The 112,091-nt window shown below is 42.4% G+C and overlaps 2 protein-coding genes and 1 pseudogene across 2 annotated transcripts; all 3 read right to left on the minus strand.

Annotated features, from left to right (window-relative positions):
- Positions 1–17,179: 17,179 nt before the first annotated feature.
- On the minus strand, positions 17,180–17,693 carry LOC111155977 (annotated as a pseudogene).
- Positions 17,694–26,409: 8,716 nt separating this feature from the next.
- On the minus strand, positions 26,410–71,395 carry LOC111156117 (acyl-CoA synthetase medium chain family member 1). The gene is made up of 13 exons (XM_022516746.1): positions 71,204–71,395; positions 51,057–51,267; positions 48,601–48,808; positions 46,825–46,965; positions 43,648–43,807; positions 42,712–42,791; positions 40,104–40,227; positions 38,170–38,250; positions 37,602–37,703; positions 30,905–31,032; positions 29,726–29,825; positions 28,042–28,161; positions 26,410–26,593 (listed from the first exon to the last, which is right to left on the minus strand). Exons 1-13 carry the CDS (start codon positions 71,393–71,395, stop codon positions 26,507–26,509), a joined length of 1,734 nt encoding a protein of 577 aa, XP_022372454.1. The 3' UTR covers positions 26,410–26,506.
- Positions 71,396–83,398: 12,003 nt separating this feature from the next.
- LOC111156105 (acyl-CoA synthetase medium chain family member 2B) lies at positions 83,399–109,846 on the minus strand. The gene is made up of 14 exons (XM_022516722.1): positions 109,813–109,846; positions 107,758–107,942; positions 102,084–102,294; positions 98,987–99,194; positions 97,579–97,722; positions 95,636–95,792; positions 93,354–93,433; positions 93,015–93,138; positions 90,624–90,704; positions 89,395–89,496; positions 88,362–88,489; positions 88,141–88,240; positions 86,983–87,102; positions 83,399–83,503 (listed from the first exon to the last, which is right to left on the minus strand). The coding sequence occupies exons 2-14, from the start codon at positions 107,932–107,934 to the stop codon at positions 83,399–83,401; spliced, it is 1,737 nt and encodes a 578-aa protein (XP_022372430.1). The 5' UTR covers positions 107,935–107,942; positions 109,813–109,846.
- Positions 109,847–112,091: the final 2,245 nt, after the last annotated feature.

A 112,091-nucleotide genomic window follows, 5' to 3' on the forward strand; every position in this document is an offset into this window, starting at 1 on the left:
TGGTAAATTTCATTAACTGTTGTTCACTACTTTTTTTCCCACACTTCCCTTTTGTATGTCTATAACTGACCTTTAGCTGTACTGGTTTGATTTTTCAACAGCTGGTGCCAGCTTTTTCACTAAAACCACCTGAACAATGTGGTGGTTTTTGTACTGCAGGGAATGAGCCAGCTACACTTTTACAGGTTCTACTTGGAATTTGGATTTCTCCGAAAGGCATTCAGACATGTAAGTTAAGAAAACTTTGTATTAGGGCCTGAGTTGAGTCCTCTCATCCAGAGACTAGTGCATGTCTCAAACTATGCTCTTGGGCAACCTTATTGAACAAGCAGTAGAGGTTGTAGAAAGCAAGAAAGATTAAGATTCAGAGATCTCCTGTTGAGATTAGGTTTGCCTCTGATTTTCTTTGATAATTTAGGCAAAATATTTATTACCAGATTACAATCTATATATAGTTCCCAGGCTGATTCTTCTTATTTTATTCAGGCTATGATGTTTTTAAACATTATATACTCTATGTAAGTCTGTGTTTTTTGGCCTCCTGACAACATCACAAAATTGGACATCCTTAGAACAGTATCTGGAGCTGAATAGCAGCTGTCATCTTTAGAAGAGGCATGTGCTCCCTGTTTTCCTTCCCATAGCCACCTCCAGTCTTTATTGGACTGTTTCATCCATTTACCTCTGAGGGATTTGAGTTGGTGAGTCCTAATCTCTTTGGGCCTCCATTTTCTTTTCTGCTTTCATTTATCAAAGGCTACATACATGCTAGGACCTACATCAATCATTCTGCATGCATCATCTTTAATTATTTAAGTACTTCTGTGAGAGATACAAATATCTTCTATATGTAAGGAAACTGAATAACTTGTCCAGGTTATAGCTAGAAGTGGTGGAGCTGGAATTTCAGCACAGGTGAGCCTAAAGCTGGAGATCTCAACCTTTCAGCTTTGCTGTGTCATCTCTCCTAACTACCTGGCAAGCTGTCCACTAAAGTAATAGATACAGAAGTGCTTTGAAAAATATAAGGGACTTTCCTTTTCTGAGTTACACATTTGTGTAATGCTTGTTTTTGTTTCTGGCGTGTAATCAGAACCAAAGAAAATATCTGTGAGTGGGATAAAGGTGGCTTTACTTACTTAGCCACTTTTTTAAATCATTATTATTACCTAGTCACTTTTACACATTAAGGAGACAGTCCTCATTTTCTAATACAAATAGTTAAGGTCCAAACGTTTCTTAGTACTCAGCTGACAATAAAAGTGCATGTCTTTGACAATATTTTAACTGCTTTCAAGCATTTTTATAAAAACTTGGTATGTACTTACAGAAATTCTGCTTGCCACCACCATCATCTAATTTTCTAGCTGATATCATTGGACTGCAAAAGAAGCAAACAACAGGAGATCTATCCAAGATGGTGGAAGGTATGGTTGTGACTCTAGTTTGATGATTTGCTCATTCTAAAAGACATTATGGATATGTGGGTTTATCAGTCAAGTTTATACTTGCAAACAACAAAGGTCAATTCTAACCACCTTAAACAGAAGAGCAGTTTTTTGTTTTTGTTTTGTTTTGTTTTTAAAGAAAAAATGGATAAGTACCTAGGGAGGATAAAGAGCAGGAACCATATAGCCAATATTCATGTCCCAGGAACCATCTGGTTAGGTGAGAGCTCAGAGCCCCTACCTAGACCTCCTCCACCGCAGTCCATTCTCCACCTCCACACACCTAGGCCAGCAACCTCTTTTCATCCTTGAAATTCTTCTTTGTCTCTGCTTCTCTCTACCCTGTCTCCTTACTTTCTCTCCCTTGCTAACACTGGCCCAATCCCCCCACCACTCACTCAGTGTCTCACCCTGACAGTCTCTTTATCACTCCACAGGCCCTCAGGACTCCCGCTCTGTGCAGCTCTGTCCAGGAACACCACAGGGAACCACCTCTCCTGACTGCCCCTCTCTCCTGCCCTGTCACAGGGCATGACAATCCCATTTACAAAGGCTGCTCAGGCAACCCTGACTGCCTCAGTGCAGTTACCAGCTGCTCCTGGGCAGCATGTGGACAGACTGAACTTGATACTTTGGTGGCCCAGCCATGACCCCAAAGCTGCTGGAGGATGGCTGCGTCCATGACCTGGGAAGAAGGAGGGCTTTTCAGGATCCAGCAGCTCTGTGGCAGAAGGGATTGGCAAAAAGGGCCTAAAAGGTGACAGAAGCATACACCCAACTCCTCTTGCTGCTGAGGAAGGGATGGATCTCCTGTCAGTGACCTCTGCCCTGCCCATCCCTCAACAGGGAAACTGTGGGAGGATTGTGGGGCATCATGGGTCTTACCAAGAACACTGCCACCATCAGCTCCCCTCAAGGCCCCCCTGTGGTTGGGGGGCAGCTGGTAAGGTGAAACCACTGCACAAAACCCGGATCAATGCAGGGCCTCCTCACCAGGCTCTCAGGGCCTCTCCAACACTTGATTCTCTGCTCACTGTCCCAGCAGACCACTGCCTGGGGACAGGCACCTGTCTTGCTGATCACTACCCCCCTCCAAACTAGCAGGTGTCATGTGCTCAAGAGGATCTGTCACCAGAGTTAATACAAACACCAGCGGATCTAAATTCAAGCTGGGCCCCCTCCCCAGAAGGATTCCTTGGGTCCCTTGCAGTAGAGGTACCACGAAGGGTAATCTTGCTCTATGCTCCATCACAACCACTGCTGCCAGGGTATTATCCGTGTCTGAAGGCTTCACCCTGTGCACTCGAAGGAGAGGGACTGTAGGTCCTCCTGAAGGCAGACGCTGACACAGAGATAGAACTGTGAATGGTTTATTGGGGGGATACCAGGAGAGACAAAGCACAGGGGAAAGGATGGGCATGGAAAGCATTCAGACCATCAGGCAGAAAACATTCATATCTTTACTAAATAGAAACTCATTGGAGCCTGGCTGCTGGAGGTCAAGGAAGTCTTCAGACTACAAAATGATTAGCCTGTAAGGCAAAAGGATTTGGGTTAGTACACTGGGACCTTATGTTTTCCCAAATGCTCTTTGCCTCCCATAGTGTATCTGAGGCCTTGGATGAACACTTGCTTGTGTGGCCACCTCTGTGAGTCTATACGTAATAGAAAATAATTGTCTTCACATCTCACATATACATCTCTGATTGTACCCATTCTCTTAACTATCTTTTACTTCATTTTGGCTAGGACCTGAAGTTAATAGAAAAAGGGGGACTCTTTGCCTTGTCTTCCAAATGAGAATTGCCACTATCTGGGCTGAGGTGTTACACTCTTAGTGTATTTTGTGGACTTAAATGAACATTTTTTGGAAGCTCATGGGCATGGAGCTATTTTCATTTAAACAGTGAGAACAATGAATGGACAGAGCCCAAGTCCTTTGCCAATTATTACTATTTTTTTTTTTCTTTTTGAGACAGAGACAGAGCCGCTAGGGTGGCTCCTGGTCAACCCTGACTCCCCCACTAACAGTCTGACTCTGGTTGAGGCCAAGGCAGCCCCTCTGCTGACCTCAGTCCCGTGTTCAGTTTTTCTCACTGGGGAACATAAACTCAGCCAGACAAGAATCCCCAGAGACCTGTTAAATTTCCCAAATCTCCATAACAGTCTTTCACATGGTTCAGAACCTTCAGAAATTCAGGGAAACAATGTTCTTCATAGACTATGAGTGAATGGCTTCACGGCAAAAATGACATTCTGAGACAAATAATGGCGTGATCCACACTGTGTGCGTGAACACATGCTGCCAGGTTGTTATCTGTGTGTGGGTGTGGAACCGCACGGTGTCCTCACACTCACTCTCAAGCTTCTGGCCTGTCAGGAACGGCCTCACCCTCCTGAGAGAAGACCAGCCTCTCCCTGAGCACCTCCAGCCTTCTCAGCATCCACAACCTCCAGTTTCTGTGTGATTGGGGCTCCCTCCCTTCCTTCTGGATACATCTCTTGTTCTTCCCTTATATGGAACACATCATCTGTGTCCTTTCATCATTGAGTCCCTCCCTTCTCTCAGACACACACCCTCAATTCCTCACGTTAAAAGCAGGCCTCATCCCCGCCTCCCCAGAGTGCAGAGCGTCGTCTCTGTACCATGTGCATGCGCACACCTGCTGTGCCCAGCTTTCGGAGAAGGGCAGCTCCCTGCCACCACAAGGGACCTGCCAACCCTCTCAGTATGACTGGAAGACAAGGTCCATCAATTGTATCTACAGAACAACCAGAAGAAAGTTACCATGTCCTTAGCAGCCTTCACTCCACCATGACATGAGAGGCCAGAGGGCAGCACCACTGGTCCTTGTGGAGGATGCTCCAGCATCTGTATCTGACTCATGCCATAGAAAAGACAGAAGCTTCTCCCCCTGGAAGTGACTGAGCAACATTTCAATGAACCCTCTACACCTGCCTCCAGCATCTGCCACTATTTCTCGTTCTCACCTCCCTGACCGGACAAGAGCGTTTCCCACAAGTTTCCAGACTGCAAAGGACAAGGGCAGACCCCCACCCTAATGATCCATGAAGGGACCACAGCCCTGTGTCAGGCGTTTATACAACTAATGAAATGACAGCTCAAACCCTACACGCCACAGATGAAGTGAGAGGTGTTTCATCCCTCCCAGAACAACAAAGCAGATGCTAGACATGCAGGACGGTAAGAGACAGATGTCTGCCATTGTGCAACAGAGCCACTTCCTTCCCAACAATGGCACCTGCCCGTGCTCAGTGTGTGCAAATAGCCAGCACACACATGTGTGTCCTGAGGAACTTCAGAATCTTAAAAGTGCCCCCAGCCTGGTTTCCCCTTGAATGTCAAGCCCTGAGCACAAACTCTGCATTTGCTCCACTGACACAACTGCAAGGTGATGATCTGGAAACAGAGACGCCTGTAAGCTCTGCACAAAGACTTGCCACTTTGACTGGGAAACAACACCACACATGGACCCCAGGATATACCCAACACACACAGGTCAGGACACTGTGCTGCCCAGAGAGGAACAGGACTCCAGAAATGGGTACAACTGAAAACACCCCTGTACTTACTTGGTTCTCTTCTGGGACCTTCTTGGGCACGGTGCTGCTATTGTCCCCTTGAGCTCCACAGGCTTCTGAATGGGAAGGAAGCCCTAGAAGGGACGGATGTGGATTCAGACTGGCGATGACCACACAGGATTCAAGCCAACCCACTCCCCCTGCCCCAGCCTATTCCATGCTCTCCCTCTGGAGGGTCCTTCCTGTTTCTCACAGGACTCCCCTGACTATTGTGGATAATGGAGGGAACAGTCCCTCACCCTCGCAGATACGGCCACTCTGCCCAGGAACAGTTGTTTCCAGAACTAATCTATAATGCTGGACAACTGGGGCCTCCACACATAAGAGTGATGTGAAGGTTGTGCTTCATCCAGCCCAGAGCCCAAAACATCATGTCTGTGCAGTACACCTGGGCAATGCTTCTATGTCTGTCCTCTGCAAAATGTCACCTTTCTTCTCCATGGCAGACACATGCTGCCCAGTTCTGTGTGGTGAACCAGACAGTCCATGAGATGGACATCCACACAAAGTGGAGGAATGTTACTATGTCCTCCCTCGGGCTTATCTTTGCATTGCAAAGCCTTTTGGCACCACCTCTCCATCCTCTCCACCGACAGAAGTGGCTAAACTATGATTATGCTTTATGACTCACATCAATTCAGATCATCTCACCGTGTGGTGGAGGAACGAGGTGTGGCTGAGGCCCCCATGTCCCCCAGTGTGGAGGAGGAGGAGGAAAGCCTGGTATATTCTGCCCCCTGTGGTAGGGCATACGGAGGGGCCCTGGCCATTGAGGAAACACTCTCACACCAGTACTGACCTGCAGAACAGACAAGAAAATATTTTAGTAAAACAGACAAAAGTTGCAACACCAAGAAAACAAACCAAAACAAAGAGCTCTCAGCACCCGGCTCCTTCTCCAACGCCATGTTCCAGGAGAGCTGCATCATGCTACAAAACTTACATACCCCTCCCAGCTGGTGCCAGTATAAAGAGGGGGGAGAGGGCAATGGCTGTTACAGGAATAGCCTGTCACCAAACATCACTGCCCATATCTGCCCACATTCGCCAGCAAGAAGTGGTGTCTTTTTTTTTTTTTAAGATTTTATTTATTTATTTGACAGAGATCACAAGTAGGCAGAGAGGCAGGCAGAGAGAGAGGGAGGGGGAAGCAGGCTCCCTGCCGAGCAGAGAGCCTGACGCTGGGCTCGATCCCAGGACCCTGGGATCATGACCTGAGCTGAAGGCAGAGGCTTTAACCCACTGAGCCACCCAGGAGCCCCAAGAAGTGGTGTCTTAAAGATGAAAAAGGATCACTGAAAACTAGTAAAGCAGCACATTCCAGACACGGGGGCATCGGCATCCAGGACAACATTTCGTCTTTCCTCCTCAGCCCCCGGAGAAGATTTTGGTTAGGTCAGTAATAGAGAGAATGGGACGAAACTGAATGCCTTTTCTCCACAAAGTTTCTGAGCCACTTGAGGGGAATCATTTGCTTGTAAGTCCCCGACTCTCCTCATGCTGCCTCGCCTCCTGACAAAGGGTCCTCTACTCTTTACAGTTTCTGTCCATGGACGAAGACCCTTGAGGAATTAGGGACTTGTGGTCTGACAGGGGCACTGGAAAAGTGTCGGTCCACTGAGGGGCTGATTGAACATCCCCAAATGCAAACCATTGTGTCTAGAGAGCATGTGTGACACTACCAGGATGGGTTGGAAGAGAAGATATGAGCTGGCACAGCCACCAGACCCCGCTCATGGGAGCACAACTGAAACACGTGTGAGGTGTGGTCCCTGCTGGGAGTCACTGGGATTCCCTTTTCAGGGCTCCTGCTCCAGGGGGCGTTTTCTACGATACACCTGGCACCTGGCAGCGTTCACCATCATCTCACCCAGGGGCCAACTGGAGGGATTCCAGCTCATGTCTTTGCCCACACAATTGGAAAGCACAGGAGGTCACAACTCACCTTCTCCACCAACGCTCAAGCTGCCCAAAGCACGTGGCACAAGTGTGAGGCAGTCCTGGCTTTTCCCATTTTTCCATCTGTGAGGACCTCTGCAGACATCCTCCCAGGTTAGTCTCCTGACCCGAAAACCAAAAATGCTCCTGCTCCCGCAGGAAAGCAAACCACAAAGTCAGCCGGACTAGCTGACTTCACTGTGGAGTGAGACATCATCCTCCTCGAGTTATTTACACACATGCGCACGCACACACACACACACACACACACACACACACACACACACACACACGAGGTGAGCATCCTACTGTCACGTGTCTCTAAGCATCTATAGCTTTGGGAGGAAGCAGGAAATTGAGGATCTCTAACGGAGCAGCCCGGAGGCTCCTGGGTGAACGGTGTGCACTCTGAAAGGGATGATCGCAGAACACACGCAACACCACAAGGCCCGGACAGGGTGCTATCCACACTGCAATACATTTCAGAAACAGACACAACTAAAAATGCCCACAGCACTTACCGTAGCCATCTCTGGGTCCTTTTGAGGGCCGGTGCTGCTGTTCATCCTAGGAACCGGTCTAGGTGCTGGATCAAAGGTCAGAGGTTTATTGTGGTTTGCATGCCCTCCATGCCTTCCTCTCCAATCTTGCACTCTTTCCCACACTCGGGTCCCTTATCAGAGGATTTCCCACGTGACTCAAGTGACTCCTTTGCTAAGAGAGACACCAGTCACCTGACTCTTGCGGGAGGCACTCCAGGACCCTGCTTCCAGTGTTTCCATAAGTAATCCATCTTGTGTGGACAGGTTGGGGTACAACTGGCTGGAAATCAACACTAAAATTGGGGTGCTCATCACACATCAGGCAAATCACTTTTTCTTCATAGATTAAACATCTAAGTGAGAATAGCCTTGGGTGGATGACATCCACAAACCCCCAACATGAACAGCCCACGTTCTCTTCTCAGGCCACAAAGGATGGTTTATTTGTCCAGCCTACAGATGAGACCTAGCATGCATGACTGGCCAATGAGTAAACATTTCAGGGAAGAAATGGACTTTGACAGTGGTATAGTCACGAACAAAGAAATAGGCAGATTGAGCAATAAAGCTATGGCATTACACTGATAACAGGAGAGGAGTAAAATATATTTCACTGATGAATATGGTCCTATAGCTTACAAATAAAACAAAAATATAGAAACCTCCATAATGAGTAAATAAATGCCCTTTTTCACAAATAGTCTTTCTTTTTTTTTTTTTTTTTTTTTTTTTTTTTTTGCCAAGGCTTGACCCCTGGATCAAAGTGGGAAGGGAGCTCGGCTCCCAGCTTCTCAGATTCAGCTCTTCAGAAGGGGGTAGAAAGGGGGAAGGTGTGGAGGGGCGTGAGCTCCACCTGTCACAGGGGCAAGTGTCCTGCTGCCTCGGGGCATATGAGGAAAGCACCCTCCTGTCACCCCTTCAGACAACCTGCAGTCCTTAGTGCTTGTGATTCTCTCCAGGGCACACAGCAATTACCCACAGGAAGGGGAAGGACCCCGTGTGGTTTCACAGCAGAAATCAGGCTGCTGCATTTCACATCGTGCTCCCTACCTTGCCACAGAGGCTTCAGCAACTCAGGCCTTCCCGGCATCGGTCCGTGCCACATGGATCCCACACGCAGCATCTCCCCTTCCATCATGCGCAGTCTTGAACACAGAAAAAGAATGGATATCTCTAAGAATTACAACACCACGTCCTCTCTTGGCACTAAACAGCATAGCCGTCACCCCTCCAAACACCGTAAAAATGCACGTCAAACTCTCACACCTGTGTTTCAGGTAGGCGTTCTCCCTGCTCTGCTGCACTACCCTCTCCCAATCCCGAGCCTTCATCTGCGGGAGAAAAACACACCCACCTTCAGTTGTGCCGGACTGTGCCCCAAACGAAGACGAGGAAAAGGAAAACACTTACCCGTTAGCCACAGCATTCCTCTCCTGAACTGCCATCTGAAGAAAGCCAACACACCAAAAGCCCATGTTCAGGGTTCTTAAGGGCCACTGCCATCACCTGCAGGGGGCGCCAAGGAGTCAGCGTGTTGGACACAACTCAGGTTACCTTGTGATTGTAGGTGAGCTCAGCCTCTTGCTGCTGATCTTGCATTTCTTCCTCTTGCTGTCTGTGAGGGACAATTGTTTTCATCACACAAAACCCAACGCTGGCTGTGATTTTCAATCATCTGCCCATGTGGCCATCCTCCTCTTATCTGTCCCCTCATACAATTGATCCTGACACAGGAAACACTTTCACCTGATTATAATTGGACAGTAGGATCAAAGCTATTGTTACAGCTTTCCTTAATCGTTTTTCTTCGCATGCAGGTTCAGAATTGACATGATTTCCTTACCCATTTTCAGTCCTTCTCTCAGTTAATCTCAGGACAAATGTCTTTTGTCATGAAGCTCTACTCTCCTTTAACTTCTATCCTTGCCATGGTTCCCAGGGTTAACTTCTATCCTTGCCATGGTTCCCAGGGTTACAAAGACCAGCACCGTCAGATGGCACTACCATGTTTATGGGTAGGATTCATCCCAGCACAAACTGCTTTCCTCAAGATTAGGACAACTGACACCACCCCAAGGGCACTGGTGTGGAGCCAGTTTCCACAGAGTCAGGCCAACGCTGGGGATCAGGACGTGTATAGTAACATAATTTTTTAGTTCATTATCTTTCTGTGTCTGTTAATTCTCTCTGGATACATCCTCTGAATTTTTGTGTATATTACTTAATTGAGTCCTAAAAATGTACAAAGATTAAAAATCCAAAGGGAACAGGTTTTTCAGGAGCCACTAGTATGTAGTGTCTGAACTTACCTATACTTGTCCATTTCTTCTTTGGTTACTTTCAGATTTTCTTCGAGAGCTGACAGCTCATTCTTGGTTACATTCAGTTCATAAAGTGTCTCTTCTAGCTTCCTAAGATGGGAAAGGTATATACATTGTCCAGTAGCCAAGGTGCCGAATTTCTGCCTTTTATCCTCCCAGCACACTTGATGGCCTATGTTGCAATGTCCCCGCTAAAAGTACAGACCGACAACACAACAGGGAAATGAATGAAGGCCCCATTTAGGGTTAAAGAACAATCCAACTCTGGCTGCTGCCAAGTTCCCTGCCATCGGGACTGTCTTCATACTTCTCTACTTCAATTCATTCACCATGTCACCAAATAACATTGCACTTTGTGCCCTCTCAGAGTTGGTCTTTGATTTAAGATGGTGAAGGTTCATTTCAAATCAAAGTGAAAAGCCAAGCCTGACCAGCTACACTCTTAGGATAAAGCAGGTGCCCATCACTAGTCTCAAAACTCCGTGGGGAGCCCTGATCCTCACACCAAGGCTGTGCCTGACACAGTCAGTCAGCCCAAAGGAACCTTCCAGAGTATGGCTTCACTGGCATGGAAACTCACTCCCACACAACTCTAGGCTTTAGAAGTACAAACCCTGGCCCCTTGTGAAAGATCCTGGTGTAGGAAAAGGCCAATCTTAGTGCCAAAAATATGTCCTCAAATAATCCATGTGAACTGTCACATACTCACAGTGTTATCTCCCGGGAACAGACTTCAGATGGAAAACTGTCAACTCCATTGACTCAACCTCCTTAAGCAAGACCAAGTTCGTGGATAGTGAAGGCAGCAAACAGCAATGTTAGAAAGGTTGGTCTGCTGGGCTGCCCTCAGACTCTTGTTCATGGTGTTGATTCACAAGGTTTCAACAGGACACTTGTCAGGAACCACAGGCAGAAAGACTCTTAGAAACTGAGACAAAAGCTCTAGAAAGAGAAGGACATGAGCATCTGTTTCTGGTCTCTCAAGTATCTTTAAGCAAATGTCTTCCGGAGTGGCAGTCAATGTGTGGCTCAGGGATATGGTGTTGAACAGAGAAAGGTGGTCAGGACAGTGGACCTGCCCCAAGAAGAACTTACCAATGAACAGAACCCAGGTGCCTGTGAGAGAGAGTGGCCCCTACCCCCGGAGTGGGAAGGAATAACACAAAGCTGAGTCTCCAGGGAAGACAGGGAACAGTTTTGCTCTTCAACATGAATGAGGAACTCCAAACGTCCTGATCTCCTCCTGGGAAACAAAAGGAAACACTGGACAAGAGAGAAGACTTCTGAGTGAATGCACCCAATTTCTAAAGAGCACATGAACAAACAAGAAAACCAGATGGAGAAGGAGGAAGCCTAGGAGAAAGCCAGCCTAGCAGTGGGAGCCAATCTCCCCAGGACACATCAGTGAATTCTGGAACAGGCAAGTGAATACAAAGTAAATGAACAAGCAACCTTTTGGGGACAGGTTGGAATGCAACAAGCAAGTTCTGGTCCAGCCAGCAAAGATGAATCTTAGTGAAACTGTGGGCTTTGGTTGGGATCTGGGAGAGTTACACCTAGAAAATCATGTGGAGGGGCACCAGGGTGGCTCAGTCATTAAGTATCTGCTTAAAAGTATTTGGTTCAGGTCATGATCCCAGGGTCCTGGGATCGAGCCACACATTGGACTCCCTGTTCGGCGGGAAGCCTGCTTCTCCCTCTCCCACTCCCCCTGCTTGTGTTCTCTCTCTTGCTGTGTCTCTCTCTGTCAAATAGATAAATATAACATTTAAAAAAAAAAAAAAGAAAAGAAAAGAAAAAGAAAATCAGGTGGACAGGAAATACCCTGCCTTCTTAGCAATTGGGCTGCAGCTAATGATCTCAGTTGTACACCAGATGAAGGGACCCAGTATTGCTGGAGCCCCAGCCCACTTTCCACAAAGAAACTTTCCTTGTTTCTGCAGGAAGAGAATTCCATTTTTCTCTCCACATTCTGGGCCCAAGTCTCATGCTGCACAAGACATGGACCTAATGCAGGACTTTTAAGAGCACGTGATGAGAGTGAAACTGAAAGGACAGTGTAGACTGACCCAGAGGGGATCCAGATATCAAAGTGATTAATGCTGGCTGGTACCTTCCCCCTTCTACCCCAATGAATCACACAACAACGTGTGGCAAGTCCTTAGAACAGAAAGGAAAATGCAGGTTACGCAAATCAAGATAGGAAGGGCAGGCATGATTCTACAGAATGCATTTGGCAAAAGTACTCTAAGATCCAATTCCAGAAGTTCCAAATACAGTTATCTAGACTCACCGCCAGGTAAATTCATATAGCAGTATCTATGACAACACAGCAATAGCTTACCCTTCTGCAGTCAGTTTTGTCTTTCAGTGAACTCCACCACCACATCCATTTTCTTCTTCAGCAGTTCAATTCTGCTTTAGCTGTTTTCTGAGAACTCAGGGCATTACACTGGTCTTCCAGGAACTTTTTACTTTCTGTAAAGGATGAGTTTCCTTTTGAATGTTTGTGCCATGACCTGAGAACTTGGTTTTGATGGGGAAAGGAGAAGGCAAGACCGTGAAGGCAGGAAGGCATTCTTTCCCTGCCCGATGCAAACTCATTGCCACCATATGGAGATTTCTTCCCCCCAAACAACGTACCTTTCAGTTCTTGCTTTTTGGATGTCAAGGCTCTCAGCTCTTGATCTCCCTATTCATCTTGGACCTTTAAGACAGATTTGAGAAAAGACATTTGAGGGCACCCAACAGGACAGGATCATGGAGGGCAACAAAGAAAGCCCTTGAGGCATAAATAGAATAAGGAGAAAGTAAGGAAACTAGTTCATGTCAAAAAACACACAAATAGCTTTCTTAGTGGAAAAGACATTAAAAAAAAATCTTCTACTATACAATTGGGCTTGCTATCACCCTTCATCGCTCACTCTTTTGTGGGATTCTCTACATAACTTGGAGGGCAGCACTGAATGATGTGCTTACCCAGCTGTGAAATAAACTATACTTCCTAGACCTTGAAGTGGCAAATCTCATCGTAGTGGTCCTAAGTGAAATCACAGCTCACTGTACAGTAGGAGTTGCAGTTCCCAGACTCCCACTCTCTACTGCGTAAACAGCACACGAGTACACTGCACTCACCTCACCCAATGAACTAGAAGCCTGCAGAGCCACATTATAGGACAACTAACACCAAACTCTTACCATGTCCATGTTCTTGATATTCTTTTCTCTCTCAGCTTGTAGGAGAGCCTGTTTATGATGAAGGGTGTCCTTCACATTTTCATTAATCTCTTCCACCTTCTTGATGTTCTCCTTCAAGAAAATATATTGAAATATATATATATATATATATATATATATATATATATATATATATATGGAATGAGTAACAATGATTCATTCCTTGGGGCACTTGGGTGGCACCTGTGTGGCCCAGTCTGTGGAGTGTCTGACTCCTGCTTTCGTTTGCCTCAAGTCCTGATCTCAGGGTCATGGATAGATCCCTGCATCATGCTACACACTCAGCACAGTGTCTGCTTGGGATTCTCTCTCTCTCTCCTTCATACCCCCTGCCCTCACTCTTTCCTTCTCTCAATCATAGAAATAATAATGATAATAATAATAATAATTCATTACTTTTTAAAAATTTTTATAATTTATTTTCAGCGTAACAGTATTTGTTGTTTTTGCACCACACCCAGTGCTCCATGCAATCCATGCCCTCTCCAATACTCACCACCTGGTTCCCCCAACCTCCCACCCCCTGTCCCTTCAAAACCCTCAGATTGTTTTTCAGAGTCCATAGTCTCTCATGGTTCACCTCCCCTTCCAATTTCCCTCAACTCCCTTCTCCTCTCTAATTCCCCTTGTCCTCCATGCTATTTGCTATGCTCCACAAATAAGTGAAACCATATGATAATTGACTCTCTCTGCTTGACTTATTTCACTCATCATAATCTCTTCCAGTCCCGTCCATGTTGATACAAAAGTTGGGTATTCATCCTTTCTGATGGAGGCTTACTACTCCATAGTATATATGGACCACATCTTCCTTATCCATTCATCCATTGAAGGGCATCTTGGTTCTTTCCACGGTTTGGTGACCGTGACCATTGCTGCTATAAACATTGGGGTACAGATGGCCCTTCTTTTCACTACATCTGTATCTTTGGGGTAAATACCCAGTAGTGCAATTGCAGGGTCATAGAGAAGTTCTATTTTTAATTTCTTGAGGAATCTCCACACTCTTCTCCAAAGTGGCTGCACCAACTTGCATTCCCACCAACAGTGTAAGAGGGTTCCCCTTTCTCCACATCCCCTCCAACACATGTTGTTTTCTGTCTTGCTAATTTTGGCCATTCTAAGTGGTGTAAGGTGGTACCTCAATGTGGTTTTAATTTGAATCTCCCTGATGGCTAGTGATGATGAACATTTTTTCATGTGTCTGATAGCCATTTGTATGTCTTCATTGGAGAAGTGTCTGTTCCTATCTTCTGCCCATTTTTAAATATGATTGTCTGTTTTGTGTGTGTTGAGTTTGAGGAATTCTTTATAGATCCTGGATATCAACCTTTTGTCTGTACTGTCATTTGCAAATATCTTCTCCCATTCTGTGGGTTGCCTAATAATTCATTACTTTTATTTCTGTTGTTAGAACACAATTCAGGCAAAGAAGGTATTCTTACTTTCAATTTATGTACTTCAGCAAGGGAAACCTTATGTTCTCTCTTCGTTTCAGCTTGCTTCTTTGCTTCCCTGATCTATAAAACATATGAAAAAGGAATCAGAATTCAAAAATAGCATCATATTAGAGAAAACGATCTAACAATGTCTGACTCCTTTTACAAAGAGAGAGGCAGTGCTCTATATTTGTGAAGCTTCTCTTACTCAAGGACCGCTCCTGGATCGCACAAAATAGATCAATAGAATGAACTACCAGAGGGGGAAGTAACCAAAATGAAATCACAAAAAATATTTGAAAGGGCACACATACCTTCTCCTCCCAACTAGCTAATTTTTTTCAAGATTCCTGTTTTCCTTTTTAAAGTCATCAATCTTCTTCTTTATTTGGTCTAAAGTAACTGAAAGGAGAAAAAATAATTTTAGGATAATTAGCAAAACCAGCGACATTGAATAACCCCGGTGTGTTAGCACCAGAGACACATTCTCTGACACTTGGGTGTCACTAACTTGCTAGCATTCCCGTTGTGCCTGAAGAAAGCAAGTTGTAGCAGCATATGATACCTAAGACTTTCTATATCAGTGAGACTCCTACTTAAAATGTTTTTCAAAAATAGAGAAACTCAATCAAATGTCTTCTCATTTTTCTCCCATCTGTAAGTACCATTCTTGGAAAATTCAATCCCTGCAAATGCTGATGTGACAGAGCTGTGACAGAAAAATCAAGCATCCTATCAACTAACATTTCTCTCCTCCAATAATTCAGATACAAAACAGGTCCCTGCAAACAACCCAAAATGAGCAAAACTATCTTTTGGTCTGCTCAGTGCCACGTCCACTTCCAGGTCCTACTTGGAATTCCACACAAGGAAAGCTCAAGATGTCAGGTGAGTGACAACTCACAGGCCTTCAGAGACTTTCTGCTGCTCAGAGATTGCCTTAAATGAACCCCAGGCTGGGGGCCCTGGAGGACAAGATCTTTGCTATAAACACACTTGGGGACAATCTCCACGTTACACAGAGTCTGTGGAGGGCCTGGATAATGCACACACCTGAGAAGACAAGCTTTTTTCATCGCAGCAGGAGAATGTTACCCTTCACCCTTAGAGGAAAACAACACTCAAGAGGAGCCTGATCATAGCTGGATAACACATGTAAGGTCTAGAACACAGACTCCTCTAAGAGCCACTGAATTCTCTCATCTTGGGGCACCTGGGTGGTTCAGTTGGTTGAGGGTCTGCCTTCTGCTGGGGTCAGGAACCTGGGTCCTGGGATGGCATCCCACATCCAGCTCTCTGCTTAGTGGGGAGCCTGCTTCTCCCTCTCTGACTGACACCCTGACTGCTTGTGCTCTCTCTCTCACTCTGTCAAATGAATAAAAAATCTCTTAAAAAAAATAATTCTCTCATCTTTCCTCAAAGTGCAAACTTCTCTTCTCCTGGCCCACTGTGAGTGCTCTCATGCTCTGAGACCTCTCCTCACCAGCACCACTGCCGCACTCACAGCGATGACAATGACAACGATATTTGACTGTTTCTTAAGTGCCTGGCGGCCACCCAGGCAAAAATTTTTGGCAAAGAAAACTGAAGCCGAAAATCTTACCTTCATATTGTTGAGGCTTTACCTCAGAGAGGAAGAAACAAGGATAAGCTGGATGTCAAAATGTATTATGAGTAAAAATCTATAGTACACATAAATACCAAAATTGTAATCCAAAAATATTACAATAATCATTTGCTTAGCAGAATGAATTCACAGGATTAAAAAAGAAGACAAAATTAGAATTTCCTGATTAAGTCATCATAGTTCACAATCCATTTCTGATAAAGAGCACAAGTGTGGGGTGCCTGGGTGGCTCAGTGGGTTAAGCCGCTGCCTTCAGCTCAGGGTCATGATCTCAGGGTCCTGGGATCGAGCCCCGCATCTGGCTCTCTGCTCAGCAGGGAGCCTGCTTCCCTCTCTCTCTCTGCCTGCCTCTCTGTCTACTTGTGATCTCGCTCTGTCAAATAAATAAATAAAATCTTTAAAAAAAAAAAAAAGAGCACAAGTCTGTATGACTTCTTTTTGACCCCCAAATCTATTCACATTCTATTCAATGAATTTTCAACCTATTCAATTTTGACAAGGGATCATGCAGACATTACAAAATATTCATTATTACACCATTTCCCTAGCTTTTTTTATGTTAGTAATCATAGTTTGTCATTAGTTTTTTTCATTGTATATATTTATTGAGATAGAATTTAATCATTGTCCCCAGCGTTACTGAGACACAAGTATAAGGTGTACAGTGTGTTGATTTGATAGATTTATAGATTGCAAAATGATTACCACCATGGCTGATCCTTCAGCCTGCCCCATGGTTGCTTTTTGTGGTGTATGTAATAGAGTATTGCTGTTCTGTGTCTTCGGATGAATTTAATGCAGGTTCCTGCCATCCTAATTACAACACAAAACATTCCCTTCATTGTCAGTATGTTGAGTGCCTCTTTCCATTCAATTCTATCCTAAGGGTGCTTGTGTGTCTTTTTTGTCTTTCATGGGGCATGTTTCTGGGATGCATCCATGTTGCATGGATCTCAAATCTTTCAGACGGGAATCGTTGCAAATCATTACAGTATGTGTGGCCTTTTGTGTCTGGCTTCACTCATTAAGTTCTTTGTGGAGATGAAGAACCAAGAGAACTAGCAGTGAAGCTTGTGGGAAGAATTTGAGATTCCATAATGGGACAAAGGGAGTAGATGTTAGGGTCTTGGCAGCGCCCAAAATGGACTATTTTGTGGCCAACAGAATGGTCTGGGAGAACCTTCAGATTGGAGCATATGCTGAGTTGGAAGGAAGGTATTAGGTGATCTGTATAAACCAGGGAAGCTTGGTAGGCACCATGGGGGAAACCTGGAGGGGCATCCATGGGTCCCTTGGAAGAGCTGACCTTGACTTCTACTCCAGCTAATTGCTGTTTGGCTTTCCCGAATTTTGCTCTGCAGTACAGTGGGATGGATCTCCAGTTTCCAGGCCATTTGTTTCTGAAGTTTGGGAGCGGGGTAGGGGTTCTTGCTAAAAAAGGATTCCAAATCAGCCGGTTGTTTCTTGGTGAACATGGTCCGTTTCCTTTGTGAATGCTTCCGGTGCTTTCCTTTAGGAAGGTCCCCTGTGCTGGACATTCCGAGATCTGTGTCCCCATGCTCTGGTCCTGTGTCTCTCTCATTAGCTTTTGATGCAGTGTTCCAGGACTTACTGTTTGCCTATAACACACAGTGCTCCATGCAATACATTCCCTCCTTAATACCCATCACCAGGCTCACCCATCTCCCCACACCCCTTCCCTCTAAAACCCTCAGTTTGCTTCCCAGAGTCCATAGTCTCTCATGTTTCATCTCCCCCCTCTGATTCTGCCCCACTAATTCATTTTTCTCTTCCTGCTCATAATATCCTCCATGCTATTCCTTATGTTCCACAAATAAGTGAAACCATATGTTAAGTGACTTTCTCTACTGGACTTATTTCACTTAGCATATTTCCTTAACTTTTTTGCAACCCAGTATCTGCACTGAAGTACAGAACCTGGGACTATTTTAAAATCCTGAAAGAAAGAAAATGGAAGGAGGAAAGAAGGAAGGCAGACAGGCAAGGGAGCAAAAGCTGTGTCAAAGATATGCCTCTTTCCTTGTCTAGAAAGCTTTCCTGAAACTTACAAAGAGCTGGCTGTTTACTGAATTCACACACAGTTATGCTATGAAGTTTCCCAGACTGTTTCAAATGGAGTGTCATCAAAAAGAAGTAAAAGCCATCCGATGAGAAAAAGAGTGGCCCGTGATGAGGGATGAAGCATCAGCCACAATAAAAAAGACAGCGGATGTTTCCAAAAAGGGGAGCCAGGCAATTCAGACTCGAGTCACCCTGATGTTATTAAAGCTCAATAACATTTCGGCAACACCTCATTTTGACACCATTAATATATTTCCCCATTCAAAAGTTTTACAGGATGATGAGAGGATGAGGCCAACTCCCAAATCTTGCCAGGATATTGGAATATCACCATGTTATCAATGAACCAGTCGTAATATGTTGTTGGAGAGAGTGCATCAGTGGAGGGCAATTAGAAAGCCATGGCTATTCCTTTAATTTCACATTTGATTAGGAACCTCTGAGCTCCCCTGGCCCTTGTCACCAACCCCATAGGCAAGGGAAGTGTAAAAGTAGATTGCTCCACCAAGTACATAATATTTTTCTTTTCTCTTTGAAGGGAAGTTTTCTCTATTGGCAGGGAGGGAGGAATATTCCCACGTAGGAAGAAACTCAAAAGAGTTCTTTCTTCTTAGAAAGGTCTGCCCTCAAGTGAAACTATGTCACCAGAGTCTAACTTGGGGTTTCCCAAAGGTTAAGCCACAGAGGTGAGGGAAATACTCAGCTCCAGTGCCATCTCCTCCCTGTCTCACCGGCGAGTAACTCAGTCTAACCCTGAGCCAGAGGAGCAGAAAACCTCTCCCTAACATCCCACTTACCTCAGTTCCTTTACCAGGACACGGTATCTAGCTTTCAACACAACCCTACAAGGCATACTACAGGTTAAAACCATAACAGCAAGCATGAGAATCACACTTCCTGTGGCAGAAGTGATGGGGAGAGCAGGCTGGGACTTTAAAGTCCCCTCCATGTATGATACTGGGTCTCAGGGAAAAGTGCACAAGAGGAAGAAGAGATGGTAAATGTGGGCAGAGATATGAAACTCTAAGATTATAACATGATTCTAGACAACAACACCATTACAGAACTCAAGAGTGCTTGTGCTGGCTTCATGAAGAGACTCAAAATAAACCAGAGGAAAGAATCATTGACAGTAAAGAATGTCCAGTAGAAATTTCCAAAGAAGAAACACAAAAACAAAAATGACAAAGACAGCACAGAAAATCCAAGATTGGTAGGTCATTACAAAATGTGTAACACACATAACAGGAATACCTATTCCTATAGGAGAATGGATGGAGAGATATTTGAAGCAATGACAGAGGATTTTCTGAAATTAATGGAGTTACCAAATCAAGATCCAGGAAAATCAAAACAATGAAAGCAGGATAAATACCAAAACAAGCACACAAACAACGAACAGAAAACACCAATGATGCCTAATCTGTAATATTTAGCTACAGATCATTAAAGACAAACAATTCTGGAAATCTGGAGCAGGGGTTGGGACTGGGTGGGGGAAGGTGGGGGGCAGTAACGCCTTACTCCAGAGGAAGAAGGATAAGAACGACATCACACTTCTTTTCAGAAACCATGCCATCAAGAAGGATGAAATGTTTACAGTGTTTAAACAAACATCGGATAGAAACCTGTTGCCAGTGAAAGGATCCTTCAAAACACACCATAGAGTAAGGAAAACTGTCAGGAATAATGAGGGGCAGTATTTCAATGATGAAGGGGTCAATTCTCCAAAAAGACACAACAATTTCTAATGTGCATGCATCAACAACAGAGTATCAGAGCACATGAAGGAGAAACTGAAAATATTGCTGGTGGGAACAGATGAATCCATTCCTACAGCTGGAGAATTCAAAACCCTCTTACCAGTCATTTGACAGACCCAGAGATACAGAAATTCCATGAGAACACAGGTGAACTGACCAGCATCACCCATCCACTGCATCCACTAACATCGGCAGAATACTTGATTCAACGATGAGGTATAGACTTCTTCTCAAGCTCACATGGAACAGTCATCAAGAGAGGCCTTATTCGGGGCCATACAACACATGTGAACCAACAAAGGAATCGAAATCCCAGGAATTATGCTCTCAGACCACAGATGACTCAAACTAGAGATAGAGAACAGAAAGATACCTGGAGAACGACCAAAAAATGGAGATTCAACAGCACAATTCTAAAGAAGACAAGGGTGGGAGGGCAGATGGGTGGAGGGATGGGTGAAAACTCACATTACACTGTTTGTCAATCATGCTTGAACTTAAAAAAAAAAAAAAACAAAACATATGGATCAAGAAGGCATTTCAATAGAAATTTAAAACTACATCAATCTAGGTGATAATCAAAATTGACATATTAGAGGGAAATTTGTAGTACTGAATGGACATAAAAATGTCCAGTGACTATAAAATTTTCTGCTTATTTATGAGTGAAAGTATAGAAGGTACATTAGTATACTTACAGTGAGGACGGTTCTCCAGAAGTAAATGAGAAAGGCACAGGTTCCCAAGGAGGCAGTTAAAATGAGAAACTTCCACAGAACTTTAATCACATCGGGGCCAAGACAGAAATGGTCAGGCAAGGAAAGGACAAGCTGAAATACCATTTGAGACAATGAGGAATCTCAAAGACATTTACTGTGTATCTGTCACAGAGAATCAACTTTACAAACCCTCAACCAGCCTCCAGGAGGTAAGCATACCTCTCTCAAATACCTCCTCCTGGAGGAGAAGGAGCACAGAGGGATAACCAAGGAGCTGGGGCAAACTTTGGGGAGTGATGAGTGTGTTTATCATCTTACCATGGTGATGGTTTCCTTGTTGCTTACCTATGTCCAATATCAATAAACAGTATTCTTTGAAAAGATGTTGTGATCACATATACATTATAACACACTGAAGCTGTAGGCAAAATCTAATAGACAAATCTTAAGAGATCTTACTTTACCTACAAGCACATTGCAAATTTTTTTCTATAGCTAACAGAACTTGAGAATTTATAAGCCAACATAAAATACACAAGATAAGTCAATGTAAACTTAAACGTCTTAAACTTAAACTTGTATTGTACATCCATGAAGGACCTGGAAAAACTCTTTTGGAACATTTCCAAAACTACACCCAAAATTTTGGAAGAATGAGAGAAAGCATGAATATAATGTACTAGAGGTACAAATGAGCATGTTATATGGACAGATGTTTATAGATTAGGACATAAGTGAGAGAGACAGGAGGCTGCTCGTTAATATGATATGTGATTTTCCAATAAAAATAAATTAGAGTTATTGCTTAGTTTCTGAAATCATTGATGTTTTCTTTCAATGTTCACTTCGCTTCTGAATCACAGTCCAAAATGTCAGATTTCTGAAGTACATAAGGATTTGCATAATCAGGTGATCATGTATGTTTTAAGGATATCTGTGAGGTTTAGTATCTCCAAAAAGCCAATGGAAGGAATTCATGTTCCTATTTCTTAGTACTATAATTAAATCAGGCAATAACAACTATAAAATTTAACTTTTTAAAGAGAGAAAATATTAAAGAATGTATTTATTTATTTGAAAGAGAGAGGGTGAAGGGCAGAGGGAGACTGAGCAGCAGACTGCCAGCTGAGCAGGGAGCCCAATCAGGGCTCAATCCCAGGACCCTAGGATCATGACCCAAGCCTAAGGCAGACACTTAACTGCCTGAACCACCCAGGTGCCCAGGAATTCTAAAAGAATACGAAATTCCTGGATATGAACACCAAGGCAAAGAACACATCATTTTACAAAAACTACATTTAAAGGAGTACAGAGTAAAAGATACTAACAGTGCAATTTATACTAATTCACACCAAGCTTGAATTTTGTGCAAACACACCTCTCTAGAAAGGAGATCCTGAAATCTAGAACATTTTCCTCTTCAGCCCTCACAGCTGAGGTCAGGAAAATGTGTGCTGGTGGGAAAAGTGCACTGTCTTTGAATAGCCACTGTCTGAAAGAGAGCAGTAGCTGTCAGCACAAGGTTGATCATGGGTATCAAATGCACAAAAGACAGAGGCCATCTTATCAGGAATGTAAAACATGCCCAGTTGTGGGCACTCAGTACATCTGGCAGCTGTCTGGATGCTGTTAGAAGTAGCTGACTCGTAACTAGATGACAGCCAGTGGGGCAAAAAACACCAGGCTCTCAGACAGTGGCCATGAGCAGGTGGAGGTGGGAAATGAAAGACGACCAGTTCATTTAGGCAAGAGTTCAGAGATGGGGTAGGGTGAGAAAGGTGAACTGATCCATGAGATGCAGCCTAGGTGGAGGGGAATAATTCCAATCAAGATGACCAAGAAATTTCCTCTTCTGAAGACACAAATGAAACAGAATGAAGTCTATTTTGACTAGAGGTCATCGTGTGGGATGAGTCTGCCTCAATACAAGGGTCCTTCCTGACTACTGACACTTCCAGACCCCTCTTTCATAATCTGGTGCAAGCAGATCTAAAGAAGTCTACTTATTTCCAGGGGTGTTCCCTAACTGTTGTCTGACTCTCTCTCTCTCCTGGGGGTACAGGTTTTACTTTTTCATGGGCACCCAAGTAGTTCAGTCAGTTAAGTGACCAAGTCTTGGTTTGGATCAAGTCATGATCTCATGGTCCTGAGGTAGAGCCCCTCTTTGGGCTCTGGGCTCACTGCACAGCTGGTTTGGGATTCTCTCTTTCCCACCCTCTCTGCTCTTCCCCCTACACCTGTACCCTTTTTCTCTATTGCTCAAATAAATAATATCCCCCCCCCCCAAAAAAAAAATAAGAAGGAGGAAGACACCACTGAAGTGTCATGTTTACTCACATTTGGGTTTGGGGAACTGGGACACGGGAGCAAGAGGAACCAGAAGAGCAGCCTTTGCAGCATCATGTCCTCGTCCTTTTAAGGGGCACTGTGGCCCCAGGGAGGAGGTGGAGATGGTTGGGGGGCAGGGGAGGGAGGAGTGGGGGGGCTAGGGAAGGGTGGGGAGGGGACAGGGTGGTAATTAGGGATGGGAATAGGGAGGAAATAGAGGGTAGGATGGGGAAGTGTTAGGAGAAGAAGGGGTCAGGGACAGTGTCAGAGTGAGAATAAGTACTTGAGGGGAAGGAGCACGGTTCAGAAAGGTTAGGAGGTCAGCAGGTTAGTAAAGCATGAGGTCAGCAGGACACATTAGCAGGTAAAGTGAACTCTCAGGAGCAGTTGGTGTGGAGAATCCATCTTCCACCAAGCCTTCCCGGGTTTGAACGTTTCCTTAGCAACCTAGAACCTTTCTAATCGCTCCACCAATCAGCTGCCTTTGCCCCTAGTAGCTCAACATGGATGCCACAGGTGACCTCGTTGATACAAAGCCCTTTCCCACCTGATACCCCACCATGTGCCATCCCAACGACAGGTCCTCTTTGGAACTTTGACCATCCTTCTTGTTTGCTCCCTCCAACCCAGGTCCCTGTTCCCTCTTCTGGGCGCACTCTCCTTCCTTTCCAAACTCCCATCCGAGAGCCAGGGGCTGAACAATCTAGAAAGCAAAGGAGGACCAAACTGCAACAACAGTGAAATACACAACCAGAGTAGGAGTTTCCAGCCCTCTCCCAGCAACTCAATGCAGACAGAACATCCACAAGATATCGATCTTGATGGCAAACCATCTGAATCCCACAGCTGTCTCCATACATCTGTCCATATCCATATCCACTGTGGAGGACGCACAGATTTTAGGCACATAGGAGACCGTTACAAAAACGCTCCCGATTTGCTTTGGCCATAAGGGAAATTTCAATTTTTTTTCAGACGCATGAAATCACAGACAACAACAGAGCATGTTGTGGTAACATAATGTGCTAGAAATCACTGATTAAAAGCTAACTAGAAATTCACGTATGTTTAGAAATTGAGAAGTACCTCTATCAATGAAACAGGAGTAAAGAAAAAGAAAAGAAAAAGAGCAACATTGGAACTGAATGATATGAGCATGATACAGTTGTAATCAAGTATGTCTTCTGGGCTGGAATATCCTCCAGTATTAGTATGAGAAGACTGCATGGTCTCAAAATCATCCCTAATTGGCCGAGACATTTGAACAGAGTAGATCTGTCACTTCTCTTTTGTGACCCTCCTACCCACTAGCTTCAGCTTTACATGATGAAGCTCAGAGGGAAACAATCCAATCGGACTCTCATGGCATCTCCTAGGACCTCCAGGAATGAGAGCATTTTAAGAGAAGACTTTCACCAGCTTCTTCTCTGGGGGATGCAGGACAACACCCAGAGAGTTGGCAGCTCCAGATGTGCTGGGTGGGGACAGCCAAGCATGTGGGCAGCGCCAGAGGCCCAGGAGACTAGACAAACCCCATGTTATCCTCTCTACTGGGCCCTGTTCTGAGCTGAACTTCCTAAACAGTGTCTCCCTAGGACTCACACAATGTTTCCTCAACTCCTTTAGGCCCAAGGCAGCTGAAAATCAGTGCTCTACAAACCACCACTTTATTATTATGTAAATTGCTTTTAAATAGGAACCATTCTAGCACTGCTAAAATAGAACAATAGCTTTTTTTTCTTATTAACATATAATGTATTTTTTGTTTCAGGGGTAGAGGTCTGTGATTCATCAGTCTTACACAATTCAAGCACTCACCATAGCACATACCCCCCAACAATGTCCATCCCCCAGACACCCCATCCCTCCCACCTCCCCTCCACTCCAGCCACCCTCACTTAGGAGAACATCTTTACCATAAAGATAAAGAAACCATAAAAAACAAGCCAACAACAAGGATAACAAAACAATAGTGTTAAATTCGGTTTAGATGCTGCTGTCCACCTCAAGAGCCCCAGAGTTGGGCTGTCCTGGTTGTAGAAGGAGAGACCAGCTATGGAAGGGGTGTGTCAGACTAGCCCAAAAGTGAACAGGAGAGAGGCCCAGCCTATAAGGCGGACCAGGGAATTCCATGAACGATGGCCAGAGTCACCTTGACTAGAACTGGAACTGGGAGCAGGGAAAGAAGCAGGGAACAGAGTTTGGGGGCCTCGAACAGGTGAGATCAGTCATGGAGTTGAGGATATTTCCCCAAAGCCAGTGTCAGCCTCCCATCTACGAAACCCTTTGTAGCCCCTGGAGACAAACCAGGAATCTAGAGTTTGAGATCCAGCCGTCCTGCTTACCAGGTGTGTGACCCTGAGCTATTTTCCTTCAGTGAACGGGGAGTGTCCAAGCCTGTGTCCATAACTGTGCGACAGGCAAGAGGAAGCCACATGTTGAGCACATATAGACATTGGCGTCATCATCTCCATGGGCCAAGAGTCTTTCCAGATCCAGTGTCTCACATCTCACAGTTATTAAAGGCAGCCCAGGTGACAACCACAGTCCCCTCCTGTTTCAAGCCTGTGCTAAGCCCTGCCCTTTGCAAACATCACCTCTCAGGCTCCAGATGGCAGGAGCACCACATGAACTGTGGGAGAGCTCTGGGCCCCTGGCTAGACTGAGGGATTCCTGGGCCCTGGGGAGGGTGAGCGAGTGAGGGATCCTACAGGGCTGGGGAACTCTGTTCCTTGGAACATTGGGATTTGGGCAACTGTGGAGGGGGTTGGAGGCGTCTTACAGGATTCCTGGGTCCCCACAGGGCAGATGCCTCCCACAGCTCTGCTGGAGCTGGCGGGGGTCTGGAAGCAGCAGCAGCAGCAGATCAATGGGATGCTGGATGGAGCTGGGAAGAATGGTCTGGCAGGTAAGTGGAATCACCAGGCTGGGCTGCCCTTGGCCTCTTCCTCCTTCCCCAGCCACCTCACTACCTCTGACCCTGACCTCACCCTCCAGCAGGGCGTGGGCAAGCCAGGCAGAGGTGGACACCCAATGCCAAGGAAGGGTCCCTCCCCAGACCTCTGTGTCCTGGTTGTTGAACAGACAGAAGGAGTCGCCCAGGTCCCTGGAACAAGGAGGGAGAATGTGGCCCTAGAGTCCTCTCTGATGGGGTCTGGGGAGAATCCTGGAGGGACAGAATTTAGCACCAGTTCATTTACAAAGTAAAAGCACAAGTGCCCCTTGGATGCTAATGTCAGTTTATTACCCCGGGCACATTCTGAGTGCTCACTGGTGGACTTGGAAACAAGAGACTAACTGATACTAATTTAAAAGAGCAAAAATGCTGGAATGTGGGCACCCCTGATGCTCTTACAAATCAATCTCAATCACTCCCTTCCTTATCCTCCCCACAGTGGGGAAACCGAGGCACCAGGGATTTGGTGAAGATGGCTCAGTGGTTTCTGAGAGTTTTGCTGATTACATCTGACCATACTCCTTTTTCCGAAGTTCACTTCTTTTAATCTTGCCATTGATGGTTTTGGGCAGCTCTGAGACAAACTCCACCTGGTCAAGGATAAAGCAAACCCACCCTGAGTTAGTCCTGCTGTCATTTCCTACCAATATCCCACGCCCCTCCTCTGACCCTGCATAGTCCCCCAGATGGACTGGCACCATGTTGTGGCCCCAAGAGGCTCCACCAAGAATGTCAGGCTGTCCTCTGACTCAGGAAGTTGGATGTAGTCCTGTAATGAGCTCTGACCAGTGAGATGTGCGAGGGAGTGAGACATGCTGCCTCGAACAGAACACCTGGGACTGAGTCTGGCTCCCCCTCCATCCATCTCATATAATAGCACCTGGCGGTTATCTATGGTGGGGGCTCTTTTATCCTGGTCCCACGAAGACCATGTGGACATGTGGCAGGTGCTAGAAACATACTTCCCTAGTAGAAGCCGCTAAGACACAGTAACATCTGGCCCTTCCTAACTGGCACGCATCCTCCTGTCTTCTCTCTATGTGGCAGCACAGCCTTACAGGTGAAGCATGAACTCTGTTGTCTGAGACACATGCTTTGACTTCCAGCTCTGCCCATTTCTTCACTCCAACCTCAGGCAATTTACTGCAAGTCTGTGAGCCTCCATCTCCACTCTATAAGGTGGATGGTTATACCATCTCAGGTTTGGGGGAATTAAATGAAATAATAATACATGTAAAGTTTGAGTCCAGAGCCTGGCACACACATTAAGAGTTCAATAAATATTACCTGTCTACCTTTATGTTTGGAAGGTAAACATCCAGAAAACACAGCAACATATTAGTACAAAGGAAGGACATGTTAAATTTTTGGCCCATGTGTCCTTTCAAACGTTGTTTTTCAACAAGTCAGATAACATGCATACTTATTCACAGCCTGCTTTTTTCTCTTAATAAGATATTTTTGTGATGTTTTATATTACAAATAAAAAATCTTTGTCATCTTTTTAAATTATAGGACAGCATTAAGCACCATGAATAATTTAATCATTTCTCTATTGTTGGACATTTTCATGGTTTGCACATGGCACTGAAAACAAAACAGAAAGAGTAAAAACTCTCAGAATGTATTTTATGCTACAATAAATATTATTTTGCTAACTTTGGTTTGTTGTATATCTATATATGTATTGGGCTTCAATTTAGAATACATTTCTTACCACAAATAATGTTTTTTATAAGTGTGGCAATTGTTAACTTGAATGTCTTTTTCAAATTGTGAAAGATTACAAATAACCTTCTTGGATATTTCTAGGTTCTTGTCTGATTTTTCTTCTGTGGGTTGACTTGCCAGCCTTTTTTTTTTCTGACACAGAATAGAGGTTTCTCTGATCTCCCCTAAACCCTTAAGTTGAATGCTTCTTTGGTAGAGAAAAATGCTCATTCCATGGCCTACATAAGGCTCACCTGAGGAGATCTGGGGCAGCAAAGCCCTGGGCCCACTGGAGGGGACCAGATCCTATCCCTCTGTCCTTACTCACCTTCCTGGGATACTTATACGGGGCTGTAACTGACTTCACATGCTGCTGAAGCTCCTTGATGAGCTGATCCCGGTCGTGGGAAAGGAATTCTGGGGTCAGGACAATAAATGCCTTCACCACCTGCAGTGCAGAACCAGAGTGGAGGCTCAGGGTGGGCGGCAACCAAGTGTATAGTCTAAAAAGTAAATGTTTATTAAGTAAATGGAAAAACAAGTTGACAGTTGAGCCTCTGAAAGAATAGGAACAGTTTCCACACTTCCAATTTCTACTCTTTTCCTGGAAAATTACTTCACCTGTCTTACACTCCATGTCCTTCTCTGTGATGTGGGGACAGCACAGCTTCATTCCTCAGGGCATGGATGCCAAGATTCACTGAGATCCGTCATATAAACCATGAAGCTAGTTTAAACTGATTTTTATTCCCATCATTGTCATCAGCATTTTTTCTTAAAGACTGAACTTATTTTTCTAAACATTATGCTAAATAAAGTTCATATTTATTTTTAAAAAGAGATCTTATTTATTCATTTGAGAGAGAGTGAGCACAACTCCTGGGCAGAGGCAGGGGGAAAGGGAGAAGCAGGCTCCCCGCTGAGCAGGGAACCCGATTCGGGGCTCGATCCCAGGACCCTGAGATCATGATGCGAGTTAAAGGCAGATGCTTAACTGACTGAGCCACCCAGGTACGCCTATCATCACCATTTTCACTATTACTGTAGATAGAGTTCTGTGGGCATTCAATATATGGTGGTGATTAACTCTGTTGATATTATTTATGTCGCTATTACAGGGCACAGGGCCTTGTACACAGTAGGTGCTCAGCACACAGTGAATCAACGAATGCACGCTCTGGAGCCAGGCTGCTCAGGTTCCCATTCTGGCTCCACCACTTTAGAGCTTTGTGATCAGGCAACTTATTTAATCTCCTTATGCTTGTTACTGTCTCTGTAAAAGAGGGTCTCAGAGTCCTTAATTAATGGGGTTGCAGTGAGCGGGAAATGAGCCGGCAGGCAGGAAGGGTACAGTAACTAGGACATGGGCAGCAGCAGCCCAAACAGGAAAAAATATACAGTGGAAAAGAGACAGTCTCTTCAATAAATGGTGCTGGGAAAACTGGACAGCTATATGTAGAGAAATGAAACTCGACCATTCTCTTACACCGTACACAAAGATAAACTCAAAATGGATAAAAGACCTCAACGTGAGACAGGAATCCATCAGAATCCTAGAGGAGAACATAGGCAGTAACCTCTTCGATATCAGCCACAGCAACTTCTTTCAAGATATGTCTCCAAAGACAAAGGAAACAAAAGTGAAAATGAACTTTTGGGACTTCATCAAGATCAAAAGCTTCTGCACAGCAAAGTCAACAGTCAACAAAACAAAGAGGCAACCCAGCAGCAAGCCACATTCACAAGCATCAAGATCAAAAGCTTCTGCACAGCAAAGTCAACAGTCAACAAAACAAAGAGGCAACCCAGCAGCAAGCCACATTCACAAGCATCATTATCCCTCACACACAAGGAAGGCCACAGTGCCCTCTGCTGACCACACGGTGTAAATGCGCATACATGTTCCCTGGGCCTCCCTCCACACTAGGTCCCTGGCAGGGGAGACAGGAATCTTCCCCTGCACCTGCCTTACTGCCCACACACTGACACAACGACCTCTGTGTCCTCCTTACCTCCCTTCGAATCGGGTCCGGGCTGCTCACCACAGCTGATTCAGCCACCGCCGGATGTTCGCTCAGGGCGTTCTCCACCTCCGAGGGCCCGATGCGGTTCCTGAAGGATCAATGGCTCTTGCTTGGTTTCTGAGCAGCTGCCGGGGTCAGGAGACCCAGGCCCTCAGGTCTCATGTTTTGGAGGGTCACATCTACCTCTGCTCTGCAGGGAAACTGTCACAGGGAGCCAGATACCTGTGACCTGGCTCTGTCATGGGCCCCAAACATGAAGAATGTGCACTCCGTGCTGAGAAATACAACACTCACATGCTCCCCAGAGTTCCTCACCTCACTGTCTCTGCTCAGGGAGGAGGGTGAATATTTAGCCCTCCCCAAGCTCTGGGCCTTGACTCTAGCAGCTTCCCTTGGCCTGAAACCTAATGGAACTCTCAACCTTCATCTTAAATATTCATGCAAATTCTGCATACTCTCCCCCTTAGATTAGCAGGTTTCAGAAATTTAAAAAGTAAACAATTTCCTCAATTTCCCTGAAATATTCCCTGAAATATCCAAGAGAACTTGTTACTCTGGTATAATGTGTCATTTTTTTTCTTTCTTTCCAAATCACTTAAGGTTTAGGGACAAATGACCTGGAGGCAGACAACTTTGGTAAGTCTGGGCTGTATCCAGCACTCTTTGAGGAACTTTCTTGACTAGTCAGTAACTCAGTTCCCACATCTGTAAAAAAAGCACAACTGTATCTACCTTCTAGCATTGAGAGGTGGGTTATATGAGGCACTATAGAGTGTGATTCCTCATATTAAGTGCTCCAAAAAGGTTTTCATTGTCATTTATTATTAAAATTTTCAGTGACATGTTACATCCCATTAGAGGAGTCACAGAGGAAGCTTCCTCAACCCATAAGGGCTTAAGTAAAGTCTTCCTTCCAAATTCTTTAAATTGCATAATGTCTTATTATAGTTCCCCTTTGCAGACCTTCTTGAACTACATTTTGATAGACTTTTCTGGATGCAGGACTTGGGGGAGGTGTACTAATATCCCCAGAAAAGGGCCCCATAGACAAAGCTCTGTTCAGAGTTAGCCTGAGGGTACTGTCACCAAGCTTGGATGAATGTCAAACAAGCTAGAACCCATGAGGCAGTGAGGGTGATGTCTCTGGCTCAGGTCAGTCATACCTACCCAGAGGCATTGATGATGTCATCGTTCCTCCCCAGGAACCAGAAGTAGCCCTCTTCATCCATAGTTGCTCTGTCTCCAGTGTTGTAAAAGTCCCCACACTCCACTTCAGCTGTCTTTGCTGGGTTGTTCTGCAAAGACAACAAAACTCCTTTGTTGAAGGCAATGAGTTTAGAGATGATGAGCCACAACCTGGTGCTCAGATCTGAGTCTGGATCCTGCTCCTTGCTCTACCTGCTACCTGGGCAAGTTTTGTAATCTCCTTGAGTCTACTTTCATTATATCCAAGTACTGAATGAACACTACTTCTCAAGTAGAGGACAGTACTGAGCCAATTTTAAGGATAATTTTTAAAAGTAACAATTCTCTTTTGTGTGGCACTCTCGTAGAAAAAATTTCCCACTAGAACATGGATGCTGTGTTTTATTTATTGTTCTCAGCTTAGCACTCACACAGTGCCTAGACAAATGAGAGGTGTCAATAAACTTTTGTTAAATGAAATGAATGTAATTCCTTCCCAAAATACTATCTCATCTGTTCCTCCCAGAAAACCTATAAGGCTTTTATTTTTCCAATTAAATGGTTTATTTTAAGATCGTTATATATTTGCAGGGTGCCTGCGTGGCTCAGTTGGCTGGGCAGATGACTCTTGATTTCGGCTTTTATTTTTCCAATTAAATGGTTTATTTTAAGATCGTTATATATTTGCAGGGTGCCTGCGTGGCTCATTTGGCTGGGCAGATGACTTTTTTTTTTTTTTAAGCTTTTATTTTTATTTATTTGACAGACAGAGACCATAAGTAGGCAGAGAGGCAGGCAGAGAAGGGGAGGAAGCAGGCGCCCTGCTGAGCAGAGAGCCTGATGTGGGGCTCGATTCCAGGACCCTGGGATCATGACCTGAGCCGAAGGCAAAGGCTTTAACCCACTGAGCCACCCAGGCGCCCCTGGGCAGATGACTCTTGATTTCGGCTCAGGGTCATAATCTCAGGGTCCTGAGACTGAGCCCTGCATAGAGCTCTACACTCAGTGTGAAGCCTGCTTGAGATTCTCTGTCTCCCTCAGCCTCTTCCCCAACTGATGCACATACTCATGCATGCATGTTCTCTCTCTCTCAAATAAATTAATCTTTTTTAAAAAGATAATTATATATTTGCATGCAGTTATAAGAAATAGCACAGAGAGATTCTTGGGCCATTTACTCAGTTTTCCTCAACCGTAGCATCCTGCAAAACTACAGCTCAGTATCACAACCAGGATATTGACCAATCCCACTCAGATCTCCCAGCAGTTTACCTGTGCTTTTCTGTGTTTGGGTGTGTTTAGTAATATGCAATTTTATCAAATGTGCAGGTTTGTATATCCACCACTAGAGTGAAGATACAGAAGACTCCCTTCATCCTGAGGATCTCCTCTCTTGTTCTTTTGTATCCACACCCATCTCCCTCCTCAGTCCCTCCCACCTCCCTCCAAACCCCTAAGCCCTTGGCAGTGGACTGATCTATTCCCTAGTTTTATAATTTTGTCACTTTAAGAATGTTACATAAATGGAATCCTATAGTATGTTACCTTTTGGAACTAGCTCTGCTTTCATTTTTTTCACTCAGTGTAATTTCCTGGAAATTCATCCAGTATCTTATGTTCATCAATACTTTGATCTTATTTATTACTAAATGGTAGTTTGTGTTATGGATGAACCACAGTTTGGGTGTCAACCCATTGAAGGGCATCTGGGTTGTTTCCAGCTTGGGCCATTGTGAATAAAGCTGCCCTCAACATTTATGTGCAGGTTTTATGTGAGGCTAGATTTTCATAACTCATAACAAAAGAAATAAGTGCTTAGAGAAGCCCGATATCTTCTTCAAAGTCACTGAGCTGTCAGAGGTAGGGTCGGTATTTGAATTTAATTCTTGCTCCACAGCCTATGCACTTGACCACTAAGCAATGTGTTGAGATCATCCCTGTCATGAAACACGAAATGATTTTAAGAGGTTCCAGGGAAAAAAAATTAAAAAACATTGAATGACATCCCATTTTAGGTTCCCTTCCCATTGTTCTGATTGTATTAACGAGATGCTCTGACGTTTTTAAAATCTCTGGAACTACCAAGAGTGAGTTTCGGGATTAGAGCTTTTAGTGGAAACAGGGTTTTGTTAGAATGAAAGAAAAGTTGTTTTTTTTTTTTTTTGCATTATAGTTATGGTTATAATTGCCTTCTGTTTTTTGGCAAATAATACTGTTTTCCATTTGTGATACCAAATAAACTTTTTAAAAAACAGATATTTTGAAGCAAAATATTGATTATTGTGTGCATCTGTTCTAACCTATCTGGGGCGCTGCCTGAGGGACAGGTGCAAGGTACTGATTTTATGTAACTCAGAAAATAAAGCAGCAGGCACTGGTCATAGAAGTTACCAGGCAAACTACAAAAGTGAAGACACCTGAGGTAAGAGATTATGGGTGGAGATATACAATAGACCATCAAGGTCTGGGGGAGATGCTGGGTGAGTTTTGTTTTTTTTTTTGTTTGTTTTTTTGAATTTCAGATGTTCAAGACAGGTATGTACATGGGGAAATTAAGATAGCCATGAACATTCCCCGGGCAAGAAGCATGCTCAGCAAAGTCCTGAGAAGACCTTAAGCTTTCATCTCAGGCTGATCCCTAGGCTCAGAGCAAGTTCAGCTAAGAGGTGAAGGCGTGTCCCAGCACAGAACCCATCTGCACAGTGGTTGTCCTCTCTCTTTTTTGGTTGGTGACATTTTTCTTTGTTCATTTGAGTTCCTGCCACTCAAGGACATCTCTGTCAAAACATTAACTAAACATGAGCTAACAGATCAGAGACCTCAGTGATCACACATGACAAACAATAGACTTTAAAGAATTTGCAAAAGTACCACAACAAAAGACTACTATAGCCTTCAACAGTCCAAAATCAAAAACAAAACAATGAAACCCCAGAAACCTCAACCTCTAGGGAAGTGGGAGAATCTGATTTCTAGAGTTCACTCATATGTGGAATTTAAGAACCAAAACAAATGAACGTTGGGCGGGGGGAACAAGAGGAAAACTAAGAAACGCACTCTTAACTGTAGAGAACAAAGTGATGGTTACCAGAGAGGTGGGACAGGGGGATGGGTGAAATAGGTGATGGGGATTAAAGAGTGTACTTGTTATGATGAGCACTGGGGTTGTGTATGTAAGCGATGAATCTCTAAATTTTATACCTGAGACTAATATTGTACTATATGTTGACTAGCTGGATTTATTTATTTATTTATTTATTTATTTATTATTATTATTTTTAAAGATATTATTTATTTATTTGAAACAGAGAGAGAGAGATCACAAGTATGCAGAGAGGCAGGCATAGAGAGAGAGGAGAAAGCAGGCTCCCCACTGAGCAGTGAGCCTGATGCGGGCCTCGATCCCAGGACCCTGAGATCATGACCTGAGCCAAAGGCAGAGGCTTAACCCACTGAGCCACCCAGGTGCCCGACTAGCTGGATTTAAATAAAAACTTGGAAGAAATAATAATAAGTCAAACATGTTAAATGTGATCAAAAACTAAGAGAAAAAAATGGACAAAGAACTAAAAGACGGGAAAAAATTATATATGGACAAAAGAAATTCAGAAAACCATTCTATTTAGAATAACATCAAAAAGAATATAATACTAAGAATAAATTTAGTCAAGAAAGTCAAAGAAAAATAAAAATTACTAGCAAAAGAAATGAAAGAAGGTATCAATAAATGGGAAGACATACTGTATTATTTGGAGACTTAATATTAAGATGACAGTACTACCCAAAGCCATCTACAGATTCAATGCACTCCCTATCAAAATCTCAGTGGTATAGAAATACTCATCCTAAAATTCATATGAAATCTTGAGGGATCCCAAACAGCCAAGACAACCTTTTAAAGGGAGAAGAAAGTTGAAGGCTTACACTTCTGATTTTTAAATTTACTGCAAAACTACAGTAATCAAAACAGTGTGATATTGAAATTAATAAAAAAGATGCATAATGATCAGAATAGAACAGAGAACCCAGGAAGAAACCTTCACATATATTGCCCATGAATTTTAGGCAAGAATGCTGAGACCATTCAGTGGGAAAAGTCAATCTTTTCAACAAATGGCACTGAGAAACTGGGATGTTCAGATGCAAATGAATACAGTTACCTTATATACAATATACACAAATTAACTCACGATGGATAAAAACTTAGACATAAGAGCTAAAATTCTGAAACTCTTAGAAGAAAACATAGGGGGAAGTCTTCATGATTTTGGATTTGACAATTATTTATTGACTATGACACCAAAAGCACAGGAAACAAAAGAAAAAGATAGATAAAATGTCAATTTTTAAAATTTTACTTGAAAGGACACTATCAAAAGAGTGAAGAGATAATGCACTGAATGGGAGAAAATATTTGCAAAGCATATACCTTATAAGGGGTTCATATCCAAAATATATAAAGAGCTCTTACAAATCAATAACAAAACAAACAACCCAATTCTAAAATTTTTTTTTAAATTTAAAAAAAAATTTGCCAAGGCAAAGGACTTGAATATACAATTCTCCAGAGAAGGTACTCGAATGGCCAATAAGCACATGAAAAGATGCTCAACATTAAGTCATTAAAGAGATGCAAATCAAAACCACAATGAGATACCACTTCACTCATGCTAGAATGACTATTATACACATAAACAACAAACCTGAAAATAACAATGATTAGCAAAATATGGAGAAATTGGAACACTTGTGCACTGCTGATAGAAATATAAAATGGTGCAGCCACTGTGGAAAACATTTTGGCAGTTCCTCAAAAAGTTAAATGTAGAATTACCATATGATGCAGCAATTCCATTTTCAGGTATACACCCAAAAGAAGTGAAAGCAGGAACTCAAACAGATAGTTGGACACAAGGGCTCATTGCAGCATTATTCACAGTAGCCAAAAGGTGGAAATAACCTCAATGTCTATTAAGAAATTGATGGAGGGCGCCTGGGTGGCTCAGTGGGTTAAGCTTCTGCCTTCAGCTCAGCTCATGGTCTCAGGGTCCTGGGACCGAGGCCCACATCGGGCTCTCTGCTCAGCAGGGAGCCTGCTTCCTGGTCTCTCTCTCTCTGCCTGCCTCTCTGCCTACTTGTGATCTCTCTCTCCCTCTGTCAAATAAATAAATAAAATCTTAAAATAAAAAGAAATTGATGGATATACAAAATATGGTACACACATACAATACCATTCAGCCTGAAAAAAATGACATTTGGTCACATTCTACAACATGGATGAACGTTGAAAACATGTGCTAGGTGAGATAAGCCAGACGCAAAAGGGCAAAAGTATAATTCCACTTGGTAGAGGTACCTAAAATAGGCAAATTCTTAAAGCCAAAAAGCATATTAAAGTTTACCAAATCCTGGGGATATGAGGAGGAGGGGGTAGTTATTGTTTAATGGGAAAAGAGTCTCCATTTGGAATGAAAAAAATTTCTGCAGATGCATGGTGGTAACTGCTGTACAGTGTTGTGGATTTACTCAGGGCCACTGAATTCTACACTTAAAAATGGTGAAAAGGGTAAATTTTATATTTTACCTCAGGAAAAGAAAAGAAAGGAAAACAAACAACTCTCAGTGGAGGAATGACAACATATCATAGTGAAGAGACCATGTGGAACAGGGTATATATATGTACATAGGTGCGGGCACAGGAGAGGACATCTGTGTAAAATAAAATATGTTCTTTCCAATTAAAAAAAATGCTGTTGCTCTGGACCATCCCAGTTTAATTTAACCAGAATCTCTGTGGTTGGATCCAAGAATTGATTTTTTTTTTAATCTCCTCAACTGATTCTAGCGTACAAGCAGTGTTGACAGCTACTGATATATATACATGTTACTCCGTTTATTTTTTCTTTTATCCAAGCCTAAAATTGTGCTACTGTGAAATAAACCTAGGGCCTGCATATTTGCTTTGGGGCAATAACATCATAAAAGGAGCAGCACCACCCACCCCTGGAGGCCACAGAATGAGGCCAACAATGACACCAATGACTGTTCCTATGGAGAAAGGAGATGGGTCTAAAGTCAATTTCAAGGTCTGTTCACTCTCCCCTGACCAGTTTTGGAAGCTCAGCATTTGTGTGGTCAAGAGGTTCAGGTTTCCTTAGAGCCTATTATAGCTTTATGTAATCCCTGGATTTCGTATGTAGAGTTTGAGAACCAAAAAGATGTTGATGTGATTCCTAGACCTGCCATTTACTTGACATGGGGAAGACATATAAAGCTTGTAATCTGCAGTTTCTTCCTCTATGAAATGGGAGCACCACTGTCCTCTCTGGAGGCGCAGCAAGGATAATAGATTTGTGCACACCCTGTTAGTAAGTGGGACTGTAGGATTTGAACCCAATCAAGGCATACTCAGCTTCCTCAAGAGATCATTGGAACCCAAGTCGGGTGCTACTTTTTACCCTTCGGCACTTAAGTGCCAGATGGCTGGGATAGGAAGGGATGTGAGAACACCCTAGGAGCTTAGAGATTAATTAGAACAGGCTTTAATGAGTTGGAGTGACTGAAGGGAGCTATGAAGAAGCTTCATGGTGCAGAGTTGAATCCACCCCCTTAGCACCCACACAGCTCCCTGAAGGGATTTTGGGGGCCTGGAAGGGGGCAGGTGAGGATCGCCACTTACTTCATAGCCCATGAAGAAGCCAATGGGCTTGGTGGGCTTTATCCTGATGCCAATGTTGCCTTCAGTGTTGAACGGCAGGCTGTTGCCCTTGTCATCAATGATCTGGAGAAAGAAGTCGTGAATCCCACACTGCTGGGCCATGCCAGTATGCCTGCCCCACCCACACAGTACTTGCCTATTTGTGTGACACCACTGAGAATAAATGGGGGGAGGAGCCCTGCCGGAAAATAGATTACAACTGTCAGAACTCTTTGAAATCAGGAAATGATGAAACCCAAGTTATGGGTCTATTGGTCTCATGGATATGCAGACATGGCAAATGTGTCTTCAGGCTAGAAAACACAGATCAGGAAAAACTAGAAGCACCAGTTGATGGAGAGAGCTGCCAGTGCTCTCTTCAGGTGCTCTGGTGCCATCTGTTATGTATGAGGCTTCTAGCGGAGAGGACAACAACTGGGGTTGGGGGTGGGGTGGAGAGGGCACAGCTGGTTCTGTCGTCTGGTGTCACACAATTGTCCAATTCCAGCTGAGCTCTAACTGCTCCCAGCAAATGCCTTTAGGACCAGACCTGGACATCGAAGGGGGACATGCTTTTCCCCATGGAACCCGGCTTGATCTTCATTCCCCGGAGAGTGCTACAACACATTCCCTATTCACAAAAGAAAGAAAATGGGGTTGGTCAGAGATCCAGGCTCATTATAAAGCATCAAGAACCACACACAGCATCCCCACCCACTAATGTCATTTGATGTGGAGCCTTTACAGGGAAGCTAGAAAGCCCAGATTCTAGGTATAAGGCATTGACCCAACTCCAGTCAGCAGATATTAACCATATCTGATACGGACTGGGCCTTTGCTAGCTCCTGGGGCTACCAGATCCAGTGAGAGGAGCCAAAAAAGAAGCAAGTGGAGAGCCTGGTGCTGTGGGCACGTAATATGAGGTGTTATATGCCCACTGTATGTCAGACGTGTGTCTGTTGGCTAGAGGAAGACCATAAAACCATTTAACACTGACTCAGGCTGTTGGACAGTGTTAGGAACCCTGTCTCAATGACTCAGAGCTGTGTCAAGAATATTCAGATTGTGGTGTTCCCACAATGATTGCCCCAATCATCTCTACTATCCTAGCATCCAGTGTAACACTTGCTTAAAAACAAGAGTAACTACAAGGTCAGCATGTACAAGGGGTTGAACATTGTACCCAGAGTTTTATACACCTCCTTTCATTTCCCTTATCACAACTCAGCAAGATTGGGTTATATTTTGAATTTGGAGGCAGAGAAGCAGAGATTCTGGAAAGTTCAATGCTCTGCCTGTAGTCTTGAAGCCTGCAATTGGCAAACTGAGATTTGAACCAGCGCCTGAATTCCTGAGAAGGAAAGCTCTTTCCCCCTTTGCTATGCTCATGGTGCAGGCATGTAGGAAATGTTCCACAAGTGAGGCAGTAGCTATGAAAATACTTTCAAGAAATAAAGCACCACCCAGGTATTAGGAAGTATTCTGTTGTTGCAAATGGACCTGGGTCGTGGGCATAGTGTAGTTCTCAACCCACCTTCCTCCTTGTCCAAATATAAACATGAATCATCCAAGGACAAAACTAGAGTCTTAGTATTTCTTAGGCCTGGAAGCAGACCAATTAACTGATGATTTAAAAGCATATATATATATATATATATATATATATTTTTTTTTTTTTTTTTTTTTGCAAAGAAGTCAGAAAAGTACGTTAATTGATGCTAAAATAGCCATTTGGCTCCAGATCCTGAAATGGTAGTCATCCCTCTCTCAGCTACAGGGAAAACAAGGAGGTTGTGGAAAGTGCTTCTGCCCAATGACAGAAATGGCTTCAGAATTGTGTTGGAGGAAAGATACCTGTCCCTTCCCCTGCTATCATTGATAAAGCTTTTGTGGTTCAAGACATGCATGATACTCTGAATGCCCTGCCACCTGGCTGCTCAGTGATGCCTTTGGGAGTCATACTGTGTGTGTGTTTGGTATATACAGAAAGTCTCTTCTCCCTCCACAAACACCAGCTAGTGTCCCATAGTCAAACCTGTATGTTGTCCACATAAACACCCAGAAAGGAACTTCTGGGGCCAGCTCCTAGCTGCCTGTGGTTTTCACCCTAGGAAGAGATGGTGAAGTGGGCAGGACTTGCAGATGGTGGCCTCCATGTTACTGGAGAGAACCTCCCAACCCGCCACCCCTCCTGGGCTCCCTAGAACGCATGATCACAGGGACAGTGGCACCACATCCTTAGACCCCTTTTAAAGTTTTGTCCAATACTTTTCAGTACATTGGCCTCCAGACAGACTGATGAGTTGTGAATTGTCTTTGTGCAAATTGATATGGGGCAAACTAGCCTAGAAATCCAAAGCCACCCATTGGCCTCAGGCAATGCTGTGAGCAGAATGGGGCCTCTGCACATTCATTGTTCAGCTCTTCTGCTGGGCTCAGCAGCTCAGCACATCCTGACTAACCCAGATAGGACCATCTACCTACTGCTTCTGACTGTCCGTAGACCTCATGGAGCAGAAGGCCTGTCTTTCTCCTCCACTCCTCTTGCTCCTCTGGCAGCAGAGCCTCCCCGCCAGTAGCACAGTGCTCCAGGGTGGGGAACCTGAGACTTCAGGGAAGGCAAAGTGACAAGTGAACTTGCAGTCAGGCCTTGGAGGCTCTGCCCCAGGCCCAGAGTGTTAAGAGCTCAGAGTTTCTTCATCTGGGTCACTCATGCTTCTGCTTCCTCATGTTCTTACTTGCCTTTTGGGCAATTTGGTCAAAGCCAAGTGGAGGTCACTCATTTCCTGGCAAGGGGTAGGTGATGGTGGTGAGGCTAATGGGTTTGGATCAAAGGTTTGGATCAACTTTGGAAGCTGACATAAAAAGGTGGCAAAGATGTATTGATCAGACATTGTCTTCACATTCACTGTGGCTATAAGGGGTATTTTATAAACCATAATGTGGTGGGGGATAAGATCCTAAGAGCATGTTAGGAGGCTAACAGAACTGCATTGCCTTCTCTGAAGAGTAGGGTCATGCGAATTGAAAGGTTTTTTTAATTTGTGAGCAGAGGATGCAAGTTAGAGGGTAGAAATTAATTGCCTGGGACATCGAGGAAGACTGGGGCAAGTTCAGGAAAAGAAAACAGTGTTGCAGTAGCAGCCCTGAGAGAAAGAACTTCAGAGAGAGCATTAAAGTCGGCTGTGAACATCAGTAGTAGGTACACTGCATGACGTAAATCCTCTTTTTCATTCTTCCCCATAAAATTTTCTGCTAATAAAAAAACCCCCACAAAATAATGATGGATTCCCTGAAGGAGGTGGGGAGACATGATTGAGGTCTGAGTACCAGGTGGCCTGGGCTGAGCCAGGTCATCTCTTGGGGATGAGAGAGGTAGCAGACATCTGGTTCACCTTCTTATCTTTATCACCCTGTCCTGGTACACCAGAGTCCAAGTCAAGGGCAGGAGGGTTGAGTTCACTGAGGGTGTCTTCTTCATCCTTCTGCAGCTTTATCCAAAGTAGATAAAACAAGCAGATTCTCTGATGCTCTGATTAGCTATGTTTTGGTTATATTTTTACTGGGTTTGGACAAAGATCATCATCTGAGGAATGTTTCAAAAAGTAGCTTAATATGAGCTTTGAAATACAGACGGAAACAGAATCCAACCAGCTTGAGGCTTCATGAATAAAATCAAAACTGTGTTTCAGAGTTAGTTTCATAAGCGTAGTCGTAGAACACTTTAATTTTTTAATTCTATATTTAAGACATGTTACTCTGATTTTTGAATAGCCATTTTTATCTCACACTCTTTAAAAGATAAATAAATGCCTATAAATTTCAAAGAGCAGATTTCAGTTTAGCTAAAATTAACCTGCAAACATGGGGAAATGCAAAAATAAACCTCTACGGTAAGAGAACATGATGCATCCATCAGACTGACAGAATTTGAAAAATTCTGACAATAACAAATATTGCCAATGTTATGAAACAATGGGAATTCTCCCATCTTGCTAGCAGGGGCATAAATTGGTTCAATCTTTGGAAAATCACATGGTAAAATGTCCTGTTAAGTGTGAACTAGCAATTCCTCTTCCAGAAAAATACTGCGGAAATGCATGCTTATATGCACCAGCATACATGTACAAGAATTCAGTGCAGCATTAATCACTAATAGTCCCAAAATGAAAACTATCCAAGTGTCCATTAATGGTAAAACAGATTTAAAAAAGCATGATGGTTTCATACAATGGGATATTATACAGCAATGAAAATTAACTACAGCAACCTGTAGCAACATAGACACATCTTAAAAACCTAATCCTGAATAAAGAAGCCAGATATTACAGAATAATATATGATTACACACATAAAGATCAAAGGCAAGTAAAATACAATAATTTCTTTAGGGATATTTCCTTAGGAGGTAAACTATCAGAGAAAACAGGAAATGAACACCATAAAAGTTGAGATAGTAAATTTCTTTAGAGGAGAAAGAGAGCTATGTAGAGATCTCTGGGGTGTGGGCAATATTCTATTTTTGTTATTCAGGTGAGTGGTGACACAGGTGTTTTTCAACAGTTCATTAATTTATACATTTATGTCTTTTTTAAAAGATTCTATTTATTTACTTGACAGAGAGAGAAATCACAAGTAGGCAGAGAGGCAGGCAGAGAGAGAGGGGGAAGAAGGCTCCCTACTAAGCAGGGAGCCCAATGTGGGGCTTGATCCCAGTACCCTGAGATATGACCTGAGCCGAAAGCAGAGGCTTAACCCACGGAGACACCCAGGTGCCTCTACTCATTTATGTCTTACTCTGTATGTTTGACCTTTTATAAGAGAAAATGTTTAAAAAAGAATAAACTCACAATGATGTAAAGCTTACTGAGCGTTTTTCATTTGGATCTTGGAGTCTTGCTTTAATGAACTAATTATCACCACCAACACTTACCTAACACGCACACGCACACGCACACACACACACACACACACACACACACAAGCACACACACGTCAAAGAACCACAGTTAAAAATAGACCATGGTACATTGGATCCCTTAAATTCCTTCCCAAAGATTGTTATGACCAGCCACCACCACTTCTACCATACCTGGTAGAAGCATGCTGTAGAATCATTCGATATATAGTTGACACAGCAAGGCACTGGGTGATGGGGTATTTGAAAAACATCTAGAAAAGGAGGAGAGAAGGAATTTAATTTTTATAATAAAGACTTAAAATATCAGTTAATTATTGGCATTTTAATTCTGATCTCCCCTCTAGCGAGAGCCCATTATTTATTTAATTCTTTCACTATCCCTATATTGAGCATAAATTTTGTACATGGCATGCATTAGGCACTGCTGAGTGAAAGCAAGAAGAATAAGAATAATACATTGCTTAAACTATAACTTTAACTAATGAGAAGTTGTGCTTGTCATGCAAGCATGCTTAAAGATGACCTTGAGAAAAACATGTACGAGCAGCAGGCCTCTGGTGGAGGGAATGATACACATCCTTGAAGCCCAACAGCTAGGAACCTTGGCCGGCTCAGGGTGGAACACTGCCCTACTTCCCTTTTTGTCTCCCCTACCTCAGAGAAAGCCACCTATTAAGGTAATTCATTTAAGTGCATTTGCAAAATTACAAATCTCATGCTGCTGGCCCAGACACACCCCACTTCTCTTCTTGTTTACTTCGTTTACCTCTAAAACTTGTGACCAACATATGACTCACACTCCCTCTTGTTTACCTACTAGACAGATGGCTAATGTATAACCTTCTTTTCTTCTCCTTTGTTATCTCATATCTAATAAATTCAGGATTGAGGAGTTGTTTGGGGCGACAGTCCTTCCAGCTGTGGTCCTCTGCTCCCATTCTCTTAACAGCTGACTTGTTTGTGCCTCATTCTTCTCCCATGTGCCATTAGGAAAGCAGCATAGGGGACCCTCAACTAAATAATATTTTTCAGCAGGGTCCTGTTTTTGAGTTGGAAATGTAAGTTTCTTCTAGGAGTTTCTCAGTACTGGAAGGTTAGTGTTCTTACCTGTTCAGCGACCTTGGGGTCAAACTGGGGCATATGATGGACGAAGAGTGTAGCCCCTGCTGTCCATGGTTCCAAAATGCACCCGAAGACAGCCAAAATCCAGCCCGTGTCCGAAAGGCACCAGAAGATATCAGATGTCTTCAGTTGCAAAAATTTCCTGCTAACTCCAAAATACAGTGACCTCAGCTATGTGACTGACCATGAGAGAATGTGATCAAGGGCTGGGGACTCTGATTTTCAGGTGGTGACCCACCACTCATTCTCCATGCATGTGGTTTGAATGGGGCTCCAGACACACTCCCACAACAAGTCCATAGAGTATGCCAAATCCCATTTTCTGGTCATGTGTGCCTTCAACTGGTTTAGTTATAATGATCCTTAAGACTGGGAATATGGGGACAAATCTATAGCTCTTTTCTTGGATTTGACTCTGTTACTGATATAGTCCCAGGTAATGCTGGCAGCCATTTAGGGATAACAAGGAATAATAAGTCTTTCTGAGAAGAGCATCAAAACTCAGCAGAAACAGGGCTGACAGATGGAGAAATGAAAACCTAATCTAGAGACTATTTATGTCTGAAGCCAAACCCTGGAGTGCTCTGCCTCAGGATCCATCAAATTCCTGTACTCATTTTTTGGCTTAAAGATGTTTAGATTGGTCTTTCTGTCATTTGTGATAAAGAAAGAGAAAGGGGGAGAGAGAGAGAGAGAGAGGAAAAGGGAGATAGAGAGAGAGAGATTTAATTTTTAATATTCTATCTTGGCAAAGGACTGGAAACAATCAGACAATAGGCAATAACTGAAAGGTGGAATGGAGAAGGTTTCTCATTTCCCTACCCTACCTTGCTGCTACTGAGGAACCTCTGTGAGCATAACTCCTTTCCCATTAGCAGGTTATGGCTTTGAGGAACTTTACTATTAATAGGGAAGGGCTCTGATAAATGATCCACCCTCCCTCATCCCAGCTCTCTCAGGATTGCGGCTCACCTGCAAGAATTTACTAGCTAGGAGGATCTGTCTTTTCAGCTTCAGACTCCCTACCCACTGAACATCTCTTCTGGGGTGTCTCTCAGGCACCTCAAATCCACCAGATCCTAATTTCTCCTGACTCCCTTCGACTAATTCTTTCTCCTCCAGTGTTCTCTGTATTTCAGTGAATGTCATTACTATCCATGCAACTGTCTAAGCCCCAAATCTGAGTCAACCTTGACTGGCTCCTCTCTTGTCTCCCACATCACTCCCACAGACAGTAGACCCCATCCATTTTACCTCCTAATACCTCAAATATGTTAACTTCCTTCACGTCTCTAACACCTTTGCCAAGCCACTGCCATCTTGGATTATTCTAAGACCCTCCAACTAGTCGATCTAACTCTATTCTGATTTTTCCCAACATATTCTCCATATTGCAGCTAGTGATCATTTATCTTTTTTCCTTTTTGTTTTTCTTCTCTCTCTCTCTCTGTCTCTCTCTTTCCTTTTATCTCTCTATTTCTTTCTTTCTTTCTTCTTGAGAGTGTGTGCACATGCAGAAATAGGAAGTAGGAGGGGAGAAGCAGAGGGAGGGGGAGAGAGAGAATCTCAAACAGACTACACGTTCAGCACAGCGCCCAATATGGGGCTCAATCTCATGACCCTGGGACATGACCTGAGCCGAAATCAAGAGCCAGATGCTTCACAGACTGAGCCACCCAGGTGCTGCCACGTGATCTTTTCAAAACACAAATCTGATCAGGTCTTTCCCCTGCTAAAATATGTCCCGTGGCTCCAATACCTCCTCTCCCTCTCAAAACAAAACAAAACAAAAACAAACAAACAAAAACAAATAAACAAGCAAGCAAGCAAACAAAAAACTCTCTAAACTCTACATCAAGGCCCATGAAATCCTATGGGATCTGGGCCCTGCTTACTTTCTCAACTCCTCCCAACTATACCTTACCCCACACTCTAAGCACCAGCCACCCTCAAATCTCAGTAGTTGTATAAACATTACATTTGTGGGGCGCCTGGGTGGCTCAGTGGTTAAAGCCTCTGCCTTTGGCTCGGGTCATGATCCCGGGGTCCTGGGATCGAGTCCCGCGTCGGGCTCTCTGCTCAGCGGGGAGCCTGCCTCCTCCTCCTCTCTTTCTCTGCCTGCCTCCTCCTCCTCCTCTCTCTCTCTGCCTGCCTCTCTGCCTACTTGTGATCTGTCTGTCAAATAAAAAACAAAACAACAAAAAAAAAACATTACATTTGTGCCTTTGCTCCTGTTATTCAGAGTGCACAGAAAGCCCTTCCCTTCTTCCCACCCCCATTCCTCCAGGGTTTTGCTATTCAGTTACCATTGTATAACTTTTCAACAGCACAGCTAGCCACAGCCTACCAAAAACCTTTTGGTGCCCTCTGATCTGGTTAATAAGTTAGAAAATATATACTATCTGTTCTGGTCTGAATATTATTAGCTAAAGAAAGGGTGGAAGGGAGAATAGGCTGTTTAAAAATTGATTAAATGGGGCTGCTTGGGTGGCTCAGTCATTAAGGGTATGCCTTCGACTTGGGTCATGATCCTAGTGTCTGGCATCTGGCTCCCTGCTCAGCAGGAGGCCTGCTTCTCCCTCTCCCACTCCCCCTGCTTGTGTTCCCTCTCTCTCTGTTAAATAAATAAATAAATAATCTTAACAAAAAATAAATTGATTAAATGATTAACCCAAGGCTACAGCTTCAGCCTCTATGACTGTTCTAGATCAGGGACAGGGCCATGATGTGGCTTGGTCCCAGGTATTATTTTTCCTAATGGCTCATAACTGGGTAATTTCAAGTTTCATTTGTCCATAACTGGGGAGAAGGAAGGACCTGTTGTTTCAGGTGACACTGTTAGTTCATTCTGTATTTTCCCACCAAACCCTGAGTTAACTGACAGAGACAAACTGGCTCTCCTACACACCTCCTGTCAAGGTGCTCAGGCAGGACTTAATGTGCCTCCTTTGTCATCAGAGGCCTCTGTCAGCAAATAGTTAGGATTCTCAATGTTTACCTCTCAGATTTTCATCAGTCTGAACCAAAGAGCACAGAAGGGAGAAGCAGGATAAGGTCAATTCTTCTTAGAGCTCTTTTCCCAACCCACACGTGCACGCACACACATGCACACACCACCCCAGATCTGTGGCCCAGCTCATAAGTCAATGACTTCTTTCCTACCTTGAAGGGAAAGAGGATCGCAAGGCAAATCCATGGTTGTGTTTTGCCATCTTGGGGAAGCCTGTGGTCCCACTGGTGAAGAAGATGGCCATTGGGTCCAGGGTCTTTGACTTAATACAGGTATGATCTGGGGATGCTGATCTGCAAAGAGATTCAGTACAAAAGGGGAGAAGTCATATTTACTCTTTTCCATCCAGAGAAGCAAAAGCAACAATATGAGGCTTGGAGTCAGAAAAATGGAGGTATCTAACACTGGAGGGGAAACCAGTTCTCCTGGTATTAGGAACCAAATGGAGTTTGAGAGTGAGTTGAGTAAGTTGACTGACATTTCTTCATTTTAAAAAGAGGGGAAACAAAATGGATTGTTTAGCATGTAACAAACACTGAAACAGCACTTCCAGGCAGTGCTCTAAGTGATTTACAAATAACAACTCGTTCAATCTTCAGACCAACCCTAAAAGGCAAGTACTGCTCTTATTGTGCCCATTCTGTGGATTAGAAAACTGGGGCTCAGAAAGGTTTTCATAACTTGCCTGAAGACCTATAGCCAGCAAGTGGTCCAGCCAGGATTCAAATACACCCAAAACTGTGTTCTTAGTCACACTGCTAAGCTTGTTTTTTACATGAACCAAGTTAATAGGACTTTTACCCCATAACCATGCACATTCTCCCTGGTATAAGCTTGAGATGGAAAGTAGAATCTCTAGGGTGCCCCAGTGTGCCTTGATTCTTGGGGGTTTCTCCTAGACTGAGAGTCTCTTGGGCTCATAAATGCAAGTTCTCTATGGTGTTTGATCAGAGAAACTGCAAATGATCCCAGGACACTCTGACTCTTGGTGCAATATGATACCATATTGACTTTTGGCAATTTAAGGGCATTTTAGAGAATATTTATTCACACCATTTTCGTTTAATTGTGTGACTTTAAAATCCAGTGTAAGATGTGACTTCAGTGTGATATTTGCTTTTTAAGGCCAAAGGAAAGGACTTTAAAAACTGAGGGGTTACTTCAAGAAAACAAACCCAGCATGGTGTGTGGGTGACACAAAAAAAAAATACCTGGAGGTTTACAGAATCAGAGTTTTGGAAGCGGAAGTGGTCTTACTTACCTCAAACACTTCCCTAACTTTTCTTGCAAGGTGTCCCTAAAGGTATGCAACCCCTAAAAAATGGAAAGTGTTTGCTCCTTTAGCTACCTGACAGCCATAGCCTCAATTTTTCTTGCAATCTCAAGCTTTCCCTTAAAAATTCATCCCTTAATCTTTCACTCAACCTCTTCATATATTCATTTTTTATATAAACATAATATTTCAGATTCCTTACCTACAGGAAAGATGTAACACAACAACCCTCTGACTTTATACATCACAGGGATGCTAATACTTTAGTGATAGAGGCATGGAAGTTCAATACCCTTATTTTACAGATAAAGCAACTGCATCCAAGAAAGGGGAAGGATTGGGGAGGGTATGTGCTATGGTGAATACTGTGCATTGTGCTTCACTGATGAAGCACAAATAATACATATGTTAATATACATATAGTAATATATTATTATATGAAATAAATAATATATTATATGTTAATTTTTTTAAAGGGAGGGAAGGAACCAGCCCAGGGTCACACAGCAAATCGTAGCATAACTGGGAAGAGAAGGTTTCGGCCATCAGACCTGGTGAGTCTCTCCCCACTGGTTGTTTGTCTACCAGCACTTGGGAGTGAATGGCCTTCTCCTGTCCTTCCTTAGATAGCACATTCATTAGAACAGAAACTCACTTAATTAATGATCGTAAGTCCAACCACCCTTGACAGCTATGGTCAGACACCAGGAGCTTTGTTTTCAGAGTAGGACACTTGGAAGCTAAAGAATCCACCTCTGGGGCAAGGGTATCTGTGGTGATGATGCCCTTGGCTTTAGACACTTGTAATCGGTAGAGAAGGTCCTTGGTCTTCAGTTGCATGGTTCCTGGCACGAAGACTATTCCTGGGAATGATAAAGGAAATTTTGGGTTTCAGGCTTGGGTTATCTGCATAGAAATCCACTAACGTCTTGCTGGGCAAAGTATGGTCCATGGACCAGCACCAACCACACCACCTAAGACACAAAATCTCATGCCCCATCCCAAACCTACTGAATTAGAATCTGCACTTTAATAAGATCTCCAAGGGACTCCTATGCACATTGAAAGTTGAAAAGCCTGCCCTAACCTCTTCTGCTCTAGATGGATCTAGCCAGTAGACAGGTGGATCCTACTTTACATAGGATCTGGGACTATGAATGTAAGTAGGACAGTATCCCTGACATCATGATTAGCTGCATCCCTATCTACATTTTTCCTCTCTCATTTCCTCCTTTGTCAGTCTCTTGTGTCATCTTGTATCTCCTCTCACTCACTCTGCATATCTAAATTTAACTACATTATCCTTTGAACTTCCCTGCTTTCCCTTCCATCTTCTATCACCAACAATTAGTTCATGTCTTCATGAGCTGGGTTCTAATCTCTCCACCAGGTGCCTTGTCTTGAGTCTTCCTACTTCAGGTTCCATAGAACACTGATTCTTCCCACTCCACTCTTCTTCTCTTCACCAGCACCTGTACCCTCTCCAGGAAAACAACATACTCTCCACCCAACACTGAAGACACTACCCATCCACCACCTTTCTCTCTTGCAAATCTATTCTCTATTTCAATATGGCTGCTCTTCACACAGGCTTCTCCTGACTCTTGCCCATTCTTAGTATTCTCTTTCTTTGCTTCTCTCCCTCTTTACTTCTGCTTATACCAGAGGGCTCAGCTCATATCTTGGACTTCCCATGGGCCATCTCTTAGGTCTACAGATGACATGGCTTCTCTATACTCTCTCTGCCATTGCTGTTAATTCTTCATTCCACATGACTTTGATGGATTAATCTAGTATTTTACTGGTGAGAGAATATATGAACATGCATTATAAAGCACATCAAAAGAGAATCCATGAGTCCCACACGAATTCTAAATTATATAGGCAAATAGGCAATTAAAAAGGAAAGGGAAATCTCCACAAAAGAATGATAACTAATAAATGTAGGGAGAATAATATAAAGTAAAAAATTCTCCTATAAAACGACCATAATAATATTCAATTCAATCAAGAATCATTAATGGATTCTCAAATCCTAGGGTGAAAGACAAATGGAGAACATAAAAACACTTTATTCACATAAAGACAACTGGAGAACAGGTTATTCAGACAACCAGTCTCATAAATATTACAGCATAGATTACTAATTACTTACATAGACCACTAATTATAAAGGGAAAAGATGCCTTGCAAAGGTGTTTGTAAATAACACTGATGATAAGACAAACCAACTTGATGTATCCCCTTATGTAAAGCACTGAGATAAGCAAATTGTCTTTGTAGTACTCCCACTAAAAATGTTTAACTGAATGCAGTTCTGAGGAAAGAGTCAGAAACACAAATTTTATGGGACCTTCCAAAAACAACTGGTTTAGACATTTCCAAAATGTGGTCATATAGAAAAGCCCAGCTTGAGGGAGATTGAGATGTGACAACTGAATGTGATGCATGATCCTCTATTGGATTTTGGATTCAAACCAAAAAAATTACTACAGAAGATACTATTGGGACTATAAAAGAATTTCAGCTATGGATGTATCAGTGTTAGAGTCTTGTGTGACAACTCTGCTGTACTGAGGTGTGGAGAATGTCTCGGATCATAGCAGATGAATACTCCAGTGATTGCTTATGGGTGTTTATCTGGTGTTTATGGTTGTCACAATGTCTGCAACTGATACTTAAATGACTCAGTGTAGGAGAGTGCAAAATGTTAAGAACTGATGGATCTTTTTTTTTTCTTTTTTCTTTTTTTTTAATTTAAATTCAGTTAATTGATATATAGTATATTAGTTTCAGAGGTAGAATTCAGTGATTTGTCAGTCTTATATAACACCCAGTGCTCATTATCTGATAGATCTTTAAAACCAAAAAATGAGATTGTGCAGGGGAAAGTGTGTGCATGGATGACTTAGAGAGTTATGACACTGTACTTGAGGGTGTGTAAGTATGAGAGAGACAGTGAGTGAGAAGGAGGAAAAAAATATTTGAGGGAGCCTGAGAAAGAAAAAGTCTATGCAGAATATGAAAAAAGATAGGGGAATATTAATATTTCAGGACCAGTTGGCTCTGGGCCAGATCTAAAGTCTGTTGGGGTCTCTTTGGGTCACTGACCTGTTCGCATGCAGCCTATGGTCACCAGCCACCACTCAGGCACTCGAGGCAGGACCACGGCCAAATGGTCTCCCTGCTGCAGGCCACAGATCTGGGTGAAGACATTGGCTGTACGGCGGGATAAGTCTGTCAACTCGCTGAAACTCCACTTCAGTTCATCCCCTTCGTTATTCACCCACCACAGGGCTGGGTTTGGACCTCTCTTGCCCTCCTGGTAAAGATCATACACCATGTGTTACTTCCTACTTTAAAGGAACTTATTTGACCAATCTATTACCATAGACACATTAAAGTGAAAATGTAGCTCAAGGACTGAGATCCAATGTTAAAGAATTTATAGAACGACGAAAAGTTGGGTATAGGGTGTGATCCAACCAGCTTCTTCTGGTCTACTGTCTCCACCTCCTCTCAAGTCACATAAAACCATGAATAGCCTTCATGTCACCTGTTAAAACCTTAAAATTTCATTCTCCCATGTGTCTGTCTTAGTTACATATGGACAGTAGGTTCTCCTCTGTGCCTCAGTATTATCATCTATGAAATGGGTACAATATTTCCTAGAAGGTAGTAAAGTTTAAGTTAGTTATTTAAAGAGGTAAAGTGTATATGACAGTGCCTGGCACATAGTAAGTGCTCATAAAATTACTATCATTATTATTACAACAGAACAGGAGACTAATTTAATTCATTAATATTTGGCAGAATTTATTTTTAAAATTAAAAAATTAAAATTAAAAGTTACTTCTAGAGGTGAAATAAGCAAGAAGGCAAACCTGGAAGCACCCAGGTAACCCTTGTTCCCTCACAGAAACATCAAGTAACCAACAGACTAAGATAGCTTTGTAGGAACTCTAGAAACAGTCAAAGATATGCAGCAACCAACAAATGTCCAAACAACAGAAATTCACACTGAAAATGGTAAGAAATATTATGTTATTTTTGCTTACCTTTGCCTCATCCCCTCTCTGGTGTTATGAAATATGGTTAGGAGGAAGCCACCTAATTCCCAACCCCTCCCTTGGGACAGAAAAAAAGACTAGATTTTTTTTCAGTATTCTGGGTTGTCAGGACTAGTTTCTGCCTCATTCAACTTGGAGCTCAGATACGAATGGTGACATAGTTTGAATATCAGGTTGGAGGTGTCGAAAACAGTGGCAGATGCCACAATGAGTGGAAACTGCAGACTGGCCACCTTGGGGTTGGGGAGGGCAGGTGGTGGGGAATAAAGACAGATGAAGGCAATGAAACTTCTAGGGCCCCAAGAAGAAGCAGGTATGAGAGTCTGAAGGAAATTAAAACATGAAAAGGCAGCAATGTTATTTGGTAAAATTGAGGGAAAAAAAGCACATGCATGATAGGCCTAGAAAAGACACATGCCTGAGACCTTACATTTTCATATGGTTAGATTACTGAAGGCCATTCTCTACAAGGAACCAGCTACAAAAACAGAGGCTGGTTGCTTTTTCCAAATAATCCAATTTTCAACAACAGATCACAAGGCCATGTTGCCCATTTGAAGGAAAAAAAAATCTCTAGACGCTGACTCTAGAGAGACACAGGTTTCAGTTATTAGACAGAAACTTTAAAATGATTGTCTTAGGGGTGCCTGGGTGGCTCAGTGGGTTAAAGCCTCTGCTTTTGGCTCAGGTCATGATTCCAGGGTCCTGGGATCGAGTCCCACATAGGGCTCTCTGCTCGGCAGGGAGCCTGCTTCCTCCTCTCTCTCTGTCTGCCTCTCTACTACTTGTGATCTCTGTCAAATAAATAAATAAAAATATTTAAAAAAATAAAATTATTGTCTTAAACGTGCTGGAAAAGCTAAAGGAAAATAGACAAAGAACTAAAGCAAACCAGAAAAAAATATATATGAACAAAATGAGAACCAAACAGAAATTCTAGATCTGAAAATACAATAAGTGAATTGAAAACTTTACCAGGGGGGGTTCAACAACAGACTCAGTCAGACAGAAGAAAGAATCAGTGAACTTGTACATAAGTCATTTTAAATTATGGAGTCTGAGGGGCAAAGGGATAAAAATAATGAAGAAAAGTGAATAGAATCCAAAGGACATAGTATATAAACAATCAGAGCAATATACACATTATGGGAGTCCTAGAAGAAGAAGAGAGAAAAAGGAGTGACAAGCTGGGTGCCTGGGTGGCTCAGTGGGTTAAGCCACTGCCTTCAGCTCAGGTCATGATCTCAGGGTCCTGGGATCAAGTCCCACATTGGACTTTCTGCTCAGCAGGGAGCCTGCTTCCCTCTTCTCTGCCTGCCTCTCTGCCTACTTGTGATCTCTGTCAAATAAATAAATAAATAATCTTTAAAAAAAAAAGAGTGACAAGCTTATTTGAAGAAATAATGGCTGAGGAAAAGCAAAACCATATTTGCATTAAACACAAATTTACTTCTACAATGCAGGAAAAAATATCCAGTGAAAAAAAGACAGTCTCTTCAATATATGGTGCTGGGAATATTAGACAGCTATGTATAGAAGAATGAAATTCAATCATTCACTTACACCAAATGGTATGAAAACTCAATATGGATGAAAGAACTCAAGGTGAGACAGGAATCCATCAAAATCCTAGAGGAGAACATAGACAGTAACCTCTTTGACATAGGCCACAGAAACTTCTTTCAAGACATGTCTCCAAAGGCAAGGAAAAATAATGCAAAAATGAACTTTTGGGACTTCATCAAGATAAAAACCTTCCGCAGAGCAGAGGAAACAGCCAAAAAAACAAAGAAGCAACCCAAAGAATGGGAGAAGATATTTGCAAATGACAGTACAGACAAAGGGCTGATATCCAAGATCTATAAAGAACTTCTCAAGCTCAACATCTAAAAAACAGATAATTATGTCCAAAAAATGGGCAGAAGACATGAACAGACACTTCTCCAAGGAAGACATACAAATAACTAGTGACAAATGAAAAAATGCTCATCATCATTAGCCATCAGGGAAATTCAAATCCAAACCATATTGAGAAACCACCTTACACCAGTTAGAATGGCCAAAATTCACAAGGCAGGAAACAACATATGTTCGAGAGCATGTGGAGAAAAGGGAACCCTCCTACATATTTGGTGGGAATGCAAGTTGGTGCAGCCACTTTGGAAAACAGTGTGGAGATTCCTTAAAATATTAAAAATAGAGCTACCCTCTGACCTGGCAATTGCACTACTGGGTATTTACCCCAAAGATACAGATGTAGTGAAAAGAAAGGCCATATGTACCCCAATGTTCATAGCTGCAATGTCCACAATCACCAAACTGTGGAAAGAGCTGAGATGCCCTTCAACAGACAAATGGATTAAGAAGATGTGGTCCATATATACAATGGAATATTACTCAGCCATCAGAAAGAATGAATACTCAACTTTTCATCAGCATGGTTGGGACTGGAGGAGATTATGCTGAGTGAAATAATTCAAGCAGAGAGAGTCAATTATCATATGGTTTCACTTACTTGTGGAATATAAGGAATAACATGGAGGACATTAGGAGAAGGAAAGGGAAAGTGCACAGGGGAAAAAAGTGAAGGGAGAGACAAACCATGAGAGACTGTGGACTCTGAGAAAAAAAAGTAAGGGTTTTAGAGGGGAGGGGGCTAGGGGGATGAGGGGATGGGTTGGCCCTGTGATGGGTATTAAGAAAGGCATGTATTGCATAGAGCACTGGGTGTTACATGTAAACAATGAATCTTGGAACATTATGTCAAAAAATAATGATGTAGTGTAAGGTGACTAATATAATACAACATTTTTTTAAAAAAACATTAATTTATACAGTAGTACTCATTCATCCATCTATTCATTAATTCACTCATTCATTCAGTATATGGATATACAAATACAAAAGGTTCAATGAATTCCAAATAAGAAAGTCCAAAGAGACCCACACAAAGACACACTGTAATCAAACTACAAAAGCCAAAGACAGACTCTTCAAAGAACAAGAGAAAAGTGACCCATCATGTATAAATCCTTGATAAGATTATTAGTGGGTAGCAGACTAGAAGACAGTGCGATTGTATATTTAAAATGATGGGGGAAAACCTGTCAATCAAGAAACTCTATATTCAGCAAAATTGTCCTTCAAAAATGAGGGAAAAATTAGGCCAGTCTCAGATAAACAAAAATTGAGGGAATACATGAACAAAAATTGAGGGTCTATAAATTCATTCTCTATAAGAAATGTTAAAAGGAGGAGCACTTGGGTGGCTCAGTTGGTTAAGTGTCTGACTTTGGCCCGGGTCATGATCTCAGTGTTCTGGGATCAGCCTGCATTGGGCTCCTCAGTCAGCAAGGAGTCTACTTGTCCATCTTTCTCTGCCCCTCCCCCCACTCATATGCACTCTCTCTCTCTCTCTCTCTGTCTTTCTCAAATAAATAAAATCTTAAGAAAAAAAGAAATGCTGAAAGGAGTCCAAGTTGAAATAAAGGGATGTTACAGAGTAGCTTGAATACAAAAATATAAATAATAAATACCTGGACAAATATAAAAACATGGACAAATATAAAAACCAGTATCACTGTAATTTTGGTTTGGGACTTCAGCTCTTATTCTTTTGCAGTATTTAAAAGACAAAAGCCTAAAAATGAATTATAATTCTATGTTAACAAGTGTACAATATATAAACACATAATTTGTGACATCGGTAACATAACATGGGGAGGAAAGAGGGAGCCAGAAAAGATTAGGGGTTTTGTATGCAAATGAAGTTGTTATTAGTTTAAAATGGATTGTTATAACTTTAAGATGTTATATGTAGTCCCTATGATAACCACAGAAATTTCCTACAGAATATACACAAAGGGAAATGAGAAGGGAATCAAAACATATCACTACAAAAATAACTACTAAAGACAAAGAAAGACAGTAAGAGAGGAAATAAGAGACCAAAAGCTATGATAGCAAGAAAACAATTAACAATAGTAAGTCCTTCCTCATCAGTAATTAGTTTAAATGTAAGTGCATTAAATTCCCAATCAAATGACTTAAATTGGCAGAATGGATTTAAAAAAAGAAAACAGGATCCAACTATTTGGCATCTACAAAACCATTATTTCTATATGATGGAATATGATAAAACCATCCCAAAACTTTCAGAAATTATTTTGGAATAAAAATTTCACAATACAATATTAATTTTAAAAAGTAAAACTGTATTTACATTATAATCCAAATGTATACAGTAGTATCCATTCATTCATTCAATATATATTTACTAAATTCCCATTATTGTTAAGCACTGCTCTTAGACCAAAGAATATAATGGTGAAGAAGACATACATATACAAACATATGTACATGGTTTTAAATATTTTTAAAATATTTTATTTATTTATTTGAGAGAGAGAGAACACAGAGGGAGAATGAGAGGGAGATGCAGACTCCACTGAGCAGAGAGTCTGATGTGGGACTCAATCCCAGGAACCTGAGATCATGACATGAGTTGAAGGCAGACACTTAACCAACTGAGCCACACAGGCACCCTGGTTTTAAATATTTATAGCCAACTTTCATTTTGTTGTTTATGTAAGCTTTCTTATTTTCCCTAAGCTTTCTCTAACAAGCATTCTTTTTTAAAAGATTTTTTAAAATTAATTTCCAAAGCATGTTCAGAGTAAAAGTTCGGGCAATGCAGAATCTTATGAACAGAAAAATTTGTTATAAATAGAAAAACGTCCTCAAATATCTCATCACATTTTCACTACCTGAAGGTCAACACTGATAATTATCTGGCATATATTCTTCCAGCAATTTTTTCCCACATATGTGCAAACCTGATCCCACCACATTTGCCCCATATGATTGGAACCAAAGAGTAAAGGAATAAGATAAGATTATATATATTATATAAGATAAGATATATATATCATTATATTGCATTATAGTAATTTAATTATATATTAAATATAACTTAATAATTTAATATAATATATTATATAAGATACGATTATATATATTATTCCCTCACTGGGATAAGATAAGATTAATATATATGTATAGTCATGTATAAGTACTCATATTTATTAAAAAATAGTGTTATGACACAATCCTCCCGCAACCGATTACAGAACATTAAGGAACTGTAGTGACTAGTTATGTTATGCACTGCTGAATATGTAATGTTACTGTAGGAGTTTTAAAAGTGATGATAAAGCTTCTTATCAAGATAGAAAACATTTGTTGCTCAGAACTCAGGCAGTATTTTAGACCCTCTCACAACTTGAAGGAGGTATTGCTTAAGCATTGATGGATTTTTGTGTTGAGGATTAATCTGATAATGTGAAACTCAGATAAAGTTCTTTTCCCAGAAGACAGAAACACCTTCTAAACTTGGAGTTGAAATTTAAATTTTTATGTGGTAATGTTTGAAGCCAAAGGAAATTGTGATGTAGTTCCAAAAGATAAAATGCTTATTAGTATTTAACTTAGCAATAAAAAGGATGAACAACTAATGCACAAAGCAACAGGGATGATAAGAACAATAATGCTGAATCAAAGAAATCAGACACAAAGGGTGCATCGTGTATTATTCCATTTCTATGAAACCATAGGAAAGAGAAATATAATCTCCAGTATCAGCAGAACAGTGTGGGCTCAGAGTTGGGTGGGTAGGGACTGACCAGGAAAGAACAAAAGGAAACTTCTGGGATGACAGAAATGTTCTAAAACTCCAGGTTTACATTGAAAAGGTATGCATTTCATTCTATGCAAATTATACAACAACATAGTTGATTTAAATAAACAAAAACTTACAGAGCTACTCAAACTAAAATATTCTTTGAAGAAGGAAAGTTAGAAAGGTAGATCAATTAAGTATTCAAAATGAAATGATTCTTTCTGAATATCAAAACACATGAGAGGGGCGCCTGGGTTGCTAAGTGTCTGCCTTCAGTTCCAGTGGTGATCTCAGGGTCTTGGGATGGAGTCCCATGTCAGGCTCCCTGTTCAGCAGGGAGTCCGCTTCTCCCTCTCTCTCTGCTTCTCCCCCATATAAATAAATAAATAAAATCTCTCTCTCAAATAAATAAATAAAATCTTTAAAAAAAAAAAAAAGGTAAGAGTTTATGGCCTATACAAAAAAAAGAAAGAAAGAAAGAAAGAAAGAAAGAAAGAAAGAAAGAAAGATAGCCTCAGTCTTATTTACAATGAAATATAAGTTGAAATTCAATGTTTTCCATAAATTAATGATGGGATATGATAGACTAATAGAATTTATATCCTAATTGACATAGATAGAACATTTTCCCTAATAATTATATAATGTACAATCTTTTCCATTTCATATGGAACATTTACCAACCTCAAAAAAATCTCAAAATTTTAAAATAGGGTATGTTTTCTGACCCCAGTGGAATTAAGCTAGGAATCATTAACAACAAGGCAATGAGAAACCCATTACCCAAGTATGTGGAAACTAACTAATATGCTTCTATATAATCTATCAATCAGAGAAGGGTCATAAGGCAAATAGAAAATTTTTTCAACTGAATGTTAATAAAATATGACAGATCAAAATTTGTACAATGCACCTAAAAGGAATACTTAGTGGGAAATTTGTATTTTTAAATGCATACATTAGAAAAGAAGGCAGGCCCAAAAGCTTCCATATCAAGAAGCTAAAAAAAGAAATCAAAGGAAATCAAATCAAAGGAAAGTTGGAGGAAGGGAATAATAAAGATAAGAGTGTGCACCAGTGGAATGGAAAACAACACAACTGAGAATATCAGTGAAGCCAAAGCTGGTTTTCAAAAGGTAAATAAAATTGATAAACTCTTTGGAAGACTTTTCAAGGGAAAAAAAGAGAATAAAGATATTAAACAATATTAGGAATGAAAAAGTGTATGCAATTACAATTCTTTTTTTTTAAGATTTTATTTATTTATTTGACAGACAGAGATCACAAGTAGGCTGAGAGGCAGGCAGAGAGAGAGGAGGAAGCAGGCTCCCTGCTGAGCAGAGAGCCCAATGCAGGGCTCACTCCCAGGACCCTGGGATCATGATCTGGGCCGAAGGCAGAGGCTTTAACCCACTGAGCCACCCAAGCACCCCACAATTCTTTTTTTTTTAAGATTTTATTTATTTGTCAGAGAGAAAGGGGTAGAGAGAGAGAGGGAGAGGACACAAGCAGAGGGAGCAGCCAGCAGAGGGAGAAGCAGTCTCCCCATTGAGCAAGGAGTCCCATGTGGGACTTGATCCTAGGACCCTGGGATCATGACTTGAGCCAAAGGCAGACTTTTAACTGATCCACCCAGGCACCCCTGCAATTACAGTTCTTACAGACATTAAAATAGCAACAAGAGAATCTATGAATAATTTTATGCCAATAAATCTGACAACTTGGATGAAATGAACAAATTGCTGCTAAAAAAAAAAATTCAACTTGCCAAAACTGATAGAATCAAAATCTTAATAACCTTATATCTATTAAGTTAAATCCATTATTAAAAGCCTTCCTATGATGAAAACTCCAGACTTCATGTCTAAAAGTTTTAGTATGAGGGAGACAAGATGGCAGAGAAGTAGGAGGAGGCGCCGTTTCAACCAGTCCCCTAAAGTGAGCTGATTACCTACCAAAGAACTCTGATCACCCATGAAATCAGCCTGAGATCAGAATTACATACTTCTGGATCTCTATGGGGACAGAAGACACCAGTGGGCAGGTAAAGCGGTGTAGGAACATCGATCAGACTGATATCAGAAGATAAACAAAAGGGAGAGGGAGGTACCAGAAGCAACCCATTGGAAAGTAATAGCCCAATACGAGAGTGCCCTGTAATTGGGGACCAGCATTAATTTGGAGTCTGGTTGAAAGCACTCAAAAAGAGCAAAGGATCGTAGGGGGAAATAGGGGGAATCAGGCCATTAGGGACAGGTCTACCAACCCAGGACAGACACCACTGGCGCTGAGCCAGAGAAAGTGCAGCAAAGAAGCCAGGTCTTGGTCTCTGAGCCTCTGGCGTGCCCGAGAGCATCTGGGTGGTGGTGCCAGTAAGGGTGAAGGAGCCTCACCAGCTGGCAGAACCACAGCCTTTTGCACTCTCCACACATGCGCCACGAAACCAGAGTCTGAGTCATGCCCTACACCCTGCCCTGAGAGAGGTGCGTGCAGGTGAGTCTAAGCACTCTCAGCCCGGGCCAGCATGAAAATCTCAGTGCGCTCTCTCTGCTTGGGACCTCATTGGCAGTCTGGACCTGCCCAGACAGCCACAGCTAGTATTTCTTGTGGTTTTGGGTACAAGCAGGAGTTCCTGTGACCCCAGAGACCACGACTGGGGATGTGCTCTGCCAGCAGCAGAGGGGGAATTTATGTGCTCTGGAGCACCCAGAGGGGAAGAAACTGAGTCTCAGAGAGGGAGGTCTGGGTGCAGTTTGCTTTCTTCTAAACCCCCCAAAACCGCCAAAAGCAGCCAAGGGGAGAGAAAACAAATGAACAAACAAAAAACTTCCACAGAACAAAAGCCTGAAAAACCAGTTTCTTCAGAGCCCAGCCCCTTGATGGAGGCAGGAGGACTTAACTCTAGCAACATTACCTGAAAAACCATGTGGCAGTCCTCTCCCCCAGAAAGCCAGTCCCCCACCCAAAAAAACCCAAAACAAACAAACAAAAAAAACCAGAGGACAACCACCACTACTTCATAGATACAACTTTTATTTCTAATTCGTTCTCACTATTCTAGTTCTTTTCATTTTTTTTTATTTAACTTTTTAACCTATTTACCATCACAATGAGATGCTCAATACACCAAATTCCATAATAACCTTTTAACCTGAACTTTTTTGATACATATACCCATGCTTTTCTTTTGCTTTTCTATTATATTCTATTTGCTTTTACTATAGAAAAAGCAAATTTTCTATTTGCTTTTCTATTTCTATTTTTATTTTATTTTATTTTATTTTATATTCATATAGAGATAAGCTTCAAGGTAATCCCCTTTCCCCAATCAATGCTACCCCTATAGGTAAACCAGTTTTAAACCCCCTTTATCTCAGGAAAGTTGAGTCCTTTCACAAAGATATCAAAATACATCCAGGAAGAATCAAAATAACCTTCCTTGCCCACACTGAGAATTTATAACCACTCTCCCATCTTTTTCTTCTGTCAGTGTTTCTGTGTATTTGTTTTTGTTCTGGTAGTATATAAATCTTATATTTGGGGTTCATTTTGACGGGGTTCTTTCTTTCTTTCTTTCTTTCTTTTTTCTCTTGTCATCTACTTTTGTCAGTCTTTTTGTTTGTCCATTTTTGTTTGTATACTTCATAAAGTATACCTTTGGGGCCCATTTGGGGTGGGCCTTCTATTTTATCCTTCTTTTTTTTCCCCCTGCCTCTCTCTCTCTTTTTTTTCTTTTTTCTTTCTTTTTGGTGGGGACTCTCGATTGCTCAGAAGCGTTCCAGGGTGCACCTTGCCTGCATCACGGTTGACACATTCAGCTACACATCGGTTCAGCCACCTCTCACCAAAATGACTAGGAGGAGGAATGCCCAACAGAGGAAAAATTCAGAGACTGTGCCCTCTCCATCAGAGCTATTGGATATGGATAAACAGTATGTGGAAAAGGGAGTTCAGGCTAACAATTATGCAGGCAATGGCTAGGCTGGAGAAAGACTTTGATGACAAAATGGAATTGATTAGGGCAGAAGTGAAAGCCACCAGGGAAGATGTTAACAATGCTCTCAGTGAGTTCCAATCTAATCTAAATTCTCTAACAGCTAGGGTAACTGAGGCAGAAGATAGAGTTAGTGATCTAGAGGACAAACAGATAGAGAAAAAGGATCAGGAGGAAGCTTGGAACAAACAGCTTAGAAGCCATGAAAACAGAATTAGGGAAATAAATGATGCCATGAAACGTTCCAGCATCAGAATTATTGGGATCCCTGAGGGGGAGGAAAAAGAAAGAAGACTAGAAGATATAGTTGAACAAATTCTCCATGAAAATTTTCCCAATTTGGGGAATGGAACCAGCGTTCGTGTCCTAGAGGCAGAAAGGTCTCCCCTCAAGATCATAGAATCTAGAAAGACCTCGAGACACCTGATTGTGAAAATGATGAATCATGATTGTAGACAGGAGCTCTTGAAAGCAGCTAGGGTGAAGAAATTCCTTATGTACATAGGAAAGCCCATCAGAATAACATCAGACCTGTCCACAGAAACCTGGCAAGCCGGAAAGGGCTGGCAAGACGTATTCAGGGCACTAAATGAGAAGAACATGCAGCCAAGAATACTTTATCCAGCAAGACTGACATTCAAAATGGATGGAGAGATAAAGAGCTTCCAAGACTGGCAAGGTTTAAAAGAGTATGTCACCACCAAGCCGGCACTGCAAGAAATATTAAGCGGGGTTCTATAAAAGAGGAAAAATCCTAAGAATATCATTGAGCAGAAATATATGGAGACAATCTATAGAAACAATGACTTCACAGGAAACACGATGTCAATAACAACGTACCTCTCAATAATCGCTCTCAATGTGAATGGCCTAAACACTCCCATAAAACGGTGCAAGGTTGCAGATTGGATAAAATGACAGGACCCATCTATATGTTGTCTACAGGAGACCCATTTTGAACTGAAGGATACATCCAGACTGAAAGTGAAGGGATGGAGAAGCATCTTTCATGCCAATGGGCCTCAAAAGAAGGCTGGGGTAGTGATTCTCATATCAGATAAATTATATTTTAAACTAAAGACTGTAGGGCACCTGGGTGGCTCAGTGCATTAGGCCGCTGCCTTCGGCTCAGGTCATGATCTCAGGGTCCTGGGATCGAGTCCCGCATCGGGCTCTCTGCTCAGCAGGGAGCCGGTTTCCCTTCCTCTCTCTCTGCCTGCCTCTCTGCCTACTTGTGATCTCTCTCTGTCAAATAAATAAATAAAATCTTTAAAAATAAATAAATAAATAATAAACTAAAGACTGTAGTCAGAGATACAGAAGGACACTACATCATTTTTAAAAGACCTATCCACCAAGAAGATCTAACAATTGTAAATATTTATGCCCCCAATGTGGGAGTAGCCAACTACATAAAACAACTGTTAATCTAGATAAAGAGTCATATTGAGGGCGCCTGGGTGGCTCAGTGGGTTAAGCCTCTGCCTTCGGCTCAGGTCATGATCTCAGGGTCCTGGGATCGAGGCCCGCATCGGGCTCTCTGCTCAGCAGGGAGCCTGCTTCCTCCTCTCTCTCTGCCTGCCTCTCTGCCTACTTGTGATCTCTGTCAAATAAATAAATAAATAAATAAAATCTTTAAAAAAAAAAGAGAGTCATATTGATATGAGTACACTAATAGTAGGGGATCTTAACACACTACTCTCAACAATAGACAGGTCATCCAAGCAGAAAATCAATAAAGAAACAAGAGCATTGAATGATACTTTGGACCAGATGGACCTCATAGATATATACAGAACATTCCACCCTAAATCAACAGAATACTCATTCTTCTCGAGTACACATGGAACTTTCTCCAGAATAGACCACATACTGGGTCACAAATCAGGACTCAACCAATACCAAAAGATTGAGATTATTCCCTACATATTCTCAGATCACAATGCTTTGAAACTGGAACCCAACCACAAGAAAAAGTTTGGAAGGAATTAAAACACCTGGAAGCTAAAGACCACCTTGCTTAAAAATGCTTGGATCAACCAGGAAATCAAAGAAGAACTTCAACAATTCATGGAAACCAATGAGAATGAAGACACTTCAGTCCAAAACCTATGGGATACAGCAAAGGCAGTCCCAAGGGGGAAATACATAGCCATCCAAGCCTCCCTCCAAAAAAACGGAAAAATCCAGAATGTACCATCTGTCTTTAAACCTTAAAGAACTGGAGAATCAACAAAAGTTAAGCCAACCCCACACACAAGAAGGGAAATAATCAAGATTAGAGCAGAGATCAATGGGATAGAAACTAGAGATACAGTAGAACACATCAATGAAACTAGAAGCTGGTTTTTTGAAAGAATCAATAAGATCGATAAACCACTGGCTACACTAATACAAAAGAAAAGAGATAAGACCAAATTAATAAAATTATGAATAAAAGGGGAGAGAGCACAACTAACACCAAGGAAATAGAAACAATCATCAGAAATTATTACCAACAGTTATATGTCAATAAGTTAAGCAACCTAGATGAAATGGATGCATTCCTGGAACCTATAAACTTCCAAAACTGAATCAGGAAGAAATTGACAACCTGAATAGACCAATATCTAGGAATGGATTGAAGCAGTGATCAAAAACCTCCCAAAAAACAAGAGCCCAGGACCTGACAGATTCCCTGGGGAATTCTACCAAACTTTCAAAGAAGAACTAATACCTATTCTCCTGAAGCTGTTTCAAAAAATTGAAGCAGAAGGAAAACTTCCAGACTCTTTTTATGAAGCCAGCATTGCCCTGATCCCCAAACCAGGCAAACACCCCACCAAAAAGGAGAATTTCAGACCAATATCCCTGATGAATATGGATGCTAAGATTCTCAACAAAATCCTAGCTAATAAGATCCAACAGTGCATTAAAAAGATTATCCACCATGACCAGGTGGGATTTATTCATGGGTGGCAAGGGTGGTTCAACATTCACAAATCAATCAATGGGACAGAACAAATCAATAAGAAAAGAGAGAAGAACTACATGGTCCTCTCAATTGATGCAGAAAAAGCATTTGACAAGATACAGCATCCGTTCTTGATTAAAACACTTCAAAGTATAGGGATAGAGGGAACATTCCTGAACTTCATAAAATCTATCTATGAAAAACCCATGGCAAATATCATCCTCAATGGGAAAAAGCTGACAGCCTTCCCTTTGAGATCAGGAACATGACAAAGATGCCCACTCTCACCACTCCTGTTCCACAATAGTGTTAGAAGTCCTAGCAACAGCAATCAGACAATGAAGAGAAATAGAAGGTATTCAAATTGGCAATGAAGAAGTCAAACTCTCTCTCTTCGCAGATGACATGATAATTTATATGGAAAATCCAAAAGGCTCCACCCCCAAACTAATAGAACTTATAAAGCAATTCAGTAATGTGGCAGAATACAAAATAAATCTACAGAAATCAGTTGCTTTCTCATAAACTAGCAACGAAAATACAAAAAGGGAGGTTAGAGAATTGATTCCATTTACTATAGCACCAAGAACCATAAGATACCTGGGAATAAACCTAACCGAAGAGGTAAAGGAGAACTACTCAGAGAACTAAAGAACACTCATGAAAGAATTGAAGAAGACCCAAAAAGATGGAAGGCCATTCCATTCTCATGGATCAGAAGAATAAACATACTTTTTTTTAAAAGATTTTATTTATTTATTTGACAGAGGAGAGATCACAAGTAGGCAGAGAGGCAGGCAGAGAGAGAGAGAAGCAGGCTCCCCACTGAGCAGAAAGCCCGACGTGGGACTCGATCCCAGGAACCCGAGATCACGACCCGAGCCGAAGGCAGAGGCTTTAGCCCACTGAGCCACCCAAGTGCCCAAGAATAAACATTCTTAAAATGTCTATACTACCTAGAGCAATCTATATTTTCAATGCCATTCCGATCAAAATCCCACTGGCATTTTTCAAAGATCTGGAAAAAAAAATCCGAAAATTTGTATGGAATCAGAAGAGACCCTGAATCGCTAAGGAAATGTTGAAAAAGAAAAAACTGGGGGCATCACATCGCCTGATTTCAAGCTTTACTACAAAGCTGTGATCACCAAGTCAGCATGGTACTGGCACATAAACAGACACATAGACCAATGGAACCAACTAGAGAGCCCAGATGTGGACCCTCAACTTTATGGTCAACTAATCTTCAACAAAGCAGGAAAAATATACAGTGGAAAAAAGACAGTCTTTTCAATAAATGGTGCTGGAAAAATGGGACAGCTATATGTAGAAGAATGAAACTCGACCATTCTCTCACACCATACACAAAGATAAACTCGAAATGGATAAAAGACCTCAACATGAAGCAGGAATCCATCAGCATCCTAGAGGAGAACATAGGCAGTAACCTCTTCGACATAGGCCACAGCAACTTCTTTCGATAATGCTCCAAAGGCAAAGGAAACAAAAGCAAAAATGAACTTTTGGGACTTCCTCAAGATCAAAACCTTCTGCACAGCAAAGGAAACAGTCAACAAAACAAAGAGGCAACCCACGGAATGGGAGAAGATATTCGCAAATGACAGTACAGACAAAGGGCTGATAGATCTATAAAGATCTATAAAGAACTCCTCAAACTCAACACACACAAAACAGATTATCATGTCAAAAAATGGGCAGAAGACACGAACAGACACTTCTCCAACGAAGACATACAAATGGATAACAGACACATGAAAAAATGTTCACCATCACTAGCCATCAGGGAGATTCAAATCAAAACCACATTGAGATACCACCTTACACCAGTTAGAATGGCCAAAATTCACAAGACAATAAACAACGTGTGCTGCAGAGGATGTGGAGAAAGGGGAACCCTCTTACACATTTGGTGGGAATGTAAGTTGGTGCAGCCACTTTGGAAAATAGAGTGGAGATTCCTTAAGAAATTAAAAATAGAGCTTCCCTCTGACCTGGCAATAGCACTACAGGGTATTTACCCCAAAGATACAGATGTATTGAAAAGAAGGTCCACCTGTACCCCAATATTTATAGCAGCAATGGCCACAGTTGCCAAACTCTGGAAAGAACCAAGATGCCCTTCAACAGACAAATGGATAAAGAAGATGTGGTCCATATATACTATGGAGTATTAAGCCCTCATCAGAAAGGATGAATACCCAACTTTTGTATCAACATGGAAGGGACTGGAAGAGATTATGCTGAGTGAAATAAGTCAAGCAGAGAGAGTCAATTATCATATGGTTTCGCTTATTTGTGGAGCATAAGGAATAACACAGAGGACATGGGGAGATGGAGAGGAGAAGGGAGTTGAGGGAAATTGGAGGGGGAGACAAACCATGAGAGACTGTGGACTCTGAGGAACCAACTGAAGGGTTTTGGAGGGGAAGGAGGTGGAAGGTTGGGTGAGCCTGGTGGTGAGTATTGAGGACAGCATGTATTGCATGGAGCACTGGGTGTGGTGCATAAACAGTGAATTCCGGAACACTGAAAAGAAATTTAAAAAATAAATTTTAAAAAAGAGTTGACTTGGAAAATGGATGATTTTAGATAAATTGAGATAATCTTGTTTTTACACCAGCGGTGGCAAACTCAGATGTTGTATGGGCCAGGCAAGTACATAAATGGGAGAAGCCTGCCATGTTTCTCTGGGATAAACTGGAGAGCCAAGTGTCTCTCAACTGGGAGCAACCATTCTGCTCTACAGATTGACTGTTGCAATATAGGAATGAACATTTAGTATTATGAAATGTGACTTTACAAAAGAAACCCCATAGCCTGATTCTGGTTCCTATACTCTGTTGCTTTCTCTGAGCCAAAGCCTTCCCTCTTCCCACATACATATTTATAACATATCCATGAGAATATTAACAGCCCATTGCTAAAATACAACCAAGTATGGCCAAACACCAACATTGCTTATCTTGTGCTGGTTGTGCACCGTTCAGGGAGCTGACACATTCAAATTCATTCAACAGGTAATTAAATGTTCCAGGTGTTTCTATATGCTGGGGATACAATAGTTAACAAAATAGTAAAAATTCCACTCACTCATTGAACTTACATTCTAGTGATGCTGAACCTACATGTGTATCAGAATTACAAAAGGTACAGACCTTTTGGGAATACTATGCTGGGATGCTAGGATAAAAGTCTAATAGTTTCAAAAGAACATGAGGACCCTCTTGAACTGTACAGGTCCTAGGACTGTTGCTAATTTTTTATGTAAAATTACAGAATTATGGGCACCTGGGTGGCTCAGTTGGTTAAGTGTTTGCTTTCTACTCAGGTCATTATCTCCTGCGGGTCCTGGGATGGAGTCCTGAATCCTGCTCAGCAGGGAGTCTGCTTCTCTCTCGCCCTCTGCCCCTCCCCCAAACTCGATTGTGCTCTTGCGAGCTCTCTCTCTTTCTAATGAAAAAAAATCCTTAAAAATTACAGAATTAAATTTAGGAGCAACAAAACACAGAGTCACTAACTCAGAGAAATCTAGGCAGACCTGACTGTTGACTAGTAAGGAGGTTGGAATGTTTGGCAGTTCATAAATTAATTTCTTTTAGCAAATGTTATGGGTAAAAGAGACAGGTGATATGGGTCAATGTCATTGATGTGTGGATTTTTTTCAGTTTTGTGGTTGATACCTAACTGACTCTACTTAATGAGCAATGTTTAATATTAAGGTACATCAGGGGTGATAGGAAGAATTTGTTTCTGTTATGACTTTTGGCAAAACAAAAAATGTAACTCCACTAATACTGACTCACCTCTCCTAAGACATGAAGGGGGAAATCACTGTCTAAAGAGAAAAAATGAATAGTTGTACATTTTGGGGCGCCTGGGTGGCTCAGTGGGTTAAGCCTCTGCCTCGGCTCAGGTCATGATCCCAGGGTCCTAGGATCTAGCCCCACATTAGGCTCTCTGCTCAGCAGGAAGCCTGCTTCCTCCTCTCTCTGCCTGCCTCTCTGCCTACTCGTAATCTCTGTCAAATAAATAAATAAAATCTTAAAAAAAAAAAAGAGAGACAGGTGATATGGGTCAATGTCATTGATCTGTGGATTTTTTTCAGTTTTGTGGTTAATACCTAACTGACTCTACTTACTGAGCAATGTTTAATATTAAAGTACATCGGGGGTGATAGGAAGAATTTGTTTCTGTTATGATTTTTGGCAAAACAAAAAATGTAACTCCACTAATACTGACTCACCTCTCCTAAGACATGAAGGGGGAAATCACTGTCTAAAGAGAAAAAAATGAAAATTGTACATTTTGTTTGCTTCTCTACCCTCATCATCTAGAATAATAATGGCACATGGTAGGGGGCTCACTAAGTCTTAGCTGAATGAATGAATGAATGAATGAATGAATGAATTTGGACAGAATGTGACCTCTCAGATTTGGGAGGCTGCTCCAGGAATCTACTAAAGTAGATTATCTAAGGAGCCTAGAGTAACAAAGGATTTAATTTCCAAGAATAGTCATGGGTTATAAATTGGTGGTCTGTATTCCATGCCTTGACATATGTTGTCTGGATCACCAGGTACTCTCTTTCGTCTTATAACAAATTCTTTGCACACACACACACACACACACACACACACACACACACAGATTTTGCAAAAAAAAAAAAAGTTGGATTTCTAACGTATTTTATAAGTAAAATATGTTGAAATCTGAATTAAAAACAAATTTTATCACTCATTATGGTTTTGATTGTGTTGTTGTTTGGGCCATGGGTCAGTTCTCGGGTGGTACCTGTTAAGCTGTAAGGAAGCCAGAGTGGACTGCAGTGGACCTTCTGAAGCGTCTTTCATAGGAACAATGTCAAGACTTGGAGAGCTTGTAAGGCAGGTTTCAAAACTTTTATTCCACCAATGTTTACTGAGGGACAGCTAGAGCTAGGTGACAGGTGCCATGCCTCACTAAAGAGACACTGATTATGATCAAGGCAATTGGAAAAGTGGAAACAGACAAGTAAGAAGTGCTGTGAGAATAAATATTAAGGGGATGAGGATCCTGGGGGGTGGGGAGAATTTGGAGACATGGACAAATTGGCAAGGATTGATAATAAGACAGAAAACCCAACAAAGATGAGGCATCCCTGGGGTCATATTTACTTGGCACTTATCTCCATGGGTTGGTGCATTAACTAACTATAGGGACTAAATAAAGATAAAACAGGGGGAAAGTGATGGCATCTCTTCTTCCTCTCCACTTCCTCCCTCTCCAGCCTGTCTCATGGTTCAAAAATTTCTTAACTAGATTACTGGTCAGGGCAGTGAGCAAAGTCATTTTAGAGTCTGAAGGCAGAGATGTTTGACATCATCAGACTGTAAGACCAGGTTAAATAAAGTATTATAGACTCAGACAGCCTGGATCCAAATCCTGCTCCTTCATTTACTGGGTTATTTAAAATCCTTGGAACCTCAGTTTTCCTGTCTGGAAAATGGGGCTAAGTATCCATCTAGTCATAGTATTAAATGCAAAGTGCTTGATTTGGCCCATATATATATATATATATATATATACATATATTATATATATACACACACACACACACATATATATAGCTCTCCCTAATTAAGCCCTCTATTTTCCTTGGTGTTACTATGGAAATTCAGAGAAAGGAGAAAGAAGGAGGTGGGGAGGAAGCTCCCATGTTAGTTGAATACTAACATATAAATGCAGGTTCATGGGAAATTTAAAATTATATGAACTTCCTTTTTTTGGTAAAAATATACCATTTTACTATTTATGACCTCTGATCAAATGTTACAAATGTAGGTTAAACATTTCTCTACCCTTCTCTTTTTAAAAAAATTTATTTTATTTTATTTAAATTCAATTAATTAACACATTAACTCTCTAACTCCATTTTATATTAACTCTCTGGTCTTTCTCTTGGGAAAGACAAACCAAGCACTTGGGTTTTTCTGCAGAGACGTGTAACCTCTAGACTTTCTTCTCTGGATAGACCCTAAAGCCATGCTCAAGTAGGCAGTTGATAGAGAGGAATCCAGTGCACTTGCCATATTCACAGAATGAGAGATGACAAGACTTCGCTAAAGATGCCAGACACTCATGTGTACAGTCAGGTGATCTGTCCTTTCCCTATGAGTGAAACCTGAAGTTAAGCCCAAGGCTGATGAGACAAATGCCAGTTAGGCTCATAGTCTCCTTAGATGAAGGTAAGAATTCAGACTAACATCTCCTTGCTAACCTTGTTATTAGCAGCTTTGCACTTGGTCACAGTTATGTGATATATTCTCCCACTTTCTTGTTTCCTAAATGAGATTATCCCCATTTTACAGATAAAACCACCGAGGCTCAGAGAAGTGAGAAAGTGGCCAGGCTGAGAATTGAACCCCCAAACATGAGCTTTTCCCACACCAGTGGTGAGCTGAGGTGGAAGCCATTCCTGGTTCAGTGCCTCTCAGTCTAATAGGAGCATGACGAAGTCAGTGAGGCCATTCCTGTCCTCACTTCTCATCACAGGTGGCTTCTTACCTTCTCCATTTGAGTCCAGTAGTCTAGGACATCACTTGCAAAGTTAAATTCCTTGGGTACATCGTAGTCATTCCACCTCGGGGCTCCAACTTCTGATAAAACCTGGCAGTGAAGGTACCCAGAGGCAGAGTGAAAGCCACGGGAGGGTTTGTGGATGTTCCAGAGGCCCAGGAACCTCATTAGCCGCTGCATGGTGGACAGTGCTCAGGAAGACGGCACAGAATTCTCAGGTCGCCACCTGTCTTGGATGGTTAATAGACTGGTTATGGAATGGTAATTTCCTCCACAAAAGGAAGGCAATAGCTTTGATAGAGTAATAGCTTTGTTTCAGCTCACCAGAATTTGGAAGGCCCAAGGCCCATCCACATCTCTACTCCCTCTCTTGTCAATATCCTGTCCTGAACTCTGTGGGCCAACAATTTTTCCTGCGTGAAGTTGGGTTTCTGTCACTTGAGACAATCAGTGACAAATACACATTGTATGTGACAAATACACATCACCATACTCAGGACAACACCAAACTCAGTACTAATATCACAACAGCTTCCCTAGTGGACAGAGATCTGGCTGAAGGGGTCTTTCCCAGGACAATATTGGAGGCAGCTACGTCCAACCCATGAGAGCTGACCCATGAAATAAGATTTGTTTGCCACTCCAGATTCCAACAAAGGCCCCTTTTACATGGGCCCGGAAACTTCATTTATTATTGTTGAAGTCTGATTGTGAAAACTGGCTTAAGCTAGAACGATCTTTCCATGAGAATGTTAACTGAAGAAAACCACTTCAGGAACAGCTTTGAGAGTCAAGCCCCTTACCACCAAAACCAATAAAGCCTCCTCCTCATTGGTTTCAGCAATCACAATTTTTGTGATCTATGTCTGTTTGACAACAGACTATAGAATAGATCAATAAAACCTGAGTTAGTTTATTTTCTGCCAGTTTAGACCTATAATAACCTAACCCCAATTTTGATGCTGCCCCCAGAAGCCTACCTCACATTCCTAGCAGGGAGAGGGACTGCTAAATATGTCCTTATGTTAAAGTCTCCAGAAAAGAGGATACACGAAAAGTTCATCTATCACAGTTTGCTTGTCAGCACAGATCCTTGGGCCTTGTGACTTAACTAATGTCCTCTTTTTAATCCCTCTCAATCAACAGTACCATCTTAGGTTTCATCAGAGCATTTTGGGGCAAGAAAGAGACACTAAGATCGCCGCTGGCCCAGATCTGGCCCTCAGACATATTCCTGCTGGCTCTCAGTCTTTGGAGGAAAAATTTTAATTGTCAACATTTAAACCTTAGGAGATTTCAGTTAAAAGTCTTGAAGGTTTCTCTTGCAAACATAGGAAGTCTGGCAATAAAACCAGCACAAATGGCTAGAGCTGAGAATCTTATGCAAATAGAATGTTCTCCAATTTCACATGGTTTCCACCACTCCTTATTTTGTCACGCTTACTTGCTTCTCCACTTACTGTCCCTGTCAAGTCTCTGGATATTTGAGCTTAAAATATTTGATTAAGACCAACACACCAAAAGGGGATTTCTCCAAGTTTGCAAGGCAAGTTTTGCCGCAGACCTGGTTTTAGAAGTCTGCCTTCCCTGTTGTCTAATCCTCTACAAGCCTGAACCGATTCAGAGCAGGAATACTGGACTCATTTGTTATTTTAAGGCACAGATACATAAATAACCTCAGACTCTTTTTTAAAAGACCCACGGTCAGCCCAAACAACCCCTCAATAAGTGGCTGAAGACAAAAGCAAATGGACAGAAATAATGAGGAAATTAATTAATCCTTTATTATGGGCTCATTTGTGTCCTCTTAGAATTCATCCGTTAAAGTCTTAATCCCCGGTACTTCAGAATGTAACTGTATTTGGAGATAGAATCTTTGCAGGGGTGACTAAGTTAAAACAAGTTCATTAGATGACCTTGATGATCCTGGCCACTGAAACTGAAGACACACTATTAACGTCTACCACCTGACTTCCCAGAGGATTAGTGAGATAATCTGTATAAATTACAATGCCAGCTACTGCCTAACATATACTAAGGGCTCAATAAATACTGGAACACTCTCTAACTTCCAGCAAATTCTGAAGTAAACCATTCTTCCGGTTAGATATTTAAAAAAAAATTTTTTTTTAGATGAAAGGTATTTATATAATATGAACCAACTTCTGCATAGTGGAATTTTCTTTCAAGTGTTCACTTTCTGAGTCTTCATACTCTCTTCTGTACCATCCCGCATGGCTCACCATACTCACAGCTGCCTAACTTTAAACAGATCACCCTCTATATGCCAGCCACTGTGCTAGGCATATCACACATATATTCTCATTTATCCTTTTTATTCAATATCCTCACCATCCTCATTTTGCATTAAGGAGGCAAAGTGTCAAAGAAGTTAAGAGCCTTGCCCAAAGTCAACCAACTGATAAATGACATTACGAGAATCTGAAATTAGGCCTTTGGATTTTAAATCCAGGGCTCTGTAAATATTTTAGTGCCTTGTGATAGACACACACACACACACACACACACACACACACACAACCTCACAAAGAAGTTGTCATTTACATGCCTTACCTGGCAATGTCTAGAAAACAGCTGGGCTTTATCTTGGGCTTGTAGAGAAATGGGGACTTAACATACTCACTTCTCTCTAACGGGGAAAGTTTCCAGGGGTGTGCACACAGAAAGGGCTGCCCATCTCTAGGGGTGGAGAGCTTGGCAGGAATTGGACAACTCTGAAGTGGGAGGAGATGCTCAGTTAGAACAGGACAGGAAACTATCCCAACCCTACATTGGAGAGACTGTGCATTGGAAAAATAAACTATATGAAGCCATTCTAGTTCTTATGAGATAACTTGTAGTGTAAAGGAACAAAATCAAATGGAGAATTCTCACTAACTCTGGGGCTAACCTGCTCTCTTTTCTCAGCCCCATGCTCACATTTGAATGATAGCCAAGTGGCAATATGGCTTAGTAGTTAATGCCTGCACTATGGAAGCAGAAAGATCTGAGTTTAAGTCTCCAGTCTTTCATGTACCATCTCTTTGACTTTCACTGATGTCCTTTCTCTACTCTCGTGCCCTTGTACGTAAAATGGGAATGATAATAGTGACAGCTTATGGTTGTTTCATAGTTGTCTTGTTATTACGTTGTTAGGATTAGATGGAATAATTCATGATGAGCACATAGCACAGTGCTTGGCCTAATCAATATTGGCTGTTTTTGTTAATTTGGGATTTGGAGAGAAACAGTTCAGTGTACTAACAAAGGCAGGGTCTTTGGAATCCCACGGTCTTGGGCTTAAATCCTGGCTCAACAACTTACAAAATGGCTGATGGACAAGCCGTTGGCCTCTTCTAACAAAACAGAGGAGTGTGGTTGTTAATAAGATATATTCCTCCGGTTCCTTGAAAGAACAGCACCAGGTAAAGTCTGCACAGTGCTCGGCTCAGACATGTAAACACTGGGTTGATAGTGACGTTGCATTAAATAAGCCCGGATTGCTGCATGAAGTGGCTTGTATTGTTAGTCTTCTACTAGGGCCATTTTGGGGGTGTTGCTGGGGGATGGGGATCTCCAGGACTCCGGCCCAACTTTCACAGCAACTTTTCCCTCCCATCCTCCAATGAAGCAGGGACAAAAGTATCACAAAGACTGCTGGAGACACCTAGAACATTCCCGGATTTGAGAGCAAGCCTGGCTTCCAAGAGGTGGGTTGTCCTTCTCCTGACCAATTCATTTATGATCAATTTTCAGCTCAAGACAGACTTTTTACGGAGAGGAGTGAGTGAGAAGGCACTGATAAGTTGACTGGCCATAGTAAGGAAAGATTAAACAGCCAAAATATCAAAGTATAAAAGGCCCTAATACTCAAGCAGAAGAGGCAGATACTTTGGGGAAGAAAATGGGGACAGGAAGGAAAGTCTACAAGACACACTCTGGATCTCAGTGGCTCTCCCATGTGGAACTGTAACACTGGTGTTGTGGGTGAAGAAGTCCAGCTCTGGGCCAGGCAGCCTGGTTCAGTCTAGCTTTCACCAGTTACCAGCTCTGTGACATTGAGCCAGTTTCTTATTCCCTTGTGCCTTGGTTTGCTCATAAGTAAAAATGGGTCTATGATAGAGATAGTGGAATTCTCTGAAGATTCTGTTCACACTTCTCTTTTCATTTCAAAGCCTCTCTTGTAGTCTGAATGAGCCCACTGAATTCCAGGTCTGGATATTGGAACACTAGGCAGACACAAGTCACATCTGGTTTGGGCACTGAAGAGCAGTTATGAGTTCTCTACTCTCTTCCCCTGACTCAGTAGTCCTGGAAACCCCATGTGGACAGAGTGTCGTGTCCGGCACAACAAGAGGGAGCAGGGTTGAAGGATAGGAGAATGAAGAAAGGGAATGTGGGGAACAGGAGGGACACAGGCGAACGTGTCAAGCAAGTGCCAAAGTTTATTTTGCAGAGTTCTGATTTATACCACACAGTAAGGGAATCACCTCCTGTACATCTGGTGCTAGTTTCTATTTTGGCCTGAGAATAGCTGGTCATGCAGAGATATCAGACAGCCTTGACCTTCGTGGTTTGGACACTTAGGCCATAACTCAATATTTGCAAAACACAGGAGCCTTATTAGCTTAGTCTTGAGACAGCAGCTGCAATGGCAACAAGCCAAACCTCACAATGTCCTCATATCAATCACCAGGGAGACACGGAGGCACTCTAGAAATAGCTCGCCACCTGTGAAGGTCCTCGGTTGAAGAGGTTCCCAAGATCTGTTGCTCTATTGGGTTAACCCCTTCTAGGCACGAGGCCCCCAACAACAGAGTAACATCAAAATATGGCAGAGACATTATCAGTCTCATTCTCTGTTGTATTGTGTGGATAGAGGTTTCTGTGACTTGTCCTGACCGACCACCCGGACCTGCATGTGCGCAGGTAGGCTAAAGAATGTTGTTTTGTGGGACTTGTGCTGCATAAGGGACCTTGGGAGCCTGGTTAGTTATTAGCTGGCTTCCAGGTCAGAACTGGCCCTTCTGGTCTGGAATCTAAGAGCTATACATTTTGCCTTGCATCTCTTCTGGCTCCAGGCTGGGCTAGCCCCACCAGAATGGAATCTGAAGGGGAGGGAAGGCAAACACAGCTAGCCCAGTCTCCTTGAATATGTAAAGAAATCACAACATAGGAATTTAGCTCAATCCAAACTGCGCCTAGGCAGGCATGTTTCATTTCAGAGCCCATCATTTGCCCTATGGCCCTATGGTCAGATGGAAGTCTCAGCTGAGGGGAGGACACTCCACCCAGGCCTCTCCATTGGGCTGCTGGCCTGGCTGTCTCTATGAGACTTCCCCAGCTAAGCTGGATGTTTTAAGTTCTCAATTTGATGTAACTCTGTCTTTTTTTTTCTTTTTAAGATTTTATTTATTTTTTTGAGAGAGAGAGAGACAGAGAAAGCACATGCATGGGGGGGGGGGGTTGGTGAGAGGGAAAGGGCAGAGGGAGACAGAGAAGCAGGCTCCTCACTGAGCAAGGAGCCTGATACAGGACTCGATTCTAGGACCCCGAGATTATGACCTGAGCCAAAGGCAGACACTTAACGAACTGAGCCACCCAGGTGTGCCAGGATCCACTTCTTTTCAGAGTACTCAGACTGTGGAGGAATATGGGAGATGGAATAATAACCACAAGCAGAGAGAAAAGAATGACCAAAAAAAAAAAAAAAAAAAAAAGACTAAATAAAAAAGCCGCATCTTAGTTCCTGTAAATACCCCAGCTCTTCTGAGCACATACCCCCTTCCTGCTCACTTCTCCCTGGTATCCCTCCTTTGGTGGCAAACTGGCTCTATTGGCCTACTGAAGGTTTAGTTAAAGGTAACTAAAATTAAGAGGTTACTTCTGATCAGAGTTCTCACAGCCGATATGCTGTGCCCAGGCTGACTGCACCTCTGATTAAAGCTGATTCTCTTGGTCCCCACTCTGCCCCTCACACTGCGCCTCTCAAACATGAATCTTTTCCTAGTGCTTTGTGTGAACCCGGGGCCGTGCCTCCATGGGCGTCACTCTGGCGGATCTCTACTGCACCCGTGTGGTGATGTTGGAGAATGACCAGTTCCCAGTGGGTGGGTCCCTGCGGCAATGGAACTAGAAGTCACACTGGCAACTCTCAAAGTTGGCCCATTTCTGGTAACCATCAGCTTGTGCACTATAGTTAAGTGTCTGTTTCTTGGTGGGGGGGAGTGGGGCGATGTGTAAAATAGGTGATGGGGATTAAGGAGTGCACTTGTGATGAGTACCAGGTGTTGTATGTAAGTGCTGAATAATTGAACTGTACACCTACAACTACTATCACAGTGTATGTTAACTAATTGGAATTTATTTTATTTTATTTTAATTTTTGAGGGGGGAGGTTCAGCATGAGAAAGAGAGATTCCCAAGCAGACTCCCGGCTGAGCCCGATGCAGGGGTCGATTTCCACAACCCTGAGATCATGACCTGGCCTGAAATCAAGAGTGGGACGCTTAACTGAACCACCCAGGTGACCCATTAACTAACTGGAATTTAAAAACTTTACAATGTATATTCCTTAAGTAGAAATAAAAAATAAAATCTGGCTACTTTCACCATGGATCCTTAGCTAGCTACTTCCTTTTAGGTGAAGATGACACTACTTGCCTTTTCATTCAGGGTTGTTTTTTTTTTTTTTTTCAGTGTTCCAAAATTCATTGTTTGTGCACCACACCCAGTGCTCCATTCAATATGTGCCCTCCATAATACCCACCACCAGGCTCACTGCCCCCCGCCCCGCCAAAGCCACCCTCCAAAACTCTGTCTCTCAGAGTTCACAGTCTCTCATGGTTTGTCTCCCCCTCCGACTCTCCCCAACTCACTTCTCTCCATCTCCCAATGTCCTCCGTGTTATTCCTTATGCTCCACAAGTAAGTGAAACCATATGATAATTGACTGTCTCTGCTTGACTTATTTCACTCAGCATAATCTCCTCCAGTCCCATCCATGTTGATACAAAAGTTGGGTATTCATCCTTTCTGACGGAGGCATAATACTCCATTGTATATATGATATAGACTGTATCTTCTTTATCCGTTTGTTGAAGGGCATCTTGGTTCTTTCCACAGTTTGGCGACTGTGGCCATCACTGCTATGAACACTGGGGTACAGGTGGCCCTTCTTTTCACTATATCTGTACCTTTGGTGTAAATACCCAGTAGTGTAATTGCAGGGTCATAGGGTAGCTCTATTTTTAATTTCTTAAGGAATACAGGTTCCATTCCTTCCTTCTTCTTTTGCAACCTTGCTCCATTCTTACTGTTTCTCAGACTTAGTCAGCCATACCTCACCTTCATTTCTTCTCTTTCCTTCTTCTTTCTCCCTTCCCCCTTTCTTCATTGCTCTCTCTCCCTCCCTCCCCCTCTCCCTCATTTCCTTCCTTCCTTTCTTCCTTTTTGATATAACCATGCACAATTACCTCTATTCTTATTTATTCAATATTCTCCTTTACATCAATTTCCTTATTAAAATATTAAATAAAACCACAAACAAATCCATAGCAGTCTAAATGAAGCTCTGTACCACCACTATAATTACTCAATTATTACTTTTAAAAGATTTTTATTTATTTGTCACAGAGAGAGAGAGAGACTGACTGAGCAAGCAGGAGGAGCGGCAGGCAGAGGGAGAAGCAGGCTCCCTGTTCAGCAAGAAGCCTGATGTGGGACGTGATCCCAGGACCCTGGGATCATGACCTGAGCAGAAGGAAGACGCTTAACTGATTGAGCCTCCTAGGCATCCCTAATTAAGCAATTATTTTACTTGCCACAGGGAAGAAACTAAAAATGAATACAGTGAAAGCAAAAAATGTTGCTGTTATTAAATCCCATTTCCAATAGAGTTCACTGTCAAATACATGAGACCAGTCTTGTTCTCTGTTGTTTAAAAAAAAAAAAAAGGAAATTAAGATTTGATCAGTTGTTTATTGCTGTGAGAATAATGCATAACAAAGAGTGGCACACATTTATTTAACACACATTTCTCTCTCATAAATCTCAGACTAGTGGCTCTTTTCATAGTGGACAGCAGAAGCACCCAAAATCAAGCCAAAACCTGTAAGTACATTTTTTTTATCATTTAAAATTTCTGCTTGCATCATCTCTGTTAACATTCTATTGGCCAAAATAAGCCAAAGACCATGCTCAACAGCACGGAGCGGAGAATCATATTCCTCTCCGCAGGAGAGTGTGTATGGGGGAGGGGGTGAGTAGAGAGCAAGTATTTGCTGGAAAAAAAAAAAAATCTACCTCACAGGAGCAGAGGACATAGAAGTCACAAACTGAGACTTTCTAATTGACTTAATGGAAGAAAAATGGGAAGGGTGAGCTCTGGCTCTGGACAAAATCAGGGTTCCTTTAGCAAGGAACAAGGCAGGGTAGAGGTGATTGTGGTGAGGCCACTGAGTGGGTGTATTAGACTGCTAGGGCTGCTGTAACAAAACACTGCACACTGGGTGCTCTAAACAGACACTTATTTCCTCACAGTTCTGGAGGCTGGAAGTTCAAGATCATGGTGCTGGCAGGGTTGACTTCCTCTTGCCACCTTTTCACATGGTCATCCATCTGTGCAATGCACCCCTGGTGTCTTTCTGTGGGTCCTAAACTGCTCTTCTTTTAAGCATGCCAGCCAGGTTGGATGAAGGCCCATTCTAATAACCTCATTTTAACTTAATTGCCTCTTTAAACAACTTATTTCCAAGTATAGTCACATTCTGAGGTACTGGGGGTTAGGGTTTCAACATACGAAATTTGGGGGACAAAATTCAGGCCATAAGAACAGGAGAAAAGCAATGTTCACCATATTTGTTCAAGTCTTTCCTCCTCCAAAAGTTGCTTCCTCGCTTATATATCTTTTCTTGTTCCTTCCCCTTCCAATTAGTGTTTATTGGACATAGTTGAATACATTAGTTGTTACCATCTTTTCTGTCATAACCCATAGCTAATTTTTTCCCCTTAATTACTCATTGAAACAGTTGATTTGTTGGTGGTTGTTGTTGTTGTTTTCTGGAAATAAGTTTTCTAATATTCTTGCTTCCAGATGAATGAATCCTTTCCAGTTCTGACTCTTGGCCATTCTGGGCAATATCAATGAACTCTTTAATTGCTCTCTTCTTTCTGTTATCACACTTTGCCTTTTTTGATTCTTCTCTCTCAATATTGTCCACAGGATCCTCTCCCTCTTTCTTCTCTTTAGATATCCTTGTCTGTCCCCCAAGGACCTATTCTCAGTGAATAGTTCCTCTCGTTCCCTATGAACTTTCTATCTATCTCATTCTCTTTCTCTGGATAATTTCCTAAACCACATTTAAAATCATGACCTCTCCCAAATCCAAACTTAAATATCCAACTGATCACTAAATATATAACAGCCTTGTTATGGCCTATATTAACATGACCACAACTGAATTCAATATTCCCACCTTAAACCTGTTTCTCTCAGAAAGTGTTATAATTACCTACCCAGTGTAACTAATCAAAACCCTAGACATCGTCTTTAAGTGCCTCTTTTCCCTTACCCCACCTGACTTATTTAGTCACTAAATCACCAAGTTCCAAGAAATAGAATTTCTTCTGCTAGGAATTCTCAAATTTGGGGCACCTGGCTGGCTCAGTCAGAAGAGCATGTGACACTCGATCTTGGGGGGAAAAGTTCAAGCCCCACATTGGGTATAAAGATTATTACATAAACAAGTAAACATCACCTCTAATGTATTCACCCTTCACCTACCAACACAATCATTTAGAAATGCATTGTTGCCTAAGTTCATTACCCTCCAGATGAAGCCCAAACCATTTACGCATGTGTTAAAATAATCCTCCCTTTGTCAATTCAGAACTTGAACCTGATGTTGAAATAATACTGAGTATATCTTCCCAGGCTAAGCTCCTCCTTCTATCTACAAATAGTGGCAACAAGCCTAGGACAACTTACGCCATCAACACACACACACACACACAAATTGTTTAGTTTGGGAATTCCCCCCAGAGCTAATGATCGCCTAGGGAAGTTAAACACATCCCATACTTGACCCAATGGGACTTGGTAACCCTTACTTCTTGGTTTTCAGGGTTACTGGGGTAGAGTACAGGCTTTTGCTAGATAAGCACAAGAAGGATGAGGTGGTCTATCTTTAGCTCATCCTGAAAAAGACCATATTCAGTGATTTCATTGTAGTCACAGGAAGCCAATCTTTGTGAAAAGGACTGGCTAAATATTATGATTCCTTTATACAAGCTGTCTGGAGAAGGGGATGGAGTGGAGGGAGGAGAGACAAACAGTATATTTTGCATGGGTCATACATTTCCCCTAAAGGTCCAAGTTCCCATCATCAATCATTCCTGAGCCTAAGAGTTAGGCACGGAGGAAGGGGACATGATATAAAATGATGAAGATAGCAGTGAAAGTGTCAAAATGAACAATCTGCTAGATTTTAAATTTTTGGAAGCTGTCAGTTAAATGATGCTCCCTTAAACGTAGATAAATCCAGACTGAGAAAGACGAAGTTTTGCTATTTGATTAGCAGACTCTCTCTCTCTACTAGGCCAAACATAAAACTCTGGTGTCACCCAATGGATTCCAGGAGTATATCACAGGATGTACACATTCTAGTAGATTTTCTCATTTTTTAAAATTACATTCAATTAGCCAACATTAGTATAAGTATAGTACATCACTAGTTTTTGATGTAGTGTTCAATGATTCACTAGTTGAGTATAACATCCAGTGCTCATCAGATCATGTGCCTAGTGGGTATTTTAAGATGACCGCAAGAGAAGTGTTTTGTCAGGGGCTGGAAGAGAAGGCAAGCAAGAGGAAAGGATGCATAGGTGTTGTACGCAAATGGGTCTAGGTTTGAACCTGTAGCTGTCATTTATCAGCTACAAGGCTTTGGGGTATATCACTTAATCTCTCCAAGTCTTTGTTTTCTTCTCTGGAAAATGGGGAAAGTAAGAGTACCTGAATCAAGGGGTGACTGCGAACATTAATCAGTATATGTATTTGTTTGGCATAGTGCCTGACACTTGGCAAGAGCTTGATAAGTGCTTGATATTCTTATTACTGTTATTGCTATTATTACTAAGTATTCTGACAGAGAAGAGCCTTAGACCCTCAGAGGTTCTTTGCTTTCTTCTCCAGCTTACTTGAACCTGCTAGGAAGATTCATCCTCCATCCCTTGGTTGGAAATGATGCCCCCAGAGGCCCCAGGAATGGAGTCTGTGGTTCATCATTCGATGTCTTCCTTCCCTGTCCCCCCACTTTACTTTCTCCAAAGACAACCCCTATGGTCTTGATTGTAAAATAATTTTATTACTTGATTATAGGAAGAGGAGATACTACCACAAACATGAGCCATGGGGAAGGGACACTTTCTTTGAGGTGCCTACACTGTTCTTACACCTATGTTCCAAGGTTTGTAGATGCCACACAGAGGTGAAACACGATAATATTTATAAAATGCCTAGGACAGTGTCTGGTATATGGCAAGTGCTCAATAAATGGAGATTTCCCTCCTCTGGTCATGACTGTCCTGAGGTTTGGGGTGACTTGGAGAGGGCTCCAATGTTCTATCCATGTGCACGAGCCTGTTTGTATGGAGGCTTGTCCAGGGTGAGATGAAGTGATTTGACCCTTCATTTCCTTCCTAAGATCCAGGGTTCTGCTGGACTCTGCCACTGTCTTTCTATCTGCAGGACTAATCATTAGTTGCTCTCTCTTCTCCCATCTTCCATCATTTTTATCACTCTTACTATTTTTATTGAGTTTTTATTTCCACCCTCCCTCCCTCCTTTCCTTCTTCTCTTTCTCTCCCTTCCTCCAATTCTCTTTCCCTCATCCCTCCATCCCACCTTCCTGCCTCCCTCCTTTTCTTTCCTAACGGCTTTCACTGTTTCATTCTTACTCTAATTTTCCTTTCTTTTCTCTTCCCCTTTCCTTTCCACTCTTTCATTCCTTCACTTTCTTCTTTCAAAATCTAATATGGCAAAATTTTATGCTAATAACCAGGGAAAGAGAGAAATCTGTTATATTGTCATGGGGAATCTCATATCCCTAGAGGAAGGAAGAAGGCCCAAAGGGAAATGAAAGTAAGTAGAAGTACAGCACCCAAAAGGATGCCCATACAGGTCTCACTGGGGCCCAGCTTGCCTAGATGTCTTCCACTCCTTGTCTCGAAGAATCTTCCGCTGGATTTTCCCTGTGACAGTCTTGGGCAGGTCCGAGACAAACTCCACCTGTTGGGAAAGTTAGTCCAGGGTGGGCCATCTGTGACCTCAGTGGGGATGGGTTTTTCAGAGGAACTGCTATAGGGTGAAAAAAGCTGTTAAGGCTGGAGGTTCCAGGTAAGTTAGGACTGAGCCTGGAACACTCCAAGGGCAGGCCTTAGGCAATAAGAAGCTCTGGAAAGTGCTCTGAGACAAGGCAAGAAGAGATGGCTGGAATGGGACATAAAGGTCTACTCAATGGTGCCTGATGTACTCTAGGACAGGGGAGAAGCAGCACAGCGAACACGATATGACACAGTCCTCAGTCACCTGAGCTTTCACATCAGACTCCCTGGACTGCCATCTCTCCTCTACTACCTGTCTGGCTTTGGACAAGTCACTTGGCTTTTCAAAGAATTTCCACACTGGGTAAACTGGAGGGCAGCAACAACTCTGCTGGGTTATTTGAAGATAAAATGAAATTATGCAGACTGAGTTCTTGATGGGTAAACACTAAATAGGTAAACACTCAAAAACAGTGGCTGTGATTAACCTGGACTATAGACAGTAAATATTTAAGAGTTAGGAAACCTGACTTTCAATTCCAGCTCAGTCATTTCCAGTTGGCAAAATCATAAAATCTCTCCAATTTCATTTTTCATTATCTGCGGGAAAAAATATTTGATGTCGAGGACTCCTCCATCTCTAATATTCCTGAATCCTAACTTATGGACAATGAAGATAATTTACTTCCTGTTACAAAGCCCAGCTTGCCAGGGCATTGATCTAGGAGTCAGATGGTCGTGGGTTTGATAGAAATAAGAAAAACTGGGATACTGACACCAATATGGAAAAAGGTATTTTCTTAAAAGGTGATGTGGGGGTCTTCCACAGGCAAGACTGAACTTGTTGAGGAAGGGGTTTATTAAAAATCACAATGGGATGGAGCAGGGGTTGGCAAACTGTAATCTGAGGGCAAAATCCAGCCCTTCTTCTGTGTTTGTAAAGTAAGTTTTATTTCAACACAGCTACACCCATTCATTCCCAGTGGTCTCTGGATCCTTCATACTACAAGGCAGAACTGAGTAGACAGAGAGTAAGGGTAGGGATAGAGGGTAAAGAGAAGCCAGCAGGGGAGATCTGGGAAGGGTTTGGTCTCAGTAAGGAGGGAAGAGATAGAAATAATGCTGCCCAAAGCATTCTAGAGGAGAGACTTTTTTTTTTTGAAAGATTCTTATTTATTTATTCAACAGACAGAGATCGCAAGTAGGCAGAGAGGCAGGCGGGGGGTGGGGGGAGGCAGGCCCCCCACTGAGCAGAGAGCCCAATGTGCGGGCTCGATTCCAGGACCCTGAGATCATAACCTGAGCCGAAGGCAGAGGCTTTAACCTACTGAGCCACCCAGACGCCCCAGAGGAGAGACATTTAAAAAGAGACATCTACTGAATAATATAATGTTATATTGTGGATCCATTGGATACTCCGAAATACTAAGTTACAATTCAAAATTCATTGTATTTTGGGGTTGATTAGATTTCTAGTTTCCTTTTAAAATGCTTATTATGTGCTAGTCTTCTGAGTACCTTAAGTCTTACAAATATTAACTCTTCTTTTTAAAAACCTGGAAAGGGGTAACACCATTATTCCCATTTCACAGATAAGGAAACTGAGGCACAAAGAGATTGTTAAGTGATGGAGATGAATTTTTAATGCAGCTGTCTAATTCCAGAGACTGTACTATACTGACTGCCTCACTGTGAGTTTGTGGCTGAAAGTCTGTGTGGTGGACTCTTTGATGGGCTGCTCAGAGACCCCTGCAAGAATGATTTAACGCTCCCAGCCCCTACTGCTGCAGCCAAGGACAGATTCCCTTCCCCGGGCCACAGCCCCATCCCAGCACAGCCTGCATCCAGGCCTGATCTGCATGGGGCTATAAAGCACCCTCCCAACCTTGCCCATAGCTCAGGCAACTCTGAAAGGTTGTTCTAGCTGCAGAAGTCCCCATGGGGTTGGCTGAGGCCCCCCAGTAAGGCTACATCAGAGTGCACCTTCACCTTCTGCCCAGTCCTGCTCCCTTCTCTCCCCTTCCCTTCTATTTCTTTCCCCAGGTGTTGATCCCAAAGCACTCACTAATAAACCTCTTTTATGTTTATCTCCTGCCCAGAGTCTGTTTCTCAGAAAATCCATCTATGACAATCAGCCTGCGCTGACAAAGCATTAGTGAACTTCTGGGTTCTATAAACATCTCAGTAGCTTTAAGCTTAACATAGTTGCTCTCTTCTCTACCCAAGACTCAAAAATATATACACTTTTTCTTTTCTCTGGGACAAGTTCTTATCTTGGACCCACTTCCAAAAACTGGGTCCCCCTTCAGGGTCAACCTCCATGCCTTAGTTCCCTGCCCCAGAGCGAAAACAGATAGAGTGGACTCTATGCTTTTTGCCTTTTCTGGTAAGAGCACTTCCACTTTCCTGTGGGAAGCCACCCCTCTCTCCCTCAGTCCAGATCATAGGGGCAGGGCAGTCTTTGCTCCATCTTTCCTACACTTGCTTCAGAGGTGATCACATGACCCAGAAGTGGCCAGAGTGTTCCATCACCCTGGTTCTAGGGATTATTTAATGATGGGCTCCTGACCTAAAGTGGTTCAATGAGAATCAACCTGAAGACTTCTGCTGGTGCCTTTGGGGGAAAAATGTTGCTTTATTACTATGATTAGCAAAATTGCTAAAGACCTGTGTTTGGACCTGCTGTTGGCCATTATAAAGGGGGAGCATTTTAACAAATGAAGCCAATACAGAAAGAAAGAGAGTCAAAGGGTGAAAGAAGTATCACTGACCACATCATTTGAATGCCTGGTACCAGTCACAACTAAAGCTAAACCCTTCCCCTGGACAGTTGTGTGAGCAATAAAGTTTGTGTTCAATTTCTTTTTTTTTTTTTTCAAGATTTTATTTATTTGACAGACAGAGATCACAAGTGGGCAGAGAGGCAGGCAGAGAGGGAAAGAAGCAGGCTCCCCGCCAAGCAGAGAGCCCGATGCGGGGCTCGATCCCAGGACCCTGAGATCATGATCTGAGCTGAAGGCAGAGGCTTTAACCCACTGAGCCACCCAGGCGCCCCTAATTTTTTTTTTAAATTTAATTTTATTTTTTCAGTTTCCAAGATTCATTGTTTATACACCACACCCAGTACTCCATGCAATATGTGCCTTCCTTTCTGTTGCTAACAACTGAAAGAATCCTGGATAAATAGCGAGATCCCAGTGCAGAGAGTAGGAATTTGGTGAGGTATTGACCAGAACTTATTCCCATGGGAGCATCCAACTTTCAATTCAAAGTCACCTAAAGGCTGAGGCAAATATTCAAGCCTCCAGACAGCTTCTAGATGGTCATAATCAGGCATAACTTTGGAATTACAGGCCTCATCCAGAGCCTGAAGAAGAGAAATACAAGAAGAGATATCTCTCTCCTTCCTCAAGTTGGGGGAGCAAGGGAGCTCAGAGACCTCACCTTCCTTGGGTACTTGTATGGGGCTGTTACTGACTTCACGTGCTGCTGCAGCTCCTTGGTGAGCTGGTCGGAGTCATGGGACAGAAACTGTGGGGCCAGGACCACAAACGCCTTTATCACCTGCAACAAAGATGAGGGCCAAGAGAGAAGGCATCGGAGTGTTGTCTCCTGGAATAATGCAGAAGTAGGGCTAAGGTTTCCAACATAGCACCCCCTTTATATACCCTCAAATGTACCTCCAGATACCTGGGTGAGAGAAAGGGAGAAAGTAGGGATAACAATGGCTAAGTTTCCAGCTCTCTCTCAAGTGGCTAACTGGATGGGCAGGTAGGACTGTAAATTGAAACCACCCTCATCTCATATCAGTGTTAGAGAGAGACTCCTTATAAGACAAGAGCAAAAAATGAAGACTGGGGACCATAAACCTAAATGATTTTTTTAACCACTCCAAACTGCAATTTGTACATCTATAAAATGGTGATCCAATTATCATACTTAATTCATGGGAAATTAAATGAAATCATATATAGCAAGCCTTAGCCCAGTGCTTGGCACAGAGGGATTTTTGGTAGGGGATCCCCTTTGGGCCTCCCTTCCCTAGTGGCTTCTGTGATTTCCATGGCTGATATGGCCAATACCTGCCAGAGATAGGAATTTATTCAACGTGTACCCTGTTGAAATGTACTTGGACACCGACCCACACCTCTGTACCTTACCTTTCTCTATACATATACCAAGTTCTGCTAGACTCCATCTGGGCCTGTTTCTATAACCATAGCATTAAAGGGGTCTTTCTTCTTCCTTATGTTCTCATTGTAAAGCCCATGGCTCAGGGGCTCTACCTCTTGGCTCTAATTCTTCCTCTCTTCTGGTCAGGAATCAAATTCTGATTCAAATGCCAACCAGCAGAATGGAATCCCTGTAGCCTCATAATAATAGACCACATATGGTTTTTGCTATGTGCCAGGCCTTGTTGAAAGAACTTTACAAATATTAACATGTTCAATTCTTGTCCAAGATCACACTGCTGGTAAGCGGCAGGGCTCTCCAGCCTCCAGATTCCATGATCTTAACTACCATGCACTGTGCCCTTGTTTCCAAAATCTGCACACCCTCACCTCCCACCCTTGCAACTCCAGGCTGCTGCTCCCACTTCACCTCTCCTCGGACAGGGTCAGGGCTGCTGACTACAGCCGTCTCAACAACAGCAGGATGCTCCATCAGTGCATTCTCAACCTCTGAGGGCCCAATCCGGTACCTGCAGAAGAGCCTGTCTTTCAGAGAACGCTGGGCACGCAGCCTCTAGGCCAGCCCAGAAGTTCAGAGCCAGCCAGAATAAAGATCCAGTTTTCCCTTCCCAGCCCAGAAACCAAGCTCACCCGCTGGAGTTAATGATTTCATCTCCCCGCCCCAGGTACTGGAAATAGCCATCTTGATCCTTGACTGCCCGATCTCCAAGGATCCAAAAATCCCCTCGAATGTTGGCTGCTGTCTTCTCATGATTGTCCTAGAGACCATAGTAAGTCATAATCACTGTAACTGCAAAGCTGAAATCCTCTGCCCCAGGGCTGGCATGAATAACTACATGTGATGATCTTGACCGGGCCTGCCAACCTGAGCCCTCAGATGGACCTGGAACTTACCCCTTTATTCCAATTAATTGTCCCCAGTGTCTCTGACCTGCTCCCCAGGGTCCCGTGCAAGGGATAATACTGAGGCATTTATCCACCTCTGCTCTAGGGCATTACTTTGTAGTAAGCACACAATAAATGGCAGCAACTATTAGTATGGCATTTATTATTCGATTGTTTTATCATTTTGGTATCAGAAGGTGTGTGTTTGAGGTCTTCCCTGTCCATTTTTTAAATAGTAGTGGTCTTGGCTGGCTCTTATAATCTCTGACTTCACCATCCATCCTCACCTATATAGGAAAGTGGTTGGACTTAAGGATCATCTAATTCTAACGTTCCAAGGTCTGAAGACAGGGATGCTCTCAACTATTTGGTGAAATCTCAATGTCATGGCTAGCATGGTTCTAAAGCACATTGACGGCATAGAGCAGGGGAGAAATATTTGGAGAGAGGCAGGGCTGCCCTTGGGAGAGTACTGCTGTATGTAGTTTGGGGGCAATAAACTTTTTTGGCCTGAAACAGTTTTGGGGGGGGGGGTGGAAAAGGGTAATGGGAGGAAGATAATTCTTCAAAAGGAAACTTAGGGGTAGGTTAAGGATGACAGGGGTGAATACCCAGTTTTTTCTCTCTGCAAAGTGCCCATTATTGGACACTGGACACCCTTTGTTCCAAGTCCTGTCATGGTTTACCTCTTGGGAGGTATATAACTTTATCCCCTGCCATCCCTCTCAGAGTCTCCACTATCCCCACAGAGAACAGAGGGGAGGAGTGGGTTCCTCACCACATAGCCAGAGAAGATGCCTATAGGTCTGATGGGCTTTACCCTGATGCCCAAGTCTCCCTGTGTACCAGGAGGCAAGATCTTGCCCTTGTCGTCCAAGACCTGAAGGAGGAAGCAGATAGGAAGAAGATTCTGCATAACAGGAGGTGGCTGGAGTGGCAATGTAGAAGAGCTGAGCTGGTCTGATGGAAGACCCCCTTACTCCAGTGGTGATCAAAAACAAGAACTAGAAGCCAAGGGCAGCAAAGAATTTTACACCTCAACTTCTAATCCATCTGCCTGGGATGGTTGAGGTAAAGCCCCTTATGGAGACAGGACCAGATGAGCTTGGGAAGAATCTTCTGGCTGTAGGAGCTCAGTAAATACAATAGCCTCCCATTTTCTTTGAGGGCCATGAACTTGGACATCAGACAGATCAAAACTCAAAGTATGCCTCTGCTACCTTACTAGCTGACTTTGAGCTGACTGAGTTCTATGTTTCAGTGCCTTCATTTGTCTAACAGGGATGATAATAGCTCATGTCACAGAACTATATGAGAATGAAGGAAGGTATTTTTAAGAAGGTATTTAAAAATGATTATCAGAGCCAGGGGGAGGGAGAAGCAGGCAATTACAAATAACATTGAATAGAGTAAAAGTTGTTAACACTTCAGATACATATGCCTATGCACATAACCATAGACACAAATTCTATACATTGGAATTTAGCCCAAAGAAATAATAAGGGGAAAGAGCAAAATTTTAGCTAAGACATCTTGCTTGTTGTTTTTACTAGTGAAAATTTTGGAAATCATCCATTGACCAACAAAAGGCATAAACAGTAGTGGAACCATCCAATCTACTACTACATAGTCATTAAAATTCATGTTGTAGGTAGGTATTATTTGACTTGGAAAGATAGTCACCCAAAATTATTCAAGATAAAAGAAACTTACAAAATGATATGTCAAGATTCACCCTTATTTTTAAAAAATGTATATATTTATAGAAGTGACTAGCTACTTAATTTTCTGGCAATTCAAAGTGGTTTTCTCTGGATGATAAAAATATGATTAATTTTCTTTGGTCGTTCCTCCCTCCCTCCCTTCCTTCTTTTCATCCTTATCCTTCCCTTTTAAATATTATTTAAATATCTTTAATTTTACCTCAGTGAACAATGCAATAAATAAATTACTGAAAAATTAGTGTATTCCCTACTTTTCCCTCCCTCCTTAGAGCCCCTAACAAACCTGCACATCATAATGGGGAATAGCAGTTCCCAGGTAACCAGGTTTGATTTTCATGGTCTTGGAAACTCTGCAAGTGAGTCCCTGCAGAAGATGGTAGACAGATTGGCAAATCTTAGGAGGAGTTATATGGTCACAGAAAAATTAAAAAAAAAAAAAAAGATTAAGCAGAGCAAATTCTTTTTTTTTTAATTTAAATTTTATTTATTTTTCTTAAACATATAATATATTTTTATCCCCAGGGGTACAGGTCTGTGAATCGCCAGGTTTACACATTTCACAGCACTCACCATAGCACATACCCTCCCCAATGTCCATAACCCCACCCCCCCTCTCCCAACCCCCTTCCCCCCATCAACCCTCAGTTTGTTTTGTGAGATTAAGAGTCACTTATGGTTTGTCTCCCTCCCAATCCCATCTTGTTTCATTTACTCTTTTCCTACCCCCTTAATCCCCCATGTTGCATCTTCTCTCCCTCATATCAGGGAGATCACATGATAGTTGTCTTTCTCCGATTGACTTATTTCGCTAAGCATGATACCCTCTAGTTCCATCCACGTCGTCGCAAATGGTAAGATTTCATTTCTTTTGATGGCTGCATAGTATTCCATTGTGTATATATACCACATCTTCTTTATCCATTCATCTGTTGATGGACATCTAGGTTCTTTCCATAGTTTGGTTATTGTAGACATTGCTGCTATAAACATTCGGGTTCACGTGCCCCTTCGAATCACTACGTTTGTATCTTTAGGATAAATACCCAGTAGTGCAATTGCTGGGTCATAGGGTAGTTCTGTTTTCAACATTTTGAGGAACCTCCATGCTGTTTTCCAGAGTGGTTGCGCCAGCTTGCATTCCCACCAACCGTGTAGGAGGGTTCCCCTTTCTCCGCATCCTCACCAGCATCTGTCATTTCCTGACTTGTTAATTTTAGCCATTCTGACTGGTGTGAGGTGATATCTCATTGTGGTTTTGATTTGTATTTCCCTGATGCCGAGTGATGTGGAGCACTTTTTCATGTGTCTGTTGGCCATCTGGATGTCTTCTTTGCAGAAATGTCTGTTCATGTCTTCTGCCCATTTCTTGATTGGCTTCTTTGTTCTTTGGGTGTTGAGTTTGCTAAGTTCTTTATAGATTTTGGACACTAGCCCTTTATCTGATATGTCGTTTGCAAATACCTTCTCCCATTCTGTCAGTTGTCTTTTGGTTTTGTTAACTGTTTCCTTTGCTGTGCAAAAGCTTTTGATCTTGATAAAATCCCAATAGTTCATTTTTGCCCTTTAAGCAGAGCAAATTCTAAAACAGTCCTGAAGTTGCCTTTTCTTTAGTAGCTCCCTTCCGCCCCTGTTCTTGGCTCCCTTCCCTTTACTGGAACTCCCATCCCGGGGTTGCACTAAATTGTTTGGAAAGCAATCTGACTGACCCCTCCCCAGGGAAAAGGAACTGACAACCACATTTTAATCTCTTTAGAGGGAGCTATACTTTAATAAGTGACCATGGACCACAAATGTCCTTTAAAGCAATATGGGATTAAATTACCTCCCATAAGAGAGCTAGCTCTGCTTGAATCCTAAAATGAATCCCACAGAGATGCTGGTGTTTAAAGGAACATTCCTTAAACATGGCTTTTTCAGAAAGGCTAGAAGCCCTTGCAACACATCCACTGTCCTCATCCACACTTGCAAAGCTCTTCCACATCACAGCGCTCTCATCCATAAGCCCTCCAGGAATCCTGCCAGGGGGCCCACTAAACATAGAGGGGTGTAGGATAAAAGAGTGGAGGGAACCAGAGGTACTGAGAGTCACAGGTAAGAGGCACTGGAAAGGTTGCTGGGGAAACTATTCCTCAGGTTGTTTTGATAAATCAGCGGAGTACAGAGCAATGCAAATTCACCTGGTGCTCAAGGGGCCCCAAGAGTTCTAAGAAGACATCTCAGCAGGGAAGGTGGGGTCCTACTGGGTTCTTCTCCCCATTGCTCACTTTTGTCTGAGCAGCTTAGGAGAGAGTCTGATACACTTGATAAATTTGGGTCTCTGCTAAAATGTTACCGCATTACAGAGGACATTCCTGACAACCATATTGGAAATACCAGTCCCTCATTCCACATCACCCCATCTCACTTGTTTTACTTTCCTCCCTAGAACATCTCACTGTCTACCATGTCATACATCTATTAATTTGTCTCAGCTCCCCAATCCCACTGGAGTGTAATGTCCAAGACAGTAGAGCTTTGTTTCTGTTCAATTGTCAATACCTATTCCATAGCAGGTGCTCAATAAATATTTATAGAATAAGTGCCTAATAAGTGGTGGCTCATATTTTTACTATCAGAAAGCCTTTTGAAGCCCACCAGGTGCACCAGCCCATTGGTTCCCCCTAGGAGCAGATACCGTTTCTGTCTGGCCATAGAATTCCCGGATGTCCAGTCCCGTCTGGGCCCTCCAGTTCTCCAAAATGTCTGTAAGGAGGGATTCTCCACCACTGAAGCAGTTCTGTAGATGCGGGAACTTGTAACTGAAGGAGAGAAGGGAGGTAAATGTTTCCCCTGAGCCTCCCTGGAACCAAACTCTGTCTAGGCAAGAGGATTCCAGGTACTTTAATGATGAGGTAGGCTTTACAGGGTAACCCATGCTTAACGGTCTAAGAGATGAGCATATGTGTATGTGGTGGAGACATAAGGATGGACCAATAAACCCAGAGGCTCACACCAACCCCCAAAGCCCCATCACCTAGAAAGATCCTGTTGTATCAACATCCGGTAAATGATGGGTGCTCCTACCATGTTGTTGATTGGGTAGCTGGACAGCACCTGGAGGGAGAAAGCCGGCTGACATTAACCACCGGGTTAAATGCCGAATTTACCAGCATGCACAGTGGTTGCAAGCATGGGGCCTGAAGTTGGGCTCTGGATTTAAATCTTACCTTCTTTATTCTGTCTATTTCAGGCCAAATCCTCAAGCCAAAAATAACAGAGAAATAACCACCTATCATTACAGAGATACAGGTCCAGGAGGACTACAGGCTGAAAGGACTAGATTACAGGTCCAGGACTAGATTACAGGTCCTGTAATTTTTGTCAAATTCTGGCTCACTGTTCCTGCCACTTTAATGACTCACCCCCAATAACACACTTCTAGAATTATATACACCATCAGTCCCCAAGGGAAGTCACTGTTGCAAATCGGTTGTATGGTCTTGGTTAAGTCACCTAAACTTCCAGGTCTTGCTTTGTTAACAGATAAATTCCAGCCCTATTTTCCTGAAGCATTCTTGGGACATAACTCAGGTAGAAAAGTCCTGTGAAAAGTTAAAAATACTGGGGCAACTGGGTGGCTCAGTCAGTTAAGTGGTTGAGTCTTGCTTTTGGCTTGGGTCATGGTCTCGAGGTCCTCAGATTCAGTCCCTTGTTGGGCTCCATGCTCAGTGGAGTCTTACTGAGGATCCTCTCTCTCCCTCTTCCTTTGTCTCTCCCCCAGTCACACACATACATGCGCTCTCTTTCTCAAATAAATAAATAAATCTTTAAAAAAGAGAAAAGTCAGAAGTGCCTATAAACAATTCAGTAGAAGTGTTATTAAAAATAGCTAGTACTGAATAGTTGCCAGCCCCTGTGCCATCTCATTGAATTCTCACAATAACCTCATGGAGTGTGTATTATCACCCACATTTTAGGAAGGAAAACTGTGAGTCAGAGGGTTAAGTAATTTGCCCAAGGTCATACAACTAACAGGGACTACTAGAACCAACATTTCTGGCCCTTACTTTCAACGTGTCGCAACACCACCTCCATCCCACGTTTTGCTTTGTGCATAATATATCACAAAGAGAGACTCAGGCAAAAGTGTCTAGAAAAAAATATTAACATTAGCACAACATGCAATTATTTCTTCAAACTGTGCTTTAAAAAAAAAGATTGTATTTATTTGTCAGAGAGAGAGAGCACATGTGCAAGCACAAGCAGGGTGAGCATCAGGCAGAAGGAGAAGCAGGCAGAAGGAGAAGCAGGGTCCCCAGTGAGCAAGGAGCTCCAGATGTGGGACTCGATCCCAGACCCTGGACTCTGAGCTGAACACAGACGCTTAACTGACTGAGCCACCCAGGTGTCCCTCCTCTGAGTGTTCTTGATTAACTGATATAAATGATGAAAAATTTCTCATTTCCCTAATTGCTTTGCCTTACAGGAAGCTCAACAGGAAATGAGCTACTTATTTGCTATACTTCTTACTCTCCTCAACCCGACCTACTCAACTCACTGATAGCTCCACTCTATATTTTCCTAATATGCTTTACAATTTTACATCTGTTTTCATGCTGCTGTTTTCCATTTGTGACAGTTAACAAAAGCCATTTCAAATACTTTTTGGAAGGAGGCAGTTACTCTGTTTACATTTGTTTAAAACAGAGAATGACAGAACCATCTGAAGAGAATTTCTTGAAAGAATCCAGACCATGCCTGACCTTTTGACATTTAAGTATGCCATCCATGCCTCAGATTGCCCCCAGCTTCTCTACTGCCAGCCAATTGGGCTGTCAATTGCTTCAGAGACTTGGAGGCCCCAGGACACCAGTGACCCAACTTTCCATTTATGTTGTAGAATCCAACATAGGGTGTGCCTTTGCAAGCAAAATAATCCCATTTCCATTGCTTTGTTGCTCCAGGGTCATGAAATATGTAGATTTTATTTAATGGCTGTCCCATTAAGTTCCACAGGAAAAAAATCTGATACTCTAACACCGAAGCAAAAGCCCATTAAATGTGTTTTGAGTGAACGAATGGCCAATGATAACTGCCTCCTGAATATATCCCTTTTATCTGCATATAAGTCTCTCCTTTCCTGGACCAGGAGCTCCATGAGGGCAGGGACCATTTCCATCTTGCTTACCGATTACTGTCCATCCATGTGGCAGGAGTTAGTAAATATTTGCTGAATTGAAAGAAACTGTAATAAACTGGAGTGTGCAAACCTTGGGCCATCTCTGACCTTCTGGTGCAGACTGGATCCTGTCTTACCTTTAGGATGACTGCTGGGTCAAACTTTGGCAAAAGATGGATAAATGTGCACGCTCCTGCTACCCAAGGTTGCAGAAATGAAGTCAAGATGTTCAGTATCCAAGCTGTGTCTGATATGGTCCATATTATGTCAGAGGCTTGCAGGTCCATCCATATGCTGAGAATAAAGAAGAAATACATGTACATACAAGTACATGAGAGCATGCTGAGGTGGGTGGAACATGAGTTGGAGGCATAGAGGGGTGTGTGTGTGCACGTGCGTGTGCGTGTGTGTGTGTGTGTGTGTGTGTGTGTGTTGTAGCACTGTATGTAAGTATAAGCAGGCAGGAGGAAAGAAAGTTTTTCTAAACACATGTCCTATTTAAAGAAGGAGTGAGTATTCAGAAGGTGTAACCCCAGCTGACAATGACCTTACAGATAATTGGTTCTCATTCTCATTCTATCCCCAGAACTTAGTACAGATTTTGGCGTGAGGTAACCACCCAAAAAATGTTTACTGACAAAAGACATCTAAATGAATATCCTAAAAAGTGGCCTTGCTAAGTTCAAGTTTGGTCAGATAGACCTTTGGTTTTCTTTTCTTGAAGAATCATGAATTGCCTAAATATAGTTGAAGGTCTTGTACAGGGTGAAATGTGTCTCATTTCTCTTTTCAGGCCAGAATAAAAGTTATTAGCCTGTCTTGAACAAAAAAATGATTTAGGCTAGAGATGAAGAACTTCCCTGTGACTGGGAATCATCACAGTTTGTGACTCTTACTGAAAAAGATTAATATTTTCAGCTCTGTAGGGAAATTGGGTCATAGCCTATAAGGGGTGAGAGGTGGAAATTTAGTATCTTACTTACATTTAAGTGATTTATCACCCCATCTTTTAGAAACTGCATTTTACTATAACTCTTCTATTAAATAATTTCTATTAAATAATTTAATTTTCCAGTACTACAGACTCATAGATGGGGCATTTAAGTTTTTTAGATTTTTTGGCATTAAAATATTTTTCCAGTTCTAATACCAGACTTTGAACGTGATAAGCAGGATATCCTGGGGAAAAAAAAGACCCTGAATAGCTCTTATTATTGCATGACAATTTTGGCACTGTATTTTCTAATTCCATTGGCGAGGCTGATATAGTTAAAGAAAATTCTGAATTATGGGATCGGAGATCCAGAAATTCTGAATTTCAGTTCACTTCATTATAGTTCACCCTTGAACAACATGGTTTGAACTGCATGGCCCCATTTATACGCAGATTTTTTCAATATAGTACAGTACTATATCTGTATTTTCTCTACCTTATGACTTTCTTAATAAAATGCTCTTTTCTCATGCTTACTTTATCGAAAGAATGCCATATATAATGCATATAACATATAAAATAGGTGTTAATTGATTGTTTATCTTATCAGTAAGGCTTCTGGTCAATTGTAGGTTATTAGTAGTTAAGTTTTGGGGTAATCAAAAGTTACACCTGGGTTTCAGCCACACAGGGGCCAGTGTCCCTAACCCTTGTATTGTTCAGGAGTAAACTATAATTCAATCACAGCCTCCACCTCAACAGATTTGAAAAGTAATTTGATGCTGGTATCCAAAATGCCCTCTTGGAATGTGGGCACCATCAGTGCAAATAACCAGCATTCCAAAGGACAAAATGTAGATTGGACTGGAAGGGGAAAATGCATATCAACCTTGTGTTAATCCTATTAGACACATGGCTTAAAGCTCTGAAGAGGTTTAGAGATCCCAAGTTACCTGAAACAAAAATGTCCCACCAAAGGTCACTAGATACCCAACTTGCTAAGCCATGCTCCCTCTTGCCCCCTTCCCAGCTGTCTTTCTCAGAAGCAACAGACGGTAGCCCATCCAAAGAGAACCGGATTTGAGCTCAGAAATGTCTCACGCCCTGGTCATGTAGTTCTCTGTAGAGAGAAAGGGTTTCTCTTACCCAGCATCCATCTTGGCCTTGATGCCCAGGCTGGCATGGGAGTGTTCCGCCATCTTCGGAAGACCACTAGTCCCACTGGTGAAGTAGATGGCAGCTGCTTCTTGGCTTCCAGTCTCCACACAGCAATGATTGGTAGATGCATCTCTGACAAAGACAAAGACTGTCACATTCTCAGATCTCACCGGGACACTAGATGTCCCGGCGACTCACCTCTTCCTACCTTCCCTGATGCTGGCAAGGGCAAGTCAGCCAACTCACCTCAGAAGGGGTGCTTATGAATGGTTAAGATCAATGGATTCTGAGTCAGTCATACTTGGGTTCAAAAACAACTCAGATTTGGCACTTTATGTGACTTCAGACTATTGAACTTCTCTGAGTTTCACTTTCTCTATCTATGAAATGTCATCAATAATATAAGATGGCTCATAGAGTTACTGAGAAAATTAACTGTAACACAAAGATAATGAACAACTTTTGCCCTGCAAAAACTCAATACATGTTAACCTGATGGTGTTGGAAGCCCTTGCATGATACCAGGTTAATAGTAGGTGCCAATTTAGTATCAGTTTTCACAATACACCCTCCTCTATTCCCTTGACTTTCCTCTCTTGAACCTCTCCTATCATGTCCTGATTTCAAGTCTCAAAGATTGTTGCATGTTGTCAACTTCTCTGACAGTTATCTTAAAGATCATGACATTAGGAAAAGCTTTTGTTCTCCCTGGGGTTTCTAAGGTCTGTGTCTCTAATGGAGGCAGTCCAGATATGTGACAGGGAAATGCATTCTTCCAGCCATACACTCTTGGAAGGACTCATAGAGTCCTCTGCTTCAGAAGCCTAGCCTAGAGATACCAAGGAAAAGAAGAGGATATTCAGTATATCAGCCTCCTCTGCATTTTACTGCATATGCTTTTGGGCTCACCTCTGACTCCTGCCTGATTTGCAGTAAACAGCTCTGAGCATTTCAGTCCACTTGGTGGTGCTTCTGGTGTGGTCTATGGCTGATTCACTTTGTGCCCCAGGATTTCTCTGTTGCCACGAGAGCATGGGACTCTGAGCCTACTCTGCATGCATGCATGCTTGTGCAGCCTGGAAGTGTGGGGTCGATGATACCCACCCCCCATACAACCCTCCACCAACGGGGCTCAGGTGCTGATGGCTCAAACCTTGTCAGTCCTCCAGTGAATAATCCTGAGAGGCATTCTGTGTGGTCCCTGCAGATCAAGCCCATTTATGCCATGTAGTAACTCGATAACAAACTCTTAAATAGCTTTTCTTTCATCCTTGCTTCACATTCCCCAGGCCCACACTCTGCTCCCTGGAGCTCCCAAACAAAACATCTGCATGTAAGAGCTTTGCTCAGTTTCCACTTTTGGTGAAAACACAGGCTGAGACATGTAGCTACTCACCGTAGTAGAGTCTTAAAGTCAAGCCACCCATCCCGGCTTTTCTCAGATACCAGTAGCTTCATTTTCAGAGAGGGGCACTCAGAGGCCACGGTGTCCACTGTCTGGGACACTTCATCCCCAGCCACGATGGCCCTGGCTTTAGACACCTGCAGCCTGTAGAGGATGTCCTTTGCTTTCATTTGGATAGTCCCAGGCACGAAGACAAGACCTAGAGAAGCCAAATGTCTTAGAGAGAATTGGGTGGGAGGGTTATCTTCTTCCCTAGAGAAGACTGATATAAACAACCAGTGGGGAGCATATGGGGAAAGAGGGGTTGAGGAAGGGATGACCAATGGGGAATATCAATATTAAGGCACCAAAGATCAGAGAGTGATTTCAACACTGATTTCCTGGGTGTGTTAGAACAGTAAGGAGTCTACCAGGACTAAGGAGAGAAAATGAGTTGCCTGATGTCATGCCATGGACAGTCTAACCCCCTTGCCCCTGCTCCCCATCCACATACAATGCCCTACAGGAGCTTCCTGTAGCCAAAGACTTTCATACAGTAATTAAACTAAGTATATGTGCTGGCAAAGTGAGCACAGTAACTGAACTAAGTAAAGGCTCTTGGAATTTTTCCATCCTACAACACGGGTCTTGCTCTCAGGCCTGGTTACTTCTCCCAAGCCTGGAACACAGAATTATCTTGGCCAAGAGTGCTCTTAGATTTCTTTGTTTTTGTCTCCTCTCTTGGTAAGATCCATGTGATTTTGTTTATTCTTCTGGAGAATAACTAGACTTATATTTCACCATTTACAAAGCTTATTTCACATGTTCCTCCTCATGAACAGCTTGTACCCCTGGCTTACTTTATTCCCACTCTTAACACTTTAGGATCCACACTGCAGACCTATTAAACATCCCAAGTATGTCTCCAATACGATGGCCATGTTGAGTCAGGTCCACAGAAGAAGAGGCACATGTCCCTCGCTAAGTTCTCCTTCCCTTCAGACTGTAATATCTCAGAGTGTCATCTTCCTTGTGTGGCCTATTCACTCTCTTCATGGGGCCTCAAGTTACTACAACTGTCTCTACACTTCCTTTGATTATTTGACCACACTTCCATCTTCCGCCTTACTGATGGGAATACCTGTTGCATGTGAGGGAGGCCAGGAAGGGTAGGGTGGGAATGACGATAGGTTGTGCAGGTGTTTCTCTGGCTCTTTCTTATACCTTTCCATTTCTCATCTCTCGAATCTAAAGGCTGATGATTCTTGAATTTCTATCTCCATCTCAGACATTGTGCCCTTCAATGCAACAGCTCACTTTCCTTCCCTTCTTTTCTCCATACATATTTTTTTTTAAAGATTTTATTTATTTATTTGACAGAGAGAGATCACAAGTAGGCAGAGAGGCAGGCAGAGAGAGAGGAGGAAGCAGGCTCCCTGCCAAGCAGACAGCCCGATGCGGGACTCGATCCCAGGACCCTGAGATCATGACCTGAGCCGAAGGCAGAGGCTTAACCCACTGAGCCACCCAGGCGCCCATCTCCATACATATTTTTGATTGAGATATAATAGACACATAACACTGTACTAGGTTTAGTCATATCACATAATTTGATATATGAATATATTATGAAATGATCACCATGCTTAGTTAACATCAATCACCACACATAATTACAAATATTTTTCTGATAATAACAGTTTTCAAGATCTACTCTTACCTGCTTTCAAATACACAATAGAGTATTGTTAACTATAGTTCCCATGCTGTACATTACATCCCCAAGACCTATCTATATTGTAACTGAAACTTCTCATCCCTTCTTGAACATCACATGGGTACCCCTAACTCAACAGTTACCAAATTGAACCTGCCATCTTACCCTGACAGCCCCATACCTGCTTCTCCCTGTGGTCTTCACTTTAGTGAAAGCTCGAAGCATCCACCCAGATGCCAGAATTTCTATGACTTCTCCATCTCTCCCTGGCTCTCTTTCTCTATCATATGTCACTCATCAAAAAATGGTGTTCTGAGAGTCTTCCTAATTGTCTCTTAAATCTACCCACTCTCTACCACATCTCTACCACCCCATCCAAGGTTGAAGCCAGCATCATTCCTTTTTTCCTGTCTGGGTTTCCCACTCCTACTCTAGCCCTCCCCCATCCCATCTTTATGCACCATCTAGGGTGAACTTTTACAAACCGAGTGTGATCATGTCACTCAATCCATCCATGCTTTTCCATTCCTCACTGGATAAGGATTCAGAACCCTCACCATGGACCTCAGGGGCCTGCCCATTGTTCCAGGCTCACTTGTCACTTTCTCCCTGCGGCCTCTAAACACACAGATATCTTTTCAGGTTTTCTCATAATTTGCAAGGTTCCATTCTCTCTGTGCTGGTCTCTCTGCTTAGGGCATTCCTCTCTGCATCTTCTCCTGGCTGAATCCCACTTACCCTTCAGATCCCAGACCAAATACCATTCCACTGGGACCCCCTCAGATTAGTCAGTTCAGGTCTCCTTTTATCACAGGGGTTGGCAAAATTTTTCTGCAAAGGGCCAAATAGTAGATATTTCAGGCCCTGTGGGCCAGATATTCTCTATCCCAGCTACTCAAGTCTGCCACTGTAGTGCAAAAGCAGCTACAGCCAGTGTGTAAACAGGGTATATGGCTGTGTTCTAATGAAACTTTATTTACAAAAACAAGCTGCAGACCAGATTTGGTCTATAGGTCATTGTTTGCCAACTTTTTTTTCTTTCAATACATTCTTATTAAATTCTCATGCCGTTTATCAAAATTGTGATTCAATAATTATGCGTGCAACTAATAGTTTAAAGGCAATCTCTCTCCAAAGATCTTTAAGCCCCATGAATGTATAAATCATGAGTTTATACATTTGAGTATGAGTTTTGTCTACTCTATATTAGCAACCTTTAGCACACTGCTTCATGCACAATTTACTTAGAAAATAGAACAAAGGGTAGCATTAACATCTGAGGAAAGACAGGATGCTATGGAGAGGGGACATCTTTTGGGAGGAGTGGTAGAATTTCACTGCCAATGGCTTCATAAGGGAGATAGTGACCAGGCCAGGCGGTTCATTACCAACCTGCTCGCATGCAGCCCAGGGTCACCAGCCACCACTCAGGCACACGGGGCAGCACCACCACCACACAGTCCCCAGGCTGCAGGTTGCATGCCCCCGAAAGGACATTGGCTGCCTGCTGGCTGAATTCCCTCAGTTGGCTGAAGTTCCACACTATTTCATCCCCATCACCGTTCACCCACCAGAGGGCTGGGCCTGGAGGTCGCTTGCCAGCCTGAAGAAAGAGAAGACCTGCTGATCGGGGTGGGGGGGGGGGTTGGTACACACATGCATGTAGAATAAATCCTGCCTTGCAATTGTCACATCAGTGCTTAGTAGACTTGTTGATCTCAGGATCCCCTCCACACTCCAAAGACCTTTTATTTACATGGGTTCTATCTATCCCTACTTATTACATTAGAAATTAAAACCGAGAAATTTTACAAATGTGTGCTTTTACAAATAGCAGAAACAAACCATTATACATTACCATGAATATGATGTTTTAATAAAGAGGTAAGTATACTTTCTAAAACAAACAAAAGAGTGGCTTCGTTTTACATTTTTGCAAATTTCTTTAACACCTTCCTTAATAGCATATAGTTGGATTCCAACACCTTCCTGCAGTACCACCTGCCATGTAGCCTCTGGAAAAGACCACTACATACTTGTCAGAACGTGACAGTGAAAAAGGCAAATGTTATCTTAGATTTATTTGTTTCCCCTCTCTATGTATTTATTTTTTATTATGGTCAAATATACATACCATAAAATTTACCATGTTAAGCATTTTTAAGCATACAGTTCAGTGGTATTAAGTGCATTCACATTACTGTGCATCAACACCATCATCCATTGCCACAATTTTCCCATCTTTCTAGACAGAATACTCTGTCCCCTTATATAAGATCTCCCCAGTTCACCATCCTCCCAGCCCCTGGAAACCAGCATTCTACTTTCTGTCTCTATGAATATGACTGCTCTAGGAACCTCATATAAATGGAAACACACAACATGTGTCCTTCTGTGACTGGCCTATTTCACTTAATATAGTATCTTCAAGGTTCATCCTTATTATAGCATATGACAGAAATTTCATTTTTTAAAAGGCTGAACAATATTCCATTATATGGCTGTGCCACATTATATTTATCTATTCATCCACTGATCCTACCTTTTTGGCTATTGTGAATAATCCTGCTATGAACATGGGTGTACAAATATCTCTTCAAGATCCTGCTTTTCATTTTCATTCATTTCCATTTATTTTTTAATTTCCTTTTTTAATGTTTCTTAAAAGATTTTATTTATTTATTTGAGAGAGACAGAGAGAGAGAGAGAGAGAGAGCGTAAGGAGGAGGAGGGAGAAACTGAGCAGGGAGCCAGATGTGGGGCTTGATCCCAGGACCCTGAGATCTTGACTTGAGCCAAAGGCAGATGGTTAACTGACTGAGCCACCCAGGTGCCCAGTATTTTTTAACTTCTTCTTTGATTTCCTGGTTGACCCATTCATTGTTTAGTAGGATGTTCTTTAACCTTCATATACTTGTGGTCTTTCCAAATTTTTTCTTGTGGTTGACTTCAAGTTTCATCGTGTTGCTGTCAGAAAATATGCATGGTATGATCTCAATCTTTTTGTACTTGTTGAGGGCTGATTTGTGACTAGTATGTGATCTATTCTGGAGAATGTCCCATGTGCACTAGAAAACAATGTGTATTCTGCTGCTTTAGGATGAAATGCTCTCAATATATCTGTTAAGTCCATCTGGTCCAGTGTGACATTCAAAGCCATTGTTTGCTTGTTGATTTTCTGCATAGATGACCCATCTGTTGCTGTAAGTGGGGTCTTAAGTTCCCTACCAGTATTGTATTATTATCACTGAGTTTCTTTATGTTTGTTATTAATTGCTTTATATATTTGGGTGCTTCCATGTTGGGGGCATAAATATTCACAATTGTTAGAACTTGTTGGATAGATCCCTTTATTATGATATAGTGCCCTTTTTTATCTTTTATTACAGTCTGGTTTAAAATATTGTTTGTCTGATATAAGGCTACTCCAGCTTTCTTTTGACATCCATTAGCATGACAAATGGTTCTCCACCCCCTCACTTTCTGTCTGCTGGTGTCTTTAGGGTTAAAATGAATCTCTTTTAGGCAACATACAAATGGGTATGTTTTGTTTTGTTTTGTTTTTTAATCCATTTTGACACCCTATGTCTTTTGTTTGGAGCATTTAGTCCATTTACATTCAGAGCAATTATTGATAGATATGAATTTGGTGCCATTTTCTTGTTTTGTTGTTGCTTCTGGCAATTTTTTCTGTTCCTTTCTTGTCTTTGTCACTTTTGGTTTTTCCTTTGCACTCAAAGAGTATTCTTTAATATTTCTTGCACAGCCAGTTTAGTGGTCTTGAGCTCCTTTAGTTTTCATTTGGCTGGGAGATTTTTTATCTCTCCTTCTATTCTGAATAACAGCCTTGCTGGACAGAGTATTCTTTTTTTTTTTTTTTTTTAGAGATTTTATTTATTTATTTGACAGAGAGAGAGAGATCACAAGTAGGCAGAGAGGCAGGCAGAGAAAGGGGGAAGCAGGTTCCCCGCTGAGCAGAAAGCCCGATGTAGGGCTCGATCCCAGGACCCTGAGATCATGACCTGAACCGAAGGCAGAGGCTTTAACCCACTGAGCCACCCAGGTGCCCCCTGGACAGAGTATTCTTGACTGCTGATCTGTCCATTGCACATTGAATTTATCAAGCCACTCTCTTCTGGTTTGCCAAGTTTCTGCTGAGAAATCTGCAGCTAGCCCTATGGGTTTTCCCTTTTAAGTTAGGGACTTCTTTTGTCTTGCTGCTTTTAGGATTTTTTCTTTATCGTTTTTATTTTGAAAATTCAATTATAATATGTCTCAGTATTGGCCCACTATTGTTGATTTTCATGGGAGTTCTCTATGCTCTTGGATTTGGATATCTGCTTCCTTCCCCAGATTAGGGAAGTTTTTAGCTTTTATTTTGTTAAATAAATTTTCTGGGGCGCCTGGGTGGCTCAGTGGGTTAAGCCGCTGCCTTCGGCTCAGGTCATGATCTCAGAGTCCTGGGATCGAGCCCCACATCGGGCTCTCTGCTCAGCAGGGAGCCTGCTTCCTCCTCTCTCTGCCTGCCTTTCTGCCTGCTTGTGATCTCTCTGTCAAATAAATAAATAAAATCTTTAAAAAAAAAAAAAAAAAAAAAAATTTTCTGCCCCCTTTTCTCTTCTTTTTCTGGTACTCCTATAATACAGAAGTTATTATGTTTGATGGAGTCACTGAGTTGCCTAAGCAAGACCCTGCTTTTGATTCTTGGGGATATATACCTAAGAGTGAAATTGCTAGATTATATAGTAATTCTATTTGAAATTTTTTTTGAGGAGCTGCCATACTATTTTTCCAGAAGCTGTACAATTTTACATACCTACTGGTGATACACAAGGATTCCAATTTGTCTTAGTTTTGTTCTGAGATAGTTCTGATTTCACAGGTTACCCTGAAAGAGCCTCAGGTATCCTCAGGGGTTCCATATCATAGTCTGAAAGCAGTACTACAAAGTCGGAGAAAATTTAGTAGTAATTGTGTTAGGTATTTAAAAATTCCCAAGAGTTGTATCATTTTGTACTTTGACCAGTAATGTGTAAAAGTGCCATTTTCCTCATAGTTCTATCAACAGAGTATGTTGTCAAATTCCTGTATTTAACTAAACTGGTAGATAAAAATATTATTTCAATGAAGTTTTAGCTTATATTACTCTTATTATGAGTGGGGTTGAGCATTTTTTTTCTTATATTAAAGGGCCGTTTGTGCTCACTTTGCTTTTTTTAAAGCATTTTATTTTTAAAGTAATCTCTATGCCCAATATGGGGCTTAAACTCACAACCTCAAGATCAAGAGTCACATGCTCTACTGGCTGAACCAGCCAGGAGCCCCTGAGCTCCCTTTTCTATAAACTGTCCACTCATATACCTGGCCCACTTGTATTTGGTTGTATCTCTTTTTTTTAAATATTTTATTTATTTATTTGACAGAGATCACAAGTAGGAAGAAAGGCAGAGAGAGGGGGAAGCAGGCTCTCCGTGGAGCAGAGAGCCCGATGTGGGGCTCGATCCCAGGACTCTGGGATCATGACCTGAGCCGAAGGCAGAGGCTTTAACCCACTGAGCCACCCAGGTGCCCCTGGTTGTGTCTCTTTATTCTTGATTTCAAGGAGCTCTTTTATGTTGGGAATATTAACTCTTATGCTATCACAGGAGTTGAATATCTTTGATCACTTGTCACTAGTTTCTTTATTTTGTTTATGGCATTATTTGTCAATGTAGTGGGTTTTTGATGTTTATGTAGCTAATTTATTAAATTATTTCTTTTATGGATTCAGGATTCTGAGTCATGGTAGTAAAGACCTTCCTCATTATTCTAAGGAGATATAACTTTTAAAGAAAAGCCAAAATTAATTTAGATTAAATTTTTATCTGAAAAACTTGTTTTATAAAATGTTGACTTATTATTATTATTATTTTTTAAAGATTTTATTTATTTGACAGAGAGAGATCACAAGTAGACAGAGAGGCAGGCAGAAAGAGAGGGAGGGAAGCAGGCTCCCTGCTGAGCAGAGAGCCCGATGCGGGACTCGATCCCAGGACCCTGAGATCATGACCTGAGCCGAAGGCAGCGGCTTAACCCACTGAGCCACCCAGGCGCCCCTATTATTATTATTATTAAAGATTTTACTTATTTCTTTGAGAGAGAGAGTTCCTGTGAGTGCCCATACATGAGTGGTAGGAGGCGTAGAGGGAGAAGCAGGCTCCCCACTGAGCAGGGAGCCTGATTCAGGGCTCCATCCCAGGACCCTGGGATCATGACCTGAGCCAAAGGCAAACACTTAACTGACTGAGCCACCCCGATGCCCCTATTATTATTATTTTTTAAGAGTGTCTGCACCATGAGCCATCTTCAGCTAGAGGCCCAGCATTTGTGATCTGCACATGAAGGTTGTGTTATGGTGCTGGGACCTCAGGCCAACATCATGGTATGACTCCCTTTGAGCATCATGTTCTACCTCTTCCTCTATATTATCCAGGAATACATCTTTCATGCTCTAGAATGGTGCACAGAACTACAAGTAAAGGTAATGTCAGGATTAGCAATGAATGGGGTGGAATTCTAGAAGTTCAGGGAGGGAAATTTCCACATTGCCTTCTTTCTCTGATATCTCATGGTAGAGCCCTTTTGAACAATCCCTGCCTAGTGGCCACCCTGCTTACACACCCGTGATGACAAGGACACATAATTTTCTGAGAAGACTAACTCAGTCTTTGGTCACTGCTGATTTTCTCTTACTCAACTCCAATCTACTTTCTCTATGACCACAGCTCCCTTCTTATTTTACCCTGGGAGGTCATAAGAGAGCATGTATGTATAGGCAAACTATGTGTCAGCGCTAGGGCTGGGGTGGGGAAGTGTTCGAGGTTGATCCACCTGGCACCAGCCCCAGAGTGCTCCTTTCTGCCAAGCCCATGCTCTCTTGCTCCTACCCATGCTGCTTTCATGGAAGATGGACATCTTTACAGCTCATCATAGTACTTGACACATAAGTGCTCAATGAATATTTAGAGAATGAGTGGATGAATTAATGAACTTTGTTCGACTCTGTGCCCCCTTTCCACCCCATTACCTTTTCCATGCCAGCCCAGTGATCTATCACATCAATAGCAAAGTTAAACTTCTCAGGGGCCTCCTGGTGACCCCACTGCAGGGATGTCAGTTGCTTGGTATGAAGGTGGACAGTGCGACTAGACATCTGGGTCCTGCATCGGATGCAAACCTGCTGGAGTTTCCACAGCCAGTGCATGGTCAGACCTGTGAAATAAAGAGGTTACAGTAGTGAGTCTTTCTGTTATAGACTGCTCTAGGTCAGCTGCTTAAGGAGATTCATCACAACCTTATAGGGTTCTTCCAGAAAGGAATTTGTGGTGGTTATGTGTGAATTGGCACTCAGCATTCAGTACTGTTTCCTTCTGGTATACCATTCTCCAAAAGCACAACACCCAGTCTAAATCTTACCTCTCCAGCCCTTCATGACAGTCCTATAAACATCTAATTTCATGCAATAAATACTTTTGTGTTTAGAATACTGTGGTGTGGGGGCGCCTGGGTGGCTCAGTGGGTTAAGCCTCTGCCTTCGGCTCAGGTCATGATCTCAGGGTCCTGGGATCAAGCCCCGCATCAGGCTCTCTGCTCAGCACTGAGCCTGCTTCCTCCTCTCTCTGCCTGCCTCTCTGCCTACTTGTGATCTCTGTCAAATAAATAAAATCTTTAAAAAAAAAATACTGTGGTGTGGTAGATTAAATTATTTTTTCCAACAACTGCCTCCTCCCTATCATAGGATTATGTGTCCCCATTCATTTTCATGTGACTTGCCCAGTGCATTTTGGGGAAAAGGATGTATTTGCCTCTAATTGACTTTGGCTTATTCATGGGATATGCTTTTGTCAATGAGATGTGAGCAGATGAGATTGTGTAGTTGGTCAGGAACTCCTGCATTTCTGCTTTCTATTATGAAAGTAACATATCACAGATAGGTGCTATACCTTCAGCCTGGGTCCTGGATGATAGCACATGTAGAGGTGAGCTAAGCCCTAACAGCCACAACCAACACACAGACTCATGAGAAAAAAAAAAAATGTGTGGATATAATAAGCTCCTGAGACATGTGGTATAATTGTTACTATAGTATATGCTGACTAATTCAAATGGCATCTACTTCCTTCAGCTGAATCTTGACTGAGATATCTTTTTTCAAGCAAAGAAAAATTTAATTTGAGGAGTGAAACATTCATTACAGGTATACCTCAAAGCAATAAAGCACTTTACTAATAGTATAAGGGATCTGTTATTTACCCTACTTACTAACAATCATAAATAAACAAGTCTGTATTATACATTAGTCTTTCAGGTGACTCTCTAAACTAATAAGATCCAAACTTTTTAATTAACTGATATCTTGAATACTATGCACCTAGCACATGGGGCCTACACCCAGAATCACATTAGAAATTATAACTGTTAAAAAAACAACAACAAAAAAAGAAATTTTAATTGTTGTAATTATTGCTTTCATCTATGTGTTGGCTCCAGGGAACATAGTTCCAAGGCTGTGTAGGCTGGTCTCTGAGTTCCAACATGTTCACCTTGATGGGGGTTGCAGAATTTAACTCTAGGACCTTTGATTCAATGAATCTAGCTAGAAGTCCTGCCAGTGGCTGGATTCCCATCCGCCATTTTCTAGACACCAGCAGCCAGAATACTCAAGGTCAATGAACACTTGTGTCTTCTCTCCTATTTTCCACATGAACAAGTGAAAATATCCTTACCAGCTCCTAGGCAGCAATATTATTGCCTTTGTACCTTCTGGTCGCTCTCTCTTTCCATGGCTGGCTCTTGCTCATCCTTCTGGCCTTACCTCCTCAGACAGGCCTCCTTCCTGATGGCCATCCAACTCCCACCCCCTTTGACTGCCCTTCTCCCAGCCACCTCAGTCCCTCCCTTTGCTGTGCTATAGACACTTTTCCTTTGCTCCATGCTGCCTCCTCACTAAGACCCGGTCCTGTAAAGGTTCCTAGGGATTGCAGACTGCTTTTTCCTGGAGATTTTCACTCTCTTCCACAGCCCTGACTTCTAGAGATCAGCTAGTGACCCATCAGCCAGCATTCCTGACAACAGTGCTCACCTGCCAAGTCCTTTGGGAAGTTTCTCTGGGGATCTCTTGGTCCACCCTCCACCTAAGCAGACAGCTCCTGAATTCCTACCACCTCTGAAAGAATGCAGCGGATCAAGAAGATAGTTCCAGGAATCCCTGGGCCTTCATGGAGACCAGAGCTAATCATTAACTATGGACAATACCAGGGTCTTACCTGGGGTGATGGCAGTCCTCCCTGCTGTGTTTATGGAATGCACCCCCAGAGCCTTTTGGGGGTGGGGAGAGGGGAGGCAGCAGGGACAATTTTTTTAATTCAGGGAGCAAAGAGGAGATTTATGCTCAGGACTGACAGGAAGTTCTAGCTCCAACCAGGGAAAGAGAAACAGAACTTCCATGGGCTTGATGTACTTTCTTTCACCTCTTTCAACCCTTTCTTCACTTTCTCTTTTGATGATTCCGCCTCATCTCTTTTATCCACACTCAGCCCATACAAGGTCTCACCCAGCACAGTAGCTAGGACCCCAGCTTCCTTGCCAATGACCCTCACATGTGTCTCCAGCCTGGATCTCTCTGTTGCATCCCAATCTGCTTCACTTCTCCCCTTGGATATCTGTCATTCACATCAAACATACTTTGCCCAAAGCTGGGCACCTAATATTCTCTGTCTCTGCAAATTATCCCACTCCACTATATTGTCTTGTCCAACTCAATGAATATTAGCTCTTCTATAATTTGTTTGGTTCATAGGATCAGAAAAACAAAGACCTTCCCAGGTCATCGAGGGGTTAAGATGAAAGTCCAGAGTGGGACAATAATTCCTTAAGGTCACACAGCTAATCAATCCCAGACCCACGCCTAGAATGCTAATATCCCAGTAGAATGGCTCTCACCTGCCCAAGCTGGTGAACGGCATCTGGATCATCGACCCTGAGACAAGAGCTGGAAAGCAGAGGGCTCTCAGCCTCTGAGACAAGCTGTCTTCCAGAAACACTAACCTAAGAGAAAAAATATTGCAGCTGAATAAGGGACTTCTGACATTACAGGTCACCTCAGATCCTATATCCTCTCAGATGGAGTGAGTACCCCAATGCCACAGAGCTTGCCTTTCTGCTCTCACTCTGGCCATTATGCACCCCAAGGATCTACTCAGAGAGCTAGTCCTCTGAGGTGCTGACCATCAGTGGTTCATATGCTAAAAAGGCCCCCATGACCAGCAGGGATTGAGGCTCCCAAATGCAGAGGTCTCTGTTGGAGACATGAGTCCTGGAAATGGACAAGATTAGGGTGCCAGTTACCTAGCAATGACTAATCACTGAGGGTACAAATACCAGAGACCCACATCAGGAGACATTTGAAGAAGTTAGAGGGCTTAAAGACCCAAGAAGCCAGGATCCAAGGTGGGAGTCTGGAGAGACAGACCTAGAGAGGGTACTAAAAGCAATCTAGTCCCTTTTTATGCTTTTCTCTGGGCAACCTAGAAATGATGTGGCTTGAAAAACCTATTTATGTTGAGCAGCAGTCATATCCTGGGATGAACTCCTCTTCTACCCCAGGAAAATTCACAGAACTCTACCACCTAGCCCCTCTGGCCCTGAAGGTTGTTTTTTTTTTTTTTAAAGATTTTATTTATTTATTTGACAGAGAGAGATCACAAGCAGGCAGAGAGAGAGGGGAGGAAGCAGGCTCCCTGCTGAGAAGAGAGCCCGATGCGGGGCTCGATCCCAGGACCCTGAGATCATGACCTGAGCCGAAGGCAGCGGCCCAACCCACTGAGCCAGCCAGGCGCCCCTGGCCCTGAAGGTTTTTGTCCCTTCTTAAATACTCCTGTAATAGCTATTCCTAAACATCTCAGAATCACACTGTCATGAGTCTCTTAATTCTCTTCCAGAAAGTCCTCCCCAGTGTCTGCCCTAAATACCTCTTGCTGTTGCTGTTCTCTGCCCTCTCACCAATTACCTACAATGGGGCTTCAGGCACCAGAAACAGGAAATCAGCTGAACAACCCTTTCCCTTCTGTTCAGTCACTTATTTTGATCACTTTGCCACAGAGGGGAGGAAAACAGGACCCCAGCAGAGACCTAAATCCTGCAGAATTAGGTACCCGAGTTGCTGTCCTTCTCTAAGGCTCTGTTAGAGGACTTTTAAGAAATAGTTCTGTCTGCTTGGGAAAGGGAGATGACATTTTCCGTAGATATCTGGTGGAAAGAAATAAGGGATCTACCTTACCAGGCTTTCTCCTGGTCTACGAGGAGTCCCAAATGATCAACTATGCTTCCCATTGCATTCTTTCTTGGGCACCTATTAGAAAC

The sequence above is a fragment of the Enhydra lutris genome, unplaced genomic scaffold (genome assembly GCF_002288905.1).
Source record: "Enhydra lutris kenyoni isolate GAN:26980312 unplaced genomic scaffold, ASM228890v2 scaffoldscaffold45, whole genome shotgun sequence".
Lineage (NCBI taxonomy): Eukaryota > Metazoa > Chordata > Mammalia > Carnivora > Mustelidae > Enhydra > Enhydra lutris.

What these genes read in the sequence shown, in the direction of transcription:
- LOC111156117 (XM_022516746.1), bottom strand. Translation starts at nt 71,395, where the DNA reads ATGCAGCGGCTAATGAGGTTCCTGGGCCTCTGGAACATCCACAAACCC. An exon ending in ACCCCAAGGTCGCTGAACAG is followed by an intron (nt 42,792 to 43,647) that starts GTAAGAACACTA and finishes CTCCTTTTCTAG; the next exon opens with ATGTTTTTCAAATACCCCAT. An exon ending in GACATCATCAATGCCTCTGG is followed by an intron (nt 29,826 to 30,904) that starts GTAGGTATGACT and finishes TTGATCCTTCAG; the next exon opens with GAACCGCATCGGGCCCTCGG.
- LOC111156105 (XM_022516722.1), bottom strand. Translation starts at nt 107,934, where the DNA reads ATGCACTGGCTGTGGAAACTCCAGCAGGTTTGCATCCGATGCAGGACC. An exon ending in CCTGGGCTGCATGCGAGCAG is followed by an intron (nt 99,195 to 102,083) that starts GTTGGTAATGAA and finishes TGGCTTCTCTAG; the next exon opens with GTCTTGTCTTCGTGCCTGGG. An exon ending in TCTATGGCCAGACAGAAACG is followed by an intron (nt 90,705 to 93,014) that starts GTATCTGCTCCT and finishes CATCTTCTGCAG; the next exon opens with GGACTCACTTGCAGAGTTTC.